The following is a 144,179-nucleotide window of genomic DNA, read 5'->3' as shown; positions in this document are numbered from 1 at the left end:
CCCATCTTTAACCCCTTGAGGACACAGCCATTATTTTGCCTTTTCATTTTCATGTTTTGTGTCTCCCCCTTCTAAGTGTCATAATGTTCCTATTTTTTTGTCGTTTTATTTTTTTTCTTGGCGGTTATAGTTTTTAATGTTACCATTTAATGTACCAAATAATGTCCTGTAAAACATATAAGTACTGTATATGCAGCATAGCTGTGTGTATATATGTACTGTATATGCAGCATAGCTCTGTGTATATATGTACTGTATATGCAGCATAGCTCTGTGTATATATGTACTGTATATGCAGCATAGCTCTGTGTATGTATGTACTGTATATGCAGCATAGCTCTGTATGTATATATGTACTGTATATGCAGCATAGCTCTCTGTGTATATATGTACTGTATATGCAGCATAGCTCTGTGTGTATATATGTACTGTATATGCAGCATAGCTCTAAAAATTTGTAAGTGGGGTAAAGTGAACTTGCGGATTTCTGATCGCTCATACAGTATAATGCAGTATTATGGTATTGCATTATACTATATTTTAACAGCCTGCCTATTGAGGAAAAAGATACAAACTCAATGCAGATGTTGTCTGAAGGAAAGGCACACACTAGCTATGAATGATAGTTGCATCCAAGAGACTCGTGTACTACGTGCATTAGACAGCACGCTGTCCATGTGCTATCCGATGTAAACGGGCACAGCACACCTACATGCATTGGCATATGCTATTTCATGTCTGTGATATGGACAGGAAAACCGCATGTAATGAGTTTTTTTTTGCCACAGATGATTGATCTGTGTGAAAATCTGTCAATGTACATGTGCTCATAGCCCTATAACGGGCCATGTGCTGTCCGTCGACTTACCCCAAATATACTGGTATGCAGGGGGTTTAGTCAATTTGACCCCAGTGCAGTAAGACCACAGCACTAACCCCACTGCCGGCTCGGGGGTTGGTACGTTACACATTACATATAGTAACTTGTGCCGGAAGAACTTTTCTCACCACTTTTTTCTTTGTGCTTTGGATGTGATGCAGATTATCAGAAACAATGTGGTCTACAGAGATTAGCAGCCTCGGCTTTGGATCAGGTAGGACTCTTCATTATCTTTATCATCTGCTGTCAGAGATAGCTCTCCCAGGGCCATGACAACAGGTAGGCAGGGGGCAAAATAATTAACCCAAGCAAGGGTTCAGGGTGCACCCAACATGTTTTGGCACACCAGCTGCCTTCGTCTGGGGCGCCCCCTTGCATGGGTTAAGTATTTTCATTTATGATTTCATGAATTTGTGATTACAGTAAAGATATTGTTTTATATTATGGTGTGATAGGCGTTTTCCTTTTTTGGTTTATGTCCTCTTGTGTAGCCACATTTAAGGGTTTGTACATTAGACGGTATATACAGTCAAGTGCCCTGCTGGTACATTTGATTCCAACATAAACCACTGATGGAAGACTGGAATACCTTCCGATGTATAGGAATACCCTGGGATATGTAGCTTAGAGGCTCCCACTTTAATAAAACATATACAGGGTGGTATATATAGATTTCTCTTGTATAGGTGTATATTGAGTTGTGTTGTTTACCATACGATTCCATGACTCAAAAATGGTACTGAGATCTACTGACCCAACAGAGGCTGAAGGGAGGCTCTTTTGGTCTCTGTTGGGTGAGTGGATCCTGATGGATACGTTTGGCACATTTATTGATTGATGCAGTGAGGACACAAGGCACACAGCAGTTGTGAACTTGACTTTAGTGGTGAGCTCAGATTGTAAGAAATTGCCCACCTGGACAACCACTTCTCTAAAACATATTGTCCTGGGGATAGGTAATTGCAGCGGGTTTGGATATTGAAACTGGTGACCATGTAGTACAGGGTGGAGATAGAGAGAACAGACGGCTGCTAACTGACCTTTATACGTCCTACTCTGAGCAGTGAGCAGGTTACATATATTGGTCAGTTTTGTGCCTCTTCCTCTACATTCATGATTGAGCTCATTATCTGCTTGTTCTCTCTCTTCAGCTTATGCCAGCGTCACGTCGGCGGAGGAGTTCCGACTGGTGACGAAATGTATGCAACTCCTGCCGTCCCCTCTCTTCAAGAAGGAGGTGAGTAAACGTGCCAGCTATCATGGACATGTATATATGTAGTCACCTGAGCACACAAATTACTGATCCACTCTCTTTTAAGCGCCTCATGCCAACAAACCCTGAAGCCCAGAGACAATATCGGCTAACTCGTGAAATCATCAGACCAAGACCAACAAAGGCAGAGTTGGCACTGCGAGCCAGAGCAGCCATCGCTCGCATGCTATGTGAGGGGCTGGAGGATGAAGATGAGGAAGAAAAGAAGGAAGAAAATGAGGAGAACATTGAGGATGAGGAAGTAGAGGAGAAGAAGGAAAAGGAAGGAGAGGAAGACGATAATAACATTCAGGATGAGGAAGTAGAGGAGGAGGAAAGAGAGGAAGAAGATCTTGAGGATGAGGAAGAAGAGGACCGGGAATCCAACAATGGTGATCCATCTGACCCACTGAGAGGGATTCAGGACCGGTCACTGAGAAGAAGCAGGATCAGGCAGCGCTCCATCCGCCACGACAGCCCCCGCATGTGGGGCAAGAAGAACATCATGTGGACGATCCTGCGAAGAACCCTCCACCTCTGAACTATTGCAGTAACATCAGCAATAGTAATAATAATATAATAATAATATTTATAATAGTAATTGTAGTAACAATAATAAATTAATAGTAGAATAATAAAAATAAGAATATCAGCAATAATAGTAGGAAGGGATTTGATCCGGGGTTCTAGGACCGATCGCCTTTTCCCGGGGTCAAGAAGGAATTTTTCCCTGGTCACCAATTGGCTGAATGTGTCCAGGGTTTTTTCGCCTTCTTCTGGATCAACAATGTTAGGGTTAGGCACAGTGTAATATTAGTATACATGTAATAACAGTGTAATATTAGTAATAAGAAACAATAGTAGTATTACTCTTAAAATGATAATAAAATAGTATTTATAATATAATAACAGTTAGGAATTTTCTTAATTCCTCTAGAGGCTTTGATCCGGGGTTCTAGGACCGATCGCCTTTTCTCGGGGTTAAGAAGGAATTTTTCCCTGGTCACCAATTGGCTGAATGTGTCCAGGGTTTTTTCGCCTTCTTCTGGATCTAAAGTTTTAGGGTTAGGTATAGTGTGATATTAGTAATAGTGTAATAATAATAGTATTAGCATATAAGTAATAATAGTGTAATATTGGTCATTATAAACAATAGTAATAATAATCTTAAAATCATAATATAATAGCCTTAATAAGGTTTATAATATGATACTAACTAGGAATTTGTTAATTGCTTTAGAGGTTTTGATCCGGGGTTCTAGGACCGATCGCCTTTTCTCGGGGTCAAGAAGGAATTTTTCCCTGGTCACCAATTGGCTGAATGTGTCCAGGGTTTTTTCGCCTTCTTCTGGATCAATAACTATAGCGTTAGGGTTAGTGTAATATTACTAATAGTGGAGTATTAATAGTAGAAGCAAGCGTAATAATAGTGTAATACTAGTAATTCTAAAAAATAATTACCTTCTGTATAAACAGTGTAATAATATTAGTTGTAGGTTAAATAATAGGAAATCGTAAACATTGTAAATTGCTTTAGAGGCTTTGATCCGGGGTTCTAGGACCGATCGCCTTTTCTCGGGGTCAAGAAGGAATTTTTCCCTGGTCACTAATTGGCTGAATGTGTCCAGGGTTTTTTCGCCTTCTTCTGGATCTAAAGTTTAGGTTAGGTATAGCGTGATATTAGTAATAGTGGAATATTAGTAGTATTAGCATATAAATAACATAAATAATAGTAATTATACTCTTAAAATCATAATCGAATAGTATTTATAATCTAATATCAGCCAGGAATTTGTTAATTGCTTTAGAGGCTTTGATCCGGGGTTCTAGGACCGATCGCCTTTTCTCGGGGTCAAGAAGGAATTTTTCCCTGGTCACCAATTGGCTGAATGTGTCCAGGGTTTTTTCGCCTTCTTCTGGATCAACAATGTTAGGGTTAGGCATCTTAGAATTAGTAAAAGAACAACATAGTACACTGATAATAACAGTAACCTTATAATACTAGTGATCGGGTAAAAATGGTCTAATGATTCTAGCAGTAGTCTGATAGCTTCATATACAACATAATAGCGTTAGAGTAACAATAACATAATAGTAATAATAGTGATGGAATAATAATAGTAGAATGATAATACTAGTGATATTATAACAACAGTGATAGTAAAACCTTGTAATAATACTAGCGATATAATAAAAGTATATACCGGAAATAAACAACCTTAGAAATATATCCTGTGTGCCGTCTCGTTTATACTAGTAAGAAAGAAAGATGATTTGTGAGATTTATGTAAAAGGGGCCTTTTTATCTAGAAACAGCGCCACTCTTGTTAATATGTTGCATCTGGTATCGCAGCTCATGCCCAGTCAGACCCATTATTCCCATCTCATACAAAATCTATTAAGAGAACTTGTCTCCTCCTATAAGCACCATAAACTAAGATACATGCTTATAGGACAGGTCCGGCGGAGTCCGGGGATGTAATGTATATACTCCCCATTCCCGCGCTGTCACACGCGCTCCACTGTTCTCTCTGGGAGTGCGCACACAGACTGAATGAAGAGTCACGCTGATAGATGGAGCATTGACTTCCCGGGGAGCCTGGTAAGTATAAACATTACATCCCGGACTCCGCAGGACCTGTCCTATAAGCATCATACTTAGTTTATGGTGCTTATAGAAGGTGACAGCTACTCCATAATTCTACAAGGTCCACATAGAAGTTACAGCTCCTGTTTAGTTCTACACTAATTTAACCGTATAAACATTTCCATTTGTAACATTTATGAAATCTTTAATTCCTTGTAGATGGGGCCCCGTGTAGGAATCTTAGTAGGGCCACTTAACTCCAATTACATTTATTCCCTGTCAGCATTTAAAGCTGGATAGAAAAGCATCATCATCAGCGCTTTTCTATCCAGCTATAAAGACTGACAGGGATGGAAACCATGCGAAATACAGACCAAAGAGGTCTCCTCCTCATATATCGAGCCGGATGGTTCTGTCCTGGCTCCATCCTGGTTTCAGTCCCTATACAGCATTCTGCACCGAAGACGGAAACCTGGGGTGGAACCAGCGCTGGACAGGAAATGCTACATGAAAACAACTTAAGGCCTCAAGTCCATGGGCGGGTCGGATTCCACATGCGGAAGCCCACAGCGAAATCTGAACCTGCCCCCAGCCGGCGACCCTGCATATCTGTGCCTATCTTCTTTTTTCTGCACTGTAGATGTGTGCGGAACTGCTGGCCACGCACATGCGCAATACAGTTTTTTTGTTTTTTTTTACTCCTGCTTTGCTGCGGACGGGCCGCAGATTGGACGGCTTCCATTGCATGTGTATATTGAAGTGCGGGTGCCCCGTGCAGATTCCGCAAATCAAATCCGCCTGTGGACATTGGGCCTAAAGGTATCTTTACATGGGTGATTATCACTCAAATCGTCGATGCAAAGAGCGATTTGGGGGAATAGTAGCCCCATGTATACTCGACCACCAACAGGTCACTGAGCAAGAAATTGCTCAACTCTTGGAGTCACGTAAAAACCAAGCAACTGTCGGCCCGTGTAAATGGGCGGTCATTTCTCCTCCATACTTTCAAAAAAATCCTGAATTTTCTTTCCCCATTCACATAGCTGGCCGAGTGTTTTTTGTGTGTGACAAGCTGCATTTTTCATTGGTACTAATTAAAATACCATAGAATGTTTTGAAGAACTCTTAAAAATTTGCAAGTAAAAAAAGGGGTTCAGGCCCCCTGTCCACGGACGATGCCCGGGAGCAGGAGCCGCAGACGAATCTCCGCCGGTCAGCCTATCTGACAGAATCGTGGCAATTCGCAGCATGCTGTAAATTGCCGGCCGCAAGTGGAGAATCGCAATGATTCTCTGCTCATGGACACGGGGCCGGCGCTTTCCATAACAATGCTTTGGAAAGCTTCAGACGATGTGATTCGCTGGCAATTTACTGACTGCGAAATCACATCCGTGGACAGGGGGCCTTAAAGTTGAAGTCATATAACCAACTGAATAAATCATCTGGTTGCATCAGAAGCGGGTCTGTTTGACATAAAGCCTACTTGATCGGTTTTGGAATAAGCTTGGTAGAATGTTTCTGAGTCGTGTGGCCAAAATCTTGGCAAAAAATGTTATCTCAGAATTTAATAAAGAAATGGGCTTACAATTTCCAGGAATAGCGTGCGGTTTACCTGCTTTTAAGAGCGTGATAATTGATGTGTTTAGCATTTCATAGAGAAAGGAGTCCTTTTGAACTGCGTGGTTAAAGATTTTTAAAAGATATGAGGCAAGACTGCTGGCAGATTTTTTATAATTAAAGTACTAACCACCAATTGTTTGTGAGTGAGGGAGTTACATGCTCCATCCCTGATCACATGACTGTGACAACATCAAAGATCCGTCATGGAGAGTAAGTTACATGCTCCGCCCCTGATCACATAATAGTGACATCATCACAGGTCCTTCAATTTTGACCAACTCCAACCCTTATCACAGGTCCTTCAGTGAGTTACATGTGATGATGTCATTCACTAGATTATAAGTGGCACATTGTGTCACCAGAAACACTGGGACTATAAATAATACTAAGAACTATTATTCATTAGATAGACCATCCGATCCCAGGGATTTGTTTAGATGGACTCGAAGTATCGTTGATGTCATTTAAATGGAAGTATATCTCCAAATTTTTCTGAGTTTCTATTGAGAAGTTTATATTAAGTGGGAAATGATTAAATCTCCAAGGGGATGACGAGGGTAGATTACATTCCTCTTTAATACATAATGATATAGGGGCATGGTCTTACCAAAACATGGTATCTATGTTGGAGGACAGCATTTTCTGCAGTAGCCATTTATCTAGCATACAGTAATCGATGCATAAATATATTTTATGGGGGTGTGAGAAGAAAGAATAGTCTCATTCATTAGCATGTTGCATTATCCAGACGTCGTACAAGTCATCTTTGAAAATTAGATCTTGTGAATCTTGAGTTGTATGAGTTGGATATATGACCCTTTTGGGGACAATATTAAAATCTCCACAGATTATTGCAGCACCTTGTTTAATACTAGACATTTGAGGTATGGGGGTGAGCAGAAGAAAAAACATAAGACTTAGGCTTAAGCTTTGCCTCGGGTAGAGAGGGACAAATATTGAATTTCACGTTACGTGTCTTGAAGAAGAGAAGGGGAAAAAAAGATCACACAAGTTCCTCGAAATGTCAAACATGGCAGAAACAATTGAGTGACTATTGTGTGTTTTCAAACAGAGGTTTTGGAGACATGTTTTTCAGGAACTTTAGACCATTCCTGACTAAGGGAGGGAGGCCGTTTTCTTGGTGTGGTCTTGGAGTCTTCCCTGGGTGTGGTAATAGACCATTTGGCGAACATGGGTTCCGCTTCCTTAGGAGAAGAGGTATTGTGTATAATTCCTTTTCTGAAAATCAGGAAGCCCCATTTGTAGGGTATTTCTTCTTCTCTTAGAGATGTTGTAAATTTTCAGATTCTCTGCCTCTAGCTAGTGTGGCAGGTGATGGGTCTGAAAAAAGGGAGATCTGCTGGAAGGGGTCTGGGAGGTTTTTGTTTGAGCCTTTAGGCAGGGTTCACACAGCGCAAATTTGCCGCGGTTTTCAGTCCGGAATTTCACTGCTGCAAATCCGCCTGTGGACACTAATCCCGGGATTAGCCAGCCATGTGGACGAGATTTTTTCAAAAATCTTGTCCACATGGAATGGCCAATCCGTTGTGGCAAAGCTGGCAGAAGCCGGCACTGCGGTGCGGATCCCCTGGCCGCAGCATGTCAATTTTTTTCCCCGCTGCGGTAGCGCTCTCCTTCATAGGAGCGCCAGCTGCAACGCAAAAGCATGCGAGCAAGCCGCTCCAAAACCCACGGCTAAGTGCCGCAGGTTTTGAAGCAGCACTTTCCCGTTGGAAATCTTGCGCTTTTTTTTGCTGCGGCCAAACTGCAAGATTTCTGGCGGGATTCCGCCCTGTGAGATCCCAGCCTTAGGAGAACTTCCTTGCGATTGGAAAAAATCTGACCTTGTGAGTACATCTCTGGGTGCTCCTGCAGGTATAGTTTTAGGTTTGGGTACTCTATGAACTCTGTCAATCAGGAGGTCGGATTGTTGAGCATCAGGAACAAAAGCGGCGAAGAGATCTGTGAAGAATTCTATGAGCTGAGAGTCATTAACGGTTTCTGGAATGTTTCTGAATCTTCTATTATTCCTCCTCGATCTATCCTCCAAGTCTGCAGCTTCAATGTTATTGCTGCAATGTCATTCTGTGCCTCATTGTGAGCATCACTAGTATGTTGTGAGCCGTCACAAAATCCTCCATCTTCTCCTCAAGGTGTGAAGAACGTTCACCTATGGCCATGATATCGCTGTGAATAGAGGAAATGGTTTCTCTATTATCTTTTGAATGGTGTCTTTAAGGTCATGAAGCATAGCTTTTAGTGTCTCAGGTGAAATATGTTCTGCTGCTGCAGCGTTCCGTAGGGTGACCCCGGACACAGGGCGTACGTTGAGGAGCTGGGAAGTCAAGATGGACACTGGTCATAGTGAACCATACTCCCTCCCAGAGGGATGCACGTAGCCAGGGCAGCGCTGGGCCTTTTCCAGGCACCCCTCGGAAAGAGATGGCCAGATAACTTTGAGAACAGGTATATGGGTTGTCACTGGTGACGCCACCGTTTCATTATCCACCGGAATGACCCTTGGCAGTAAATAATTGAGCTGCAGACTGGAATGACGTACCTCAGGTCCCTGGGAACGGTCAGGGCTTGGCAGAACTTTACTTCATATAAACACTGGATGAAAGGCACAGTTTACACAGAACGGACCTGCAGACAAACAACAATATTATAGCAGCTCTAGATGGTGATCCCTAGGCATAGGATGGCCGTGTAGGAACAGCAGAATTAAAGTACCTCTGCACAGGGACTTGGCCTTAACTTGCCACCAACACGCTCATGCTCTCTCTCTCTTGGGGCTAACTACGGCACGATCACTAGCATACAGATATTCGGGAACCGCTCTTCCTTCTCCATTCTTCACCACATGGGAGTTGAAGGTACTCCCATGTGGCTGGCACTCTCAAAATACAACTCTCAGAATTGAAGAACCAAGCAGAACCCCTGTCAAAACTCCAAGCACTCATATTTATATCTTCACTCTCACCACGGGACAAGACAAATTGATATGTTGCAAGCATCTCCCCGTTTGCTGCAGCTGTTCAATACACATAACAGAATGACAAGACACTTTTGCACGGCGCACCTACAAAAGACATTACATGTATGACACTTATGGAGGGCCAGCAACATAGACTTCTGGCCACTACACTTCTTTCTTCGTTAAACAAGGTAGAGGATTTATGCTCCATAAGGAGGGGATGTGTGATGGAGTGGAGTTTGTCCTCATATCTTGGGAGGAGGGAAAGGAAGAGCTAGCATCTTGAGGTTTAATGTCTTGCTTAGGTAAGGTGTTCTGGGTCTCTTTGTTTGCTATGCTTGAGGTGTAGAAGACGACCCGACGGTCAGTGTTGTCTGCTCCCTGTTGTGGGTTGGCTGCAGCTACAATAAAATATGTCAATTTAGGAGGTCTAGCGCCTCTCTTTTTGTTTCTTGTTATCTTTGTCATTATTATGTCTAAAATAGGGTATGAAAAGAAACCAGTACCCCAGAGAGTCAGACTGGCAAACTTGGAGGAGAAGGAACCCCTGCTTGAACTGTTTACAACATAGTGCTTTAGATCATTATGAAAAGTGTCCCTAGATTATATATGGAAATGTAGATTCATTCATTTATACCAGATGGTGGCAGTGATTGCTCATAAAATAGAAAAGAAAGTGTATGAAAAGCAGGCCTCCTGTAGAGATAGCTTGTAGCGCAGTCCCAAACAAATTTAGGGCTTTCCTGGGTCTCCTGAATCCTATTATGGGGCACCAACAGGCTGTGGGAAGTCGGGGATGGCCAGGATCCCCTGCCTTATTGCTGAAGTGCAGCCTGGTGTAGTAAGATCAGCATCCTCCAGTGAAGGAGAATCCCCAGCGAGGATATGCTGCTGACACGGTGCAGTGAGCAGAAGGGTGCAGGTAGCCTGAGTGGAGGTGCTAGCTTTTGCGTGGTCAGTGATGGTGTCTACTCCGTCTCTGGGAACTACTCATGCAGTATACAGATTGTAATAAACTTCTGTATGTTTAAGGGGCTTGTCAATTCGTGATGCCAGTACCTTTTGAAGGTGGACTTATGTTGATGTCGTACGAATGATGAGATAAATCCACGGTGCATTAGGGGTAACCCGAAGGTACACAGTTTACTCAACACTTTGTAAAACAGTCTCTTGAATAATGCACTTTGCAGATTTTGAAACAGTAGTAACTTGTACAGTCTTCCTGTAGGTAACAGTAGCATACAACCACTACTGACTCCTTGCTTTGCTTGGATAAATGAACCCACCAGTCTGTTATCTGGGATTATACTCCCGAAGGCTCTTTTTTTTTTTTGACTAACAGTATGGAGGGACTAGTGCCGGGCCGACTACACTTCCATTTTCTCTTAGTTTTACGGAGAAGTTTACACTTCGCAGGTTTTTCCTTCCTGTACTCTACTCCTTTCAGTGTTTCCGGTCACTTTCTTTCACCTCCCAACCTCCGGTAACGGTTTAGTCGCGGCAGCTCATCTCTCTGCCTCCTGTCTCCTTCATCTCCAACCACACACTCCCCCTTCCTGTAGTTTTCCCGAACTTTTCTTTCTCTCTCTGACTCCTACACCCTGCTCACTTTCCCGGACTTGACTCGTCTCCTCCATTTCCACCAATCGGGGAATTTACTAATAGACAGTCAATCAGGATGAGCTGTTGCCGGGCAGACTATTTTCTAACCCGAAGTGTAGAGAAAAACGTCTTACTCCCACAGGATGCCTCCTATGTCTCCCTAGGAGCTCATAGTATGTATGTTTGGGATTTGTTACCTGTTTTTCTACCCTGTAGGACCCTCTGTGTCACTACAGTGGTACTATAGCACTGTCTCAGCGTGGCACTGCCTGAACTTCAGCAGGTCTCCCGCCTGTAGCAGGGAGCACAGGTGCTCCAGCGAACAGCGCTACCACCCTTGCAGCATTTCCTAAGCGTTGGCAGTCCGGAGTGACACTGCCAGAGTCGCCAGAAGTGGAGAGAGGAGGCCCCGATTCCACTTGCGGAGATCAGCAGGCAGCGGCAACCCCTGAGGATGACCCCTGCAAGCTCACCTCAGTAGCTGGAGGGTGGAGCTGAAGAATGTGGCCTGAACTGTGTGCCCAGATGGACTCACGGCTTTTGTGACCTTTGTTGCAAAGCTCCTCTCGCGTGTCAGCTGAGCTCACACGCATGTCTCCGACCCAAAGTCTTGTTTTAGGGGCATACAAACCGCAGCAAAAATAACATGGTAACTTTATTATGGGGGTCAGTAGGATTATGATAATACCACATTTATTTACAGATTTTTTTTCTTGTACTATATAAAAAATATAGATTTTTTTGTTGCCATCTTCTGCATCTTCTGACTGGCATGACTGGAGCACATGTGTCTTTCTGATCGTTTTTTGTTATATTTTTACTTGGAAACAGGGTGACCAAAAGAGTGCAACTCTGGTGTTATGTTTTGGGGTTTTTTTTGTTTTGACATTTTTATTATAATTATAGGAAAAGTTGTTTTTTTTTGTTTGTTTTTTTACTTTGCGTGTCCTTTATTTTTTACGATAAAACTTTTTTCTTGGATTGATTTGAATGGGAGTGAAGACTTTAATTACACTCCCAGCTCTGACCACCGATGCAGCTAACCCAAATCACATCTCAACTTCCAAGGAGGACATATATATGAGCAGACAGAAGCTAGTCCAAAGAACAATTAGTGAACAACCGTATTTTACAATTTTCGGCCGTAGTGTAAATCAAAGATTACGTGGTTCTGTTTACGATACTTGAGCAGCATTTGCAGTTCTTCTTGATACATCTAAGGCCGGCTGTCCACGGGCGATGCGGTATATCTAATAGATAGGCTGACCGCGGAGAATCGGGGCAAATCAAAGCATGATGCGAATTGCCCGCTGCGAGCTGAGAATCGCAATGATTATCCACTCGTGGACAGGTGCTGCGCTTTCCATAGCAATGCTATGTGTGGATGAGCTTGACAAAGGCCAACATGGCCGAAACGTTGCCTGCATGTTTCTTGTGATGGAAAAATAAAACCTTTTGGATATTGAAATTGCACCTTGGATGCTGCCGGAGCTTTTTCTTTCAAGGTATCCACTGTGGAGAAGCCGATGTGGCCAAGCCACGCAGAAATTGATATGCCGGAATTCAAAGCCGCGACATGACAATTGTATCGCCGTTTCCGCGGCAGCCTCTCTCCTCTCTATGGGAAGAGTTGGCCACTGTGTAATACAGGCGGTGAAGCTGCTTTAAAACCCATGCTGATTGGCGGGGGTTTTGAATCTGCATTTCTGCCGCGGAAATCTCGCAGTATTTCTATGCGGACCTACTGTGGTCATACCGTGATATTTGTGCCCCGTGTGACCTCAGCCTTAAGTGATTTTGCCTTCCAAACGGTGATACGTGGCTCAGGCGGGATGACATCTACCAAGTGTGGGTCCTGTAGGAGGACTGGCCCGCGTTTCTTGAGTATTTCCCGGATGGCGGAGTGCGAGGGATTATACGTTGTGACGAGGCTGAGGCTAAATCCCTGGAGGTCCTGCTCATCTGCTCCTTCTTTCTTCCAACAATCTGGTTGGGTTTCATTAGTTGCCTCAGTAAATGTAGTGAATGCTGATGATACCAGGCTATATGGGGATTCCTTTTGTCTGAGCCTCTCCTTTTTAGTGTTACTTTGAAAGATGAAGTTCTCATTTTTTGTGCAATTCCGTCTTTGTTTAACAAAATATTTATTGGTTTTATGATGTTCCAAAATATATCAATCAGGAATGCCAACATTCCAGTCATGTGTGAAGTCCAGCGGCAAGTAGATTGGACAGATACATCAGGAGTTATATTGCCAGATTTAGTTTTTAATAAACATACAAAGTAAAATAAAAGTAAAGTGTCAATTTTCACTTCTTCAATTACTGCAACTCCTAATCAGATTAATCAGTATAAACATTAGAGAACCATAAATGAGAGTAACGAGTGGGGGACCACAAGAGGAACACATAAGGGAAAAACGAAAGGGAAATAAGGGATGAGGCTGTAATATGATTTATTATGTGGGTGAGCCTGAAAAGGAAAAATAAAAATGAATGTATTCTATTAACCTGGCTGGAGCCATGCTCCTCATAGATCTGTTGGGGGACTAGATGAAATGCTTGAAGGTTAACTAGACTGCCCTGGAAGGGTCAAAGCTCTGGCTGTTGGGATCCATAGGCGCATAGTCTGCGAATAATGGTACCAGGACGCCCACGTTTTTTTGTACAACCCTTCCCGATCCATAAGAATGGCTGCCAGCTTCGCATTGACCATGATCCAAGATAATTTAGTTTTCACAAAGTCCATACTAACTGAGGTTTTTCCCCAGGAGCGGACGACTGCGATCCGTACAGCTAGGAAGCAATAGGACATCCATTTGTGGGTGTGTTTGGGGATGTTGGGGATCCGTTTACCTAGTAGAGCTTCCCAGGGCCGTCGGAGTCTTTTGAACGAGACGTAAGGTATATTTGTGCTCCACTTTTTATAGTGGGCACTTTTGTAGCTCGGGAAGCTGTTGGTGTCAGCGGGCTTAAAAAATGTTTTTGATTCAGTACGAAGTCAAGATATTCGACGCTTCAAGCAGAGCTTTTTCCTGAGAGTTTAAAATCATTCTGGTTAAATATGTAATTAAAGCATTAAAATCTTAAACAAAAAAAACCTCCACATAAAAAGCACGTCCTCTATATAGCATTTGTACAGCTCGATGTTACTTTGTCACGGCTGAGGGTGGTGTGATGTTCGGTTGCTAGATTAGGGCAGGGGAGGAGAAAGATAAGGAACAGCGAGGACTGAGTGCTTATATTCCGGACTAGCGCTGTGGGGAGCCTCAGTGCCCCTCTTCTCTGTTACCAGGTCACATGTCCAAACGCTGCCAGCACTTCTAGATGGTAAGTCATCATCATCTCCCTCGACTTCTCATAGAAGAAGCGTGATTTTTAGCCTGCTGATGGATTTTATGGGGTCTTTGTTTTATCTCTAATCCCTGGAGGTCGGCTGCAGCCCTTCTGGGCAGATTTTATACTGATTCTACCATTACCAGCAATATTTTTAATGTGTGCGTTTAATATAGGACTATAATTTTAATTATAAAGTGAATAAAGTAATTTACCAATTGCGCCATTTTAGCAAAACCAGCTCTGTTTGATAAAGGAGGACTTTCAATGTCAGACTTTACATTCGTCTGTACAGGGAGGGGCAGCTTCCTCTTCCCTTGAAAATTGAATATATGTTGTTTTAGGTTTTTTGTTTGTTTTTTATCCTGGTGGTGGCGCTGCAGAGGTAGTAATTTCATCTTCCTTATTTGCATAAATTACTCAGAAGAGCTTGCATGGCCTTATAAGTCTCCTTACCTTCTAGGTGTCCCCAGACCTCTTTTTGATGTTTTTGTCAGCTCCGTTGAAATGAGTGGAGCAACGACTAAACATGCTCAGGCAGTGCGCCATTCGTTTAGAGGTATACTAGAGCTGATCTGTGGCAGCTGGGATTAGGATAAGAAAGAGTTAAGGAAAGAAAGATGGTGGGTGTTGTTAAAAGGAGGGCGGAAGTATACCTATTTTAGGGCAGGCATACTGTGCCTATGTAAGGCCTTCTTCACATGGGCGGATTTGCATTGTGAAATCCGGAGTGGGATTCCGCCTCCAGATTCCACAGCAAATCCAGCCCAAAGTGATGCTATGGCAAAATGCGATTTTCTGTTCACGGGTGAGAAATCGCAGCATGCTGCGATTTTGTGTGGGCTACGCACGTCCAGCTTCCATTAAAGTCAATGGAAGCTGTCTGTCCCACTGCACTTCAACAGTGAGCACTGTGGAAGTATCGTGGGATCCGTGTCATCACACAGCGCCGGTGGCTACTGCGCATGTGCGACGGAATACCAGGCAACACATTTACAGCACTGAACAGAAGCCACCAGACAGGTATGCAGGAGTCACCGGCTGGGCACGGGGTCGAACTCCACTGCGGGAATCCCGAATGCAGTGTCCGACCCGCCTAATACTGTACTGGGAAGGAGGCCTAATACTGTAGTGAAGTCTAACCAATCAGCTTGTATTTTGGTAACAAAGGAATGTCTTTATGTTGATTATCTAAGAGAGGATGTTGGCATTTGTTGTTGGTTCGGTCTTATGGAGATTCCAACTGAACCCATGCACTGGTGCAATAAAGTGTCTGTGCTTTCAGAAGAAACAGCCTGGGTATGGTTGGACTCTACAACAGATCCACCGTCTGCCACGAAGGTTGTCTTATAAAATATATATATATATATATTTTTTTTTTTTTATTTAGGGGTTCTGGTGCTGTATTCAAGTTATGAGCTTGGTTCTGTGGCTGTTTTTATGTAATCGGCTTGGTACTGCTACTTTATTTGTTATGAGCTTTTTCTGGTACTGTATTTATGTAATTAGGTTCTGGTGCCATATTTATGCTATGAGCTGGGATCTAATGCTGTATTCATGTTAGAGGTTGGCTCTGATGCGGTGTTTATGGTATGAACTTGGCTGTGGTGCTGTATTTATGGTATAAACGTGGTTTTGGTGCTGTATTTGTAAACGGGTAAAAGGTGTAAAGACAATGGGGGTGCTGACTACTCTAGGCTAAACCACGTCCACCCACGGTGGTCCTTGGCTGCAGTGATGTGTGTGGCCATGGTTTGGTTGGGTGCGGCAGCTGCACTGTGTACTCCCACCCTAAGGATATATTCACATGTGGTGGATATGCTGTGGCCGTGGTTTGGCTGGGTGCGGCAGCTGCACTGTGTACTCCCATCCTAAGGATATATTCACATGGAGTGGATTTGCTGTGGCCGTGGTTTGGCTGGGTGCGACAGCTGCACTATGTATTGCCATCCTAAGGATATATTCACATGTAGTGGATTTGCTGTGGCCGTGGTTTGGCTGGGTGCGGCAGCTGCACTGTGTACTCCCACCCTAAGGATATATTCACATGTAGTGGATGTGCTGTGGCTGTGGTTTGGCTGGGTGCGGCAGCTGCACTGTATATTCCCATCCTAAGGATATATTCACATGTAGTGGATTTGCTGTGGCCGTGGTTTGGCTGGGTGCGGCAGCTGCACTGTGTACTCCCACCCTAAGGATATATTCACATGTAGTGGATGTGCTGTGGCCGTGGTTTGGCTGGGTGCAGCAGCTGCACTGTATATTCCCATCCTAAGGATATATTCACATGTAGTGGATTTGCTGTGGCCGTGGTTTGGCTGGGTGCGGCAGCTGCACTGTGTATTGCCATCCTAAGGATATATTCACATGTAGTGGATTTCCTGTGGCCGTGGTTTGGCTGGGTGTGGCAGCTGCACTGTGTATTGCCACCCTAAGGATATATTCACATGTCGTGGATTTGTTGTGGCCGTGGTTTGGCTGGGTGCGGCAGCTGCACTATGTATTGCCACCCTAAGGATATATTCACATGTAGTGGATTTATGTGGCCGTGGTTTGGCTGGGTGCGGCAGCTGCGCTGTGTATTGCCATCTTAGGGATATATTCACATGTAGTGGATTTGCTGTGGCCGTGGTTTGGCTGGGTGCGGCAGCTGCACTGTGTACTCCCACCCTAAGGATATATTCACATGCAGTGGATTTGCTGTGGCCGTGGTTTGGCTGGGTGCTGCAGCTGCACTGTGTATTGCCATCCTAAGGATATATTCACATGTAGTGGATTAGCTGTAGCCGTGGTTTGGCTGGGTGTGGCAGCTGCACTGTGTACTCCCACCCTAAGGATATATTCACATGCAGTGGATTTGCTGTGGCCGTGGTTTGGCTGGGTGCTGCAGCTGCACTGTGTATTGCCATCCTAAGGATATATTCACATGTAGTGGATGTGCTGTGGCTGTGGTTTGGCTGGGTGCGGCAGCTGCACTGTGTATTCCCATCCTAAGGATATATTCACATGTAGTGGATTTGCTGTGGCCGTGGTTTGGCTGGGTGCGGCAGCTGCACTGTGTATTGCCATCCTAAGGATATATTCACATGTAGTGGATTTGCTGTGGCCGTGGTTTGGCTGGGTGCGGCAGCTGCACTGTGTACTCCCATCCTAAGGATATATTCACATGTAGTGGATTTGCTGTGGCCATGGTTTGTCTGGGTGCGGCAGTTGCACTGTGTATTGCCATCCTAAGGATATATTCACATGTAGTGGATTTCCTGTGGCCGTGGTTTGGCTGGGTGTGGCAGCTGCACTGTGTATTGCCACCCTAAGGATATATTCACATGTAGTGGATGTGCTGTGGCTGTGGTTTGGCTGGGTGCGGCAGCTGCACTGTATATTCCCATCCTAAGGATATATTCACATGTAGTGGATTTGCTGTGGCTGTGGTTTGGCTGGGTGCGGCAGCTGCTCTGTATATTCCCATCCTAAGGATATATTCACATGTAGTGGATTTGCTGTGGCCGCGGTTTGGCTGGGTGCGGCAGCTGCACTGTGTACTCCCACCCTAAGGATATATTCACATGTCGTGGATTTGCTGTGGCCGTGGTTTGGCTGGGTGCGGCAGCTGCACTATGTATTGCCACCCTAAGGATATATTCACATGTAGTGGATTTATGTAGCCGTGGTTTGGCTGGGTGCGGCAGCTGCGCTGTGTATTGCCATCTTAGGGATATATTCACATGTAGTGGATTTGCTGTGGCTGTGGTCTGGCTGGGTGCGGCAGCTGCACTGTGTATTGCCATCTTAGGGATATATTCACATGTAGTGGATTTGCTGTGGCTGTGGTCTGGCTGGGTGCGGCAGCTGCACTGTGTACTCCCACCCTAATATATTCACATGTAGTGGATGTGCTGTGGCCGTGGTCTGGCTGGGTGCGGCAGCTGCACTGTGTACTCCCATCCTAAGGATATATTCACATGTAGTGGATTTGCTGTGGCCGTGGTTTGGCTGGGTGCGGCAGCTGCGCTGTGTACTCCCACCCTAAGGATATATTCACATGCAGTGGATTTGCTGTGGCCGTGGTTTGGCTGGGTGCGGCAGCTGCACTGTGTACTCTCATCCTAAAAATATATTCTCATGTAGTGGATTTGCTGTGGCCGTGGTTTGGCTGGGTGCGGCAGCTGCACTGTGTATTGCCATCCTAAGGATATATTCACATGTAGTGGATTTGCTGTGGCCATGGTTTGGCTGGGTGTGGCAGCTGCGCTGTGTACTCCCACCCTAGGGATATATTCACATGTAGTGGATGTGCTGTGGCTGTGGTTTGGCTGGGTGCGGCAGCTGCACTGTATATTCCCACCCTAAGGATATATTCACATGCAGTGGATTTGCTGTGGCAGTGGTTTGGCTGGGTGTGGCAGCTGCGCTGTGTACTCCCACCCTAAGGATATATTCACATGCAGTGGATTTGCTGTGGCAGTGGTTTGGCTGGGTGCGGCAGCTGCGCTGTGTACTCCCACCCTAGGGATATATTCACATGTAGTGGATGTGCTGTGGCTGTGGTTTGGATGGGTGCGGCGGCTGCACTGTGTACTCCCACCCTAAGGATATATTCACATGTAGTGGATTTGCTGTGGCCGTGGTTTGGCTGGGTGCGGCGGCTGCACTGTGTATTCCCGTCCTAAGGATATATTCACATGTAGTGGATTTGTGTGGCCGTGGTTTGGCTGGGTGCGTCGGCTGCGCTGTGTATTCCCGTCCTAAGGATATATTCACATGTAGTGGATTTGTGTGGCCGTGGTTTGGCTGGGTGTGGCGGCTGCTCTGTGTATTGCCATCCTAAGGATATATTCACATGCAGTGGATTTGTGTGGCCGTGGTTTGGCTGGGTGCGGCGGCTGTGCTGTGTATTCCCGTACTAAGGATATATTCACATGTCGTGGATTTGTGTGGATCTTTAACCTTGGAAAAATTTACAGAAAATCGGCACCAAAAATCTTCATCTTTTGGTGCAGATTTTGACACAGATTTGGGTGCAGATCTGCAATAGATGTAACTCCTTCAGTTAACCTCTTAGTGACGAAGCCTGTTTGCGACTTAGTGACGGAGCCAAATTTTGAAAATCTGACATGTGTCACTTAACATAGCATAACTCCATAAAGGCTTTACATATCCAAGTGATTCTGACATTGTTTTTTGCCACATGTTGTACTTCATATAGGTGGAAAAAATAGACTGATAGTATTTAGGAATATTTATTAAAAGTGCCAATATTGGGAAAATTTTTAAAAAATTGTCATTTTTTCACATTTTCAACTGTAATTACGCAAATATGTGCAAACATACTGTACAAATTTTTGCTAATGTATATATTTCCATCAGTTTACTTTATTCTGGATGCACATTTGAAAAAAAATTGTGTTTTTTTTTTTTTTTTAACTATTTAGGAGACGTACAAATTTAACATTACTTTTCAGCATTTCGAGGAACACTTTGTTTTCCTACACCAAGCCAAGATTGGAAAGGCTCATGACTGTCAAAATAATAGATACCCCCACAAATGACCCCATTTTAAAAACTACACCCCTTAATGTATTGACTTAAGGGGGTCATGAGTATTTTGACCCCACAGTTTTTTCAGGAATTAATTCAATTTAAATGAAAGGAGTAATCGGTGTCTTTCAGAACAGAAATTTTGCTTGAAGTCCTTTTAGGCCCAGTAGCACACATGTAGAGTTTTTGAGTGCCCAAAACCATAGAAAACCCCCACAAATGACCCATTTTGAAAACTAGACCCCTTAAAGGGGTTGTCCCGCGAAAGCAAGTGGGTCTATACACTTCTGTATGGCCATATTAATGCACTTTGTAATGTACATTGTGCATTAATTATGAGCCATACAGAAGTTATCAAAAGTTATTCAGTTACCTGTTCCGTTGCTGGCGTCCTCGTCTCCATGGTTGCCCTCTAATTTTCGCCGTCTAATGGCCAAATTAGACGCGCTTGCGCAGTCCGGGTCTTCTTCTCTTCTCAATGGGGCTCCGTGTAGCTCCGCCCCGTCACGTGCCGATTCCAGCCAATCAGGAGGCTGGAATCGGCAATGGACCGCACAGAAGAGCTGCGGTCTACGGAGGTAGAAGATCCCGGCGGCCATCTTCAACCGGTAAGTAAGAAGTCACCGGAGCACGGGGATTCAGGTAAGCGCTGTGCGGTGTTCTTTTTTAACCCCTGCATCGGGGTTGTCTCGCGCCGAACGGGGGGGGGGGGGGGGGGGGTTGAAAAAAAAACAAACCCGTTTTGGCTCGGGACAACCCCTTTAACGAATTTATCTAGGGGTGTACTGTATATTTTGACCCCACAGTTTTTGAATGAATTCAAGCAAAGTAAAAGGAAAAAATTGGGATTTTCATTTTTGTGGCAATTCTGTCATTTTAAAAACAGCTTTTTTTGTACAGCACACATATGAATGAAGCCTTGCACCTCAAAATGGAAACCCCTGTTTGTGCTGTTTTCAGAAACATACCCATTGTGGCCCTTATATTATGTCTGCATGCACAATGGGGCCCAAAATGAAAGGAGTAGTCAGTGGCTTTTAGAACATAAATTTTCCTTGAAGGCCTTTTATGCCCCATAGCACACTTGTAGAGCTCTTGAGTGGCCAAAACCATAGAGTGAACTGGATCATATTTTCCTCCAGCAGGTTTCAGGGTATTCTGTAGCTTCCTAATTGTATAGTGTGCACACATAATGAAAGAAACCAATCGGACACAAGTCATCAGCCTTGAATCTCAACCAGGTCTCTCTGGAGTTATAATCCCCAGAGCCCTAATTTATTGAAACACATAATACCTGCCCTTTATGGGCGTTTAACAGATTACATCAGTAACGTATACATTTTCTTATTCGCTGGGTCATATAGAATTCCCCGCCTCCCTCCCCACCTTCAAGTCCAGTGTAGTGTGGACTTTGTCCTCTCAGCATGCGGTCTCAGTGTACATGGCAGTCTTTGTTTGAGAAGTTTCTGTGTGGGGGGAAGTTTCGGTATAGGGGAGGTAGAGCTGAGGAAACACACAGTATAGGAATGTGATTTAACTCTTTCCTTATGCAGTAGAGCTTTATATTAGGCTGAAGTTATAAAACATACATCTTTCACTATGCCATTGTCCAGCAATTACCATAATGAGATTATGCAGCCATTTGCCTCTATAGAGTTAAATCGCTACAGCTGCGTAATACTTCTAGTTTAGTACAAATCAATAGACCTTTTACGCTAACTAATCATCATGTCTACTACAAGAGAACCCCCACAAATGACCCCATTTTGAAAACTAGACCCCTTAACGCGTTCATCTGGGGATGTACTGTGTATTTTTACCCTACAATTTTTGAATAGATCTAAGCAAAGCAGTAGGAAAAAATTATGATTTTCATTTTTTGGGCAATTGCATCAATTTAAAACAGGTTTTTTTGAACAGCACACATATAAATGAAGACTTTCACCCCAAAATGGATACCCCTGTTTGTCCCGTGTTCAGAAACATACCCATTGTGGCCCTAATAGACTTACAGGACACATGGCTAGGCCTACAATGAAAGGAATACCCGTCGGATTTCAGGGTACAACTGAATAAATTCCAGGCCCCATTGCCCACTTATAGAGCCATTGAGCGGCCAAAACGATAAAGAACCCCCACAAATGACCCCATTTGGAAAACTAGACCCCTTAACAAATACATCTAGGGGTGTACTGCGTATTTTGACCCCACAGTATTTTTGTACAGTGTACATAGGAATGAAGACGTTCACCCCAAACGTGTCCCGTGTTCAAAAACATACCCATTGTGGCCCTAATCTACTTACAGGAAACATGGCAAGGCCTGTAATGGAGGGAACATCCGTTGAATTGGGCACAACTGAATAAATTCCAGGCCGCATTGCTCATTTGTATGGAATAAAAATTGACTCCCTAAAAATATCCCGCCCCCCCTCCGCGCCCTTTTTGGCGTTCCCCAAATCTTAGATAAAAGTAATAATGTGAACTGTGTGATATTTCCGAAGACAGGGGTAATTACAGAGGCTGGTTGGAATGGGCCCATGGTACCATAAAACCGGGTATCTCCCCTCCTCTCATGCTTTTTGGGGGTCATTTCTTGACCTCAGTGGTGGGTATGGGGAGTAAAAAGTAGGGTTCCGTGAGTCTCCGTAAGCTTGATGAGGTGCGACAGTCTCACACAGAAGACGCTCAACAAGCTGCTCCTGGAACTGCAGGAAGGTGAGCGTTCCCGGGGCTTCTTGTAAACTGCGGATTACAGATAGCGGTCTGAATAACGCTGGGTTCACACAGCCATATGTGGTATCTGCTTGCGGAGGCCCGCAGCGGATCCCAGCTGTGAGCTCGGCTGTGACCCTGCGTAAGGCCGCGTAATGTACTGCGCATAAATGCGTACTTACACCTTTTTTTTTGTTTGTATTTCCCGCACCGTCGCTTAGCGATGACGCGGGTACCCGCAGCCCGTACACAATGTAGTAGCATATCGATTGGATAGCGCCGATCGCATTGCCGGGGGGACTGCCCGCAGCCCGGGATGACAGCTCCATGCTGTGGGCTACCTGCGGGCACCGACAGCATGGAGCTGTCACTTCCAGAGCCTGAGGGGCATTAATCCTAAGAGGACGCATAATTCTACATAGTTTCCTGATGGGGCCATCACTAAGGGGTTAAAGGGGTGAAATCTGCTGTGGATATGCACCAAAATACGCATCAAAATCCACAGAAAATGGTACAAAAAATCCACTCCAAATCGGCCGTGTGTGAGCAGACCCCAAGGTGGGCCGCTGCTCATGGGCCGGTGCTCTGTGCTTGGCCAGCCAGCCCCTGCTGAGCAGAATAGTCACACGGGCTCTCGGCTCGGGCCCCTTTCTACAATTTGCTTTGGGTCTCTTCAATGCGTTTTCTTCCTACTTAAAGCAGCGGCAGCGTTTAGCGCTGCTTATGTTATTCGCCCGTTTCTGTATCACTTGGTTTATTTCCGTCTTGTTGTTCTTCCCTATTGGACAGATATGGATCGGTGTTTGTCCAGTAAGATACAATATGCGGAATCCAAAACCTCAAACACTGATGACGTCCGGCTGTAATGTCACCTGCGACATGTCCGTATGGCGGATACGTATTGTGGGCGTGTTATAATAGGCGCGTCTCAGACCAGCCTTAGGCCGGTGTCACACCAGCGGAAGAGGATTTGCGTGTGCATTCGTGCGTGCAAAAAAACACGCAACGATGCCCGCAGCCAATGAAACGGCCAATCAGTGTAATGAGGTCACGATGTGCTCTTTTCTTTTGCAAATGTGGAAAAAAAATAGAGCGAGCTGCGTTTTTTTTCTGAAAGATGCAATTGCGCAAACAAAATCCGCACTTGTGCGTGAACGCATATGGGATCTATTTTCTGTATATTGCGTGCACAAAATTTTCATGCACATATGCCCGTTTGTAACCAGCCTTACGCCGAATACCCGCCGAAGGATTTTCATTGCGGTATTCGTGGCCAGACGCCCCCCCCACCACAAATTCCGCAGCAATGTCCGTCCGTAGACATACTAGGTCAAAAGATTCTCCGCAGCCCACGAGCGGAAATCATCTGCGATCATTCCGCTCACGGGGGAGAATCGCAGCATGTTTTATTCTGTGTGGAAAATCACACGGACGGCTTCCATTGCAGTCAATGGAGGCCGCCCGTCCCGCGATACTTCCGCTGTGAGCACTACAGAAGTATCGCGGGAATCCACGTCACAGCCCAGCGCCGGCGCGTCATGTGCTGCACTGCGCATGCGCGCCCCCTCGCAGGCCGAGACACTCACGGACAGGTGAGTATGGGTCTCTGGGGGGCACTGGGTCTGATTACGCTGCCAGATTACACATTCGGAATCCGACGCGGGCATGAGGCCGTAGGCCGGAGTCACACGGGCGCATGTGCGCGTTCAACTTTTGTGCGTGCAATATGCAGAAAATAGAACCCGTTGATGTCACTGGGTTTGCGCACAAGTGTGTATTTTGTGCACGCAAACACACAGCATGCTCTATTTTTCTGTGCATCAGCGCAGGAAATGAAAATATTTGGCGCACATTAATTTGGCAGTTGCGCGTGTAAATACGCAATTTTCATTCCGCAAAAACACATACTGGTGTGAATCCGGTCTTGCAATGGGACCAAAGCCCTCGGAGTGGGGTACAATACATAGTAACACTGCGCACATTAAGGCGATGTCCGCACAGCACGGATTACGGTGGAATGTCCGCAGCCGATCCGCAGGGGAAAATACGCATCAAAGGCACAACATTTGGTGAGGATTTTAGTGCAGAATTCACCCCCATCTGACGAGGTGAATCGGCGCACAATCCGGCGCTATAATTGGCATTCGGCGGACCCACAATCCCCTCCGCAGGTCAATGTCCGCGGCGGATCTTGTCCCCGGCGTGTGGATGATTGTCAGTGCGAGGGGCCATGTGGAGCATCCACGGCAAATCCGCTGCGTGTGAACATGGCCTAAGGCCTCTCTCACGGGCGCAGTTAGCTGTGTGCCAGGAGGTATGCAGTGACATGGGTACTTGCGTGCCGCCATGCCCCGTACCCTGTGTTGGTGGTTAGTGTGCCAAGATGCGGCGCGCCATGATGTTTTTGCGCACGTATTTCTCCTGCAGTGTGAGTCACAGTAAAGTCTATGGGAGATCGGACCTGCATATTACACCCACAAACTGCAGACGTAATACACAGTGACCAGACGCTGGTGTGAGGGATTGCTAGTCCAGCAATGTCCTGCCCTCTTCTGCCATTAGTGGGCCTTTCTGAGGTAATATCCTGCACATGGTGTCCTGCTGTGGCCCCCCTGTGCTGCAGCTGCCGGGGCCCCTGCATGGACAGCAGGAGATTTATCACTCTCTCACATTCTCCCTCGTTCATCCCGTCTGTCACTTTGATAGAAACTGCGTTTTCCCGCGTAAAATTTACCGTCCTCTCATTGGCTGGTGAGAAGGAATACTTGACAGTGATTGGTCAATCGCTGCATGAGCCTCTGGATGATTGGACAGTGAGATTTCGGCGCCAAGCTCTGGTTGGTCAGGCTGTGTGCCGGGTTGTACGGCGTGAGAGAGAAGGTCGTGCGGCCGGGAGCAGATACGGGGCGGCGGAGAGGTGAGTGACCGGGGAGGGTGTACGGGGGACAGCCAGGGGGTCCACAGAAGAGCTGGGGGCACTGAGGGGTGTGCGGGCCAGTCGCACTGTGATATAAATTTAGCTGTCAGTAGGGTCACGTGAGGTGGTATTCACACGTGAAGGATGAGACCACATATAACACCCGGGAGGAGCTGCGGGCGGGGGTTGTCGGGGGAGGGAGGTCGGCCCCGGCGGAGGGAGATCTGCTCCAGCCCCGGCGGATGCGGGTTGTCAGGTCGGCCTCTGCCCCGGCGGCCGGGGTTTGTCGTAGGGTGTTCGGCCTCTTTCCGGGCAGGCAGGTGCTGTCAGGAAGGGGGGAGGAGGCCGGCCTCTGCCCAGCTGGACGGGGGTTGTCGGGGGAGGGAGGTCGGCCCCGGCGGAGGGAGATCTGCTCCAGCCCCGGCGGATGCAGGTTGTCAGGGGGGAGGGAGGTCGGCCTCTGCCCCGCGGCCGGGGTTTGTCGTAGGGTGTTCGGCCTCTTTCTGGGCAGGCAGGTGCTGTCAGGAAGGGGGGAGGAGGTCGGCCTCTGCCCAGGTGGACGGGGGTTGTCTTATGGATTTAGTTTATGGTACAGTTCAGTTGTGTGATTGCTGGTGAGCCGCAGCGGGTATGAAGGTTGGTCCCATCGTGCCCCTTAACCCATTAAGTATGCCGCTCTGTTTTTAACACTTTTTAGTTTTTTCCTCCCCTTTAAAAAAAAGAATAAAAAAAATCGTAACTCCTTTATTTACCCATCGCCTTCGCTTATGATTGTTTTTTGCGGGACGTGTTGTATTTTTCAGTGGTTCTATTTAACCCCTTCATGACGCCACCCTTTTTTTTCCATTTACGTTTTTTCACCCCCCTTAAAAAAATCGTAACTCCTTTATTTATCCATCGCCGTCGCTGTATGAGGGCTTGTTTTTTGCGGGACAATTTGTATTTTTCAATGGTGCTATTTAAAGTACCATATAATGTACTGAAAAACTTTTAAAAAATTCTAAGTGGAGTAAAATGAAAAAAAACCCCGACATTCCGCCATCTTTTAGTGCGTCTTGTTTCTACGGAGCACAAACGGCAACAAAAGTGACCTGATAGCTTCATTCTATGGGTCGGTACGATTACTGCGATACCAAACTTGGATGGGTTATTTTTTTTTCCAAAGACATTAAATTTTTTTTCAATTATTTTCTGCGGTCATTTTGCGCGCGCGATAACTTTTTTATTTTTCCGATGACATAGTACAGCGATGGCTCGTTTTTTGCGGGATGTCCTGTAATTTCCGTTAGTACTAATTCGGGATGCATACGACTTTTTGATTGCTTTTTATTGCGTTTTTTGGGGGGGATACAGGGTGACTGAAAAAGTGCATTTCTGGGGTTCTTTATTTTTTTTTCAGATGACGTTCACCATGCGGGGTAAATAATGTGCTACATTGATAGATCGGACTTTTACGGACGCGGCGATACCAAATATGTATTTTTATTTTATTATTTACACGTTTTAATTCTAGATATGGCAAAAGGGGGGTGATTTAAAGTTTTATAACTTTTTTTTTTTTGTTACTATTAAAAAAACTTCATTGCTCTTTTTTTCACTTTACTTTTAAGTCCCCCTGGGGGACTACAATATGCAATAGCATTACGTCATACTGCATTCTGACAGACAGCCTATCAAGCCACCCCACGGGGATGGCTTAATAGGCTGTCTCTCAAGGCAGCCCTGGGGCCTTTCAGAAGGCCCCTGGCAGCCATGACATCTGCAGGTCTCCCACGATCTCACCGCGGGGGGGCTGTATGGGACCCCCGAACAGCGTTCGGGGGCTTTAAATGCCACTGTCAGAATTGACAGCGGCATTTAATTGGTTAATAGCCGCAATCGGCCAAACAGCTGATTGCGGCTATTGCCTGCGGGTGTCAGCTGTAGTAAATAGCTGATGCCAGCGCTGTATGCAGAGAGGTCACCCCCCGCGCCCTCTCTGCATACATACCCGGACACTCCAGGACGTAAATGTACGTCCTGGAGCGGGAAGGGGTTAATGTACTGAAATTTTTTTAAAGAATTTCTAAATGGAGTAAAATGAAAACAGAAAGCCTACATTCTGCCATCTTCTGGTTTGTCTTGTTTCTGTGGCACAAAAACTGAAACAAAAATGACATAACTTTATCTTCTGGGTCAGTAAGATGACTGCGAGGTTTTGTTTTTTTTTGTTTTTTTTTGCTGTAGTACTTTTATGTTTTTTTTCCCAGACATTTAATTCTTTAAAATCGTTTTCTGCCCCAGTCTTCTGACAGCCGTAACTTTTTTATTTTTCCGTCGACGCCGTTGTCCGAGGGCTCATTTTGTACGGTACGTCCTGTAGTTTGCGATGGTGCCGTCTTGGAATACATACATGCGCATTTCTGACATTCTGTAGGTTTTTTTTTATTTCAGACTTTTACCATGCAACATAAATAATGTGTTACTTTAATAGATCCGACTTTTACAGACGCAGCGATAACAGATATGTATTTTTGTTTTATTACTTAGGTTTTTATTGTAAATATGGTAAAAGTCTGTTTTGTTTTTTTTTACTTTATCACTTTATTTAAAAAAATGAGAAACTTTTTTTTTTTAAATTTTTTCTTTTTAGCCCCCACAGGGGACCACAGCTGGTGATGCTTTACATCATACTGTGATCTGGCCTCCCCTCAGGGATGGCTTGATAGGCATTCTGTGAACACAGCCCTGGGTCCTTTCAGAAGACCTCCAGCTACCATGACACCCACACGGCTCCCTGCGATCTCATTGAGGGAAGGGGGGCAATAAGGGACCAACGAACATCGTTCAGGGCATTTAAAGGGTAAATAGCGCCAATCAGCCGCGTGGCTGATTGCAGCTATTATCGGCGGATGTCAGCTGTAATAAACAGCCGGCACCCTGCAGCGTTAAAGAGCGCTTTGCCTTGTGCCCTCAGAGCTCGGTATCTGGTTGTTTGGTCCGGCTTTGCAGAGGATTACCCAGACCGGATACAACTCTGGGAGTAAACAAGAATGCTTCGATTCATTAACAGCAAGCAAAGATCTTGAAATGGTGCAGGATTAAAACTGTGTTTTTGTTCCAGGGGTGAAGTATCTGAGGCAGGATGATGGCCGACTCCCCGGTGATGAATGGCGGGCATGCCGATCTGTGGGCATCTCATAACCAGATGGTCCTGGAACCTCTTGAAACAAATGATCCAGAGGTAAGACATACGAGACGCTGCGCTCTCACTGCACTATAGGCGCTTCTACACGGAAGACGGATCCTCTGCTGGCTGTAATGAGCGACTGACAGTATAGCTGCCGATCAGTCCTCGTTCTGCCGCTCGCGGCGCGGAGGATCACTAGTATTGGGACGACCGGTCGCTAATATTGATCATCCTTCACCAGCAGCAGCTCTTGTCAGCAGCCGCCCCCCTAATTACACGGAGGATGTCCTGCCAACGAATGAGCATTTTTATGCCCCCATGAAAGATCCAGTCAGCCGGTGAGCGAGCGTTTTGAATGTTCATCAGCTGATTGGGGCGCATTCAGGCGGGCCGATGATCGGGGAGATAAACCTTCTGACAAATGTGTGTTCCCATGTAAAAGGGTCTTAAAGAATGAGCTGCACATCCAAGACTCCAAGGTATCTTGGTTCCCTACATCGGGTAATAGATGCTGGGCGCTGACCACTAATGGAATCTATTATGTTGGCCTTCGCAGTTGTCATCCAGCTTTCCATGGATTCTGCATGTCATGGAAACCTGCATTATGCCGTGTTACACTCCACAGTATTGGAGGTCTTTGTGTCATTCAGGCTGCCTTCACATGGGTGAGAAAATCACGTATTGCGAGACGCACAAATCTTGCACGACTATGAACTACGTTCTTTTGACCCGGGGTAATATACATACTTTTTTTATTTTGCTCTCCTTCCCTGCTGTCCTATATTTGGGTGTTCCCTCGGAACGCCTCACCCGTTGTTTTCAATGGGGCCAGAAAGATCACACAGCGTGCGATACAAGGTTTCCCATTGGATCGCGACTGTACTGAAGTCATGGGAGGCGGTTTTGACACAAAACGCCTAGCATCCGCGGGGACATCGCACAAGCATGATATCGGGACGAGCTTCTTTGCCCGAAATATCGCTCAGCTGTGTGAAACTAGCCTCAGTGGGGAAACTAAAGCTAGATGTAACCCTCCTTAAAGTGACCCTCCAGTCCTAGACAAACAAAGATGGCCGCACCGGTTCTCTGACTGTCTGCTGCACACTGTGAATTAGTACACATCGGTAGTCTAAAACACTACACCTGCTGTGATTGGCCAGTGTTGCCCACGGGAGCAGCGCTGACCAGTCAGAGCAGCATGCAGTGTCTCAGGATGTCTTCATTCACACCTGGAGGTTTGGATGTGCATTTTGAAACCCAAACCAGGTGAGGCTCATAAAGGGTAGACGGGTTCAGTTTCTACCCTTTTTTCGTCATTTTGGTTGACTTCTGGTGTGAACAACTACACATGTGAGCACATCCTTAGACTGCGTCTGCATACTAACACACATGTGAGCACATCCTTAGGACTCATGTCCACGGGGAAAATCGGGCCCGCTACGGATTCTACATGTAGAATCTGCAGCGGGTCCCTCCTGCCCCGCGGACATGAGCGCTGAAAATAACAATAAATGAGAATAAACTTACCTCCCATCCGCTCCGTTTCTTCTCTGCGCGGCGGCGTCATCTTCTCTCGTCGCGGCCGGATCTTCATTCTTCGGCTCGGCGGATGTGCATGATGACGTCGGTGACGTGCCCCGCGCATGCGCCGGGCGGAAGCAAAATGATCCGGCCGCGACTGAGAGAAGATGGCGCGGCGCCGAAGAGAAGAACCGGAGCGTGTAAGTAAAATATGATTTTTGTGTCCCGCGGATCCGGACGGCTTCCATAGGCTTCAATAGAAGCCCGCGGGAGCCGTCCCCTCGGGAGACCCGCATGAAAATGGAGCATGGTCCAGATTTTTTCATGCTCCATTTTTTTTTAAATCACTTTTATTGACGATCCGCGGGTATTTATCTACCCCGCGGGTGGTCAATGCATCCCTATGGGGTGCGGATCCGCGCGCGGGAGAAGAGTTAAAATCCGCTGCGGATTTTAATTCTTATTTTCCCCGTGGACATGAGCCCTTAGACTGCGGCTGCATACTAACGCACATGTGAGCACATCCTTAGACTGCGGCTGCATACTAACGCACATGTGAGCACATCCTTAGACTGCGGCTGCATACTAACACACATGTGAGCACATCCTTAGACTGCGGCTACATACTAACGCACATGTGAGCACATCCTTAGACTGCGGCTGCATACTAACACACATGTGAGTACATCCTTAGACTGCGGCTGCATACTAACACACATGTGAGCACATCCTTAGACTGCGGCTGCATACTAACACACATGTGAGCACATCCTTAGACTGCGGCTGCATACTAACACACATGTGAGCACATCCTTAGACTGCGGCTGCATACTAACACACATGTGAGCACATCCTTAGACTGCGGCTGCATACTAACACACATGTGAGCACATCCTTAGACTGCGGCTGCATACTAACACACATGTGAGCACATCCTTAGACTGCGGCTGCATACTAACACACATGTGAGCACATCCTTAGACTGCGGCTGCATACTAACGCACACGTGCATCAGATAGTCATAGCGGCTCGGCCGTCTGTCCAGGGCTGGAGGGTCGCTTTAAGGGAGTATTCCTATATTATACACAGGTGATATGTTGGTAATGTAGGTCGGCACTTTACCATCTCTGGGCTCCTCGCTGGTGGATGAAGTGACTGCAGCACTGATCTAGCACTGTGTCCCCTTCACTGCTTATCCGTGCCCAACAGCGCCCTCACCAGGCATTGTGCAGAAACCACAGTGTGGTCACTTATATAGGGCTGGCTACACTTCCCTCACAGACGGTCCGGCTGCCTGACGATCAGGTAGATTCCTATTGGCCTTGGATGGGAGTATTCTTGCCCTTTGCTAGATTATCATATTTCCAGGCTACGAGGGGCTGAATTATGAGAATGTCCGCTGGATTAGGCTGGGTTACATCGGAGTTGTCATTTCCAGTTTTCAGTTTCATCATTGGAGAAGAAAACTGAAAGTGCTGGAGAGCCGGATCAGAAGGTATATATGGAACGGCATCAGAATGCCCAAGGAATGCAGCAGAACATCAGTACCAGGTTGTTCCACCCCGGGCTTCGAGAAGCAGCGGCAGCGCTACGGGCTGGAGCTCATCGCCTCCGAGGACTTTGCCAGCTGTGCAGTTTTGCAGGCTCTGGGCTCCTGTATGAACAACAAGTATTCGGAGGGTTACCCAGGACAGAGGTGAGTGGGTGACACCAGTGCATCTCATCATAATGGGCAGGGCTGATCACATAGAGACGTGTCCGTTATGATGAGGACTGGGCCTGTAAAGGAAATGCCAACTGCTGTGTGTGTCTGGTATCCTTGGTGTTTTGTTTTTCCTTGAATTTGTATAGTCATGGACTAATACAAGACACATTCTAAGGCCGCCTGCAGACGAGCGGAAATCCCGCCGCGGGATTTCCCGCGGGATTTCCGCCGCTGAAAGTCTGCATAGGAGTGCATTACAATACGCACTCCTATGCAGACGGCCGCGGTTTGGCCGCGCGAAATCTCGCGCGGCAAACAAACCGCGGCATGTTCTAATTTCCTGCGGGGCACGCACTCACCTGGCCGCCGGCTCCGGTCTGCGCATGCGCCGGCTGCGCGGCAGCCGGCACATCAAAGAGCCGGGGCCGCCAGGCGCGGGTGAGTACGCGCTCGTCCCTGCAGGCTCTGGGGTCGGATCGCGCGGCGAGATTTCTCGCTGCCGGATCCGACCCGCTCGTCTGCAGGCGGCCTTAGGGTGGTTTCATGTCTGCATCAGGACCTCCAGACGGAGGTGTCCTCACAGATGTGGTTGCAAAACCGGGTAGCTGGGCGGAAAGTGGACAGACCCCATTATAGTCAATGGGGTCCACCCGACACTGTTTGGTTCCATCCACAGGCGGACCCCTTGGGCTGCGGAGTTTCTTCTTTTCTGTTTCCCAAACAGAGGAGGACATTGGAATCCCCAGCGCAGATGTGAAAACACCCGTAATGTTACTTAACTGTGTTCTTACAGAAAGCCCTGGTGGTGGCGACAGACAAACTGCCTGTATAATAGAGAAGGTTATTGCTGCTGTACACAGTATTGACTTCCATGGACGGTCCCAAGTTACAAACTTGTCTCCTATCCACGGGATAGGTGATAAATGTCTGATTGGTGGGGGTTCTGAATTCTCGGACCCCTGCCTATCATGAAAATGCAGGTCTTGTGTCCCCCACTGTATGAATGGAGCAGCGATCAAGCATGTGGGCTGCTGAGGCTAGCAGGGCGTGTGCGCGACTGCTACACCGTTCTTATGGGAAGCCTCAGTCTCCTCTGTTTTTGTGATCTCTGCAGATCCCAGAAGTCAGACTCTCACTGATCAGACACTTATCCTCTATCCTGTGAATAAGGAGAAAAGCCTATATCTTGGGACAACCCCTGTAGAGAGGGTGCCCTTGTGTGAGATCCCTTAGACCAGGGGTCCCCAACCACCGGACCGCGGCCGGGCCGTTGTATGTTTAGCGCCGGTCCGCGGCACCGCCGGGAACTTTTGCTCTAAACACAAGGCCCGCGGGCCGAATCCGGCCCGCTGCCTTGTGTTATGTGGCCCGCAGCGTGCCAAGGCCGCTGAGCACTGAAGTGATTACCAGCGGGGGCGCCGCAGCTCCCTGCTGGTAATCGCGCTGATCCCGGCGCACACTGACCTCAGTGTGCAGCCAGGATTCTCCTCCCCGAGTCCCCTGCTCATTAGTTCCGCAGGAGAGGACTCGGGGAGGAAGCGTTCCGGGCTGCACACTGACGTCAGAGCAAGCAGACAGAGAGCGACGCTGTAGTAAGTATATGGGTTGGGGGGCTGCTTAGAATTGCGCGGGGGGGGCTATTACTGCGGGGGCTGCTTAATACTGGGGGGGCTGCCTATTACGGGAGGGAGGGGTGCTGCATATTATGGGGGGGCTGCCTATTACTGGGGGGTGGGGGCTGCCCATTACTGGAAAGGGGGGGGCTGCCCATTACTGGGAAGGAGGGGGGGCTGCCAATTTCTGGGAAGGAGGGGGGGGGCTGCCAATTTCTGAGAAGGAGGGGGGGCTGCCCATTTCTGGGAAGGAGGGGGGGCTGCCCATTACTGGGAAGGGGGGGACCTGCCCATTACTGGGAAGGGGGGGACCTGCCCATTGCTGGGAAGGGGGTGGGGGCTGCCCATTACTGGGAAGGGCTGCCCATTACTGGGAAGGGGGGGGGCTGCTCATTACTGGGAAGGGGGGGCTGCCTATTACTGGGAAGGATGGGGGGCTGCCCATTACTGGGAAGGGGGGGGGCTGCCCATTACTGGGAAGGGGGGCGGGGGGGGGGCTGCCCATTACTGGGAAGGGGGGGACCTGCCCATTACTGGGAAGGGGGGGACCTGCCCATTACTGGGAAGGGGGGGACCTGCCCATTACTGGGAAGGGGGGGACCTGCCCATTACTGGGAAAGGGGGACCTGCCCATTACTGGGAAGGGGGGGACCTGCCCATTACTGGGAAGGGGGGGGGCTGCCCATTACTGGGAAGGGGGGATCTGCCCATTACTGGGAAGGGGGACCTGCCCATTACTGGGAAGGGGGGGGGCTGCCCATTACTGGGAAGGGGGGGGGCTGCCCATTACTGGGAAGGGGGGGACCTGCCCATTACTGGGAAGGGGGGGGCCTGCCCATGACTGGGAAGGGGGGGACCTGCCCATGACTGGGAAGGGGGGGACCTGCCCATTACTGGGAAGGGGGGGACCTGCCCATTACTGGGAAAGGGGGACCTGCCCATTACTGGGAAGGGGGGGACCTGCCCATTACTGGGAAGGGGGGGACCTGCCCATTACTGGGAAGGGGGGGGACCTGGCCATTACTGGGAAGGGGGGGGGCTGCCCATTACTGGGAAGGGGGGATCTGCCCATTACTGGGAAGGGGGACCTGCCCATTACTGGGAAGGGGGGGGGGCTGCCCATTACTGGGAAGGGGGGGACCTGCCCATTACTGGGAAGGGGGGGGGCTGCCCATTACTGGGAAGGGGGGGCTGCCCATTACTGGGAAGGGGGGGACCTGCCCATTACTGGGAAGGGGGGGACCTGCCCATTACTGGGAAGGGGCTGCCCATTACGGGGGGGGGGGGACCTGCTTATTACTGGGAAGGGGCTGCCCATTACTGGGGGGGGGGACCTGCTTATTTCTGGGGGGGCTGCCTATTACTGGGGGGGGGCTGTCTATTACGCGGGGCTGCTTTTTACTGGGGTGGGGACCTGCTTATTACTGGGAGGGTTGCTTACTGGGGGGGCTGCCTATTACTGGGGGGGGGGAGCCTGCTTAACACTGGGGGGGTTGCTTACTGGGGCGGCTGCTTATTACCGGGGGGGGGGCTACTTATTACAGGGGAAGGGGCTGCCTATTACTGGGGGGGGCTGCCTATTACTGGGGGGGCCTGCTTATTACTGGGGGGGGGACCTGCTTATTACAGGGGAGGGGGCTGCTTATTACTGGGGGGGCTGCTTATTACTGGGGGGGCTGCTTATTATTGGATGGCGTGGGGGCTACTTATTACATGGGAAGGGGCTGCCTATTACGTGGGGGGCGCTGTCTATTACTGGGGGACCTGCTTATTATGGGGGGGGGACCTGCTTATTACTGGGGGAGGGGCTGCTAATAACTGAGGGGTGCGGGCTGTCTATTACTGAGGGGGGAGATAAATTATATGCTGCCCTATCTGTGTGCTGGGGGGGGATAGATTATATACTGCCCTATGTGTGTACTGCCAGGACATTCTAAATGTCATAATTAAATAAGAATGCACTAAACTCCAACCCCCTTCATAACCCCGCCCCATATAACCAAAGCCCCGCCCATGTCCCGCCCAACCCTTACGGGCCTTGTAAAACTGGTCTTGCTTGAAGCCGGTCCCTGGTGCCAAAAAGGTTGGGGACCACTGCCTTAGACAATCCCCCATCCCAGAGAGACCCAACTAGGAGCCCCTCATATTGAGTGTTAGAGCTGCTTTACATGAAGGGTATGAAGACTTCTGCAACAAAAATGTCTGTTCCAGACAGTCTCTTGCTGTTTTCTGCATACAGCGCTATTCGGGTTATGTGACTCCTGTGCAACAAACCCTGCGTTAGGGAGTTCTTCCATCGGCCAATTCTTGGCTACTTGTAACCTGTGCTGGTCGACAAAGCATTGTGATCAGCGCTTCATCACTGCGTTCACACACGGCAGATGATTGCATGAAGACGAACAATTGTTAGTATGATTGTTCAGCTGGCGCTGCAGATTTTAGTGCAGTCGGCACAAGAATCAATGTCGCCATACACGCAACACGTGGATTTTGGTGTGTTTTTCACAGCCTCATTTGAAGATGTGGAATTCATACTGAATATCCACAGTATAAGCTGACATGCTGCGGACTTAAAACCGCACCACATATCAGTTCTGTACTGACTTGTGCAGATCTTTATGCTCCATGTGGAAGAGGTTTACATCTCATCCATGCGGCTCAGACTGGAAATGCTGTGGATCTTCTGTTCAGAAATTGTGCAAAATTACACCTTGTGTGAAGCTCCTCTAGCAGGCGCTATACTACACTAGGACACCAAAAAGAGGGTCTTCATGTTCTCTCCTGCCTCTACTGACAGGTACTATGGCGGCACGGAGCACGTGGATGAGTTGGAGAGGCTGTGCCAGAAGAGGGCTTTGGAAGCGTACAGCTTGGACCCACAGAAATGGGGGGTGAATGTGCAGCCTTATTCAGGTGAGTCCATGAAGTAGTATAACATGCACATTCACTATTTACTGCACCCATAGATTGTAATGGTGCGTATTACACACCAAAAAAAGACGTGCACCTAATATATCTGTGAAAAACGTAGGTCCGACTGGCCCAATGTAAATCAATGGGGTTTTTAATGTATTCTAGTAGTTATATTCTTGTACATAGGAGCAGTATTATAGTAGGTATATTATTGTACATAGGGGGGCAGTATTATAGTAGTTATATTCTTGTGCATAGGAGGCAGTATTATAGTAGTTATATTCTTGTACATATGGGCAGTATTATAGTAGTTAAATTTTGGTACATAGGAGGCAGTATTATAGTAGTTATATTCTTGTACATAGGAGGCAGTATTATAGTAGTTATATTCTGGTACATAGGAGGCAGTATTATAGTAGTTATATTCTGGTACATAGGAAGCAGTATTATAGTAGTTATATTCTTGTACATAGGGGACAGTATTATAGTAGTTATATTCTTGTACATAGGTGGGCAGTATTATAGTGGTTATATTCTTGTACATAGGGGGCAGTATTATAGTAGTTATATTCTTGTACATAGGTGGGCAGTATTATAGTAGTTATATTCTTGTACATATGGGCAGTATTATAGTAGTTATATTCTTGTACATATGGGCAGTATTATAGTAGTTATATTCTTGTACATATGGGCAGTATTATAGTAGTTATATTCTTGTACACAGGAGGCAGTATTATAGTAGTTATATTCTGGTACATAGGAGGCAGTATTGTAGTAGTTATATTCTGGTACATAGGAGGCAGTATTGTAGTAGTTATATTCTTGTACATAGGGGACAGTATTATAGTAGTTATATTCTTGTACATAGGGGCAGTATTATAGTAGTTATATTCTTGTACAAAGGAGCAGTATTATAGTAGTTATATTCTTGTACATAGGAAGCAGTATTATAGAAGTTATATTCTTGTACAGAGGAGGCAGTATTATAGTAGTTATATTCTTGTACATAGGGGACAGTATTATAGTAGTTATATTCTTGTACATAGGAGGCAGTATTATAGTAGTTATATTCTTGTACATAGGGGACAGTATTATAGTAGTTATATTCTTGTACATAGGGGCAGTATTATAGTAGTTATATTCTTGTACATAGGAGGCAGTATTATAGTAGTTATATTCTTGTACATAGGGGACAGTATTATAGTAGTTATATTCTTGTACATAGTGGGCAGTATTATAGTAGTTATATTCTTGTACATAGGTGGGCAGTATTATAGTAGTTATATTCTTGTACATAGGTGGGCAGTATTATAGTAGTTATATTCTTGTACATACGGGGCAGTATTATAGTAGTTATATTCTTGTACATAGGGGGCAGTATTATAGTAGTTATATTCTTGTACATAGGTGGGCAGTATTATAGTAGTTATATTCTTGTACATAGGGGGCAGTATTACAGTAGTTATATTCTTGTACATAGGGGGCAGTATTATAGAAGTTATATTCTTGTACATAGGAGGCAGTATAAAAGTGTATGCACCAAGCACACGAGAACATTTAAGAACATGATAAAGGAAAGGATACACGTGATACTTTGCTGGGGACTTCCATAATGATTACCAATATTGGTGATTCATCTATATACATTGCCCTGAAGGTGATCTCACCCGTGATCTGTAGGATCTTTATTTAGGATTATGTGTGATCTCTCTGTATTGGAGACACATGTGGAATATTATATGTGCACACCTTGTTTTTAAGGAATATTATTAAAGGTTATATTTGAAAAAAATACATTTTTTCTGTTCTTCTCGGTGATGGAATAGTTGTTATAAGGACCTTTCTGACGCGGTGATTTGCTTATAATTGAAATGGCAGGTTTTCTGTCAGGGAGCATCAATACTGCCCCCTGGCTATTAGAGGCCAAATTAGTTTTCTCGAATAAAGATCTGGATATACATACTCAAGCTACTTTGATTAATTATGCCTTTAAGAATCTCACTAGGCCCTATAAAAAAACAAATGGAATGTGCGCCACAAGGTCCTGTTGTTCCTTTCTGAAGTCACCGATCTCAAATCCCCTAAACATAGGGAGAGCTGCAGGGTAAAAAAGGGGTTCCCAGTAGAGAGCCCCCCAAAAACAAGAAAACAATACACAGTTAAAAAAAACGCAGCGCAGAGTTTTTATTTAACTAGGCCCTATAAGGAATGTCTAAGGTCATGGTGGGAGGTGCAGAGGCTGACCAACTATTTAGAACACAAAATAGTACCTCACGGGCTGAGGGTTCACATTTTGCCACCACCAAAACTAAGAACGGGTCCCTTCATGACACGGTGGGAGAAAGAGGCCACTGAAAGCTCTTTTAGGCTCATAAATCTATTATTAGAGGAAGAGAAGATAAATCAAGAAAAGAAGAGTAAGAGCTTAGAGGAAATGATTAAGGATACCCTGGGGTTCTCAGGAGAGACAGAAGATGAGAAAAAGGAGAAAACACTCAAACCTGCAATAGAAAAGTATACTGGATATCTGAGGGAACGGAAACCTCTTCAGTGCAATAGGGATCTCTGTGATCTCTGGTAATGAGTCGTCTAAAGAGGGTCCTACCCAGAGAGACCTAGGGGTAGGGGTGGCACTATACCCAGAATGCGTGGTAGGGGAAGATTTAACTCAAATGGAGCATAGTTTTTAGACCCACTAATTTTGAAATATATGTTGAGGAATCGCGGTGGCATGGGGTTTCCTGAATAGCGGTCAATAGGTCTTCCCCCGTGAGAAGTCTGATCAATTCTCATGAGAGGCAATCGCACTCTGCACCCCCAGCCATGAAAGATGATTTACAGATCATCAATGTATCCTGAAGGGTCAGAGGTTGAGCAGGCAGTAATGAGGAAAGGCTTGTCCTTGATTCCTACTAATAAATTTGACTGTTCCATTTGGACCAAGGATGTTTCACTGTTCTTAAGAAAGTTACGCTGGCACAAGTTTGTTTGTTTTGTTTTTTTTTCTATCCAGAGCAGGAAAAAAATGCTCTGAGTTGGGTCTTAATCTGAGTGAGCTGGATACTCTTACTATGTTAGATGTGTACCTCTCTGGTTCAAAAAGAATTGCACAGCTTGCAGTTCGCCTGAGTGGGAGATAGAGCTGTAGAGGGATTCTACATCCAAACTCGCCAGCTTCGTATCTGGTGATTATATGCCTTCCAGCCGTCTGAGTACATCCGTGGTATCTCTCGTATAAGCTGGTAATGCCTCAACAAACGGACTCAGGATAATATCTAGATACTTGCTACTTCCTTGGGTCAGAATGACGATCACCAACACTATGGGTCTACCTTTCAGTGGCGCCAAACCTTTATGTACCTTAGGTAGCCCATAGAAAGGCACGATTTGAGGAGTTTGTAGATACAAATTCAAAACCTCCTTTGAGATGCCCATAATGAATCGCCTTGCGGGTGGTGCTACACTAACCATAAAGCTACAGTGCCAGTCAATCACAGAGCTTGCTTAGTGACGTATGCAAAGGAGCTGGTGGAATAAGCGGATAGGCAGGTGACAAAGCCACTGTTTTTCCAATGGCAATCTCCTAGCGGTTAATTTCGGTTGGCTCTTTCAGGGTTTTCAGCACGCGGAGCTAAGATTTCGGCCGGAATTTTGCGTTCTGTTGTGATAAGTAAAATGCGCGCGTCTCCCTGAGGGCAAAGACTCTGCGGTTGGCGGCATAGAAATAGTGCTCAGGTTTACAGTCACGATTGGGCGGTACTATGGGTCGACCCTCACAAAGGCGAGGGGGTGCGGCAGTGGAGCTGCGAGGCCCGGCGAGCCAACCCAGGTGAGGGTCAGCGTCACCCATAGCCACCTACGTTTTTGGTGGCTAACAGCTTGGTGGGCAGTGCAGCGTTCGGGTTGCGGGTAGAAATGGCGCCTTGGCGCCATGTGCAGAATGTAAGAGGCCTGTAATGATTTTCTCTGGTCTTCTATATATACAAACTGTTGGGTTAAATGGACGTCCACGGGAGTGTGGCAGGGAAATTGCAGTGTGTAACGGAACTATGTTGTGCGGTGACGATTTAAGTTTTGTTGGTTTTGAATTCTTCTCTAGTTAGAGTAAAAGGATGTGAAATGAGTGGTCAATTGAATACAGAGGCCAGAGGGTGGGTGGGGTCTGGTACAAAGCCTAGGCCACTAAGGTAAAAAGTAGAGGGCGCTGCGCAGAAATCCACCGGAACACATGATGGTAGGGGTCTGGTACAAAGCCTAGGCCACTAAGGTAAAAAGTAGAGCGCGCTGCGCAGAAATCCACCGAAACACATGATGGTATGCCCTCAGCTGCCACTCTACCCCCCCAGCAAGCTGGGTACTCATTGCACCGACCTCGAAGGATGGAAGGCTGAGTCGACCCTGAACCGGCTACCTGGCCTATGCGGGGTTTGAACCCGCATACTTCAGGTCGTGAGCGAGAGCATGCACGGCCACTGCCCTAATGCTCTGCGCCACACGAGGCTCACAATGTAACTAGGTGTCGGTTTACATCTATAATCCTGGTCCAGTGTCTAGCTTTGGAAACAAGATGCCCTATAGACAGGCGTGGAGGCTCTGGTACCCTGCTGTACCGCCTCTAGCTTGGATACAAGATGTGCTACGGTGTGGTGGGGCTTGGATGCTGTAGTGCCAAGTTGGGCCACCTCTTGCTTAGATTCAGGATGTGATACGAGCGGGCATGGAATCTCTAGTGCCCTGCTGGGACCCTCCAGCTTTCATATAAGATGTGATACGGGGGTGGGAGAAGGGGAAGGTGGCTCTAGTAGCCTGTTTCACCGCCTTTAGCTTGGATACAAGATTTGATACCGGGGGGCATGGATGCTCTAGTGCTAAGCAGGGCCACCTTTTGCTTGGATGCAAGATGTGATACGGGCTGGCATGGACTCTCTAGTGCCCTGTTGCTCCAGCTTTCATAGAAGATGTGATACGGTTGGGCATGGAGGCTCCCGTTCACTGTTGTACCACCTCTGACAGCTGAGCTGTCATCAGCTCCCTTCCGACAATGCTTTCAGTTTTCAGGCCCCGTAAGGTGTTACACCCCTGGGGTTCAGCTGCAGCACCACCGGCCGCACTGTGTTCTAATGCCAATTTGGAGCCATTACCCTGGGCGCGGGCCTATGGCTGCTTTGAGATGCCCATAATGAATCGCCTTGCGGGTGGTGCTACACTAACCATAAAGCTACAGTGCCAGTCAATCACAGCGCTTGCTTAGTGACGTATGCAAAGGAGCTGGTGGAATAAGCGGAGAGGCAGGTGACAAAGCCACTGTTTTTCCAATGGCAATCTCCTAGCGGTTAATTTCGGTTGGCTCTTTCAGGGTTTTCAGCACGCGGAGCTAAGATTTCGGCCGGAATTTTGCGTTCTGTTGTGATAAGTAAAATGCGCGCGTCTCCCTGAGGGCAAAGACTCTGCGGTTGGCGGCATAGAAATAGTGCTCAGGTTTACAGTCACGATTGGGCGGTACTATGGGTCGACCCTCACAAAGGCGAGGGGGTGCGGCAGTGGAGCTGCGAGGCCCGGCGAGCCAACCCAGGTGAGGGTCAGCGTCACCCATAGCCACCTACGTTTTTGGTGGCTAACAGCTTGGTGGGCAGTGCAGCGTTCGGGTTGCGGGTAGAAATGGCGCCTTGGCGCCATGTGCAGAATGTAAGAGGCCTGTAATGATTTTCTCTGGTCTTCTATATATACAAACTGTTGGGTTAAATGGACGTCCACGGGAGTGTGGCAGGGAAATTGCAGTGTGTAACGGAACTATGTTGTGCGGTGACGATTTAAGTTTTGTTGGTTTTGAATTCTTCTCTAGTTAGAGTAAAAGGATGTGAAATGAGTGGTCAATTGAATACAGAGGCCAGAGGGTGGGTGGGGTCTGGTACAAAGCCTAGGCCACTAAGGTAAAAAGTAGAGGGCGCTGCGCAGAAATCCACCGGAACACATGATGGTAGGGGTCTGGTACAAAGCCTAGGCCACTAAGGTAAAAAGTAGAGCGCGCTGCGCAGAAATCCACCAAAACACATGATGGTATGCCCTCAGCTGCCACTCTACCCCCCCAGCAAGCTGGGTACTCATTGCACCAACCTCGGAAGGATGGAAGGCTGAGTCGACCCTGAACCGGCTACCTGGCCTATGCGGGGTTTGAACCCGCATACTTCAGGTCGTGAGCGAGAGCATGCACGGCCACTGCCCTAATGCTCTGCGCCACACGAGGCTCACAATGTAACTAGGTGTCGGTTTACATCTATAATCCTGGTCCAGTGTCTAGCTTTGGAAACGAGATGCCCTATAGACAGGCGTGGAGGCTCTGGTACCCTGCTGTACCGCCTCTAGCTTGGATACAAGATGTGCTACGGTGTGGTGGGGCATGGATGCTGTAGTGCCAAGTTGGGCCACCTCTTGCTTAGATTCAGGATGTGATACGAGCGGGCATGGAATCTCTAGTGCCCTGCTGGGACCCTCCAGCTTTCATATAAGATGTGATACGGGGGTGGGAGAAGGGGAAGGTGGCTCTAGTAGCCTGTTTCACCGCCTTTAGCTTGGATACAAGATTTGATACCGGGGGGCATGGATGCTCTAGTGCTAAGCAGGGCCACCTTTTGCTTGGATGCAAGATGTGATACGGGCTGGCATGGACTCTCTAGTGCCCTGTTGCTCCAGCTTTCATAGAAGATGTGATACGGTTGGGCATGGAGGCTCCCGTTCACTGTTGTACCACCTCTGACAGCTGAGCTGTCATCAGCTCCCTTCCGACAATGCTTTCAGTTTTCAGGCCCCGTAAGGTGTTACACCCCTGGGGTTCAGCTGCAGCACCACCGGCCGCACTGTGTTCTAATGCCAATTTGGAGCCATTACCCTGGGCCCGGGCCTATGGCTGACATAAGGGAGTGTCCAGTTACACCAACTGACACCCGGAGTAAGACATAAGATTTCTGGAGGCTGCACCTGAACAGGGGGAAGAAAAAGGGAGCTGCATGTACTGCAGACTAGGACGACAGGTTTCCAGACAATCTTGGGGAAGCAGAGCCACACAATAGACTTACTTGCAAATACAGATCCAAGTGGGAACAGGACCGACCATGACTGATAACAAGTTACAGGACACAGAACCAACATGAGTGCTCACCCTAGGGCAGTGTTCCCCAGTTCCAGTCCTCAGGGACCGCCAACAGGCCATGTTTTCAGGATTTCCTCAGTATTGCACAAGTGATGTAATTATCATCAGTGCCCCAGACATTGATACAGGTGTTCTTACCATGGGATATCCTGAAAACATGACCTGTTGGGGTGCCTTGGGGACTGGAGTTGGGAAACACTGTTCTAAGGGGTTGTGCCAAGTTATAAAGTTATCCCAAATTATCAGTGGGGGTCCGATTGCTCCATTCACTCAGGGACTGACCAGAACTGTGTTCTTGGGATCGGTGGGTTTCCCAGCAGTCAGACCCCCGCTGATCATAAGTTACCCTGTGGATCCCGTGGACAGGGGGCACTTAGTAACTTGGCACAACCCCTTTAATTCAGAGTTCTAGAAATTTCCTGCTGGCTCCGTTGTATTATTTCCCTGTAATGTAACCCAAAGTACTTGTGGGTAGAGCGGGGGCGGTTATGTAATGAACATATATTTATCTCTATACACGGCTTATTTTCTGGGGTCCCATATTTTAGATGTGTTATGCTTAGGGGGTTGTAGTCACTTTCAAAAAACTTCTGGGGGAGCTCAAGGATCTCCTTTAATCAATTGGCATTGAGCAGCTCTCCTACTCCGACAACAGTGGGGGTCCTGTCTACTAACATGATCTGATTATATGAGGATAACGCCCCCTAGTGCCATTCACAGGGTTCCCTCCTTTCATAGCGCAGACCTGCTGGTGATCAGTTGATTACATGGATCCTGCAGCTATCACCAGGTGACTGCCCCCAGCAGGATTAGTGTAGCACTACATGGTGCTCATGTAAATAACTGGGCGTCATGTAATACAGGGTCACTCAGTCTTAGGGTGCATTCACACGAACGTATATCGGCTCGGTTTTCACGCCGAGCCGATATACGTTGTCCTCATGTGCAGGGGGGAGGCTGGAAGAGCCCAGGAGCAGGAACTGAGCTCCCGCCCCCTCTCTACCCCTCTGCACTATTTGCAATGAAGAGGGGCGGAGGCGGGGCTAATTCGCGGACCTTAGCCCCACCCCGTTCTGCCTCCTCTCATTGAAAATACTGCAGAGGGGTAGAGAGGGGGCGGGAGCCTCAGTTCCTGCTCCTGGCTCTTCCAGGCTTCCCCCCCCCCCCCCCCTGCAGATGAGTAGGACGTATATTGGCTCGGCGTGAAAACCGAGCCAATATACGCTCTTGTGAACGCACCCTTACAGAGCAGGAACCCATCTTTAACCCCTTGAGGACACAGACATTATTTGCCTCTTCATTTTCATGTTTTATGTCTCCGCCTTCTAAGAGTCGCAACGGTCATATATTTTTTTTGTCCCTTTTTTTTTCTTGTGGGACGAGTTATAGTTGTTAATGTTACCGGTTAATGTACCAAATAATGTCCTGAAAAACTGAAATAAGTACTGTATATACAGCATAGCTCTGTGTATATGAGTACTCTGTATATGCAGCATAGCTCTGTGTGTATATGAGTACTCTGTATATGCAGCATAGCTCTGTGTATATATGTACTCTGTATATGCAGCATAGCTCTGTGTATATATGAGTACTCTATATGCAGCATAGCTCTGTGTATATATGTACTCTGTATATGCAGCATAGCTCTGTGTATATATGAGTACTCTGTATATGCAGCATAGCTCTATGTATGAGTACTGTATATGCAGCATAGCTTTGTGTATATGAGTACTGTATATGCAGCATAGCTCTGTGTATATATGTACTGTATATGCAGCATAGCTCTGTGTATATATGTACTCTGTATATGCAGCATAGCTCTGTGTATATATGAGTACTCTGTATATGCAGCATAGCTCTGTGTATATGAGTACTCTGTATATGCAGCATAGCTCTGTGTGTATATGAGTACTCTGTATATGCAGCATAGCTCTTTGGATATGAGTACTCTGTAAATGCAGCATAGCTCTGTGTATGAGTACTGTATATGCAGCAAAGCTCTGTGTATATATGTGTATATATACACTCTGTATATGCAGCATAGCTCTGTGTATATATGAGTACTCTGTATATGCAGCATAGCTCTCTGTGGATATGAATACTCTGTATATGCAGCATAGCTCTCTGTGGATATGAGTACTCTGTATATGCAGCATAGCTCTTTGGATATGAGTACTCTGTAAATGCAGCATAGCTCTGTGTATGAGTACTGTATATGCAGCATAGCTCTGTGTGTATATGAGTACTCTGTATATGCAGCAAAGCTCTGTGTGTATATGTACTGTAAATGCAGCATAGCTTTGTGTATATGAGTACTGTATATGCAGCATAGCTCTGTGTATATATGTGTATATATACACTCTGTATATGCAGCATAGCTCTGTGTATATATGAGTACTCTGTATATGCAGCATAGCTCTCTGTGGATATGAGTACTCTGTATATGCAGCATAGCTCTCTGTGGATATGAGTACTCTGTATATGCAGCATAGCTCTCTGTGGATATGAGTACTCTGTATATGCAGCATAGCTCTCTGTGGATATGAGTACTCTGTATATGCAGCATGGCTCTCTGTGGATATGAGTACTCTGTATATGCAGCATAGCTCTCTGTGGATATGAGTACTCTGTATATGCAGCATAGCTTTGTGGATATGAGTACTCTGTATATGCAGCATAGCTCTGTGGATATGAGTACTCTGTATGTGCAGCATAGCTCTGTGTGTATATGAGTACTCTGTATATGCAGCATAGCTCTTTGGATATGAGTACTCTGTATATGCAGCATAGCTCTGTGTATGAGTACTGTATATGCAGCAAAGCTCTGTGTATATATGTACTCTGTATATGCAGCATAGCTCTGTGTGTATAAATGAACTGTATATGCAGCATAGCTCTCTGTGTATATATGTACTGTATATGCAGCATAGCTCTGTGTGTATATGTACTGTATATGCAGTATAGCTCTGTGTGTATATATGTACTGTATATGCAGCATAGCTCTGTGTATATATGTACTGTATATGCAGCATAGCTCTGTGTGTATATATGTACTGTATATGCAGCATAGCTCTGTGTGTATATATGTACTGTATATGCAGCATAGCTCTGTGTATATAAGTACTGTATATGCAGCATAGCTCTCTGTGTATATATGTACTGTATATGCAGCATAGCTCTCTGTGTATATATGTACTGTATATGCAGCATAGCTCTGTGTATATATGTACTGTATATGCAGCATAGCTCTCTGTGTATATAAGTACTGTATATGCAGCATAGCTCTGTGTGTATATATGTACTGTATATGCAGCATAGCTCTGTGTATATGTACTGTATATGCAGCATAGCTCTGTGTGTATATATGTACTGTATATGCAGCATAGCTCTCTGTATATATGTACTGTATATGCAGCATAGCTCTGTGTGTATATATGTACTGTATATGCAGCATAGCTCTCTGTGTATATATGTACTGTATATGCAGCATAGCTCTCTGTGTATATATGTACTGTATATGCAGTATAGCTCTCTGTGTATATATGTACTGTATATGCAGCATAGCTCTGTGTATATATGTACTGTATATGCAGCATAGCTCTGTGTGTATATATGTACTGTATATGCAGCATAGCTCTGTGTGTATATATGTACTGTATATGCAGCATAGCTCTCTGTGTATATATGTACTGTATATGCAGCATAGCTCTAAATTTCTAAGTGGGGTAAAGTGAACTTGCGGATTTCTGATCGCTCATACAGTATAATGCAATATTATGGTATTGCATTATACTATATTTTAACAGCCTGCCTATTGAGGAAAAAGATACAAACTCAATGCAGATGTTGTCTGAAGGAAAGGCACACACTAGCTATGAATGATAGTTGCATCCAAGAGACTCGGGTACTACGTGCATTAGACAGCACGCTGTCCATGTGCTATCCGATGTAAGCGGGCACAGCACACCTACATGCATTGGCATATGCTATTTCATGTCTGTGATATGGACAGGAAAACAGCATGTAATGAGTTTTGTTTTGCCACAGATGATTGATCTGTGTGAAAATCTGTCAATGTACATGTGCTCATAGCCCTATAACGGGTCGTGTGCTGTCCGTCGACTTACCCCAAATATACTGGTATGCAGGGGGTTTAGTCAATTTGACCCCAGTGCGGTAAGACCACAGCACTAACCCCACTGCCGGCCCGGGGGTTGGTACGTTACACATTACATATAGTAACTTGTGCCGGAGGAACTTTTCTCACCACTTTTTTCTTTGTGCTTTGGATGTGATGCAGATTATCAGAAACAATGTGGTCTACAGAGATTAGCAGCCTCGGCTTTCGATCAGGTAAGGCTGGAATACCTTCCGATGTATAGGAATACCCTGGGATATGTAGCTTAGAGGCTCCCACTTTAATAAAACATATACAGGGTGGTATATATAGATTTCTCTTGTATAGGTGTATATTGAGTTGTGTTGTTTACCATACGATTCCATGACTCAAAAATGGTACTGAGATCTACTGACCCAACAGAGGCTGAAGGGAGGCTCTTTTGGTCTCTGTTGGGTGAGTGGATCCTGATGGATACGTTTGGCACATTTATTGATTGATGCAGTGAGGACACAAGGCACACAGCAGTTGTGAACTTGATCTTAGTGGTGGGCTCAGACTGCAGGAGATGGCCCACCTGGACAACCACTTCTCTAAAGCATATTGTCCCGGGGATCGGTAATTGCAGCCGGTTTGGATATTGAAACTGGTGACCATGTAGTACAGGGTGGAGATAGAGAGAACAGATGGCTGCTAACTGACCTTTATACGTCACACTCTGAGCAGCGAGCAGGTTACATATATTGGTCAGTTTTGTGCCTCTTCCTCTACATTCATGATTGAGCTCATTATCTGCTTGTTCTCTCTTCAGCTTATGCCAGCGTCACGTCGGCGGAGGAGTACCGACTGGTGACGAAATGTATGCAACTCCTGCCGTCCCCTCTCTTCAAGAAGGAGGTGAGTAAACGTGCCAGCTATCATGGAGATGTATATATGTAGTCACCTGAGCACACAATTTACTGACCCACTCTCTTTTAAGCGCCTCATGCCAACAAACCCAGAAGCCCAGAGACAATATCTGCCAACTATTAAAGAAGTCATCAGACCAAGACCAACAAAGGCAGAGTTGGCACTGCGAGCCAGAGCAGCCATCGCTCGCATGCTATGTGAGGGGCTGAAGGATGAAGATGAGGAAGAAAAGAAGGAAGAAAATGAGGAGAACATTGAGGATGAGGAAGTAGAGGAGAAGAAGGAAAAGGAAGGAGAGGAAGACGATAATAACATTCAGGATGAGGAAGTAGAGGAGGAGGAAAGAGAGGAAGAACATCTTGAGGATGAAGAAGAAGAGGACCGGGAATCCAACAGTGGTGATCCATCTGACCCACTGAGAGGGATTCAGGACCGGTCACTGAGAAGAAGCAGGATCAGGCAGCGCTCCATCCACCATGGCAGCCCCCGCATGTGAGGCAAGAGGAACATCATGTGGACGATCCTGCGAAGAACCCTCCACCTCTGAACTATTGCAGTAACATCAGCAATAGTAATAATAATAATAATATTTATAATAGTAATTATAGTAACAAAAATAAATTAATAGTAGAATAATAAAAATAATAAGATCACCAATAATAGTAGGAAGGGATTTGATCCGGGGTTCTAGGACCGATCGCCTTTTCCCGGGGTCAAGAAGGAATTTTTCCCTGGTCACCAATTGGCTGAATGTGTCCAGGGTGTTTTCGCCTTCTTCTGGATCAACAATGTTAGGGTTAGGCACAGTGTAATATTAGTATACATGTAATAACAGTGTAATATTAGTAATAAGAAACAATAGTAGTATTACTCTTAAAATGATAATACAATAGTATTTATAATATAATAACAGTTAGGAATTTTCTTAATTCCTCTAGAGGCTTTGATCCGGGGTTCTAGGACCGATCGCCTTTTCTCGGGGTTAAGAAGGAATTTTTCCCTGGTCACCAATTGGCTGAATGTGTCCAGGGTTTTTTCGCCTTCTTCTGGATCAATAATGTTAGGGGTAGTATTAATAATATTAGTATACATGTAATAGTGTAATATTAGTAATAAGAAACAATAGTAATAATACTCTTAAAATGATAATATAATAGAAGTGTATATGGCTTATAATATTATAATAGTGATGAGTCATAATAGCAGTAATGGAACAATAGTAATAATACTCTATAATATTATATTATAATTTTTATAATAGTAGTAATGTAATAATAACCTTTATAATAGTAATTATAGTAACAATAATAAATTAATAGTAGAATAATAAAAATAATAATATCACCAATAATAGTAGAAGGGATTTGATCCGGGGTTCTAGGACCGATCGCCTTTTCCCGGGGTCAAGAAGGAATTTTTCCCTGGTCACCAATTGGCTGAATGTGTCCAGGGTTTTTTCGCCTTCTTCTGGATCAGTAATTGTAGCATTAGGGTTAGTGTAATATTACTAATAGTGAAGTATTAATGGTTTCAGGAAACGTAATAATTATGAAAAATGCTTATCTTCTGTATAAACAATGTGATAGTAATAATATTAGTATAGATAGTATAACAGTGTAATAGTAATAAGAAACAATAGTAATAATGCTATAAAATAATATAATAGTAGTTTATGGTTTATAATATAATAATATTGAGGAGTAATGATATTAGCATGCAGGTAATAATAGTGTAATATTAGTAATTAGGAACAATAGTAATAAGACTCTTAAAATGATAATATAATACTATTTATAATATATTGATCCGGGGTTCTAGGACCGATCGCCTTTTCCCGGGGTCAAGAAGGAATTTTTCCCTGGTCACCAATTGGCTGAATGTGTCCAGGGTTTTTCGCCTTCTTCTGGATCAACAATGTTAGGGATAGGCATCTTAGAATTAGTAATAGAACAACATAGTACACTGATAATAACAGTAACCTTATAATACTAGTGATCGGGTAAAAATGGTCTAATGATTGTAGCAGTAGTCTGATAGCTTCATATACGACATAATAGCGTTAGAGTAACAATAACATAATAGTAATAATAGTGATGGAATAATAATAGTAGAATGATAAAACTAGTGATATTATAACAACAGTGATAGGAAAACCGTGTAATAATACTAGCGATATAATAAAAGTATATACTGGAAATAAACAACCTTAGAAATATATCCTGTGTGCCGTCTCGTTTATACTAGTAAGAAAGAAATGTGTGAGATTTGGGTAAAAGGGGCCTTTTTATCTGGAAACAGCGCCACTCTTGTCAATGTGTTGCATCTGATATCGCAGCTCATGCCCAGTGAGACCCATTATTCCCATCTCATAAAAACTGTTTAGGGAGAACTTGACCCTTCCTATAAGCACCATAAACTAAGACACATGCTTATAGGACAGGTCCAGCGGAGTCCGGGGATGTAATGTATATACTCCCCATTCCCACGCTGTCACACGCGCTCCACTGTTCTCTATGGGAGTGCGCACACGGACTGAATGAAGAGTCACGCTGATAGATGGAGCATTGACTTCCCGGGGAGCCTGGTAAGTATAAACATTACATCCCGGGACTCCGCAGGACCTGTCCTATAAGCATCATACTTAGTTTATGGTGCTTATAGAAGGTGACAGCTACCCTTTAATTCTACAAGGTCCACATATAAGTTACAGCTCCTGTTTAGTCATACAGCAAATTAACCGTATAAACATTTCCATTTGTAACATTTATGAAATCTTTAATTCCTTGTAGATGGGGCCCCGTGTAGGAATCTCAGTAGGGCCACTTAACTCCAATTACCTTCATTCCCTGTCAGCATTTAAAGCTGGATAGAAAAGCATCATCATCAGCGCTTTTCTATCCAGCTATAAAGACTGACGGGGATGGAAACCATGCGAAATACAGACCAAAGAGGTCTCCCCTCCTCACATATCGAGCCGGATGGTTCTGTCCTGGCTCCATCCTGGTTTCGGTCCCTATACAGCTTTCTGCACCGAAGACGAAAACCGGGGTGAAACCAGCGCTAGACAGGAAATGCTACATGAAAACAACCTAAAGTTACCTTTACATGGGGCGATTATCACTCAAATCATCGCTGCAAAGAGCAATTTGGGGCGATAGTAGCCCCATGTATACGCGACCACCAACAGGGCACTGAGCAAGACATTGCTCACCTCTTGGAGTCACGTAAAAACCAAGCAACTGTCAGCCCCTGTAAATGGGCGGTCATTCTTCCTCCAGACTTTCAAAAAAATCGTAACTTTTCTTTCCCCATTGCCACAGCTGTCTGAGTGCTTGTTTTATGTGTGACAAGTTGCATTTTTCATTGGTATTACTTAAAATACCATAGAATGTTTTGAAGATTTTTTAAAACTTTCCAAGTGAAGTGAAATGTACATAGAACTCATTTGGAACATTTTGGGGTGGGGTGGAAGGGAGTATTTTTATTTTGATTGTTTTGTTTTAACACAGTAGATTTTTAGTGACATTTTTAACAACTGTAACAATGATGATGATAAAGCAAATTGAGCAACAAATAGAAGATCGTAGGTATCCATATATGAAAAATTACACAGAACACTATTTAAACAAATGAATTCAAATAAGTGGGTAGAAGGCTAATACGAAAAATGAACTCGAATTTAGGGTTTATGCATTCTTGCTCTTAAATGAGGAACATCGATGATTAATTGATTAATTAATGTGGGCATGAAGCTGTAGGAACTCTGGAGCCGGGCTGTCCAACCTATTCTAAATGTATCTTTTTTATTAAGATCCCTTGAATGCTGTCAAACCAACAGTTTTTATTCACTGATTTAATTATTTCGAAGATAGTAACATAGTAACATAGTTCGTAAGGCTGAATGAAGACAATGTCCATCTAGTCCAGCCTGTCTAGCCTCCTGTTTTGTTGATCCAGAGGAAGGCAAAAAAACCCCAAGAGCAGAAGCCAATTAGCCCTTTTGGGTAAAAAATTCCTTCCCGACTCCCTAATGGCAATCAGACTGTTCCCTGGATCAACCCCTAAGGCTAGGTTCACACAGGGCGGATTTGCCGTGGTTCTGCCGCAGCAGATCCGCCCGCGGCCGCTAATCTCGGGATTAGCCAGGCATGGGGACGAGGTTTCTCAGAAACCTCGTCCACACGGGACGGCTAATCCGCTGCGGTAAATCTGGTTGAAACCGCGGTTGCGGCCGCCGCAGCCGTGGCTTCAAAAGAAGCAGCATGTCTGTTTACATTTGGATTTTTGTTTATTTATGCTACGGCCGCACTCTCCTCTATGGGAGAGCCGGCCGCAACGGAAAAGCAAGCGGCCGGGCCACTTCAAAGCCGCCGCGGTTTAAACCGCGGCGGTTCTCCCGGCGGAAATCTCGCGGTGTTTGCTGCGAAACTGCAAGATTTCCAACGGGAATACGGCAAGTGTGAACCTAGCATAATAGTTCCTACCTGCCTGTAAACCCGGATTAACAAATAACCTTAGATTTATAGCCTATAATATCCTTCCTCTCCAGAAAGACATCAAGTCCCCTTTTAAACTCCTCTATGGATTTTGCCATCACTACGTCCTCAGGCAGAGAGTTCCACAGTCTAACTGCTCTAACAGTAAAGAACCCTTTTCTATGTTGGTGATGAAACTTGCATTCTTCTAAGCGTAGCGGATGTCCTCTTGTTACCGTCGTAGTCCTGGGTATAAACCGATACTGGGACAGATCCTTATATTGTCCCCTCATGTACTTATACATGGTTATTTGGTCGCCCCTTAAACTTCTTTTTTCTAGACTAAATAGTCCCAATTTTGATAGCCTCTCTGGGTATTCCAGTCCCGTCATTCCATGTACTAGCTTAGTCGCTCTTCTTTGAACACCCTCCAGTACTGTAACATCTTTCCTGAGCACCAGTGACTAGAACTGTACACAGTATTCCACGTGGGGCCTGACAAGTGCTTTATATAATGGAAGGATAATGTTCTCGTCCTTCGCCCCTATACCTTTTTTAGTGCATCCCAAAACTTTATTTGCCTTTGCAGCAGCTGACTGGCATTGGTTGCTCCAGTTTAGTCTACAATCCACTAGTACCCCCAGGTCTTTTTCCATATCACTTTTCCTTAGCAGTACCCCATTAAGTGTATATTGGTAACATCCATTTTTGCTGCCCATGTGCATCACCTTACATTTATCAACATTGAACTTCATTTGCCATTTTACTGCCCAAGCCCCCAGCTTATCCAGGTCTGTTTGTAGCTGCACATTGTCCTCCATTGCATTAATTATATTGTATAATTTTGTGTCATCTGCAAATATTGATATTTTGCTGTGCAGCCCCTCTATCAGGCCGTTGATAAATATATTGAACAGAATGGGGCCCAATACTGAACCTTGTGGCACCCCACTAGCGACGGTGGCCCAATCAGAGTATGAGCCATTTATTACCACCCTCTGCTTTCTGTCAATGAGCCAATTTTTAACCCAATTACACACGTTTTCACCCAATCCGAGCTGTCTCATTTTTTATATTAGCCTATTATATGGCACGGTGTCAAAGGCTTTAGAGAAGTCCAGATATACGAGATCAATAGATGCTCCCAGGTCCAGCTTAGAGCTTACTTCATCGTAGAAACTGATCAGATTTGTCTGACATGAGCGACCCTTCATGAATCCATGCTGGTGAGGAGTTATTCCCTTGTTTTCCTTGAGGTGCTCATCAATGGCGTCTCTCAGAATCCCCTCGAAAATTTTTCTCGTTACTGAAGTGAGACTTACCGGCCTATAGTTACCAGGCTCACTTTTGGTCTCCTTTTTGTAAATTGGAACCACATTGGCAATGCGCCAATCCAATGGTACAACATCGGTCTTGATAGTGTCTAGAAATATGAGATATAGCGGCCTAGCTATCTCATCACTTAGTTCCCTTAGTACCCTTGGGTATATTCCATCTGGGCCTGGCGATTTATCGATTTTTAATCTTCTTTAACCGGTTCCGCACCTCCTCCTTCATTAGGTATGACATATTTTGCGAGGGGTTTATTTTATTCCCCTGTATCTCGTGTGGCATTTCCTTTTCGTTTGTGAATACGCTTGAAAAGAAACTATTTAGTAGATTTGCTTTCCCTTAGTCATCAATGATTTCTCCTGCATTGTTTTTTAAAGGGCCAGTGCTCTCCCTGCAAATCCTTTTGCTGTTAATATAGTTGAAAAATAGTTTCGGGTTGTTTTTGCTCTCTTTGGCGATCAGTCTTTCTGACTCCTCCTTGGCAATTTTGATCCTATCTTTGCATATTTTATTTTTTTTCCTTGTACGATTTTAGCGCTTCTTCGCTGCCTTGTTGTTTAGTAGTTTGAACGCTTTCTTTTTTTCGTTTATTGCCCCTCTTACCGTCTTGTCGAGCCACATTGGTTTCCTTTTAGTTGAGATTCTTTTATTTTTAAAGGGAATTAACTGCTCACATGAGGTGATTAGGATCCTTTTAAACTTTTCCCATTTGTCCTCTGTACTGATATTTTTGAGGATGTTGTCCCAATTAATGTTACCGATAGTAGTTCTAAGCTCATCAAATTTTGCTTTACTAAAGTTTAGTTTCTTTGTCGCTCCGTGAGAAGGCTTCCTATTGAATGACAGCTGGAAGATGATTATATTGTGGTCACTGTTCCCCAAGTGCCCCTCAACCTGTTCCCCCTTTATTCTGTCCGGTTTGTTAGTTAGTACTAGGTCCAGAATGGCCCTCCCTCTTGTTGGTTCCTGTACTAGTTGGTTCAGGTAATTATCTTTAATTACTCTCAAGAACAGGGGAGCTGTGAGATTTGCAGGTCTCATTTTCCCATATTATATCTGGATAATTAAAGTCCCCCATTATAATTACTTCATTGCGGTTTGACACCTCTTCTATCTGCCTTAATAGTAAGTTTTCAATTTCTTCTGCTACGTTTGGTGGTCTATAGAAGACCCCTATCAGGATTTTGTTATTTTTTCTTCCCTGTATTTCTACCCACAGAGATTCCACCTGTTCGTCTCCTACCCCTATATCCTCCCGTAGTCTCGGATTTAAGTTCGATTTAACGTACAGACATACCCCTCCCCCTTTCTGGTTCCTTCGGTCTCTTCTGAAGAGATTTTACCCCTGTAAATTCACCGCCCAATTGCATTTATCATCAAGTCATGTTTCCGTTATTCCAACTATATCATAGCTTTCATCAGTCATTCTTGCTTCAAGCTCACCCACTTTACCAATCAGACTTTGTGCATTTGTGGTCATAAAATTGATATCGTTATTTTTGTTCTTTAAAATCGTTTTGTTGCTATATGTGCTAATGGCTGACCTCACAGTTCTAGCTGTACTAACCCCCCCCCCCTGCTCGACCCCCATTCACATTTCTTTGACCCAGGTCCCTAGCTACACTGGCTACCCCACTATTTCTCATTTTACCCTCCCCCCCCAGTCCCTAGTTTAAACACTCCTCCAGCCTTCTAGCCATCTTATCCCCCAGCACAGCTGCACCCTCCCCATTAAGATGCATCCCGTCCCTACGGTAGAGCCTGTAGCTGACAGCAAAGTCAGCCCAGTTCTCCAGGAACCCAAATCTCTCCTTCTTACACCAACTCCGGAGCCACTTGTTTACCTCCCTAAGATCCTGCTGCCTTTCTAGTGTGGCCTTAGGTGCAGGTAGTATTTCCGAGAAAACTACCCTGGAGGTCCTCGCCCTAAGCTTGGATCCTAGGTCCCTGAAATCCTCTTTGAGGGCCCTCAAAAATAATTTCAGGGACCTAGGAAGGAATTATGTTGTTATTCCAATGGTGGTCAATGTTGGTTCTACATGCTATCAACATATGGAGTAAGGGGTGCGTAGGGTGGAAGGGAATTGTTCAGTATCTATGTTTAGCAAAGCTAAGGCAGGGTTGGCTTGAATCTGGATATTACTAACGTTTGAGATTAGCTGAAAAATCTGACTCCAGAGGTTTGAAATATATGGACAATCCCACCAGAAATGCATAAAAGTACCATTAGTTGAACCAAATCTCCAACAGCATTTAGAAAACTGAGGAGACGTTTTATTGATAATATGAGGAGTTGGGTACCATCTATACATTACTATTCTAGAATGATCAACGTGGTTTGTGCTTTTAGAAACAGAAGTAATTGAGGAATATGCCTCACTCCATTGGTCATCTGAGATCTGAATTTTTAGGTCATTTTCCCATTTTTTATTGATGCTTTCTAAATGGTCTATCAACAGTTGGCTCTGAATCTGATAACAAGTGGAGAGGCCTATATTAAGCTCCATTTACATGCAAAGGTGATCGCTCAAAATTCATTTAAAAGATAAGGAGAATGACAGTTTTGCGCGATCATTTTGCATAAAGTACTAGTTGGCACTTATCACTTATGCCTATTAGTACTTTATCAGCTTCATTTCCATGCAAATGAACCTCCCAGGAACTGTTGCAGAACATAGCAGAAGGTCTGAGCTCAAATGAAAAGTGCGCAATGGTAGCATTTACAGACAACAATTGATGCTTCAAAGCCTTTGTTTTAACAAATTTTGAGCGATCGATTAATCGTTGCATGTAAATGGGGCTTAAGTGCCCTGAAAAGATGAGAGCCAGGCATTAAGTTTAGATGGGACATTGATTCTTGTAGAGAAAAAGCTTTTAGGAGATGGCTAATTTGAAGGTATTTATGGAAAATCTGATTGAGGCTTTATTCACATGACTATATCAGGCGCCGGTTTCATGACCGGACAATATACGCTACCATCTGCTATATTGTACTGCAATGCATCAGATCACACAGGCGTATTTCCTCGGCATAAAAGCGCCCAGCCGGTCAATACAGTGCTAGGCGCTTTTATGTCAGGCAGGAAATATAGTCCTGGAACTATCTTTCCTGGCCGGAATACGGCTGCTGCCATAGACTCCCATGAGAGCAAATGACAGCAGCCAGAAAAGGGAGGTGGGAGGGGGTTTAGCAGCGTGACTATCCTCCTTTCTGGGTGTGTGCAATGGGAGGGGTGGGATGGGGATGGAGCTAATTGCTAAGCTTCCTCTGTCCAGCCCCCTCCAATTCCTGGCTGCCAACAAGGGGCGGAGAGGGGGCGGGAGCTTAGCACAATAGCTCCCACCCCATTCTGCCTCCTCCCCTTGCAGGGAGCCAGTGAGGGGGGAGACAGCTTAGCAGCTAAACGGTATCCGCATGCCCAGTGGCATTCCAAGCTCTGCATATTTGTGCCAGGCCAGGGCAGTTAGAACGGGTGCACAAACGTTACCTTTATGCGCTCGTTCAAGCTTTTTATGGTGCCAGCGGATGAATGTAAAAACGCGAACACCCGTGTGAAAGAACCCTAAAGGATATCAAATCTAGTAGTCAACTCTGAGAATAGTAAAAACCGCTCATTATCCCAAAATTGACTCATTTAAGTTAAACCTAGATTTTGGCAGCTAAAGAGATTAGTTTTCGAGTGCAACCTCCAGCAGATCTACTTCAGCTTTTTTTTGCCACCACACTGGCACCAGCAAGAAGAATAGCTGAATTAGAGGGAAATGGGGAGTTGAAGAATAGTTGGGCCAATAGAGTAGATTTCAGAATCGCCAGCTGCAAATAATAAGTTAATGCAATTGTATATACTTCATCAGTGCTACCCAACACCGACTAGATTTTACAAAATGAACAGGGCGCCTACTAATATATGTCACAGGTGCCAGACACCGGGCCCAAATGTTAACCATCTAATATGGAGCTGCCCAGAGATCTATGCGTACTGGAGGCAGATCACAGAATTTCTATGCCAGCTAATGGAAATGCCAGTCACGCTCATCCCGACCATAAGCTTATTGGGGATCCTGGACGAGGAGCACTGGCAGTTTCATGACCGGATATTCCTCATTAACCCTTTCCAATCCACTTTTTTTCTCATCCATTCTCCCCAGCTCCAATTTATTTGGAGCTGGGAAGAATGGATGAGAAAAAATAAATTTTCCATTCAACCTCCTGATCTGACAGAGTTCAGGAGTGTGCGGGTGGTCACTACACCGTGGGGGGAATGCGGGTCAGGTGACACCCGGCAGTCACATGATTGCCGGGCGGAATGCGGAAGTAACAGTGACCCCCCCTCCCACAGTAGTAGTAGTAGAGCCCCCATGAAACCGATATACTTACCCTCTTTCTGGTCTTTAGAACAATGCTACTTCTCTTTTCGGCGCTGCTGCCGTGGAAAGTGTGTGCGCCCGCAGCATTACCACCTCCCCCCCTCCTCTCCTCTTGCGGAACTAAAGAGGAGAGGTCAGGGGAGGAAGATCCCAGATGCACACTGACACAAAGTGATTACCGGCGGGAAGCTGCAGCACCCCACTTGGTAATCGCTATGGTGACCAGACATCCCGAAAGTGGGACAAATGGCTTTCCTGCCAGGGTCCCAAAGCAGGACTGTCCTGCCTAAATCAGGACGTCTGGTCACCTTAGTTAAGGGGTTAAGAGAAGTTGGGGATCTCTAAGATAAAATTTTACACCCAGGCCCATGAGCGTTTACGTACGCCCCCTGGAAATAGGTGCTCCCAGAAAGTTAGACTGGCAAACTTGGAGAAGATACCCCTTCTTAAACTATTTAAAACATAGTGCTTTAGATCATTATGAAAAGTGTCCCTAGAAAAGCAATGTATTCATCTAGACCAGATAGTGGCAGTGATTGCTCATAAAATAGAATAGGAAGTGTATGAAAAGCAGGCCTCCTGTAGAGATAGCTTGTACTGCAGTCCCAAGCAAACTCAGGGTTTTCCTGGGTCTCCTGAATCTGATTGTGGGGCACCAACAGGCTATGGGAAGTCAGGGGGGGCCAGGATCCCCTGCCTTATTGCTGAAGTGCAGCCTGGTGTAGAAAGATCATCGTCCTCGAGTGAAGGAGAATCCCAGCTTGATTATGGTGCTGACGCGGCACTATAGCGCTGTCTCAGTGCGGCACCGCCTGAACCTCAGTGGGTCTCCCACCTGTTGCAGGAAGCACATGTGCCCCAGGGGACAGCATTCCCAGCCTTGCAGTGCTTCCTAAGCCTCCCGATGTGGAGAGAGGAGACCCCAATTCCACTTGTGGAGAAGATCAGCGGGCAGCGGTAACCCCGAGGATGATTCCCGAAGCTCACCTCGGTAGTGGGACGGTTGAGGATGCTGCCTGAGCTGGGTGCCCAGGTGAACAGGCAGCTTTTGTATCCTTTGTTGTGCCGGAGCTCCTCGCTCATGCGTCGGCTCAACTAAGACTCTAGTCCACGCCCCAATGTCTTGTTTTTATGGCATACAAACTACAGCACAAATAACATGATAACTTAATTATGTGGGTCAGTAGGATTATGATAATATCGCATTTATTTACAAATTTTTCCTGTACTATTTTGAAAAAATAAATTAAAAAAAATATAGATTTTCTGCTGCCATCTTCTGACTGGAATAACTTTGGAACACATATGTCTTTCTGATAGCTTTTTATTGTTTTTTCTTGGAAACAGGGTGAAAAAAAGTCTCTGGCGTTATGTTTTGATGTTTTTTTTTTCTGTTTTGTTTTGACATTTTTATTATAATTACAGGAAAAGTTTTTTTTTTTATTTCGAGTTTTTTTACATTAATTTGAATGGGAGTGAAGACTTTAATTACACTTCCAGCTCTGACCACCGATGCAGCTAACCCAAATCATGTCTCAACTTCCAAGGAGGACATATATATGAGCGGACAGAAGCTAGTCCAAAGAACAATTAGTGAACAACCGTATTTTAAATATTCTTCCGTCCCTGATCATATGATCGTCATCACAGGTGCTTCACTTTACTAACTTCCAGAGCCGGACGGCAGCCGTGTGCTGACAGGACCTGTAATGATGTCACTGTTGTGTGATCAGTTACCGACTCTGAGCTCCGCCCCTGATCGCATGACCATGGGGTCATCACAGATCCTAAACCAGCATGTAGTACAGCTGTGTGTGTCTGTGACATGCGAATGTAATGTAGCAGGGCTGTTTGTGGTGTGTGTGTGATGCGCATGTAATATATCAGAGCTGTGTGTGATGCGCATGTAATGTAGCAGAGCTGTGTGTGACGCACAGGTAATGCAGCAGAGCTGTATGTGTGACGTGCATGTAGCAGAGCTGTGTGCTTTGTGTGACGCGCATGTAGCAGAGCTGTGTGGTTTTTGTGACGCGCATGTAGCAGAGCTGTGTGGTTTTTCTGATGCACATGTAGCAGAGCTGTGTGTGGTGTGTGTGACATGCATGTAGCAGAGCTGTGTCTGGTATGTGTAACATGCATGTACGAGAGCTGTGGGTGGTGTGTGTGACGTGCATGTACCAGAAATGTGTGTGGTGTGTGTGACATGCATGTAGCAGAGCTGTGTGTGGTGTGTGACATGCATGTACCAGAGCTGTGGGGGGGTGACATGCATGTACCAGAACTGTGTGTGACGAGCATTTAGCAGAGCTCTGTTGGTCTGTGACATACTCATGCAGTAGAGCAGTGTGTGGTGTGTGTGACACGCGCATGTAGCAGAGCTGTGTGGCGCATTGCCACCCGAAACACTGGTACTATAATTTCCTAATAATTACTGGTATGTTATAATATTTGTCATAATACTTGTGTTATAATTCGGATATCACAGCGTAATTTTAATAAACCTGTGTACACAATACTACTGTCTCCATTGTACACCCAGAACTGACGATACCCCCGCCCCTGATATAATCCCTACCACCTTTGAACCATGTAATGGAGGGATTTCTTTTCTGCAGATTGCTGCTTTGCATCCCCTGTAATAGGAGAGGCCATTACTAAGTGTATTACCCCCTGCATAGTCCTCCTAGACAGCCCCAGCATGGGCACAGGGCACATACTCAATTCCTGCTCTCCCAGCGCTACCCATTTTATATTCCGGACTAGCGCTGTGGGGAGCCTCAGTGCCCCTCTTCTCTGTTACCAGGTCACATGTCCAAACACTGCCCGCGCTTCTGGATGGTAAGTCGTCATCATCTCCCTCGACTTCTCAAGAAGCGTGATTTTTAGCCTGATGATGGACTTTATGTGGTCTTTGTTTTATCTCTAATCCCTGGAGGTCGGCTGCAGCCCTTCTGGGCAGATTTTATACTGATTCTACCATTACCAGCAATATTTTAATGTGTGCGTTTAATATAGGACTATAATTTTAATTATATAGTGAATAAAGTAATTTACCAATTGCGCCATTTTAGCAAAACCAGCTCTGTTTTATAGAGGAGAACTATCAATGTCAGACTTTACATCCGGCTGTACAGGGAGGGGCAGCTCCCTCTTCCCTTGAAAACTTAATATATGTTGATTTACGTTTTTCGTTTGTTTTTTATCCCCATTACCTTCTAATACTTTATTCTCTGCCTATCGTATTTCATGTGTAATTGCATCCTGATATTTGTATCTATAAAAATGCCCCCGTTCCCCTTGTTTTATTATTTGTCACATGTTCTTACATAGTGTGTCCCCAGCAAATACTGAGGGAGGGGCGCCATAACCCGTGTGGCTGCACAATTTTACCAGTGATTTTCTGTGGCCGTGGTTTGGCTGGGTGCGGCAGCTGCACTGTGTACTCCCACCCTAAGGATATATTCACATGTAGTGGATTTGCTGTGGCCGTGGTTTGTCTGGGTGCGGCAGCTGCACTGTGTATTGCCATCCTAAGGATATATTCACATGCAGTGGATTTGTGTGGCCGTGGTTTGGCTGGGTGCGGCGGCTGCGCTGTGTATTCCCGTCCTAAGGATATATTCACATGTAGTGGATTTGCTGTGGCCGTGGTTTGTCTGGGTGCGGCAGCTGCGCTGTGTACTCCCACCCTAAGGATATATTCACATGTAGTGGATTTGCTGTGGCCGTGGTCTGGCTGGGTGCGGCAGCTGCGCTGTGTACTCCCACCCTAAGGATATATTCACATGCAGTGGATTTGTGTGGCCGTGGTTTGGCTGGGTGCGGCAGCTGCACTGTGTATTCCCACCCTAAGGATATATTCACATGTAGTGGATTTGCTGTGGCCGTGGTTTGGCTGGGTGTGGCAGCTGCACTGTGTACTCCCACCCTAAGGATATATTCACATGTAGTGGATTTGCTGTGGCCGTGGTTTGGCTGGGTGCGGCAGCTGCACTGTGTACTCCCACCCTAAGGATATATTCACATGTAGTGGATTTGCTGTGGCCGTGGTTTGGCTGGGTGCGGCAGCTGCACTGTGTATTGCCACCCTAAGGATATATTCACATGTAGTGGATTTGCTGTGGCCGTGGTTTGGCTGGGTGCGGCAGCTGCACTGTGTACTCCCACCCTAAGGATATATTCACATGCAGTGGATTTGTGTGGCCGTGGTTTGGCTGGGTGCGGCAGCTGCACTGTGTATTCCCATCCTAAGGATATATTCACATGTCGTGGATTTGCTGTGGCCGTGGTTTGGCTGGGTGCGGCAGCTGCACTGTGTATTGCCATCCTAAGGATATTTTCACATGTAGTGGATTTGCTGTGGCCGTGGTTTGGCTGGGTGTGGCAGCTGCACTGTGTACTCCCACCCTAAGGATATATTCACATGTAGTGGATTTGCTGTGGCCGTGGTTTGGCTGGGTGCGGCAGCTGCACTGTGTACTCCCACCCTAAGGATATATTCACATGTAGTGGATTTGCTGTGGCCGTGGTTTGGCTGGGTGCGGCAGCTGCACTGTGTATTGCCACCCTAAGGATATATTCACATGTAGTGGATTTGCTGTGGCCGTGGTTTGGCTGGGTGCGGCAGCTGCACTGTGTATTGCCATCCTAAGGATATTTTCACATGTAGTGGATTTGCTGTGGCCGTGGTTTGGCTGGGTGCGGCAGCTGCACTGTGTATTGCCATCCTAAGGATATTTTCACATGTAGTGGATTTGCTGTGGCCGTGGTTTGGCTGGGTGCGGCAGCTGCACTGTGTATTGCCATCCTAAGGGTATATTCACATGTAGTGGATGTGCTGTGGCCATGGTTTGGCTGGGTGCGGCAGCTGCACTATGTATTGCCATCCTAAGGATATATTCACATGTAGTGGATTTGCTGTGGCCGTGGTTTGGCTGGGTGCGGCGGCTGCGCTGTGTATTCCCGTCCTAAGGATATATTCACATGTAGTGGATTTACTGTGGCCGTGGTTTGGCTGGGTGCGGCAGCTGCACTATGTACTCCCACTCTAAGGATATATTCACATGTAGTGGATGTGCTGTGGCCATGTTTTGGCTGGGTGCGGCGGCTGCACTGTGTATTCCCATCCTAAAAATATATTCACATGCAGTGGATTTGTGTGGCCGTGGTTTGGCTGGGTGCGGCGGCTGCGCTGTGTATTCCCGTCCTAAGGATATATTCACATGTAGTGGATTTGCTGTGGCCATGGTTTGGCTGGGTGCGGCGGCTGCGCTGTGTATTCCCGTCCTAAGGATATATTCACATGTAGTGGATTTGTGTGGCCGTGGTTTGGCTGGGTGCGGCGGCTGCACTACGTATTGCCATCCTAAGGATATATTCACATGTCGTGGATTTGCTGTGGCCGTGGTTTGGCTGGGTGCGGCAGCTGCACTGTGTATTGCCACCCTAAGGATATATTCACATGTAGTGGATTTGTGTGGATCTTTAACCTTGGAAAAATTTACAGAAAATCAGCACCAAAAATCTCCATCTTTTGGTGCAGATTTTGACACAGATTTGGGTGCAGATCTGCAATAGATGTAACTCCTTCAGTTAACCCCTTAGTGACGAAGCCTGTTTGCGTCTTAGTGACGGAGCCAAATTTTGAAAATCTGACACGTGTCACTTAACATAGCATAACTCCTTAAAGGCTTTACATATCCAAGTGATTCTGACATTGTTTTTTCGCCACATGTTGTACTTCATATAGGTGGAAAAAATAGACTGATAGTATTTAGGAATATTTATTAAAAGTGCCAATATTGGGAAAATTTTGAAAAAATTGTCATTTTTTCACATTTTCAACTGTAATTACGCAAATATGTGCAAACATACTGTACAAATTTTTGCTAATGTATATATTTCCATCAGTTTATTTTATTCTGGATGAACATGTGAAAAAAATTTGTGTGTTTTTTTAACCATTTAGGAGACGTACAAATTTAACATTACTTTTCAGCATTTCGAGGAACACTTTGTTTTCCTACACCAAGCCAAGATTGGAAAGGCTCATGAGTGTCAAAATAATAGATACCCCCACAAATGACCCCATTTTAAAAACTACACCCCTTAATGTATTGACTGAAGGGGGTCATGAGTATTTTGACCCCACAGTTTTTTCAGGAATTAATTTAATTTAAAGGAGAAAAAGTAAAATTTCATATTTTTGCAAATGTGTTATTTTAAAGACATATTTTTTTCCTATAGTTTACATGAAAATGAGGATTTACACCCCAAAATAGATACTCCCATTTGTCCCGTGTTCAGAAACATACCCATTGTGGCCCTAATCATATGTCTCGATGCACAACGGGGCCCAAAATGAAAGGAGTAGTCAGTGTCTTTCAGAACAGAAATTTTGCTTGAAGTCCTTTTTGGCCCCGTAGCACACATGTAGAGTTTTTGAGTGCCCAAAACCATAGAAAACCCCCACAAATGACCCATTTTGAAAACTAGACCCCTTAACGAATTTATCTAGGGGTGTACTGCATATTTTGACCCCATAGTTTTTGAATGAATTCAAGCAAAGCAAAAGGAAAAAATTGGGATTTTCATTTTTGTGGCAATTCTGTCATTTTAAAAACAGCTTTTTTTGTACAGCACACACATGAATGAAGCCTTGCACCCCAAAATGGATCCCCCTGTTTGTCCTGTTTTTATAAATATACCCAATGTGCCCCTAATCTTATGTCTGGATGCACAACGGGGCCCAAAATGAAAGGAGTAATTGGTGGCTTTCAGAACATAGATTTTGCTTGAAGTCCTTTTAGGCCCCATAGCACACATGTAGAGTTCTTGAGCGGCCAAAACCATAGAGAACCCCCACAAATGACCCCATTTTGAAAACTAGACTCCTTAACGAATTTATATAGGGGTGTACTGCGTATTTTGATCCCACAGTTTTTGAATGAATTCAAGCAAAGCAAAAGGAAAAAAAATGGGATTTTCGTTCTTTTTGGCAATTCTGTCATTTTAAAAACAGCTTTTTTTGGACAGCACACATATGAATGAAGACTTGCACCCCAAAATGGAAACCCCTGTTTGTGCTGTTTTCAGAAACATACCCATTGTGGCCCTTATATTATGTCTGCATGCACAGTGGGGCCCAAAATGAAAGGAGTAGTCGGTGGCTTTTAGAACATAAATTTTCCTTGAAGGCCTTTTATGCCCCATAGCACACTTGTAGAGCTCTTGAGTGGCCAAAACCATAGAGTGAACTGGATCATATTTTCCTCCAGCAGGTTTCAGGGTATTCTGTAGCTTCCTAATTGTATAGTGTGCACACATAATGAAAGAAACCAATCGGACACAAGTCATCAGCCTTGAATCTCAACCAGGTCTCTCTGGAGTTATAATCCCCAGAGCCCTAATTTATTGAAACACATAATACCTGCCCTTTATGGGCGTTTAACAGATTACATCAGTAACGTATACATTTTCTTATTCGCTGGGTCATATAGAATTCCCCGCCTCCCTCCCCACCTTCTCTCAAGTCCAGTGTAGTGTGGACTTTGTCCTCTCAGCATGCGGTCTCAGTGTACATGGCAGTCTTTGTTTGAGAAGTTTCTGTGTGGGGGGAAGTTTTGGTATAGGGGAGGTAGAGCTGGGGAAACACACAGTATAGGAATGTGATTTAACTCTTTCCTTATGCAGTAGAGCTTTATATTAGGCTGAAGTTATAAAATACACATCTTTCACCATGCCATTGTCCAGCAATTACCATAATGAGATTATGCAGCCATTTGCCTCTATAGAGTTAAATCGCTACAGCTGCGTAATACTTCTAGTTTAGTACAAATCAATAGACCTTTTACGCTAACTAATCATCATGTCTACTACAAGAGAACCCCCACAAATGACCCCATTTTGAAAACTAGACCCCTTAACGCGTTCATCTGGGGGTGTACTGTGTATTTTTACCCTACAATTTTTGAATAGATCTAAGCAAAGCAGTAGGAAAAATTATGATTTTCATTTTTTGGGCAATTGCATCAATTTAAAACAGGTTTTTTTGAACAGCACACATATAAATGAAGACTTTCACCCCAAAATGGATACCCCTGTTTGTCCCGTGTTCAGAAACATACCCATTGTGGCCCTAATAGACTTACAGGACACATGGCTAGGCCTACAATGAAAGGAATACCCGTCGGATTTCAGGGTACAACTGAATAAATTCCAGGCCCCATTGCCCACTTATAGAGCCATTGAGCGGCCAAAACGATAAAGAACCCCCACAAATGACCCCATTTTGAAAACTAGACCCCTTAACAAATACATCTAGGGGTGTACTGCGTATTTTGACCCCACAGTATTTTTGTACAGTTGTGGGGGGTCTGGAACGCAGACCGAAATGCGAATGTTGCCTGTATCCAAATTAAGAGGAAATATTATATAGAGATCTCATAGAGAACCATAATAAGCCACTACACAGACTGTCTAGTGATATCAGTATGAGTTCTGTTTATTGTTGTACATTGCTAGTTTATATGCAAGTTGTAAAGAAGGCGTTTCCAAATGTTAACTGATACCTAGTTTCTTATTTAAATGAGATAAAAAGAAAAAAACCTCAGCGCTCGCACCGTAGAATAGGTGGAAATAGAATATACTGAAGGGACTAAAGTTATATCACTTACTTCAGGGAGGCGCCTTTAGGGTAGGCGCCTCCTAATCCAAATAGGTGTATCAAATATGGTACCGATCAGCAATGATGAACAGGTTCCACGATTTTAATAAAACAAGATAAAATATAATACACAACGCGTTTCGGCCGCACGGCCTTTTTCAAGTGTACATTATATGAATAAAACTAGACATTTATAGTAATAAAAGTACCTTGTAATCCTGTGACAAATGAAGGTAATCAGGCTGCCAAATCCAGACCGGCATCTGTTGTGTCGGCATCAATGCATGTTGTAAAGGGAAGTGAATGGGAAGGGGAGGGGGAGGGGGGAAAAAAGGGGAGGGGGGGGGGGTCATTGCTGGTATATAGCAGTGAGTGATTACCAAACTGTTACGATTGTGTCGGCATCTGATGGTATAACAACACATTACAGGGAGGGGAAAAGGCAAAAGAAAAAACACTGCTAATTGATACTCTATACCCATTGTGGCCCTAATAGACTTACAGGACACATGGCTAGGCCTACAATGAAAGGAATACCCGTCGGATTTCAGGGTACAACTGAATAAATTCCAGGCCCCATTGCCCACTTATAGAGCCATTGAGCGGCCAAAACGATAAAGAACCCCCACAAATGACCCCATTTTGAAAACTAGACCCCTTAACAAATACATCTAGGGGTGTACTGCGTATTTTGACCCCACAGTATTTTTGTACAGTTGTGGGGGGTCTGGAACGCAGACCGAAATGCGAATGTTGCCTGTATCCAAATTAAGAGGAAATATTATATAGAGATCTCATAGAGAACCATAATAAGCCACTACACAGACTGTCTAGTGATATCAGTATGAGTTCTGTTTATTGTTGTACATTGCTAGTTTATATGCAAGTTGTAAAGAAGGCGTTTCCAAATGTTAACTGATACCTAGTTTCTTATTTAGTTACAATGTACCTTTGGTGACCAACCCCTCATTCCAACAGGTTAAAACATGACTGTAAATTAAAAAAAAGCTTATCAACTAAGCTGTTTGAAGTAGACATAAAAACAGTTACATGTGATAATAAAGGTCGACTCCTGGCTGTCTAAATACCTTGTCTCTTGACTACTGGCTGAGTACTTTTGTTAATTACATTTCTTGTCAGACAAGAAAGGTAATCTTCAAAGTCCATCAACAATTTGCACATCAAAAGAGAGGGCATTGTTTTTAGTTTACACATAAACAAAACTGGTTTCAGCCACCTACTTGGGGTCAGTACATTGTTAGTAAGTTGGGATTCAGTAAGATAGCTGAATAAAATCTAATTAATCATACATTTAGTATTCTAAAATCAATATTCAAATAAACGCTTGAATATACCTTTTTACATATGATTCTATATCCAAATTCTACTAGCAACTTCCGGAATGTTTTGCATATAATACATAACATTATATAACCAAATAACTAATGTCACATTTATTACACTGTTTCCTTATCTTTCTTATGTTAGGTTATTAAAAATATTGATTGACCCCTATCATTCCCCCATTTGGACATCAGAGCCACCATTATCTCCTGGTTCTGTCACCCATAGGTGCCGGGTTCCCAGGTAGGAATGGTGCACTCTATGTCCATCAAGATATTTAAACAAATGACATAATATCAGATATTGCAAATCTATCAAGTTTACAATACAGTAATCTTAGATTTATCAACATCAATATCATCATAGTCATATTAGACACTGAAATGGGTGTAGAAAATCGGCATTCAGTACATTTAGCTATGCATAAAATTATTACCTTAATTGCAATATATATATATATATATATATATATATACACATAAGATTATACTAGTCGGACGATTGCAGAGTAGCTGTTACTTCTGTTGCCTTAATTCGTTGGCATTTCCCGATTTCATTAGAGTCACAAGTAAAATTACAACATTCTTCAGCCAACGCAACATTTCTCACCTAAAACCGAGTTATATTCGTCCAATGTGTATATTCAATGGTATCGCAATGGGGACAATATTCAAATAAATTAAGGAAGGTTTTTTCCTGAACAACATTGTCATCTACTACATCACTATCATTGTGTACTTTTGAGTATATGTGTCTCGAAGAGTCTCTACAGGAGTGGGGACAGATAATAGACAAGTCCGCAAAATGTCCTCTCCACTCCTGAGGTTGGGCATACACGTGTGGGAAATATTTGCCCATCCAGTCCATCGCTTCTCAATGTGGATCATTTGTAGTGGTGTTTCCCAAAAAGAAGACAGTCCAATAAGACAAATGCAAAAGTCAAAATCAAAATGTCCATTACCTCCCCCACCCAAACAACGCCGGGATCCCACCCATCACTTTTCCTCTGGCTCGGGAACTTTCTTGCAGTGGGAGGCATGTATCCACTTTTAACTTGGTATGGTCGTCAAACCTTGGGTTCAAGGCCTTTATTACGTGTCTTTTTGCGACCACCCAGTCTCCAGGCTGCAAGAAATGAGTCCCCTCTAGGTTGTCAGGGTCTGGAATTGGGGAAAACACTAGATCGGGTGTTATTTTCAGTTTACGACATAGTTCTTGTACATATTCAATAACCTTATCACACCCCTGCTGTAGGGCCTGTGGATGGTACAGGCCTAATCTTGGCATAGAGCCAAACACTTCTTTTAACTTAAGCATATCATTTTAGTTCTTTCAACTTTGTTAAACTCTGCGGGTGGTATGGAGTGTAAAACGCTTGTTCCACCCCAAGGGCTGACATCACCTCTCGCATCACTTAACCTGTAAATTGTGTACCTCTGTCACTCTCAATTGTCTCTAGTACCCCAAATCTACATACAAGTTCTGACACAAGTTTAGTCACTGTACATTGTGCGGTGGCTTTGAACAGGTCCACGCACACAAGGACGTACTCATACCTGCCTGATTTGGGAAGCCAGATGTTATCGATTTGTAATCTCTGAATAGGATACAGTGGTCTGGGTGTGCACTTCACATGCCTTCACATATGCCTTTGCCAACCTGTCGAACCCTGGAGCATACTATACCTTGTCCACAACAGAAACCATGGCATTCCGAGAGGCATGCACTTTCCCGTGAGCTAGGACGGCGAGGTGGGTGTAGGCAGCCGCTGGTACATCATCTACGTCCTGTAGGACGCCAAATCCCAAATCAACAAGAGTGGTGGGACCAAGATCCAACTTACAGCACAACGGGTCTTGCGTACTGTCCAGGAGGGCTGCAGCCTTGGCTGCCTTATCCCCTTGCTCTCTGGTGACTGCCCCTGCGTGTGTGCTTTAACCTTTATTATGGCCACCTGTCCTGGCAACATGATAGCTTAATGGGCTTGCCTTGTGCCGTGAAAAAGCTCCTGGACCGCCAGATGGGTCCATAATCGTGTGCAGTACCAAAGACGAGCCTGGAATCAGTGTAGATATTAGTAGTGGTACCTTTCGCAATTGTACAGGCCTCAGTTCCTGCGCTGACATGTATGGCGGCAGTGGTTTTTGTACAAGCATCTCATTCAGTGTGACTACTTCAAAACCTGTTACAAACCTTCCTTCGTCATTCAGGTATCTAGATCCATCCACAAACATTTCAAGGTGGGGGTTTAGGAGGGGTTTGTCAGTGACATGTGCGAACCCAGCTGTCTCCTGCTCCAAGAGCGCTGCACAATCATGCTGGTGTTCTGCGTCAAAGGCCGCCTCCTCATCATCAATAAGAGAATTTGCAAAAAGCTGGTCCTCTGTACTTACTCCCCCATTTGAATCAGTGTCACCTAATGGCATTAAGGTGGCCGGATTCAAAGTGGTGCAACGTTGAAATGAGACATTGGATGAAGAGTGTACTGCAAGTTCCATTTTGATCTGTCTAGCACGGGACAGATGTCTATGGCTTACCTGTGTCAGGATACCATGTATGTCATGTGGGGTGTAGATCACCATGGTGTGATCTAAGAAGTTTCTCTTTGCTGGCTTTGCAGCCATTCTACTCTGATGGAGGAAACACAAAAGGCTTAGTGATGCATTGAGGTAACTATTTGTGTCAGCAGTACATAAAAGAAAATAAAAATTAATCATCAACATATTACAAGAGGGCGGTGCCCTCGGGAATTGGCCAGGCGTCCAATACCAGCTTCATGCATCTGGTGAACTGGTATTGGGCTGTTCTGTGCCCCTTGTGGCAGCACTATCCAACAGTACTGCTTTCCTCTAAAATTAAATGCAAACAAATACAGACAGTCTGTCGAGGTCCGTCTGACTGGTAGCCCAAAGGCTCGAAGGAACGACACTAAGAACTTGTTTCTCTGCGTGCGTAAGAGTGAAGACAGGTAGAGGTGTCGCTAGGTCTGCTGCCATCCGACCGAAGGTCGGGTGACTTTCAGACCTGGGGTGTATACGAGCCTCACCGGATGGGTGAAGTTCGATACAAGATCCCAAGGGTCCCATCATTTCGGTTCCCAATATGCTTTCAGGACTTTCCAGCACAAGGAAGCGCATGAGGCATCGTGACCCTTTAAACATTACCTCTAGCGGTTCAGTTTCTGCCAGCTGAATTGGCACTCCTGAAATCCCTTGCACCAATTACCGCTAGACAAACAGGCTGGTATTCTATTTAAAATAGATAAGAATCTTGTTGCAAAAAAAAAATTAAAAATTAAAAATTTAGAAATTGCTGACCTGCAATACCTGGATCACCTATGTCAGATGTCCAGTTCCTTGTGCTAAGCAATGACTCAGGAATTGGAGTTTGTCTTGGAGGTGGCTTACTATTTGTCAGGACCTGCGGAAAGCTGAGTTTCTGCAGTAGTTATCAAGACAAATACATGAGCCGGATCTACCAAGAGAGCAGTTAGTTTACAAACCTCCTCTGAACTGTAACTTGAGGTCTCAACCCGTATCGATCCATCCGGTGAAGATTTGATGGATGCAGATAAGGCTTGTAAGATATTAGTACAAATAACAGACATGAATTACAACAAGGCAGAATAATCCACAAACATCTATCCACCTTAAAATATAATATTCCTTAAGCAAATTCATTATTAATCTGATCCTGCCTGCAATGTCTCATCAAATTTGAGAAGAGAAAAAAAAAAAACTTTTCCTAACTGCCCAAGCTCCTCACCCCCTCCCTTTGTAGACAAAAGAAGGATGAAACATTACCTACTTTTACATTATCTAGCTCCACCCCTTCGATGCTGGTCGTTTGCATGTCTCTCCTACAGAACATTCTCTCAGAGACAGTGCAGTACTAACAGCATTTAGCAGTGATATAGACATCCAACCAATCACAGAACTGACATTTACACAAAAAGCAAAAATATATCTTAAAATCCCTATATGTTTTATATTTTTAAGACCGTATAATTCACATAATTCATTAAAAGTTTCTTATTTCATCAGCGTCTGTCTTCCTTTCTATGACACTGAATTTTATCTCTATGAAACAGAACAATAGCTAAGATATTAATAAGCAACTAAAACATTCAGACTTTAAACAGCATTAATTATTAGTAATTACAAGACGTATACTTCTCTCCTAGGCTGGTCTGTGTTGAGGGTGGAGCAAGACCTCTTCCTATTGTTCTTCCCTCCCATCTCCTTACATCACCTAGCTCCACCCCCTGTGGTCTGGCTCAGCGTTTGGTCTTTCTTGCCTCATTTTATTTCTAGCCACCGAACAGTACACACCATATAACACAATCTAACTCTCATACGGGCCCTTCATTAATACACAAATTCACACTCACTGGGGTTTTCATTCACTCATATACAGACTGATAAGTATCTCATGTGAAGTAGAAACTGGGATTGTATTTACTGTTCATAGAACTTCCCATATTGAACAAAGTATATATATATATAAGAAAAACTCTTATGTACCGCGGTTTTTACATATTTTGTTCAGAATAGGCTATCCAATGACAAACCTAATACAACTTATGCCCATTTCCACCTACATACTTATATTCACCACTCCAGATAGCAACTATTATTACCGTGCATTGTTAAACCTTCTACCTTTCCTTAACTCATTGACTTGCTTTTTTCTTTACTATAACCTTCAGCTAAAATTGCTTACATCAACTTTACACTCAGGAAAAAAAAAACCCACACAGTATATATACTTCATTGTTCTTTTGAACCCCCACAGATGTGAGTGGGGTATAACTTTCTTACACTTAAATGAAGAAGACTAAGACGTACAACAAAGATTAGTTTACATAACATCAAGACTTACAAGACAAACAATAGTGGTTATTTGTCACATAATTGTCCACAGATTTTGCATGAACTTACTTTATGTCCCAGAGGGACACAAACTATAAGAGGATTCCCTTTCTCTGATAACCCCTTACTGCCGTATCTATACTTGCCTTAATCCATCTGTCTAACATATTTTTATACAACCTTTTGACTATCTCTGAATCTTTTCCCCAAACTTGCTGGTCTAAGACTCCCAAAATTCTAAACACCTTACTACATTCTTCTTCCCACAGCTAACGTGCCTTCTTTTGTCTTTTACTATTTCTCTAGCTGATTTCCATATGGGCATACTACTTGCCCTGTACGTTTCCCATATTGTCTGTTCCTTTATCTAAACCGGCGTCTCTGATATCTTTCATATGCTTTTTCCCGTACTGTTACCAGAACTCATAGTTAAAGATTCCCGCTTTTCTAAGTCCTATCTGTATATATATTTTATACGTTTGTCTGCGTACGTCTCCCCCTTCCCTTTCTCTTATGGACTTACCTCTTGATTTACCACTGTTACACAGCATTGAGGATGCATACGGCTTTCCTCAGATAAATCTGGCGGTCCCTTCTTACCAAGCCCGTAGCTGGCAGGACAATTATTTCTCACACAGACCTCTATTTCCCACTATTCATCACTAAGTAAACAGGACCTTATTTCACACAGTACACTAAGGACCCCTGGTCCCTGGTCCTGGAATAGTTTTACGGACTCCTTAAGGGGGGGGGGGGGGTTTAGGGGAGACCAGACCTCTCTTCTAAGGGAACTTCTGGTGATATTATAACAGACTCAGTAAAAGCAAATTATGGCTAACACGACACAGTCTATCAACGTACAGATTTCAACAATTACTACAGGCAACATGGCAATATACACACAAGGGTTCTTCCGTCTAGCACGGTTACTAAGAACACCGTAAATAGCAGGCAGAAGCGTCCTATATAACATGCAGCAACTCACCCCCTGTCGACACGAGACTGAAGTCAGGAGAGCCCAGAGCTTGAGTGGCAAGTCAAGAGCTTACCGTATACCGGTGTTTTGTAGATCTGGGGTCCCGTGGCCTCTGGTCCGGCTGGTCGGCAGGTAGTGTAGTCAGGTATCGGCTGCAGGTAAGGAGTTAGCTTCTGCCCCACGTTGGGCGCCAAATAAACTGTGGGGGGTCTGGAACGCAGACCGAAATGCGAATGTTGCCTGTAACCAAATTAAGAGGAAATATTATATAGAGATCTCAGAGAACCATAATAAGCCACTACACAGACTGTCTAGTGATATCAGTATGAGTTCTGTTTATTGTTGTACATTGCTAGTTTATATGCAAGTTGTAAAGAAGGCGTTTCCAAATGTTAACTGATACCTAGTTTCTTATTTAGTTACAATGTACCTTTGGTGACCAACCCCTCATTCCAACAGGTTACAACATGACTGTAAATTTAAAAAAAGCTTATCAACTAAGCTGTTTGAAGTAGACATAAAAACAGTTACATGTGATAATAAAGGTCGACTCCTGGCTGTCTAAATACCTTGTCTCTTGACTACTGGCTGAGTACTTTTGTTAATTACATTTCTTGTCAGACAAGAAAGGTAATCTTCAAAGTCCATCAACAATTTGCACATCAAAAGAGAGGGCATTGTTTTTAGTTTACACATAAACAAAACTGGTTTCAGCCACCTACTTGGGGTCAGTACATTGTTAGTAAGTTGGGATTCAGTAAGATAGCTGAATAAAATCTAATTAATCATACATTTAGTATTCTAAAATCAATATTCAAATAAACGCTTGAATATACCTTTTTACATATGATTCTATATCCAAATTCTACTAGCAACTTCCGGAATGTTTTGCATATAATACATAACATTATATAACCAAATAACTAATGTCACATTTATTACACTGTTTCCTTATCTTTCTTATGTTAGGTTATTAAAAATATTGATTGACCCCTATCACAGTGTACATAGGAATGAAGACGTTCACCCCAAACGTGTCCCGTGTTCAAAAACATACCCATTGTGGCCCTAATCTACTTACAGGAAACATGGCAAGGCCTGTAATGGAGGGAACACCCGTTGAATTGCAGGGCACAACTGAATAAATTCCAGGCCGCATTACTCATTTGTATGGAATAAAAATTGACTCCCTAAAAATATCCCCCCCCCCCGCCTCTCCGTGCCCTTTTTGGCGTTCCCCAAATCTTAGATAAAAGTAATAATGCGAACTGTGTGATATTTCCGAAGACAGGGGTAATTACAGAGGTTGGTTGGAATGGGCCCATGGTGCCATAAAACCGGGTATCTTCCCTCCTCTCATGCTTTTTGGGGGTCATTTCTTGACCTCAGTGGTCGGTATGGGGTGTACAAAGTGGGGTTCCGTGAGTCTCCGTAAGCTTGATGAGGTGCGGCAGTCTCACACAGAAGACGCTCAACAAGCTGCTCCTGGAACTGCAGGAAGGTGAGCGTTCCCGGGGCTTCTTGTAAATTGCGTATTACAGGTAGCGGTCTGAATAACGCCGGGCTCATGCAGCCGTAGGTGGAACCCGCTTGCGGAGGCCCGCAGCGGATCCCATCTGTGAGCTCGGCTGTGACCCTGCGTAAGGCCGCGTAATGTACTGCGCATAAATGCGCACTTACACGGGCGGTCATGCGCAGTACACCTTTTTTTTTGTTTGTATTTCCCGCACCGTCGCTTAGCGATGACACGGGTACCCGCAGCCCGTACACAATGTAGTAGCATATCGATTGGATAGCGCCGATCGCATTGCCGGGGGGACTGCCCGCAGCCCGGGATGACAGCTCCATGCTGTGGGCTACCTGCGGGCACCGACAGCATGGAGCTGTCACTTCCAGAGCCTGAGGGGCATTAATCCTAAGAGGACGCATAATTCTACATAGTTTCCCGATGGGGCCGTCACTAAGGGGTCAAAGGGGTGAAATCTGCTGTGGATATGCACCAAAATACGCATCAAAATCCACAGAAAATGGTACAGAAAATCCACACCAAATCGGCCGTGTGTGAGCAGACCCCAAGGTGGGCCGCTGCTCATGGGCCGCTGCTCTGTGCTTGGCCAGCCAGCCCCTGCTGAGCAGAATAGTCACACGGGCTCTCGGCTCGGGCCCCTTTCTACAATTTGCTTTGGGGCTCTTCAATGCGTTTTCTTCCTACTTAAAGCAGCGGCAGCGTTTAGCGCTGCTTCTGTTATTCGCCCGTTTCTGTATCACTTGGTTTATTTCAGAGGAAACAGGAATTCCGTCTTGTTGTTCTTCCCTATTGGACAGATATGGATCGGTGTTTGTCCAGTAAGATAAAATATGCGGAATCCAAAACCTCAAACATGATGACGTCCGGCTGTAATGTCACCTGCGACATGTCCGTATGGCGGATACGTATTTTTTCTGCGTTTTTTTTCTGAAAGATGCAATTGCGCAAGCAAAATCCGCACTTGTGGGTGAACGCATATGGGATCTATTTTCTGTATATTGCGTGCACAAAATTTTCATGCATATATGCCCGTTTGTAACCAGCCTTACGCCGAATGCCCACCGAAGGATTTTCATTGCGGTATTCGTGGCCAGACGCCCCCCCACCACAAATTCCGCAGCAATGTCCGTCCGTAGACATACTAGGTCAAAAGATTCTCCGCAGCCCACGAGCGGAAATCATCTGCGATCATTCCGCTCACGGGGGAGAATCGCAGCATGTTTTATTCTGTGTGGAAAATCACACGGACGGCTCCCATTGCATAGTTGTGAGCACTACAGAAGTATCGCGGGAATCCACGTCACAGCCCAGCGCCGGCGCGTCATGTGCTGCACTGCGCATGCGCGCCCCCTCGCAGGCCGAGACACTCATGGACAGGTGAGTATGGGTCTCTGGGGGGCACTGGGTCTGATTACGCTGCCAGATTGCACATTCGGAATCCGACGCGGGCATGAGGCCGTAGGCCGGAGTCACACGGGCGCATGTGCGCGTTCAACTTTTGTGCGTGCAATATGCAGAAAATAGAACCCGTTGATGTCACTGGGTTTGCGCACAAGTGTGTATTTTGTGCACGCAAACACACAGCATGCTCTATTTTTCTGTGCGTCAGCGCAGGAAATGAAAATATTTGGCGCACATTAATTTGGCAGTTGCGCGTGTAAATACGCAATTTTCATTCCGCAAAAACACATACTGGTGTGAATCCGGTCTTGCAATGGGACCAAAGCCCTCGGAGTGGGGTACAATACATAGTAACACTGCGCACATTAAGGCGATGTCCGCACGGCACGGATTTGCGGTGGAATGTCCGCAGCCGATCCGCAGGGGAAAATACGCATCAGAAGGCACAACATTTGGTGAGGATTTTAGTGCAGAATTCACCCCCATCTGACGAGGTGAATCGGCGCACAATCCGGCGCTATAATTGGCATTCGGCGGACCCACAATCCCCTCCGCAGGTCAATGTCCGCGGCGGATCTTGTCCCCGGCGTGTGGATGATTGTCAGTGTGAGGGGCCATGTGGAACATCCACGGCAAATCTGCTGCGTGTGAACATGGCCTGAGGCCTCTCTCACGGGCGCAGTTAGCTGTGTGCGAGGAGGTATGCAGTGACATGGGTACTTGCTGCGTGCCGCCATGCCCCGTACCCTGTGTTGGTGGGTATGTGTGCCAAGATGCGGCGCGCCATGATGTTTTTGCGCACGTATTTCTCCTGCAGTGTGAGTCACAGTAAAGTCTATGGGAGATCGGACCTGCATATTACACCCACAAACTGCAGACGTAATACACAGTGACCAGACGCTGGTGTGAGGAATTGCTAGTCCAGCAATGTCCTGCCCTCTTCTGCCATTAGTGGGCCTTTCTGAGGTAATATCCTGCACATGGTGTCCTGCTGTGGCCCCCCTGTGCTGTAGCTGCCGGGGCCCCTGCATGGACAGCAGGAGATTTATCACTCTCTCACATTCTCCCTCGTTCATCCCGTCTGTCACTTTGATAGAAACTGCGTTTTCCCGCGTAAAATTTGCCGTCCTCTCATTGGCTGGTGAGAAGGAATACTTGACAGTGATTGGTCAATCGCTGCATGAGCCTCTGGATGATTGGACAGTGAGATTTCGGTGCCCAGCTAGGGTTGTCAGGCTGTGTGCCAGGTTGTACGGCGTGAGAGAAGGTCGTGCGGCCGAGAGCAGACACGGGGCGGCGGAGAGGTGAGTGACCGGGGAGGGTGTACGGGGGGCAGCCAGGGGGCCCACAGAAGAGCTGGGGGCACTGAGGGGTGCGCGGGCCAGTCGCACTGTGATATAAATTTGGCTGTCAGTAGGGTCACGTGAGGTGGTATTCACACGTGAAGGATGAGACCACATATAACACCTGGGAGGAGCTGCGGACGGGGGTTGTCGGGGGAGGGAGGTCGGCCCCGGCGGAGGGAGATCTGCTCCAGCCCCGGCGGATGCGGGTTGTCAGGGGGGAGGCAGGTCGGCCTCTGCCCCGGCGGCCGGGGTTTGTCGTAGGGTGTTCGGCCTCTTTCTGGGCAGGCAGGTGCTGTCAGGAAGGGGGGAGGAGGTCGGCCTCTGCCCAGGTGGACGGGGGTTGTCTTATGGATTTAGTTTATGGTACAGTTCAGTTGTGTGATTGCTGGTGAGCCGCAGCGGGTATGAAGGTTGGCCCCAACGTGCCCCTTAACCCATTAAGTATGCCGCCCTATTTTTAACACTTTTTAGTTTTTTCCTTCCCTTTAAAAAAATAAATAAATAAAAAATCGTAACTCCTTTATTTACCCATCGCCTTCGCTGTATGATTGTTTTTTGCGGGGCGAGTTGTATTTTTCAGTGGTTCTATTTAACCCCTTCATGACGCCGCCCTTTTTTCCCCCCATTTATGTTTTTTCACCCCCCCCCCCTTAAAAAAATCGTAACTCCTTTATTTATCCATCGACGTCGCTGTTTGAGGGCTTGTTTTTTGCGGGACGAGTTGTATTTTTCAATGGTGCTATTTAATGTACTGAAAAACTTTTAAAAAATTCTAAGTGGAGTAAAATGAAAAAAAACCCGACATTCCGACATCTTTTAGTGCGTCTTGTTTCTACGGCGCACAAACGGCAACACAAGTGACCTGATACCTTCATTCTATGGGTCGGTACGATTACTGCGATACCAAACTTGGATGGGTTATTTTTTTTTTCAAAGACATTTAATTTTTTTCAATTATTTTCTGCTGTCATTTTGCCCGCGCAATAACTTTTATTTTTCCGATGACATAGTACAGCGATGGCTCGTTTTTTGCGGGATGTCCTGTAGTTTCCGTTAGTACTAATTCGGGATGCATACGACTTTTTGATCGCTTTTTATTGCGTTTTTTTGGGGGATACAGGGTGACTGAAAGCGTGCATTTCTGGGGTTCTTTATTTTTTTTTCAGACGACGTTCACCATGCGGGGTAAATAATGTGCTACATTGATAGATCGGACTTTTACGGACGCGGCGATACCAAATATGTATTTTTATTCTATTATTTACACTTTTTAATTCTAGATATGGCAAAAGGGGGGTGATTTAAACTTTTATGACTTTTTTATTTTTTACTATTAAAAAAACTTCATTGCTCTTTTTTTCACTTTACTTTTAAGTCCCCCTGGGGGACTACAATATGCAATAGCATTACGTCATACTGCATTCTGACAGACAGCCTATCAAGCCACCCCGCGAGGATGGCTTAATAGGCTGTCTCTCAAGGCAGCCCTGAGGCCTTTCAGAAGGCCCCTGGCAGCCATGACATCTGCACAGCTCCCCCGATCTCACCACGGGGGGGCTGTATGGGACCCCCGAACAGCGTTCGGGGGCTTTAAATGCCACTGTCAGAATTGACAGCGGCATTTAATTGGTTAATAGCCGCAATCGGCCAAACAGCTGATTGCGGCTATTGCCCGCGGGTGTCAGCTGTAGTAAATAGCTGATGCCAGCGCTGTATGCAGAGAGGTCGCCCCCCGCGCCCTCTCTGCATACATACCCAGACACTCCAGGACGTAAATGTACGTCCTGGAGCGGGAAGGGGTTAATGTACTGAAATTTTTTTAAAGAATTTCTAAATGGAGTAAAATGAAAACAGAAAGCCTACATTCCGCCATCTTCTGGTTTGTCTTGTTTCTGTGGCACAAAAATGACATAACTTTATATTTTATGGGTCAGTAAGATGACTGCGAGGTTTTCTTTTTGTTTTTTTTTTGCTGTAGTACTTTTATGTTTTTTTTCCCAGACATTTAATTTTTTTAAATCGTTTTCTGCCACTGTCTTCTGACAGCCGTAACTTTTTTATTTTTCCGTCGACGCCGTTGTCCGAGGGCTCATTTTGTACGGTACGTCCTGTAGTTTGCGATGGTGCCGTCTTGGAATACATACATGCGCATTTCTGACATTCTGTAGGTTTTTTTTTATTTCAGACTTTTACCATGCGACATAAATAATGTGTTACTTTAATAGATCCGACTTTTACGGACGCAGCGATACCAAATATGTATTTTTGTTTTATTACTTAGGTTTTTATTGTAAATATGGTAAAAGTTTGTTTTTGTTTTTTTTACTTTATCACTTTATAAAAAAAAAATGAGAAACTTTTTTTTTTTTTTCAAATTTTTTCTTTTTAGCCCCCACAGGGGACCACAACTGGCGATGCTTTACATCATACTGTGATCTGGCCTCCCCTCAGGGATGGCTTGATAGGCATTCTGTGAACACAGCCCTGGGTCCTTTCAGAAGACCTCCAGCTACCATGACACCCACACGGCTCCCTGCGATCTCATTGAGGGAAGGGGGGCAATAAGGGACCAACGAACATTGTTCAGGGCATTTAAAGGGTAAATAGCGCCAATCAGCCACGTGGCTGATTGCAGCTATTATCGGCGGGTGTCAGATGTAATACACAGCCGGCACCCTGCAGCGTTAAAGAGCGCTTTACCTTGTGCCCTCAGAGCCCGGTATCTGGTTGTTTGGTCCGGCTTTGCAGAGGATTACCCAGACCGGATACAACTCTGGGAGTAAACAAGAATGCTTCCATTCATTAACAGCATGCAAAGATCTTGAAATGGCGCGGGATTAAAACTGTGTTTTTGTTCCAGGGGTGAAGTATCTGAGGCAGGATGATGGCCGACTCCCCGGTGATGAATGGCGGGCATGCCGATCTGTGGGCATCTCATAACCAGATGGTCCTGGAACCTCCTGAAACAGGTGATCCAGAGGTAAGACATACGAGACGCTCCGCTCTCACTGCACTATAGGCGCTTCTACACAGAAGACGGATCCTCTGCTGGCTGTAATGAACGACTGACAGTATAGCTGCCGATCAGTCCTCGTTCTGCCGCTCGCGGTACGGAGGATCACTAGTATTGGGACGACCGGTCGCTAATATTGATCATCCTTCACCAGCAGCAGCTCTTGTCAGCAGCCGCCCCCCTAATTACACGGAGGATGTCCTGCCAACGAATCAGCATTTTTATGCCCCCATGAAAGATCCAGTCAGCCGGTGAGCGAGCGTTCTGAATGTTCATCAGCTGATTGGGGGGCATTCAGGCGGGTCGATGATCGGGGAGATAAACCTTCTGACAAATGTGTGTTCCCATGTAAAAGGGTCTTAAAGAATGAGCTGCACATCCAAGACTCCAAGGTATCTTGGTTCCCTACATGGGGTAATAGATGCTGGGCGCTGACCACTAATGGAATCTATTATGTTGGCCATCGCAGTTGTCATCCAGCTTTCCATGGATTCTGCATGTCATGGAAACCTGCATTATGCCGTGTTACACTCCACAGTATTGGAGGTCTTTGTGTCATTCAGGCTGCCTTCACATGAGTGAGAAAATCACGTATTGCGAGACGCACAAATCTCGCACGACTATGAACTACGTTCTTTTGATCCGGGGTAATATACATACTTTTTTTTTTGTTCTCCTCCCCCGCTGCATGTCCTATGATTGGGTGTTCCCTCGGAACGCCTCACCCGTTGTTCTCAATGGGGCCAGAAAGATCACACAGCGTGCGATGCGAGGTTTCCCATTGGATCGCGACTGTACTGAAGTCATGGGAGGCGGTTTTGACACGAAACGCCTAACATCCGCAGGGACATCGCACAAGCGTGATATCGGGACGAGCTTCCTTGCCCAAAATATCGCTCAGCTGTGTGAAACTAGCCTCAGTGGGGAAACTAAAGCTAGATGTAACCCTCCTTAACCCCTTAATGACACGGCCTATTTTGGCGTTGAGGACCAAGTGATTTTTTCGTATTTTTCCATCTCCATTTTTTAAAAGCCATAACTTTTTTATTTTTCCGTGGACGCGGCCGTATAAGGGCTTCTTTTTTACGTGGCGAGCTGTAGTTTTTATCGGTGCCACTTTTGGGTACGTAGACAATATCGTAAAATTAAAAAAAATTTTTTTTATGATAATATGGAGATAAACCGCATCAATTCTGCCATAGATTTCGTTAATCATGCAGCATAAATGACACAGAAATTTTTTTCTGCAGGTCGGTACGGTTACAACGATACCAAAATTGTTATATTATTTTTTTAGGTTTTTACACTTTTTTGCAATAAAACCCCCTTTTTTTTGGAAATCTTTTTTTTTTCTCTATAGCTGCATTCAAAGTCCTGTAACTTTTTTTTATTTTTTTATGTACGGAGCTCTATGAGGGCTTATTTTTTGCGAGACGAGCTGTAGTTTTTATTGGTAGCATTTTGGGGAATGTACGGCTTTTTTGATCACTTTTATTGCACTTTTTGGGAGGCAAAATGCTAAAAATTAGCATTTTGCCTCTGTTTTTTAGCTTTTTTTTTAATGCTTTCTGTCGTACAAAATGAAAAGTGTGTTCAACTTTTTGTACACATCGTTACGGACGCGTCAATACCAAATAAGTGGGGTTTTCATTTTTCCCCCCTTTTTTTATGCTAATATTAGAAAAAGCATAAAAAAGGGGTTTTTTTTACATTTTTTTTTACATTTTTCTTTTCTTTTTTTTACACTATTTGAGTCCCTCTGAGGGACTTGCAGCAGTATGCCTATGATCGCTGTGATAAGGCATGGCAGAGCTACTGCTCTCCCATGCCTTATCGCCTATACAGCGATTATAGGCACAGGCAATACAGGACGCCAGTGTCTGGCGTCCTGTTGCCATGGCGACAGGCCGGGCTCTCGCGATGACATCGCGAAAGCCGGCCAGAGACACAGAGGGATTGCGATCCCTCTGTGAACTCTTTCCCTGCCGCGATCTACTTAGATCGCAGCAGGGAAGGGGTTAACAGCGGGGCGGCGCATCTCCGATGTCCCCCCGCTGTTGCAGCGAGACGCCGGCTGTGAGTGACAGCCGACTCCCGCTGCGGGATAGCGCGGGATCTTATGTGATCCTGCGCTATCCCCAGGACGTACCGGTACGTCCTGTTGCGGGAAGTACCAGGCTCCCAGGACGTAACGGTACGTCCTGGAGCGGGAAGGGGTTAAAGTGACCCTCCAGTCCTAGACAAACAAAGATGGCCGCACTGGTTCTCTGACTGTCTGCTGCACACTGTGAATTAGTACACATCGGTAGTCTAAAACACTACACCTGCTGTGATTGGCCAGTGTTGCCCACGGGAGCAGCGCTGACCAGTCAGAGCAGCATGCAGTGTCTCAGGATGTCTTCATTCACACCTGGAGGTTTGGATGTGGATTTTGAAACCCAAACCAGGTGAGGCTCATAAAGGGTAGACTAAAGGATGGGTTCAGTTTCTACCCTTTTTTCTTCATTTTGGTTGACGTCTGGTGTGAACAACTGCACATGTGAGCACATCCTTAGACTGCGGCTGCATACTAACACACATGTGAGCACATCCTTAGACTGCGGCTGCATACTAACACACATGTGAGCACATCCTTAGACTGCGGCTGCATACTAACACACATGTGAGCACATCCTTAGACTGCGGCTGCATACTAACACACATGTGAGCACATCCTTAGACTGCGGCTGCATACTAACACACATGTGAGCGCATCCTTAGACTGCCGCTGCATACTAACACACATGTGAGCACATCCTTAGACTGCGGCTGCATCCTAACACACATGTGAGCACCTCCTTAGACTGCGGCTGCATACTAACACACATGTGAGCACATCCTTAGACTGCGGCTACATACTAACACACATGTGAGCACATCCTTAGACTATGGCTGCATACTAACACACATGTGAGCACATCCTTAGACTGCGGCTGCATACTAACACACATGTGAGCACATCCTTAGACTGCGGCTGCATACTAACACACATGTGAGCACATCCTTAGACTGTGGCTGCATACTAACACACATGTGCATCAGATAGTCATAGCGGCTCGGCCGTCTGTCCAGGGCTGGAGGGTCGCTTTAAGGGAGTATTCCTATATTATACACAGGTGATATGTTGGTAATGTAGGTCGGCACTTTACCATCTCTGGGCTCCTCGCTGGTGGATGAAGTGACTGCAGCACTGATCTAGCACTGTGTCCCCTTCACGGCTTATCTGTGTCCAACAGCGCCCTCACCAGGCGTTGTGCAGAAACTACAGTGTGACCGGGTCACTTATATAGGGCTGGCTACACTTCCATCACAGACGGGGGTCTTTTGTACGTGCTCCTGACTGAATAAAGGTTGCCAGAAGCTGTGGACATCCGGGGTATTGTGGATGTGTTGTGGAGAGCTGGATCCGTCACCTGATGGACTTTATTCTACTTTTATCTTCTGGTTTCAGGTTCCCCTGCAGACTTTGCAGTGTACACGGCTCTGGTAGAGCCTCATGGACGGATCATGGGACTGGACCTGCCTGATGGGGGGCACCTTACCCCATGGGGGGCTACATGACTGGCAAGAAGAAAATCACCACATCATCTTCTTTGAATCTATGCCTTACTAGGTAAGCAGCCATTGCTGCGGGTCCTTGCAGAGCTCTAGTGACGCCCGTTACACGGAGTACATCCTTGTGTGTGACTTATTTAGTGGTTTCGTGCACTCTGTCTATACGGCTCTTCTATTATGAGATGATTTATGCGGCCGCGTTTCACACTCTTATACAGGTGAATCCCAACACCGGTTATATAGACTGCGACAAACTAGAGGAAAATGCCCGCTTGTTTCATCCCAAACTAATCATTGCTGGTGAGTACTACAACCTCCATCATCTATTTACATCAATTCATCAAATGTAAAAGTTTACAATAAAGAGTTTTGAAACTTGTGATATTTTTCCTTTCCCTGTCTAAGGCGTCAGCTGCTACTCCCGGGATTTGGACTATGCTCGGATGAGGGCCATTGCTGATGAAAACAATGCTATTCTCATGGCTGACATGGCGCACATCAGCGGGTTGGTGGCAGCCGGAGTCGTGCCTTCTCCTTTTGAACACTGTGATGTTGTGACCACCACAACCCACAAGACCCTGCGCGGCTGCCGAGCTGGCGTTATCTTTTACCGGAAGGGTGAGTTGTCCTCCTCAGGGAGATGGAATGAAGGACTTTTACGAATGCTGAACTGATGTGATTTCTTCAGGCGTCCGCAGTCTGGATCCAAAGACGGGGAAGGAAATGATGTACAATTATGAGAGCCTGATCAATCAAGCTGTGTTTCCTGGCCTACAAGGTGGACCCCATAATCACGCTATTGCAGGTACGACCCACCGACATTTAATGGGCTTTATGGTGTATCCACCACCCACCAAACGTGTATGGTTTCATCAGATATATTCCATATGGTGATCTATTCCAGGTATTGCTGTGACACTAAAACAAGCGATGACCCCAGAGTTCAGGGTGTACCAGAAACAGGTTCTCTCTAATTGCCGGGCGTTGGCAAGTGCATTGGAAGAGCTCGGCTATCACATTGTTACTGGTGAGACTTGTTACAGTTTCTGCATTATGATATTATAGAAGGGAATGTTTTACAGAGCAGATGTGCCGATACACGGGGGGAATGTAAGAAATCACTGCTGCTCATCAATGAGCGGATTGTTCATCATGAACAGGTCTGCCACTAAGAAACTGTAGGAAGCATGAAGCGATATGTGGCACCCAGTGATATCGGGTGTTTGTTTAACCCATTCCCGCTGCAGGGCGTAAGTTTACGTCCTGGGAGCGGGGGCGTAAACTTACGTCCTGGAGATAGCGCTGGATCATATGTGATCCAGCGCTATCCCGCAGCGAGAGCCGGCTGTCAGTCACAGCCGGCGTCTCGCTGCAGCAGCGGGGGGACATCAGAGATGCGCCCGCCACTGTTAACCCCTTCCCTGCCGCGATCTAAGTAGATCGCGGCAGGGAAAGAGTTCACAGCGGGAGCGCGGCTCCCTCTGTGTCTCCGGCCGGAACTCGCGATGTCATCGCGAGAGCCCGGCCTGTCACCATGGCAACAGGACGCCAGACACTGGCGTCCTGTATTGCCTATGCCTGAGATCGCTGTATGAGCGATAAGGCATGGGAGAGCAGTAGCTCTGCCATGCCTTATGACAGCGATCATCTGGGCAGTGGTTAGTCCCTCAGAGGGACACAAACAGTGTAAAAAAAAGAAAGATTTAAAAAATGAATTGAAAAAAATGTAAAAAAAAAAAGAGTAAAAAAACAATTTTTTATGCTTTTTCTCAGATTAGCATAAAAAAAGGTAAAAAAAAAATAGAACCCCACATATTTGGTATTGTCGCGTCCGTAACGATGCGTACAATAAGTTGCACATGCTTTTGACTGTGCACCGAAAAAAACGCTAAAAAAAAAGCTAAAAAACTGAGGCAAAATGCTCATTTTTAGCATTTTGCCTCACTAAAAACGCAATAAAAGTGATCAAAAAAGTCGTATGTACGCCAAAATGGAACCAATAAAATCTACAGCTCGTCTCGCAAAAAATAAGCCCTCATAGAGCTCTGTACATCACAAAATAAAAAAGTTACGGGACTTTGAATGCAGCAATTTAGAATAGAAAAAAGATTTCCAAGAAAAAGGGTTTTTATTGCAGAAAAGTTGGAAAACCTAAAAAAAAATGTTAGAATTTTGGTATCGTTGTAACCGTACCGGTCTGCAGAAAAAATGGAAAGTCTCATTTATGCTGCATGATTAATGATGTAAAAAAAAAATAAAAAAATCTATGGCAGAATTGATGCGTTTTCTCTCTCTGCTATCATTAAAAAAAAAAAAAAAAATTTTACAATATAGTCTATGTACCCAAAATTGGCATCGATAAAAACTACAGTTCGCCACGCAAAAAACAAGCCCTTATACGGCCGCGTCCACGGAAAAATAAAAAAGTTATGGCTTTTGAAAAATGGAGATGGAAAAATACCAAAAAATCGCTTGGTCCTCAACGCCAAAATAGGCCATGTCATGAAGGGGTTAAAGGGATTTTCTGGGTATTCGATATTGTCAAATCAGTGGGGTGGGCTGACTTCTGGCATCAGCTTTTTAATGGGGTTGCGATGCTTGGGTGAGCGCTGCGGCCTCTTTATTGGATACCAGACACAGTGTTGCGCAGTGTGTAGTGCTGGTTCCTTGTATTGCCGCTCAGTTTCATTTACTTGAATGGGAATAAGTTATATAAATGTCATGGCACGGATGAATGTGACATCACAGGCTGAGGGCTTAATTACACAAGCGTATACCGGTCAGGTTTTCACGCCCAGCCGATCTACGCTTCCATCTAAGCAGTTGCCCCCTTCCCTCCCCTCACCACCTCTCTGCCTCTCTCCTCCAGTCCAGTGTCTGCAATGGGAGTGGGTGGGATGTGGGCAGAGCTAAGCGCCACTCTGTCCCGCCCACTCCCATTGCTAGCTATGGACAAGGGTCGGTGAAGCTCCTCCCCTGTTCCGCCTACTCCCATTGAAACCGCTCGAGGGGAGGAGAGAAACAGTCGGTGAGGGGGAGGGGGGGGGGTGCTCAGATGAAAGCGTGTAGCAGCCAGCCATGAAAATTACGTCTGATATGCGCTCGTGTAAATAAGCCCTCAGGAAGAGGTCACAGAGCTCACCCCTTCAACATGTGGTTCTAAACTCTTACATTGTTTATGGTTTTCGCTTGTCTACTTGCTGCTCCTACTGCTTACGTACAAACTGGCTAGCTTGGTGCCTGCAGGAGGGAACAGCTGGTAGGAGGAGCTCACACTTTCTTGCTTAGTGTCTGCCTCCTAGTGGCAGTAGCTATACCCCATGGTCCTAAGCTGTGTCCCCCAATAGACGAGACAGATTTTATTTTAGAGGCTTTAGTGTTTTTTTGTTTTTGTTTTTAGTTTATTTCCTATAGAGAGAAGTATGTTAAACGCCATACCTTAAGCATGCGGCACTTCAAAAAAAGACAACATGGACCCAAAAGAAAATGTGTATATACCAAATGTAGGGAATCAAAGTAAAACACTGAAAGAGCATGGCATTCTGTTTGAGGCCCCACTGTCCACTTGTAGAGCCCTTGAGCAGCCAAAACTACAGAGAATCCCCACAAATGATCCCATTTTGAAAACTAGACCCCTTATCGAATTCTTCTAGGGGTGTACTGCATATTTTGACCCCACAGATTTTGAATGAATCTAAGCAAAGAAAGAAAAAATTGCGATTTTCATTTTTTTGGCAATTGTGTCATTTTAAAAACATTTTTTTTGTACAGCATGCATCAGAATGAAGACTTTCACCCCAAAATGGATCCCCCTGTTTGTCCTGTCTTCAGAGACATGCCCATTGTGGCCCTAATTGTATGTCTGTATACACAACGGGGCCCAAACCGAACAAAGTATCAAACTTCAACTGTCTTTTAACTTTTACCTGATCGCCATTATCCACTGAGACCGCTCACCGCGGCCCTCGGTCACTGCTACAGGCTCTCGGCTGCCTTTAGCAGCCAGGAGCAAGGAGATTTTACATTTCCCAGGCCCTCCCCAACTACTGCACTTGCGTCTGCCATTTTGGCACTGGTGCATGCGCCAAAGCTAGGGAGAGAACCACGGATAAAGATCGGGGAACCTCACCAGAGACCTTAGGTACGTAACTCCCCTCATGGATCGGATCAGAGATGGAAAGTGAAACGATAACTATTTTTTAAATTAAAGTGATCGCCGTTATCCATTGGATAGCGACATTCACGTGTAAACTCCAGACTCTCAGCTATATTTGGTAGCCAGGAGCAGGGAGCTTTTATATTACCCTGGCAATCCACGGCTTTTGTGCATGCGTCCACCATTTTGGAGATGGGCACGTGCGCAGATGCCGGGGTAAGGTCTGCAGATAAATCCGGGGGCCCTAGGTATATCATTTCATCTCCCCTCATGGATCTGATGCATGAGGGGAGATGAAACAAACTTTAACTTTTTTACACTTTTTTAAAACTTTTACATGATCGCTGTTATCCATTGGATAGCAGCGATCATGTGACTGAGAACCGCATACAGCTGCTCTTGGTGACAGCTCCCTGCTCTCAGCTACTCCTACTAGCCGGGAGTAGAGTTTTTAAATTTCCTGAGCCTCCTTGCCCTGTGCACAGGCGCCGGCGTCAGGTCCTAGAGGACCAGAACGCCGCGGGACATCACGGAGTATGTCTCTCTAGATGGCAGACAGCGCTGTACATTGCACAGTGGCCTGGATTGGTGCTGCATGCTAAGTCTTATTGAATGGTTCAAGACTTGGCCTATATCACTGCGAGTCACTGTGCAGTATACGGATCTATCTGTTTCCTGCAGCCAAATGGCAAGAAGTGGGACAACCCCTCTAACTTGGTTGAAACAACTCTAACTGCTTCTTGTTTTGTCAGAATTACTGGAAATAAATGTGTGCTTCGTCACTTCACAGGAGGTTCTGATAATCATCTCATCCTCGTGGACCTGAAGAACAAGACAGATGGAGGAAGAGCAGAGAAGGTCCTTGAAGCCTGCGCCATTGCTTGCAACAAGAACACCTGCCCAGGTGAGTGCAGCTCTATTGGAGGTGTGAAGTAAGTGATACAACTATGGAAACGGGGCAGCGAATCCGTATCCTGTGGATTCACGAGGAACTGAACCTGATTAATGTCAGTCAGAGGTTCGGATGTGAAATCTATTTTGAAGTCTTTCTAAGCCACGCAGACTGCACCATGTCATTGATGAATGTTTTCCGCTATCTGTGCCCTCGGCAGGTGACAAGAGTGCTCTTCGTCCCAGCGGCCTTCGTTTAGGATCCCCTGCCCTGACTTCCCGAGGATTCCGAGAAGACGACTTCAAGAAAGTTGCAGATTTCATTCATCAAGGTGAGTAGTTCATGTTATGGGGATGTTCCTACACATGGGCTGCATTCATACAACTCTAACGTGAATGGCAGATGCTCCCAAGTAGCCTTACTAAGAGCCGCTGCAGGAATATGCTTTATCAGGCATCTGATGAATTGTGTGAAGTTCACCGTATTTGGTCCTCTTTATTTTGTGGTGATAGGAAAGTACTAAATCTGCCAGCATCCTGCTACAGTGGCTGGAATCAGAGTTCTCTACTACACCAAAATCCTAATAATTCGGAGAAGAAAGATTAACACATTATTTGAACCTCGTGGCGTGAAGACCATTGTTACCTATTGTTGAGTATATACCCTCACCCGTATGCAATTATATTGCATATGGGCGGCGTGTATACGCATCATCGCGAAGCAACACCATAGGTAATATAAACAAAAAAAACAAAACCAGGTGTACTGCTTATGACTGCCTGCGTGAGTACAAGCCCATGCACAGTGCAATTTTGCCGCCATACGCAGACGTACATAGGATCACGGCCAGTAAAACGCTGCAGGAGCCCTGTGGCACTTAACGCTTTTGGCTGTGTGAGCCCGATCATACATGTAGCAAATCACGACTGATGCGATGGCTTCCGTGATGCCACTGATCACACATAGTGGGTGATAAGGGGGGCATATAAACAGTAACACTCCCCCAGAGAAATACAAGGGAAGGTCCGGGGAACGTGGAGGCCAAGGAAGCAGTTCACTGACGTCACCATGTGCCTGGCCAACCCATCTGTTTGGTAGTTGCCTATTGAGCTGACTTCTCACTTCACCCGTCCTGTTGGAAGATGAACCCTGGGATTTCCTGTTCCAGCTGCGGCAGAAGCCATATCCGTAGCATCCAGGTACGAAATCCCCAATTTTCATCAAGAAAGAAGTGGCCGTAGACTGTCCTGCAGGTTATAGCGCACAACACATTCACCTCGGGGGAGTCCTTACGTACGTATTATAGTAGTTATATTCTTGTACATAGGAGCAGTATTATAGTAGTTATATTCTTGTATATAGGGAGCAGTATTATAGTAGTTATATTCTTGTACATAGGGAGCAGTATTATAGTAGTTATATTCTTATACATGGGAGATAGTATTATAGTAGTTATATTCTTGTACATAGGAGGCAGTATTATAGTAGTTATATTCTTGTACATAGGGAGCAGTATTATAGTAGTTATATTCTTGTACATAGGGGGCAGTATTATAGTAGTTATATTCTTGTACATAGGGGGCAGTATTATAGTAGTTATATTCTTGTACATAGGGAGCAGTATTATAGTAGTTATATTCTTATACATAGGCAGCAGTATTATAGTAGTTATATTCTTATACATAGGCAGCAGTATTATAGTAGTTATATTCTTATACATAGGCAGCAGTATTATAGTAGTTATATTCTTGTACTTAGGGGACAGTATTATAGTAGTTATATTCTTGTACATAGGGGACAGTATTATAGTAGTTATATTCTTGTACATAGGGTGCAGTATTATAGTAGTCATATTCTTGTACATAGGGTGCAGTATTATAGTAGTCATATTCTTGTACATAGGGGACAGTATTATAGTAGTTATATTCTTGTACATAGGAGGCAGTATTATAGGAGTTATATTCTTGTACATAGGGGGCAGTATTATAGTAGTTATATTCTTGTACATAGGGGGGCAGTATTATAGTAGTTATATTCTTGTACATAGGGGGGCAGTATTATAGTAGTTATATATTTTTGCACATAGGAGCAGTATTATAGTAGTTATATTCTTGTACATAGGGGGGCAGTATTAAAAGTAGGTATAATCTTGTAGATAAGGGGCCAGATTCATCTTAATTTGACTACTGAACATAGTCCAGTACAAGTGCTCAGCAGTCCCCAGCAGTTGCCTGACCGCTGCTTTATTCATTCAAGAGGTGCATGGGACCCTGTTCTTATGATAAGTAGTAGACCCCACCAATCAAACATATATCCTCTATACCTGTAGTGTAAAAAAAATCAGATTGATGTATAAAATTATTTGCAGCCTTCACTGCCCCCTGTTGGATGGCCTGGGATATAGCTACACATGCAGGTTTGGGTGTGTGTATAGCTGAGCAGAAATGATAGTAAATTAAATCTGTAATGTAAAAAAGCTTTTTATTAAAGCCGTTGAAATAAATAATGCAGCCGTTGCCTATAACAACCCTTCCAAAGGGCCCGAGGCCTCTGAACAGTAAGTGCTGATCTGGTTGCTGTGGGCCGATCATCTGCTTTTTTAACGCACTAGTTTTAATAAATCTCATCTCTCATTCACAGACCAATCGAGAAGCTGCTTTACAAGAAGAATCTACTAGTAGTAGCTATTCAATTTAGAAGTCCAATTTGTGCATTGTGGTCACATGACTCATTAGCCGTGGAGAAATCGAGATGTACCTATGAAGACCCTCAAGCGATCTCTAGGATGCCAGTCACACAGGAATGCTTCCAGGATGTTATTAGATCGGTATTTGTCAGAATTGGATATTTTCTTAATGACTAACGGCAGCGTGACACTTAGGGATTACATTGCAAACTAGTATGGACCTTAAGAGCTCCCTCTACTGGTATTGTTATGCTACAACAGCCATACACACTGGTCCAAGAGGTTTCTTTTGCATTAGAATGACACTCAGGGGCTGGCTGCCAAATTTTAACCTGGGGGCAAGCACACAGCACTGGTCCTTGTGTGGAGACTCTCATGCACGAAAAACAGGAACTGTGTGCAGAAATTGTCAGATACACATAAGAGACATCTGCCTGCAGAATGCAAATACTTTCTGTCTCTGACACCGGGGTTGACAGTTTGGTATGTTAGTGCATGGGGGAGGGGTTATGCAGAGGTGGTACATCTGTGACAACCCCTTTATTCATATTAATCCTTGCCTTTGCAGGCCTTAATATGTAAATGTAAAAAATACAATATACTGCAGTACTGAAGTATTGCAGTATATTGTAGAAGTGATTAAACAATTGCAAGTTCATGTCCCTTAAGAACACAAAAAAATGTACAATTTAAATGAAATAAAATGTAAAAAAAAATAAGTGGAAAATTAAAAAAAAATCCTTTTCTCATTTTTCCACAAAATGATAAAAAATAAACACAATTGTCGTCACCGCATCTGAAAAAGCCTGAACTTTCTAAGTATCACATTATTTATCTCACACAGTAAACACTGTCAAAAAGAAAAATACATAATGCCGAAATAGCATTTTTGGTCACCCCACTGCACAATAAAAATAAATAAAAAGTGATGAAAAGTTGCCGGTACTCAAAAAGGGTAGCATTAAAAACTACGGCTCGCTCTGCAGAAAACAAGACCTCACCCCCATCGATGGAAGAGTAAAGATGTCAGAATATAACAGAAAGCATTTTTTTCTTTTTTAAAAAAGGGGATTTTTTTTATTTTTTTTAAGTAGTAAAACGTAAAAAACTCTATAAATATAGAATCGTTGTAATGGTACTGACATATAGAATGAAGTTAAGGGCATTTTTAAGTCACTATGTACACTACAAGAGCACCCTCCCCCCCCCCCCCCCCCCCCCCCCGAAAAATAGCATGTATGAATTATTTTCCATTTCACTGCACTGATGTATATATTATACGGCACATTAAATGTTACCATTAAAAAGTACAACTTGTCCTGCAAAACCAAACCAGCAGGGAGTGATGAGTTGTAAAATACAACAGTTCTAGCTCTTGGATAGAGAGGATGAAAAAAACAGAAACTCAAAACATTTCCAGTAGTTAAAGCACTAAATGTGACGCCTTGATATAAGGATATCCATATAGTGAATCGGCAGCTACATCTGTCACCATGGCGACAGCATCCGTGACCGACCAATAGGATCGCAGCATTGGTGTTTGAAAGTTTTCCAACTGTCACTTGTGCTCAGTCTGTTAGAGCTCAGCAGTGAGTGACGACGGACACCCGCACGTTTCTGCGTGATCTCAGGTAATGGAATTATGTCTCTTCTATGTTCTAAGGGGTTGTGCCAAGTTATAAAGTGATCCCAAATTATCAGTGGGGGTCCGATGGCTCCATTCACTCAGGGACTGACCAGAACTGTGTTCTTGGGATCGGTGGGTTTCCCAGCAGTCGGACCCCCGCTGATCATAAAGTTACCCCCTGCTGTGGATCCTGTGGAGAGGGGGCTCTTTATAACTTGGCAAAACCCCTTTAATTCAGAGTTCTAGGAATTTCCTCATGACTCCATTGCATTATAATCCTGCTGTAACCCAAAGATGTCTCCGCTATAAGTACTTGTGGGTGGAGCCGGGGCGGTTATGTAATGAACAAATATTTTTGTCTCTATACCACTTATTTTGTGGGGTCTCGTATTTTAGGTGTGGTATGAACAGGGGGTCGCAGTCACTTTCTAAACTTCTGAGGGCGCTATGGAGCTCATGAACCTCCTTAAATCAATTGGCATTGAGCTCTCCTACTCCGACAACAGTGGGGGTCCTGTATACTAACATGATCTGATTATATGAGGATAGCGCCCCCTAGTGCCATTCACAGGGTTCCCTCCTTTCATAGCACAGACCTGCTGGTGATCAGTTGATTACATAGACCGTGCAGCTATCACCAGGTGACTGCCCCCAGCAGGATTAGTGTAGCACTACATGGTGATCATATAAATAACTGGGTGTCATGTAATACAGGGTCGCTCAGTCTTACAGAGCAGGAACCCATCTTTAACCCCTTGAGGACACAGACATTATTTTGCCTTTTCATTTTCATGTTTTGTGTCTCCCCCTTCTAAGTGTCATAATGTTCCTATTTTTTTTGTCGTTTTATTTTTTTCTTGGCGGTTATAGTTTTTAATGTTACCATTTAATGTACCAAATAATGTCCTGTAAAACTTATATAAGTACGGTATATGCAGCATAGCTCTGTGTATATATGTACTGTATATGCAGCATAGCTCTGTGTGTATATAAGTACTGTATATGCAGCATAGCTGTGTGTATATATGTTCTGTATATGCAGCATAGCTCTGTGTATATATGTACTGTATATGCAGCATAGCTCTGTGTATATATGTACTGTATATGCAGCATAGCTCTGTGTATATATATGTACTGTATGTGCAGCATAGCTCTGTGTATATATGAACTTTATGTGCAGCATAGCTCTGTGTATATATGAACTGTATATGCAGCATAGCTCTGTGTGTATATATGTACTGTATATGCAGCATAGCTCTGTGTGTATATATGTACTGTATATGCAGCATAGCTCTGTGTGTATATGTACTGTATATGCAGCATAGCTCTGTGTGTATATGTACTGTATATGCAGCATAGCTCTGTGTGTATATGTACTGTATATGCAGCATAGCTCTGTGTGTATATATGTACTGTATATGCAGCATAGCTCTGTGTGTATATATGTACTGTATATGCAGCATAGCTCTGTGCGTATATATGTACTGTATATGCGGCATAGCTCTGTGTATATATGTACTGTATATGCAGCATAGCTCTGTGCATATAAGTACTGTATATGCAGCATAGCTCTGTGTGTGTATATGTACTGTATATGCAGCATAGCTCTGTGTATATATGTACTGTATATGCAGCATAGCTCTGTGTGTGTATATATGTACTGTATATGCAGCATAGCTCTGTGTATATATGTACTGTATATGCAGCATAGCTCTGTGTGTATATATGTACTGTATATGCAGCATAGCTCTCTGTGTATATAAGTACTGTATATGCAGTATAGCTCTGTGTGTGTATATATGTACTGTATATGCAGCATAGCTCTGTGTGTATATAAGTACTGTATATGCAGCATAGCTGTGTGTATATATATGTACTGTATATGCAGCATAGCTCTCTGTGTATATAAGTACTGTATATGCAGTATAGCTCTGTGTGTGTATATATGTACTGTTTATGCAGCATAGCTCTGTGTGTATATAAGTACTGTATATGCAGCATAGCTGTGTGTATATATATGTACTGTATATGCAGCATAGCTCTCTGTGTATATAAGTACTGTATATGCAGTATAGCTCTGTGTGTGTATATATGTACTGTTTATGCAGCATAGCTCTGTGTGTATATAAGTACTGTATATGCAGCATAGCTGTGTGTATATATATGTACTGTATATCCAGCATAGCTCTGTGTGTATATATGTACTGTATATCCAGTATAGCTCTGTGTATATATGTACTGTATATGCAGCATAGCTCTGTGTGTATATATGTACTGTATATGCAGCATAGCTCTGTGTGTATATATGTACTGTATATGCAGCATAGCTCTGTGTGTATATATGTACTGTATATGCAGCATAGCTCTGTGCGTATATATGTACTGTATATGCAGCATAGCTCTGTGCGTATATAAGTACTGTATATCCAGCATAGCTCTGTGTGTATATATGTACTGTATATGCAGCATAGCTCTCTGTGTATATATGTACTGTATATGCAGCATAGCTCTCTGTGTATATATGTACTGTATATGCAGCATAGCTCTGTGTGTATATATGTACTGTATATGCAGCATAGCTCTAAATTTCTAAGTGGGGTAAAGTGAACTTGCGGATTTCTGATCGCTCATACAGTATAATGCAATATTATGGTATTGCATTATACTATATTTTAACAGCCTGCCTATTGAGGAAAAAGATACAAACTCAATGCAGATGTTGTCTGAAGGAAAGGCACACACTAGCTATGAATGATAGTTACATCCAAGAGACTCAGGTACTACGTGCATTAGACAGCACGCTGTCCATGTGCTATCCGATGTAAGCGGGCACAGCACACCTACATGCATTGGCATATGCTATTTCAGGTCTGTGATATGGACAGGAAAACCGCATGTAATGAGTTTTTTTTTACCGCAGATGATTGATCTGTGTGAAAATCTGTCAATGTACATGTGCTCATAGCCCTATAACGGGCCATGTGCTGTCCGTCGACTTACCCCAAATATACTGGTATGCAGGGGGTTTAGTCAATTTGACCCCAGTGCAGTAAGACCACAGCACTAACCACACTGCCGGCCCGGGGGTTTGGTTACACATTACATATAGTAACTTGTGCCGGAGGAACTTTTCTCACCACTTTTTTCTTTGTGCTTTGGATGTGATGCAGATTATCAGAAACAATGTGGTCTACAGAGATTAGCAGCCTCGGCTTTGGATCAGGTAGGACTCTTCATTATCTTTATCATCTGCTGTCAGGGATAGCTCTCCCAGGGCCATGACAACAGGTAGGCAGGGGGCAAAATAATTAACCCAAGCAAGGGTTCAGGGTGCACCCAACATGTTTTGGCACAACAGCTGCCTTCGTCTGGGGCGCCCCCTTGCATGGGTTAAGTATTTTCATTTATGATTTCATGAATTTGTGATTACAGTAAAGATATTGTTTTATATTATGGTGTGATAGGCGTTTTCCTTTTTTGGTTTATGTCCTCTTGTGTAGCCACATTTAAGGGTTTGTACATTAGACGGTATATACAGTCAAGTGCCCTGCTGGTACATTTGATTCCAACATAAACCACTGATGGAAGGCTGGAATACCTTCCGATGTATAGGAATACCCTGGGATATGTAGCTTATAGGCTCCCACTTTAATAAAACATATACAGGGTGGTATATATAGATTTCTCTTGTATAGGTGTATATTGAGTTGTGTTGTTTACCATACGATTCCATGACTCAAAAATGGTACTGAGATCTACTGACCCAACAGAGGCTGAAGGGAGGCTCTTTTGGTCTCTGTTGGGTGAGTGGATCCTGATGGATATGTTTGGCACATTTATTGATTGATGCAGTGAGGACACAAGGCACACAGCAGTTGTGAACTTGATCTTAGTGGTGAGCTCAGATTGTAAAAGATTGCCCACATGGACAACCACTTCTCTAAAACATATTGTCCTGGGGATTGGTAATTGCAGCCGGTTTGGATATTGAAACTGGTGACCATGTAGTACAGGGTGGAGATAGAGAGAACAGATGGCTGCTAACTGACCTTTATACGTCACACTCTGAGCAGTGAGCAGGTTACATATATTGGTCAGTTTTGTGCCTCTTCCTCTACATTCATGATTGAGCTCATTATCTGCTTGTTCTCTCTCTTCAGCTTATGCCAGCGTCACGTCGGCGGAGGAGTTCCGACTGGTGACGAAATGTATGCAACTCCTGCCGTCCCCTCTCTTCAAGAAGGAGGTGAGTAAACGTGCCAGCTATCATGGACATGTATATATGTAGTCACCTGAGCATACAAATTACTGATCCACTCTATTTTAAGCGCCTCATGCCAACAAACCCTGAAGCCCAGAGACAATATCGGCCAACTCGTGAAATCATCAGACCAAGACCAACAAAGGTAGAGTTGGCACTGCGAGCCAGAGCAGCCATCGCTCACATGCTATGTGAGGGGCTGGAGGATGAAGATGAGGAAGAAAAGAAGGAAGAAAATGAGGAGAACATTGAGGATGAGAAAGAAAAGGAAGGAGAGGAAGACGATAATAACATTCAGGATGAGGAAGTAGAGGAGGAGGAAAGAGAGGAAGAAGATCTTGAGGATGAGGAAGAAGAGGACCGGGAATCCAACAGTGGTGATCCATCTGACCCACTGAGAGGGATTCAGGACCGGTCACTGAGAAGAAGCAGGATCAGGCAGCGCTCCATCCGCCACGACAGCCCCCGCATGTGGGGCAAGAGGAACATCATGTGGACGATCCTGCGAAGAACCCTCCACCTCTGAACTATTGCAGTAACATCAGCAATAGTAATAATAATATAATAATAATATTTATAATAGTAATTATAGTAACAAAAATAAATTAATAGTAGAATAATAAAAATAATAAGATCAGCAATAACAGTAGGAAGGGCTTTGATCCGGGGTTCTAGGACCGATCGCCTTTTCCCGGGGTCAAGAAGGAATTTTTCCCTGGTCACCAATTGGCTGAATGTGTCCAGGGTTTTTTCGCCTTCTTCTGGATCAACAATGTTAGGGTTAGGCACAGTGTAATATTAGTATACATGTAATAACAGTGTAATATTAGTATCCATGTAATAACAGTGTAATATTAGTAATAAGAAACAATAGTAGTATTACTCTTAAAATGATAATAAAATAGTATTTATAATTGAATAACAGTTAGGAATTTTCTTAATTCCTTTAGAGGCTTTGATCCGGGGTTCTAGGACCGATCGCCTTTTCTCGGGGTCAAGAAGGAATTTTTCCCTGGTCACCAATTGGCTGAATGTGTCCAGGGTTTTTTCGCCTTCTTCTGGATCAATAACTATAGCGTTAGGGTTAGTGTAATATTACTAATAGTGGAGTATTAATAGTAGAAGCAAGCGTAATAATAGTGTAATACTAGTAATTATAAAAAATAATTACCTTCTGTATAAACAATGTAATAATATTAGTCGTAGGTTAAATAATAGGAAATCGTAAACATTGTAAATTCCTTTAGAGGCTTTGATCCGGGGTTCTAGGACCGATCGCCTTTTCTCGGGGTCAAGAAGGAATTTTTCCCTGGTCACCAATTGGCTGAATGTGTCCAGGGTTTTTTCGCCTTCTTCTGGATCTAAAGTTTTAGGGTTAGGTATAGCGTGATATTAGTAATAGTGGAATATCAGTAGTATTAGCATATAAGTAATAATGTAATATTAGTAGTATTAGCATATGCGGTAAGTAATAATGTAATATTAGTAATATAAATAATAGTAATAATACTCTTAAAATCATAATATAATAGTATTTATAATCTAATATCAGCCAGGAATTTGTTCATTGCTTTAGGGGCTTTGATCCGGGGTTCTAGGACCGATCGCCTTTTCCCGGGGTCAAGAAGGACTTTTTCCCTGGTCACCAATTGGCTGAATGTGTCCAGGGTTTTTTCGCCTTCTTCTGGATCAACAATGTTAGGGATAGGCATCTTAGAATTAGTAAAAGAACAACATAGTACACTGATAATAGGAGTAACCTTATAATACTAGTGATCGGGTAAAAATGGTCTAATGATTCTAGCAGTAGTCTGATAGCTTTATATACAACATAATAGCGTTAGAGTAACAATAACATAATAGTAATAATAGTGATGGAATAATAATAGTAGAATGATAAAACTAGTGATATTATAACAACAGTGATAGGAAAACAGTGTAATAATACTAGCGATATAATAAAAGTATATACTGGAAATAAACAACCTTAGAAATATATCCTGTGTGCCGTCTCGTTTATACTAGTAAGAAAGAAATGTGTGAGATTTGGGTAAAAGGGGCCTTATTATCTAGAAACAGCGCCACTCTTGTTAATATGTTGCATCTGGTATCGCAGCTCATGCCCAGTCAGACCCATTATTCCCATCTCATACAAAATCTATTAAGAGAACTTGTCTCCTCCTATAAGCACCATAAACTAAGATACATGCTTATAGGACAGGTCCGGCGGAGTCCGGGGATGTAATGTATATACTCCCCATTCCCGCGCTGTCACACACGCTCGACTGTTCTCTATGGGAGTGCGCACACAGACTGAATGAAGAGTCACGCTGATAGATGGAGCATTGACTTCCTGGGGAGCCTGGTAAGTATAAACATTACATCCCCGGACTCCGCAGGACCTGTCCTATAAGCATCATACTTAGTTTATGGTGCTTATAGAAGGTGACAGCTACCCTTTAATTCTACAAGGTCCACATAGAAGTTACAGCTCCTGTTTAGTTCTACACTAATTTAACCGTATAAACATTTCCATTTGTAACATTTATGAAATCTTTAATTCCTTGTAGATGGGGCCCCGTGTAGGAATCTCAGTAGGGCCACTTAACTCCAATTACCTTCATTCCCTGTCAGCATTTAAGGCTGGATGGAAAAGCATCATAATCAGCGCTTTTCTATCCAGCTATAAAGACTGACAGGGATGGAAACCATGCGAAATACAGACCAAAGAGGTCTCCTCCTCCTCACATATTGAGCCGTATGGTTCTGTCCTGGCTCCATCCTGGTTTCAGTCCCTATACAGCATTCTGCACCGAAGACGGAAACCTGGGGTGGAACCAGAGCTGGACAGGAAATGCTACATGAAAACAACTTAAGGCCTCAAGTCCATGGGCGGGTCGGATTCCACATGCGGAAGCCCACAGCGAAATCTGAACCTGCCCCCAGCCGGCGACCCTGCATATCTGTGCCTGTCTTCTTTTTTCTGCACTGTAGATGTGTGCAGAACTGCTGGCCACGCACATGCGCAATATAGTTTTGGGGGTTTTTTTTACTCCTGCTTTGCTGCGGATGGGCCACAGATTGGACGGCTTCCATTGCATGTGTATATTGAAGTGCGGGTGCCCCGTGCAGATTCCGCAAATCAAATCTGCCTGTGGACATTGGGCCTAAAGGTATCTTTACATGGGTGATTAATTGATTATCACTCAAATCGTCGATGCAAAGAGCGATTTGGGGCGATGGTAGCCCCATGTATACTCGACCACCAACAGGTCACTGAGCAAGAAATTGCTCACCTCTTGGAGTCACGTAAAAACCAAGCAACTGTCGGCCCGTGTAAATGGGCGGTCATTTCTCCTCCATACTTTCAAAAAAATCCTGAATTTTCTTTCCCCATTCACATAGCTGGCCGAGTGTTTTTTGTGTGTGACAAGCTGCATTTTTCATTGGTACTAATTAAAATACCATAGAATGTTTTGAAGAACTCTTAAAAATTTGCAAGTAAAAAAAGGGGTTTAGGCCCCCTGTCCACGGACGATGCCCGGGAGCAGGAGCCGCAGACGAATCTCCGCCGGTCAGCCTATCTGACAGAATCGCGGCAATTCGCAGCATGCTGTAAATTGCCGGCCGCAAGTGGAGAATCGCAATGATTCTCTGCTCATGGACACGGGGCCGGCGCTTTCCATAACAATGCTTTGGAAAGCTTCAGACGACGTGATTCGCTGGCAATTTACTGACTGCGAAATCAGATCCGTGGACAGGGGGCCTTAAAGTTGAAGTCATATAACCAACCGAATAAATCATCTGGTTGCATCAGAAGCGGGTCTGTTTGACATAAAGCCTACTTGATCGGTTTTGGAATAAGCTTGGTAGAATGTTTCTGAGTCGTGTGGCCAAAATCTTGGCAAAAAATGTTATATCAGAATTTAATAAAGAAATGGGCTTACAATTTCCAGGAATAGCGTGCGGTTTACCTGCTTTCAAGAGTGTGATAATTGATGTGTTTAGCATTTCATAGAGAAAGGAGTCCTTTTGAACTGCGTGGTTAAAGATTTTTAAAAGATATGAGGCAAGACTGCTGGCAGATTTTTTATAATTAAAGTACTAACCACCAATTGTTTGTGAGTGAGGGAGTTACATGCTCCATCCGTGATCACATGACTGTGACAACATCAAAGATCCGTCATGGAGAGTAAGTTACATGCTCCGCCCCTGATCACATAATAGTGACATCATCACAGGTCCTTCAATTTTGACCAACTCCAACCCTTATCACAGGTCCTTCAGTGAGTTACATGTGATGATGTCATTCACTATATTATAAGTGGCACATTGTGTCACCAGAAACACTGGTACTATAAATAATACTAAGAACTATTATTCATTAGATAGACCATCCGATCCCAGGGATTTGTTTAGATGGACTCGAAGTATCGTTGATGTCATTTAAATGGAAGTATATCTCCAAATTTTTCTGAGTTTCTATTGAGAAGTTTATATTAAGTGCGAAATGATTAAATCTCCAAGGGGATGACGAGGGTAGATTACATTCCTCTTTAATACATAATGATATAGGGGCATGGTCTTACCAAAACATGGTATCTATATTGGAGGACAGCATTTTCTGCAGTAGCCATTTATCTAGCATACAGTAATCGATGCATAAATATATTTTATGGGGGTGTGAGAAGAAAGAATAGTCTCATTCATTAGCATGTTGCATTCTCCAGACGTCGTACAAGTCATCTTTGAAAATTAGATCTTGTGAATCTTGAGTTGTATGAGTTGGATATATGACCCTTTTGGGGACAATATTAAAATCTCCACAGATTATTGCAGCACCTTGTTTAATACTAGACATTTCAGGTACGGGGGTGAGCATTAGCAGAAGAAAAAACATAAGATTTAGGCTTAAGCTTTGCCTCGGGTAGAGAGGGACAAATATTGAATTTCACGTTACGTGTCTTGAAGAAGAGAAGGGGAAAAAAAGATCACACAAGTTCCTCGAAATGTCAAACATGGCAGAAACAATTGAGTGACTATTGTGTGTTTTCAAACAGAGGTTTTGGAGACGTGTTTTTGAGGAACTTTAGACCATTCCTGACTAAGGGAGGGAGGCCGTTTTCTTGGTGTGGTCTTGGAGTCTTCCCTGGGTGTGGTAATAGACCATTTGGCGAACATGGCTTCCGCTTCCTTAGGAGAAGAGGTATTGTGTATAATTTCTTTTCTGAAAATCAGGAAGCCCCATTTGTAGGGTATTTCTTCTTCTCTTAGAAATGTTGTAAATTTTCAGATTCTCTGCCTCTAGCTAGTGTGGCAGGTGATGGGTCTGAAAAAAGGGAGATCTGCTGGAAGGGGTCTAGAAGGATTTTGTTTGAGCCTTTAGGCAGGGTTCACACAGCGCAAATTTGCCGCGGTTTTCAGTCCGGAATTTCACTGCGGCAAATCCGCCTGTGGACGCTAATCCCGGGATTAGCCAGCCATGTGGACGAGATTTTTTCAAAAATCTTGTCCACATGGAATGGCCAATCCGTTGTGGCAAAGCTGGCAGAAGCCGGCACTGCGGTGCGGATCCCCTGGCCGCAGCATGTCAATTTTTTTCCCCGCTGCGGTAGCGCTCTCCTTTATAGGAGCGCCAGCTGCAAGCAAAAGCATGCGAGCAAGCCGCTCCAAAACCCACGGCTAAGTGCCGCAGGTTTTGAAGCAGCACTTTCCCGTTGGAAATCTTGCGCTTTTTTTGCTGCGGCCAAACTGCAAGATTTCTGGCGGGATTCCGCCCTGTGAGATCCCAGCCTTAGGAGAACTTCCTTGCGATTGGAAAAAATCTGACCTTGTGAGTACATCTCTGGGTGCTCCTGCAGGTATAGTTTTAGGTTTGGGTACTCTATGAACTCTGTCAATCAGGAGGTCGGATTGTTGAGCATCAGGAACAAAAGCGGCGAAGAGATCTGTGAGGAATTCTATGAGCTGAGAGTCATTAACGGTTTCTGGAATGTTTCTGAATCTTCTATTATTCCTCCTCGATCTATCCTCCAAGTCTGCAGCTTCAATGTTATTGCTGCAATGTCATTCTGTGCCTCATTGTGAGCATCACTAGTGTGTTGTGAGCCGTCACAAAATCCTCCATCTTCTCCTCAAGGTGTGAAGAACGTTCACCTATGGCCATGATATCGCTGTGAATAGAGGAAATGGTTTCTCTATTATCTTTTGAATGGTGTCTTTAAGGTCATGAAACATAGCTTTTAGTGTCTCAGGTGAAATATGTTCTGCTGCTGCAGCGTTCCGTAGGGTGACCCCCGGACACAGGGCGTACGTTGAGGAGCTGGGAAGTCAAGATGGACACTGGTCATAGTGAACCATACTCCCTCCCAGAGGGATGCACGTAGCCAGGGCAGCGCTGGGCCTTTTCCGGGCACCCCTCGGAAAGAGATGGCCAGATAACTTTGAGAACAGGTATATGGGTTGTCACTGGTGACGCCACCGTTTCATTATCCACCGGAATGACCCTTGGCAGTAAATAATTGAGCTGCAGACTGGAATAACGTACCTCAGGTCCCTGGGAACAGTCAGGGCTTGGCAGAACTTTACTTCATATAAACACTGGATGAAAGGCACAGTTTACACAGAACGGACGTGCAGACAAACAACAATATTATAGCAGCTCTAGATGGTGATCCCTAGGCATAGGATGGCCGTGTAGGAACAGCAGAATTAAAGTACCTCTATGGGTCATCCCGAGGCACAGGAGGCCGCGTAGGAACAGCAGAATTAAAGTACCTCTGCACAGGGACTTGGCCTTAACTTGCCACCAACACGCTCATGCTCTCTCTCTCTTGGGGCTAACTACGGCACGGTCACTAGCATACAGATATTCGGGAACCGCTCTTCCTTCTCCATTCTTCACCACATGGGAGTTGAAGGTACTCCCATGTGGCTGGCACTCTCAAAATACAACTCTCAGAATTGAAGAACCAAGCAGAACCCCTGTCAAAACTCCAAGCACTCATATTTATATCTTCACTCTCACCACGGGACAAGACAAATTGATATGTTGCAAGCATCTCCCCATTTGCTGCAGCTGTTCAATACACATAACAGATTGACAAGACACTTTTGCACGGCGCACCTACAAAAGACATTACATGTATGACACTTATGGAGGGCCAGCAACATAGACTTCTGGCCACTACACTTCTTTCTTCGTTAAACAAGGTAGAGGATTTATGTTCCATAAGGAAGGAAATGTGTGGTGGAGTGGAGTTTGTCCTCATATCTTGGGAGGAGGGAGAGGAAGAGCTAGCATCTTGAGGTCTAATGTCTTGCTTAGGTAAGGTGTTCTGGGTCTCTTTGTTTGCTATGCTTGAGGTGTAGAAGACGACCCGATGGTCAGTGTTGTCTGCTCCCTGTTGTGGGTTGGCTGCAGCTACAATAAAATATGTCAATTTAGAAGGTCTAGCGCCTCTCTTTTTGTTTCTTGTTATCGTTGTAATTATTATGTCTAAAATAGGGTATGAAAAGAAACCGGTACCCCAGAGAGTCAGACTGGCAAACTTGGAGGAGAAGGAAGCCCTGCTTGAAATGTTTATAACATAGTGCTTTAGATCATTATGAAAAGTGTCCCTAGATTATATATGGAAATGTAGATTCATTCATTTATACCAGATGGTGGCGGTGGTGGCTCATAAAATAGAAAAGAAAGTGTATGAAAAGCAGGTCTCCTGTAGAGATAGCTTGTAGCGCAGTCCCAAACAAATTTAGGGCTTTCCTGGGTCTCCTGAATCCTATTATGTGGCACCAACAGGCTGTGGGAAGTCGGGGATGGCCAGGATCCCCTGCCTTATTGCTGAAGTGCAGCCTGGTGTAGTAAGATCAGCATCCTCCAGTGAAGGAGAATCCCCAGCGAGGATATGCTGCTGACACGGTGCAGTGAGCAGAAGGGTGCAGGTAGCCTGAGTGGATGTGCTAGCTTTTGCGTGGTCAATGATGGTGTCTACTCCGTCTCTGGGAACTACTCATGCAGTATACAGATTGTAATAAACTTCTGTATGTTTAAGGGGCTTGTCAATTCGTGATGCCAGTACCTTTTGAAGGTGGACTTATGTTGATGTCGTACGAATGATGAGATAAATCCACGGTGCATTAGGGGTAACCCGAAGGTACACAGTTTACTCAACACTTTGTAAAACAGTCTCTTGAATAATGCACTTTGCAGATTTTGACACAGTAGTAACTTGTACAGTCTTCCTGTAGGTAACAGTAGCATACAACCACTACTGACTCCTTGCTTTGCTTGGATAAATGAACCCACCAGTCTGTTATCTGGGATTATACTCCGGAAGGTTCTTTTTTTTTTTGACTAACAGTATGGAGGGACTAGTGCCGGGCCGACTACACTTCCATTTTCTCTTAGTTTTACGGAGAAGTTTACACTTCGCAGGTTTTTCCTTCCTGTACTCTACTCCTTTCAGTGTTTCCGGTCACTTTCTTTCACCTCCCAACCTCCGGTAACGGTTTAGTCGCGGCAGCTCATCTCTCTGCCTCCTGTCTCCTTCATCTCCAACCACACACTCCCCCTTCCTATAGTTTTCCCGAACTTTTCTTTCTCTCTCTGACTCCTACACCCTGCTCACTTTCCCGGACTTGACTCGTCTCCTCCATCTCCACCAATCAGGGAATTTACTAATAGACAGTCAATCAGGATGAGCTGTTGCCGGGCAGACTATTTTCTAACCTGAAGTGTAGAGAAAAACGTCTTACTCCCACAGGATGCCTCCTATGTCTCCCTAGGAGCTCATAGTATGTATGTTTGGGATTTGTTACCTGTTTTTCTACCCTGTAGGACCCTCTGTGTCACTACAGTGGTACTATAGCACTGTCTCAGCGCGGCACTGCCTGAAGTTCAGCAGGTCTCCCGCCTGTAGCAGGGAGCACAGGTGCTCCAGCGAACAGCGCTACCACCCTTGCAGCATTTCCTAAGCGTTGGCAGTCCGGAGTGACACTGCCAGAGTCGCCAGAAGTGGAGAGGGGAGGCCCCGATTCCACTTGCGGAGATCAGCGGGCAGCGGCAACCCCTGAGGATGACCCCTGCAAGCTCACCTCAGTAGCTGGAGGGTGGAGCTGAAGAATGTGGCCTGAACTGTGTGCCCAGATGGACTCACGGCTTTTGTGACCTTTGTTGCAAAGCTCCTCTCGCGTGTCAGCTGAGCTCACACGCATGTCTCCGACCCAAAGTCTTGTTTTAGGGGCATACAAACCGCAGCAAAAATAACATGGTAACTTTATTATGGGGGTCAGTAGGATTATGATAATACCACATTTATTTACAGATTTTTTTTCTTGTACTACTTTATAAAAAATATAGATTTTTTGTTGCCATCTTCTGCATCTTCTGACTGGCATGACTGGAGCACATGTGTCTTTCTGATCGCTTTTTATTATATTTTTACTTGGAAACAGGGTGACCAAAAGAGTGCAACTCTGGTGTTATGTTTTGGGGTTTTTTTTGTTTTGACATTTTTATTATAATTATAGGAAAAGTTTTTTTGTTTGTTTTTTTACTTTGCGTGTCCTTTATTTTTTACGATAAGACTTTTTTCTTGGATTGATTTGAATGGGAGTGAAGACTTTCATTACACTCCCAGCTCTGACCACCGATGCAGCTAACCCAAATCACATCTCAACTTCCAAGGAGGACATATATATGAGCAGACAGAAGCTAGTCCAAAGAACAATTAGTGAACAACCGTATTGTACAATTTTTGGCCGTAGTGTAAATCAAAGATTACGTGGTTCTGTTTACGATACTTGAGCAGCATTTGCAGTTCTTCTTGATACATCTAAGGCCGGCTGTCCACGGGCGATGCGGTATATCTAATAGATAGGCTGACCGCGGAGAATCGGGGCAAATCAAACCATGCTGCGAATTGCCCACTGCGAGCGGAGAATCGCAATGATTATTCACTCGTGGACAGGTGCTGCGCTTTCCATAGCAATGCTATGTGTGGATGAGCTTGACAAAGGCCAACATGGCCGAAACGTTGCCTGCATGTTTCTTGTGATGGAAAAATAAAACCTTTTGGATATTGAAATTGCACCTTGGATGCTGCCGGAGCTTTTTCTTTCAAGGTATCCACTGTGGAGAAGCCGATGTGGCCAAGCCACGCAGAAATTGATATGCCGGAATTCAAAGCCGCGACATAACAATTGTATTGCCGTTTCCGCGGCAGCCTCTCTCCTCTCTATGGGAAGAGTTGGCCACTGTGTAATACAGGCGGTGAAGCTGCTTTAAAACCCATGCTGATTGGCGGGGGTTTTGAATCTGCATTTCTGCCGCGGAAATCTCGCAGTATTTCTATGCGGACCTACTGTGGTCATACCGTGATATTTGTGCCCCGTGTGACCGCAGCCTTACGTGATTTTGCCTTCCAAACGGTGATACGTGGCTCAGGCGGGATGACATCTACCAAGTGTGGGTCCTGTAGGAGGACTAGCCAGCGTTTCTTGAGTATTTCCCGGATGGCGGAGTGCGAGGGATTATACGTTGTGATGAGGCTGAGGCTAAATCCCTGGAGGTCCTGCTCATCTGCTCCTTTTTTCTTCCAACAATCTGGTTGGGTTTCATTAGTTGCCTCAGTAAATGTAGTGAATGCTGATGATACCAGGCTATATGGGGATTCCTTTTGTCTGAGCCTCTCCTTTATAGTGTTACTTTGAAAGATGAAGTTCTCATTTTTTGTGCAATTCCGTCTTTGTTTAACAAAATATTTATTGGTTTTATATTCCGGACTAGCGCTGTGGGGAGCCTCAGTGCCCCTCTTCTCTGTTACCAGGTCACATGTCCAAACGCTGCCAGCGCTTCTAGATGGTAAGTCATCATCATCTCCCTCGACTTCTCATAGAAGAAGCGTGATTTTTAGCCTGCTGATGGATTTTATGGGGTCTTTGTTTTATCTCTAATCCCTGGAGGTCGGCTGCAGCCCTTCTGGGCAGATTTTATACTGATTCTACCATTACCAGCAATATTTTTAATGTGTGCGTTTAATATAGGACTATAATTTTAATTATAAAGTGAATAAAGTAATTTACCAATTGCGCCATTTTACCAAAACCAACTCTGTTTGATAAAGGAGGACTTTCAATGTCAGACTTTACATTCGTCTGTACAGGGAGGGGCAGCTTCCTCTTCCCTTGAAAATTGAATATATGTTGTTTTACGTTTTTTGTTTGCTTTTTATCCTGGTGGTGGCGCTGCAGAGGTAGTAAGTTCATCTTCCTTATTTGCGTAAATTACTCAGAAGAGCTTGCATGGCCTTGTAAGTCTCCTTACCTTCTAGGTGTCCCCACACCTCTTTTTGATGTTTTTGTCAGCTCCGTTGAAATGAGTGGAGCAACGACTACACATGCTCAGGCAGTGCGCCATTCGTTTAGAGGTATACTAGAGCTGATCTGTGGCAGCTGGGATTAGGATAAGAAAGAGTTAAGGAAAGAAAGATGGTGGGTGTTGTTAAAAGGAGGGCGGAAGTATACCTATTTTAGGGCAGGCATACTGTGCCTGTGTAAGGATTTCTTCACATGGACGGATTTGCATTGTGAAATCCAGAGTGGGATTCCGCCTCCAGATTCCACAGCAAATCCAGCCCGAAGTTATGCTATGGCAAAATGCGATTTTCTGTTCACGGGTGAGAAATCGCAGCATGCTGCGATTTTGTGTGGGCTACGCACGTCCAGCTTCCATTAAAGTCAATGGAAGCTGTCTGTCCCACTGCACTTCAACAGTGAGCACTGTGGAAGTATCGTGGGATCCGTGTCATCACACAGCGCCGGTGGCTACTGCGCATGTGCGACGGAATACCAGGCAACACATTTACAGCACTGAACAGAAGCCACCAGACAGGTATGCAGGAGTCACCGGCTGGGCACGGGGTCGAACTCCAGTGCGGGAATCCCGAATGCAGTGTCCGACCCGCCTAATACTGTACTGGGAAGGAGGCCTAATACTGTAGTGAAGTGTAACCAATCAGCTTGTATTTTGGTAACAAAGGAATGTCTTTGTGTTGAATTTCTAAGAGAGGATGTTGGCATTTGTTGTTGGTTCGGTCTTATGGAGATTCCAACTGAACCCATGCACTGGTGCAATAAAGTGTCTGTGCTTTCAGAAGAAACAGCCTCTACAACAGATCCACCGTCTGCCACAAAGGTTGTCTTATAAAATATATATATATTTTATTTAGGGGTTCTGGTGCTGTATTCATGTTATAAGCTTGGTTCTGTGGCTGTTTTTATGTAATCGGCTTGGTACTGCTACTTTAATTGTTATGAGCTTTTTCTGGTACTGTATTTATGTAATTAGATTGGTTCTGGTGCCATATTTATGCTATGAGCTGGGATCTAATGCTGTATTCATGTTAGAGGTTGGCTCTGATGCTGTGTTTATGGTATGAACTTGGCTGTGGTGCTGTATTTATGGTATAAACGTGGTTTTGGTGCTGTATTAGTAAACGGGTAAAAGGTGTAAAGACAATGGGGGTGCTGACTACTCTAGGCTAAACCACGTTCACCCACGGTGGTCCTTGGCTGCAGTGATGTGTGTGGCCGTGGTTTGGTTGGGTGCGGCAGCTGCACTGTGTACTCCCACCCTAAGGATATATTCGCATGTAGTGGATGTGCTGTGGCTGTGGTTTGGCTGGGTGCGGCAGCTGCACTATCTATTGCCATCCTAAGGATATATTCACATGTCGTGGATTTGCTGTGGCCGTGGTTTGGCTGGGTGCGGCAGCTGCACTGTGTATTGCCATCCTAAGGATAAATTCACATGTAGTGGATTTGCAGTGGCCGTGGTTTGGCTGGGTGCGGCAGCTGCACTGTGTACTGCCATCCTAAGGATAAATTCACATGTAGTTGATTTGCTGTGGCCGTGGTTTGACTGGGTGCGGCAGCTGCACTGTGTATTGCCATCCTAAGGATATATTCACATGTAGTGGATTTCCTGTGGCCGTGGTTTGGCTGGGTGCGGCAGCTGCACTATGTATTGCCATCCTAAGGATATATTCACATGTAGTGGATTTGTTGTGGCCCTGCTTTGGCTGGGTGTGGCAGCTGCACTGTGTACTCCCACCCTAAGGATATATTCACATGTAGTGGATGTGCTGTGGCTGTGGTTTGGCTGGGTGCGGCAGCTGCACTATGTATTGCCATCCTAAGGATATATTCACATGTCGTGGATTTGCTGTGGCCGTGGTTTGGCTGGGTGCGGCAGCTGCACTGTGTATTGCCATCCTAAGGATATATTCACATGTAGTGGATTTCCTGTGGCCGTGGTTTGGCTGGGTGCTGCAGCTGCACTGTGTATTGCCATCCTAAGGATAAATTCACATGTAGTGGATTTGCTGTGGCCGTGGTTTGGCTGGGTGCGGCAGCTGCACTGTGTATTGCCATCCTAAGGATATATTCACATGTAGTGGATTTCCTGTGGCCGTGGTTTGGCTGGGTGCTGCAGCTGCACTGTGTATTGCCATCCTAAGGATATATTCACATGTAGTGGATTTCCTGTGGCCGTGGTTTGGCTGGGTGCGGCAGCTGCACTGTGTATTGCCATCCTAAGGATAAATTCACATGTAGTGGATTTGCAGTGGCCGTGGTTTGGCTGGGTGCGACAGCTGCACTGTGTACTGCCATCCTAAGGATAAATTCACATGTAGTTGATTTGCTGTGGCCGTGGTTTGACTGGGTGCGGCAGCTGCACTGTGTATTGCCATCCTAAGGATATATTCACATGTAGTGGATTTGCTGTGGCTGTGGTTTGGCTGGGTGCGGCAGCTGCACTATCTATTGCCATCCTAAGGATATATTCACATGTCGTGGATTTGCTGTGGCCGTGGTTTGGCTGGGTGCGGCAGCTGCACTGTGTATTGCCATCCTAAGGATATATTCACATGTAGTGGATTTCCTGTGGCCGTGGTTTGGCTGGGTGCGGCAGCTGCACTGTGTATTGCCATCCTAAGGATAAATTCACATGTAGTGGATTTGCAGTGGCCGTGGTTTGGCTGGGTGCGGCAGCTGCACTGTGTACTGCCATCCTAAGGATAAATTCACATGTAGTGGATTTGCTGTGGCCGTGGTTTGACTGGGTGCGGCAGCTGCACTGTGTATTGCCATCCTAAGGATATATTCACATGTAGTGGATTTCCTGTGGCCGTGGTTTGGCTGGGTGCGGCAGCTGCACTATGTATTGCCATCCTAAGGATATATTCACATGTAGTGGATTTGTTGTGGCCCTGCTTTGGCTGGGTGTGGCAGCTGCACTGTGTACTCCCACCCTAAGGATATATTCACATGTAGTGGATGTGCTGTGGCTGTGGTTTGGCTGGGTGCGGCAGCTGCACTATGTATTGCCATCCTAAGGATATATTCACATGTCGTGGATTTGCTGTGGCCGTGGTTTGGCTGGGTGCGGCAGCTGCACTGTGTATTGCCATCCTAAGGATATATTCACATGTAGTGGATTTCCTGTGGCCGTGGTTTGGCTGGGTGCTGCAGCTGCACTGTGTATTGCCATCCTAAGGATAAATTCACATGTAGTGGATTTGCTGTGGCCGTGGTTTGGCTGGGTGCGGCAGCTGCACTGTGTATTGCCATCCTAAGGATATATTCACATGTAGTGGATTTCCTGTGGCCGTGGTTTGGCTTGGGGCTGCAGCTGCACTGTGTATTGCCATCCTAAGGATATATTCACATGTAGTGGATTTCCTGTGGCCGTGGTTTGGCTGGGTGCGGCAGCTGCACTGTGTATTGCCATCCTAAGGATAAATTCACATGTAGTGGATTTGCTGTGGCCGTGGTTTGGCTGGGTGCGGCAGCTGCACTGTGTATTGCCATCCTAAGGATATATTCACATGTAGTGGATTTCCTGTGGCCGTGGTTTGGCTGGGTGCGGCAGCTGCACTATGTATTGCCATCCTAAGGATATATTCACATGTAGTGGATTTGCTGTGGCTGTGGTTTGGCTGGGTGCGGCAGCTGCACTGTGTATTGCCATCCTAAGGATATATTCACATGTAGTGGATTTGCTGTGGCCGTGGTTTGACTGGGTGCGGCAGCTGCACTGTGTATTGCCATCCTAAGGATATATTCACATGTAGTGGATTTCCTGTGGCCGTGGTTTGGCTGGGCGCGGCAGCTGCACTATGTATTGCCATCCTAAGGATATATTCACATGTAGTGGATTTGTTGTGGCCCTGCTTTGGCTGGGTGTGGCAGCTGCACTGTGTACTCCCACCCTAAGGATATATTCACATGTAGTGGATGTGCTGTGGCTGTGGTTTGGCTGGGTGCGGCAGCTGCACTATGTATTGCCATCCTAAGGATATATTCACATGTCGTGGATTTGCTGTGGCCGTGGTTTGGCTGGGTGCGGCAGCTGCACTGTGTATTGCCATCCTAAGGATATATTCACATGTAGTGGATTTCCTGTGGCCGTGGTTTGGCTGGGTGCGGCAGCTGCACTGTGTATTGCCATCCTAAGGATAAATTCACATGTAGTGGATTTCCTGTGGCCGTGGCTTGGCTGGGTGCGGCAGCTGCACTATGTATTGCCATCCTAAGGATATATTCACATGTCGTGGATTTGCTGTGGCCGTGGTTTGGCTGGGTGTGGCAGCTGCACTATGTACTCCCATCCTAAGGATATATTCACATGTCGTGGATTTGCTGTGGCCGTGGTTTGGCTGGGTGTGGCAGCTGCACTGTGTATTGCCATCCTAAGGATATATTCACATGTAGTGGATTTCCTGTGGCCGTGGTCTGGCTGGCTGCGGCAGCTGCACTATGTATTGCCATCCTAAGAATATATTCACATGTTGTGGATTTGCTGTGGCCGTGGTTTGTCTGGGTGCGGCAGCTGCACTGTGTATTGACATCCTAAGGATATATTCACATGTAGTGGATTTGCTGTGGCTGTGGTCTGGCTGGGTGCGGCAGCTGCACTGTGTATCGCCATCCTAAGGATATATTCACATGTAGAGGATTTGCTGTGGCCGTGGTTTGGCTGGGTGCGGCAGCTGCACTGTGTACTCCCACCCTAAGGATATATTCACATGTAGTGGATGTGCTATGGCTGTGGTTTGGCTGGGTGCGGCAGCTGCACTGTGTATTGCCATCCTAAGGATATATTCACATGTAGTGGATTTCCTGTGGCCGTGGTTTGGCTGGGTGCGGCAGTTGCACTATGTATTGCCATCCTAAGGATATATTCACATGTCGTGGATTTGCTGTGGCCGTGGTTTGGCTGGGTGTGGCAGCTGCACTATGTACTCCCATCCTAAGGATATGTTCACATGTAGTGGATTTGCTGTGGCCATGGTTTGGCTGGGTGCGGCAGCTGCACTGTGTATTCCCGTCCTAAGGATATATTCACATGTAGTGGATTTGTGTGGATCTTTAACCTTGGAAAAATTTACAGAAAATCAGCACCAAAAATCTCCATCTTTTGGTGCAGATCTTGACACAGATTTGGGTGCAGATCTGCAATAGATGTAACTCCTTCAGTTAACCCCTTAGTGACGAAGCCTTTTTGCGCCTTAGTGACGGAGCCAAATTTTGAAAATCTGACATGTGTCACTTAAAGGGGTTGTCCCGCGGCAGCAAGTGGGTCTATACACTTCTGTATGGCCATAATAATGCACTTTGTAATGTACATTGTGCATTAATTATGAGCCATACAGAAGTTATAAAAAGTTTTTTACTTACCTGCTCCGTTGCTAGCGTCCTCGTTCCCATGGAGCCGACTAATTTTCGCCCTCCGATGGCCAAATTAGCCGCGCTTGCGCAGTCCGGGTCTTCTGCTTTCTTCAATGGGGCTCCGTGTAGCTCCGTGTAGCTCCGCCCCGTCACGTGCCGATTCCAGCCAATCAGGAGGCTGGAATCGGCAATGGACCGCACAGAAGAGCTGCGGTCCACGGAGGAAGAGGATCCCGGCGGCCATCTTCAGCAGGTAAGTATAGAAGTCACCGGAGCTCGGGGATTAAGGTAAGCGCTTAGCGGTTTTTTTTTTACGTCCCTGCATCGGGGTTGTCTCGCGCCGAACGGGGGGGGGGGGGTTGAAAAATAAAAAAACCCGTTTCGGCGCGGGACAACCCCTTTAACATAGCATAACTCCATAAAGGCTTTACATATCCAAGTGATTCTGACATAGTTTTTTTGCCACATGTACTTCATATAGGTGGAAAAAATAGACTGATAGTATTTAGGAATATTTATTAAAAGTGCCAATATTGGGAAAATGTTGAAAAAATTGTCATTTTTTCACATTTTCAACTGTAATTACGCAAATATGTGCAAACATACTGTACAAATTTTTGCTAATGTATATATTTCCATCAGTTTATTTTATTCTGGATGAACATGTGAAAAAAATTTGTGTTTTTTTTTAACCATTTAGGAGACGTACAAATTTAACATTACTTTTCAGCATTTCGAGGAACACTTTGTTTTCCTACACCAAGCCAAGATTGGAAAGGCTCATGAGTGTCAAAATAATAGATACCCCCACAAATGACCCCATTTTAAAAACTACACCCCTTAATGTATTGACTGAAGGGGGTCATGAGTATTTTGACCCCACAGTTTTTTCAGGAATTAATTTAATTTAAAGGAGAAAAAGTAAAATTTCATATTTTTGCAAATATGTTATTTTAAAGACATATTTTTTTCCTATAGTTTACATGAAAATGAGGATTTACACCCCAAAATAGATACTCCCATTTGTCCCGTGTTCAGAAACATACCCATTGTGGCCCTAATCATATGTCTCGATGCACAACGGGGCCCAAAATGAAAGGAGTAGTCAGTGTCTTTCAGAACAGAAATTTTGCTTGAAGTCCTTTTTGGCCCCGTAGCACACATGTAGAGTTTTTGAGTGCCCAAAACCATAGAAAACCCCCACAAATGACCCATTTTGAAAACTAGACCCCTTAACGAATTTATCTAGGGGTGTACTGCATATTTTGACCCCATAGTTTTTGAATGAATTCAAGCAAAGCAAAAGGAAAAAATTGGGATTTTCATTTTTGTGGCAATTCTGTCATTTTAAAAACAGCTTTTTTTGTACAGCACACACATGAATGAAGCCTTGCACCCCAAAATGTATCCCCCTGTTTGTCCTGTTTTTATAAATATACCCAATGTGCCCCTAATCTTATGTCTGGATGCACAACGGGGCCCAAAATGAAAGGAGTAATTGGTGGCTTTCAGAACATAGATTTTGCTTGAAGTCCTTTTAGGCCCCATAGCACACATGTAGAGTTCTTGAGCGGCCAAAACCATAGAGAACCCCCACAAATGACCCCATTTTGAAAACTAGACTCCTTAACGAATTTATATAGGGGTGTACTGCGTATTTTGATCCCACAGTTTTTGAATGAATTCAAGCAAAGCAAAAGGAAAAAAAATAGGATTTTCGTTCTTTTTGGCAATTCTGTCATTTTAAAAACAGCTTTTTTTGGACAGCACACATATGAATGAAGACTTGCACCCCAAAATGGAAACCCCTGTTTGTGCTGTTTTCAGAAACATACCCATTGTGGCCCTTATATTATGTCTGCATGCACAGTGGGGCCCAAAATGAAAGGAGTAGTCGGTGGCTTTTAGAACATAAATTTTCCTTGAAGGCCTTTTATGCCCCATAGCACACTTGTAGAGCTCTTGAGTGGCCAAAACCATAGAGTGAACTGGATCATATTTTCCTCCAGCAGGTTTCAGGGTATTCTGTAGCTTCCTAATTGTATAGTGTGCACACATAATGAAAGAAACCAATCGGACACAAGTCATCAGCCTTGAATCTCAACCAGGTCTCTCTGGAGTTATAATCCCCAGAGCCCTAATTTATTGAAACACATAATACCTGCCCTTTATGGGTGTTTAACAGATTACATCAGTAACGTATACATTTTCTTATTCGCTGGGTCATATAGAATTCCCCGCCTCCCTCCCCACCTTCTCTCAAGTCTAGTGTAGTGTGGACTTTGTCCTCTCAGCATGCGGTCTCAGTGTACGTGGCAGTCTTTGTTTGAGAAGTTTCTGTGTGGGGGGAAGTTTTGGTATAGGGGAGGTAGAGCTGGGGAAACACACAGTATAGGAATGTGATTTAACTCTTTCCTTATGCAGTAGAGCTTTATATTAGGCTGAAGTTATAAAACACACATCTTTCACCATGCCATTGTCCAGCACTTACCATAATGAGATTATGCAGCCATTTGCCTCTATAGAGTTAAATCGCTACAGCTGCGTAATACTTCTAGTTTAGTACAAATCAATAGACCTTTTACGCTAACTAATCATCATGTCTACTACAAGAGAACCCCCACAAATGACCCCATTTTGAAAACTAGACCCCTTAACGCGTTCATCTGGGGGTGTACTGTGTATTTTTACCCTACAATTTTTGAATAGATCTAAGCAAAGCAGTAGGAAAAATTATGATTTTCATTTTTTGGGCAATTGCATCAATTTAAAACAGGTTTTTTTGAACAGCACACATATAAATGAAGACTTTCACCCCAAAATGGATACCCCTGTTTGTCCCGTGTTCAGAAACATACCCATTGTGGCCCTAATAGACTTACAGGACACATGGCTAGGCCTACAATGAAAGGAATACCCGTCGGATTTCAGGGTACAACTGAATAAATTCCAGGCCCCATTGCCCACTTATAGAGCCATTGAGCGGCCAAAACGATAAAGAACCCCCACAAATGACCCCATTTTGAAAACTAGACCCCTTAACAAATACATCTAGGGGTGTACTGCGTATTTTGACCCCACAGTATTTTTGTACAGTTGTGGGGGGTCTGGAACGCAGACCGAAATGCGAATGTTGCCTGTATCCAAATTAAGAGGAAATATTATATAGAGATCTCATAGAGAACCATAATAAGCCACTACACAGACTGTCTAGTGATATCAGTATGAGTTCTGTTTATTGTTGTACATTGCTAGTTTATATGCAAGTTGTAAAGAAGGCGTTTCCAAATGTTAACTGATACCTAGTTTCTTATTTAGTTACAATGTACCTTTGGTGACCAACCCCTCATTCCAACAGGTTAAAACATGACTGTAAATTAAAAAAAAGCTTATCAACTAAGCTGTTTGAAGTAGACATAAAAACAGTTACATGTGATAATAAAGGTCGACTCCTGGCTGTCTAAATACCTTGTCTCTTGACTACTGGCTGAGTACTTTTGTTAATTACATTTCTTGTCAGAAAAGAAAGGTAATCTTCAAAGTCCATCAACAATTTGCACATCAAAAGACAGGGGATTGTTTTTAGTTTACACATAAACAAAACTGGTTTCAGCCACCTACTTGGGGTCAGTACATTGTTAGTAAGTTGGGATTCAGTAAGATAGCTGAATAAAATCTAATTAATCATACATTTAGTATTCTAAAATCAATATTCAAATAAACGCTTGAATATACCTTTTTACATATGATTCTATATCCAAATTCTACTAGCAACTTCCGGAATGTTTTGCATATAATACATAACATTATATAACCAAATAACTAATGTCACATTTATTACACTGTTTCCTTATCTTTCTTATGTTAGGTTATTAAAAATATTGATTGACCCCTATCATTCCCCCATTTGGACATCAGAGCCACCATTATCTCCTGGTTCTGTCACCCATAGGTGCTGGGTTCCCAGGTAGGAATGGTGCACTCTATGTCCATCAAGATATTTAAACAAATGACATAATATCAGATATTGCAAATCTATCAAGTTTACAATACAGTAATCTTAGATTTATCAACATCAATATCATCATAGTCATATTAGACACTGAAATGGGTGTAGAAAATCGGCATTCAGTACATTTAGCTATGCATAAAATTATTACCTTAATTGCAATATATATATATATATATATATATATATATATATATATATATATATATATATATATATATACACATAAGATTATACTAGTCGGACGATTGCAGAGTAGCTGTTACTTCTGTTGCCTTAATTCGTTGGCATTTCCCGATTTCATTAGAGTCACAAGTAAAATTACAACATTCTTCAGCCAACGCAACATTCCTCACCTAAAACCGAGTTATATTCGTCCAATGTGTATATTCAATGGTATCGCAATGGGGACAATATTCAAATAAATTAAGGAAGGTTTTTTCCTGAACAACATTGTCATCTACTACATCACTATCATTGTGTACTTTTGAGTATATGTGTCTCGAAGAGTCTCTACAGGAGTGGGGACAGATAATAGACAAGTCCGCAAAATGTACTCTCCACTCCTGAGGTTGGGCATACACGTGTGGGAAATATTTGCCCATCCAGTCCATCGCTTCTCAATGTGGATCATTTGTAGTGGTGTTTCCCAAAAAGAAGACAGTCCAATAAGACAAATGCAAAAGTCAAAATCAAAATGTCCATTACCTCCCCCACCCAAACAACGCCGGGATCCCACCCATCACTTTTCCTCTGGCTCGGGAACTTTCTTGCAGTGGGAGGCATGTATCCACTTTTAACTTGGTATGGTCGTCAAACCTTGGGTTCAAGGCCTTTATTACGTGTCTTTTTGCGACCACCCAGTCTCCAGGCTGCAAGAAATGAGTCCCCTCTAGGTTGTCAGGGTCTGGAATTGGGGAAAACACTAGATCGGGTGTTATTTTCAGTTTACGACATAGTTCTTGTACATATTCAATAACCTTATCACACCCCTGCTGTAGGGCCTGTGGATGGTACAGGCCTAATCTTGGCATAGAGCCAAACACTTCTTTTAACTTAAGCATATCATTTTAGTTCTTTCAACTTTGTTAAACTCTGCGGGTGGTATGGAGTGTAAAACGCTAGTTCCACCCCAAGGGCTGACATCACCTCTCGCATCACTTAACCTGTAAATTGTGTACCTCTGTCACTCTCAATTGTCTCTAGTACCCCAAATCTACATACAAGTTCTGACACAAGTTTAGTCACTGTACATTGTGCGGTGGCTTTGAACAGGTCCACGCACACAAGGACGTACTCATACCTGCCTGATTTGGGAAGCCGGATGTAATCGATTTGTAATCTCTGAATAGGATACAGTGGTCTGGGTGTGCACTTCACATGCCTTCACATATGCCTTTGCTAACCTGTCGAACCCTGGAGCATACTATACCTTGTCCACAACAGAAACCATGGCATTCCGAGAGGCATGCACTTTCCCGTGAGCTAGGACGGCGAGGTGGGTGTAGGCAGCCGCTGGTACATCATCTACGTCCCGTAGGACGCCAAATCCCAAATCAACAAGAGTGGTGGGACCAAGATCCAACTTACAGCACAAGGGGTCTTGCGTACTGTCCAGGAGGGCTGCAGCCTTGGCTGCCCTATCCCCTTGCTCTCTGGTGACTGCCCCTGTGTGTGTGCTTTAACCTTTATTATTGCCACCTGTCCTGGCAACATGATAGCTTAATGGGCTTGCCTTGTGCCGTGAAAAAGCTCCTGGACCGCCAGATGGGTCCATAATCGTGTGCAGTACCAAAGACGAGCCTGGAATCAGTGTAGATATTAGTAGTGGTACCTTTCGCAATTGTACAGGCCTCAGTTCCTGCGCTGACATGTATGGCGGCAGTGGTTTTTGTACAAGCATCTCATTCAGTGTGACTACTTCAAAACCTGTTACAAACCTTCCTTCGTCATTCAGGTATCTAGATCCATCCACAAACATTTCAAGGTGGGGGTTTAGGAGGGGTTTGTCAGTGACATGTGCGAACCCAGCTGTCTCCTGCTCCAAGAGCGCTGCACAATCATGCTGGTGTTCTGCGTCAAAGGCCGCCTCCTCATCATCAATAAGAGAATTTGCAAAAAGCTGGTCCTCTGTACTTACTCCCCCATTTGAATCAGTGTCACCTAATGGCATTAAGGTGGCCGGATTCAAAGTGGTGCAACGTTGAAATGAGACATTGGATGAAGAGTGTACTGCAAGTTCCATTTTGATCTGTCTAGCACGGGACAGATGTCTATGGCTTACCTGTGTCAGGATACCATGTATGTCATGTGGGGTGTAGATCACCATGGTGTGATCTAAGAAGTTTCTCTTTGCTGGCTTTGCAGCCATTCTACTCTAATGGAGGAAACACAAAAGGCTTAGTGATGCATTGAGGTAACTATTTGTGTCAGCAGTACATAAAAGAAAATAAAAATTAATCATCAACATATTACAAGAGGGCGGTGCCCTCGGGAATTGGCCAGGCGTCCAATACCAGCTTCATGCATCTGGTGAACTGGTATTGGGCTGTTCTGTGCCCCTTGTGGCAGCACTATCCAACAGTACTGCTTTCCTCTAAAATTAAATGCAAACAAATACAGTCTGTCGAGGTCCGTCTGACTGGTAGCCCAAAGGCTCGAAGGAACGACACTAAGAACTTGTTTCTCTGCGTGCGTAAGAGTGAAGACAGGTAGAGGTGTCGCTAGGTCTGCTGCCATCCGACCGAAGGTCGGGTGACTTTCAGACCTGGGGTGTATACGAGCCTCACCGGACGGGTGAAGTTCGATACAAGATCCCAAGGGTCCCATCATTTCGGTTCCCAATATGCTTTCACGACTTTCCAGCACAAGGAAGCGCATGAGGCATCGTGACCCTTTAAACATTACCTCTAGCGGTTCAGTTTCTGCCAGCTGAATTGGCACTCCTGAAATCCCTTGCACCAATTACCGCTAGACAAACAGGCTGGTATTCTATTTAAAATAGATAAGAATCTTGTTGCAAAAAAAAAAATTAAAAATTTAGAAATTGCTGACCTGCAATACCTGGATCACCTATGTCAGATGTCCAGTTCCTTGTGCTAAGCAATGACTCAGGAATTGGAGTTTGTCTTGGAGGTGGCTTACTATTTGTCAGGACCTGCGGAAAGCTGAGTTTCTGCAGTAGTTATCAAGACAAATACATGAGCCGGATCTACCAAGAGAGCAGTTAGTTTACAAACCTCCTCTGAACTGTAACTTGAGGTCTCAACCCGTATCGATCCATCCGGTGAAGATTTGATGGATGCAGATAAGGCTTGTAAGATATTAGTACAAATAACAGACATGAATTACAACAAGGCAGAATAATCCACAAACATCTATCCACCTTAAAATATAATATTCCTTAAGCAAATTCATTATTAATCTGATCCTGCCTGCAATGTCTCATCAAATTTGAGAAGAGAAAAAAAAAAAAACTTTTCCTAACTGCCCAAGCTCCTCACCCCCTCCCTTTGTAGACAAAAGAAGGATGAAACATTACCTACTTTTACATTATCTAGCTCCACCCCTTCGATGCTGGTCGTTTGCATGTCTCTCCTACAGAACATTCTCTCAGAGACAGTGCAGTACTAACAGCATTTAGCAGTGATATAGACATCCAACCAATCACAGAACTGACATTTACACAAAAAGCAAAAATATATCTTAAAATCCCTATATGTTTTATATTTTTAAGACCGTATAATTCACATAATTCATTACAAGTTTCTTATTTCATCAGCGTCTGTCTTCCTTTCTATGACACTGAATTTTATCTCTATGAAACAGAACAATAGCTAAGATATTAATAAGCAACTAAAACATTCAGACTTTAAACAGCATTAATTATTAGTAATTACAAGACGTATACTTCTCTCCTAGGCTGGTCTGTGTTGAGGGTGGAGCAAGACCTCTTCCTATTGTTCTTCCCTCCCATCTCCTTACATCACCTAGCTCCCCCCCCTGTGGTCTGGCTCAGCGTTTGGTCTTTCTTGCCTCATTTTATTTCTAGCCACCGAACAGTACACACCATATAACACAATCTAACTCTCATACGGGCCCTTCATTAATACACAAATTCACACTCACTGGGGTTTTCATTCACTCATATACAGACTGATAAGTATCTCATGTGAAGTAGAAACTGGGATTGTATTTACTGTTCATAGAACTTCCCATATTGAACAAAGTATATATATATATAAGAAAAACTCTTATGTACCGCGGTTTTTACATATTTTGTTCAGAATAGGCTATCCAATGACAAACATAATACAACTTATGCCCATTTCCACCTACATACTTATATTCACCACTCCAGATAGCAACTATTATTACCGTGCATTGTTAAACCTTCTACCTTTCCTTAACTCATTGACTTGCTTTTTTCTTTACTATAACCTTCAGCTAAAATTGCTTACATCAACTTTACACTCAGGAAAAAAAAAACCCACACAGTATATATACTTCATTGTTCTTTTGAACCCCCACAGATGTGAGTGGGGTATAACTTTCTTACACTTAAATGAAGAAGACTAAGACGTACAACAAAGATTAGTTTACATAACATCAAGACTTACAAGACAAACAATAGTGGTTATTTGTCACATAATTGTCCACAGATTTTGCATGAACTTACTTTATGTCCCAGAGGGACACAAACTATAAGAGGATTCCCTTTCTCTGATAACCCCTTACTGCCGTATCTATACTTGCCTTAATCCATCTGTCTAACATATTTTTATACAACCTTTTGACTATCTCTGAATCTTTTCCCCAAACTTGCTGGTCTAAGACTCCCAAAATTCTAAACACCTTACTACATTCTTCTTCCCACAGCTAACGTGCCTTCTTTTGTCTTTTACTATTTCTCTAGCTGATTTCCATATGGGCATACTACTTGCCCTGTACGTTTCCCATATTGTCTGTTCCTTTATCTAAACCGGCGTCTCTGATATCTTTCATATGCTTTTTCCCGTACTGTTACCAGAACTCATAGTTAAAGATTCCCGCTTTTCTAAGTCCTATCTGTATATATATTTTATACGTTTGTCTGCGTACGTCTCCCCCTTCCCTTTCTCTTATGGACTTACCTCTTGATTTACCACTGTTACACAGCATTGAGGATGCATACGGCTTTCCTCAGATAAATCTGGCGGTCCCTTCTTACCAAGCCCGTAGCTGGCAGGACAATTATTTCTCACACAGACCTCTATTTCCCACTATTCATCACTAAGTAAACAGGACCTTATTTCACACAGTACACTAAGGACCCCTGGTCCCTGGTCCTGGAATAGTTTTACGGACTCCTTAAGGGGGGGGGGGGTTTAGGGGAGACCAGACCTCTCTTCTAAGGGAACTTCTGGTGATATTATAACAGACTCAGTAAAAGCAAATTATGGCTAACACGACACAGACTATCAACGTACAGATTTCAACAATTACTACAGGCAACATGGCAATATACACACAAGGGTTCTTCCGTCTAGCACGGTTACTAAGAACACCGTAAATAACAGGCAGAAGCGTCCTATATAACATGCAGCAACTCACCCCCTGTCGACACGAGACTGAAGTCAGGAGAGCCCAGAGCTTGAGTGGCAAGTCAAGAGCTTACCGTATACCGCTGTTTTGTAGATCTGGGGTCCCGTGGCCTCTGGTCCGGCTGGTCGGCAGGTAGTGTAGTCAGGTATCGGCTGCAGGTAAGGAGTTAGCTTCTGCCCCACGTTGGGCGCCAAATAAACTGTGGGGGGTCTGGAACGCAGACCGAAATGCGAATGTTGCCTGTAACCAAATTAAGAGGAAATATTATATAGAGATCTCAGAGAACCATAATAAGCCACTACACAGACTGTCTAGTGATATCAGTATGAGTTCTGTTTATTGTTGTACATTGCTAGTTTATATGCAAGTTGTAAAGAAGGCGTTTCCAAATGTTAACTGATACCTAGTTTCTTATTTAGTTACAATGTACCTTTGGTGACCAACCCCTCATTCCAACAGGTTACAACATGACTGTAAATTTAAAAAAAGCTTATCAACTAAGCTGTTTGAAGTAGACATAAAAACAGTTACATGTGATAATAAAGGTCGACTCCTGGCTGTCTAAATACCTTGTCTCTTGACTACTGGCTGAGTACTTTTGTTAATTACATTTCTTGTCAGACAAGAAAGGTAATCTTCAAAGTCCATCAACAATTTGCACATCAAAAGAGAGGGCATTGTTTTTAGTTTACACATAAACAAAACTGGTTTCAGCCACCTACTTGGGGTCAGTACATTGTTAGTAAGTTGGGATTCAGTAAGATAGCTGAATAAAATCTAATTAATCATACATTTAGTATTCTAAAATCAATATTCAAATAAACGCTTGAATATACCTTTTTACATATGATTCTATATCCAAATTCTACTAGCAACTTCCGGAATGTTTTGCATATAATACATAACATTATATAACCAAATAACTAATGTCACATTTATTACACTGTTTTCTTATCTTTCTTATGTTAGGTTATTAAAAATATTGATTGACCCCTATCACAGTGTACATAGGAATGAAGACGTTCACCCCAAACGTGTCCCGTGTTCAAAAACATACCCATTGTGGCCCTAATCTACTTACAGGAAACATGGCAAGGCCTGTAATGGAGGGAACACCCGTTGAATTGCAGGGCACAACTGAATAAATTCCAGGCCGCATTACTCATTTGTATGGAATAAAAATTGACTCCCTAAAAATATCCCCCCCCCCCCGCCTCTCCGTGCCCTTTTTGGCGTTCCCCAAATCTTAGATAAAAGTAATAATGCGAACTGTGTGATATTTCCGAAGACAGGGGTAATTACAGAGGTTGGTTGGAATGGGCCCATGGTGCCATAAAACCGGGTATCTTCCCTCCTCTCATGCTTTTTGGGGGTCATTTCTTGACCTCAGTGGTCGGTATGGGGTGTACAAAGTGGGGTTCCGTGAGTCTCCGTAAGCTTGATGAGGTGCGGCAGTCTCACACAGAAGACGCTCAACAAGCTGCTCCTGGAACTGCAGGAAGGTGAGCGTTCCCGGGGCTTCTTGTAAATTGCGTATTACAGGTAGCGGTCTGAATAACGCCGGGCTCATGCAGCCGTAGGTGGAACCCGCTTGCGGAGGCCCGCAGCGGATCCCATCTGTGAGCTCGGCTGTGACCCTGCGTAAGGCCGCGTAATGTACTGCGCATAAATGCGCACTTACACGGGCGGTCATGCGCAGTACACCTTTTTTTTTGTTTGTATTTCCCGCACCGTCGCTTAGCGATGACACGGGTACCCGCAGCCCGTACACAATGTAGTAGCATATCGATTGGATAGCGCCGATCGCATTACCGGGGGGACTGCCCGCAGCCCGGGATGACAGCTCCATGCTGTCGGCTACCTGCGGGCACCGACAGCATGGAGCTGTCACTTCCAGAGCCTGAGGGGCATTAATCCTAAGAGGACGCATAATTCTACATAGTTTCCCGATGGGGCAGTCACTAAAGGGTTAAAGGGGTGAAATCTGCTGTGGATATGCACCAAAATACGCATCAAAATCCACAGAAAATGGTACAGAAAATCCACACCAAATCGGCCGTGTGTGAGCAGACCCCAAGGTGGGCCGCTGCTCATGGGCGGGTGCTCTGTGCTTGGCCAGCCAACCCCTGCTGAGCAGAATAGTCACACGGGCTCTCGGCTCGGGCCCCTTTCTACAATTTGCTTTGGGGCTCTTCAATGCGTTTTCTTCCTACTTAAAGCAGCGGCAGCGTTTAGCGCTGCTTATGTTATTCGCCCGTTTCTGTATCACTTGATTTCAAAGGAAACAGGAATTCCGTCTTGTTGTTCTTCCCTATTGGACAGATATGGATCGGTGTTTGTCCAGTAAGATAAAATATGCGGAATCCAAAACCTCAAACATGATGACGTCCGGCTGTAATGTCACCTGCGACATGTCCGTATGGCGGATACGTATTGTGGGCGTGTTATAATAGGCGCGTCTCAGACCAGCCTTAGGCCGCTGTCACACGAGCGGAAGAGGATTTGCGTGTGCATTCGTGCGTGCAAAAAAACACGCAACGATGCCCGCAGCCAATGAAACGGCCAATCAGTGTAATGAGGTCACGATGTGTTCTTTTCTTTTGCAAATGTGGAAAAAAAATAGAGCGAGCTGCGTTTTTTTTCTGAAAGATGCAATTGCGCAAGCAGGATCCGCACTTGTGCGTGAACGCATATGGGATCTATTTTCTGTATATTGCGTGCACAAAATTTTCATGCATATATGCCCGTTTGTAACCAGCCTTACGCCGAATGCCCACCGAAGGATTTTCATTGCGGTATTCGTGGCCAGACGCCCCCCCACCACAAATTCCGCAGCAATGTCCGTCCGTAGACATACTAGGTCAAAAGATTCTCCGCAGCCCACGAGCGGAAATCATCTGCGATCATTCCGCTCACGGGGGAGAATCGCAGCATGTTTTATTCTGTGTGGAAAATCACACGGACGGCTTCCATTGCAGTCAATGGAGGCCGCCCGTCCCGCGATACTTCCGTTGTGAGCACTACAGAAGTATCGCGGGAATCCACGTCACAGCCCAGCGCCGGCGCGTCATGTGCTGCACTGCGCATGCGCGCCCCCTCGCAGGCCGAGACACTCACGGACAGGTGAGTATCCGGTCTTGCAATGGGACCAAAGCCCTCGGAGTGGGGTACAATACATAGTAACACTGCGCACATTAAGGCGATGTCCGCACGGCACGGATTACGGTGGAATGTCCGCAGCCGATCCGCAGGGGAAAATACGCATCAGAAGGCACAACATTTGGTGAGGATTTTAGTGCAGAATTCACCCCCATCTGACGAGGTGAATCGGCGCACAATCCGGCGCTATAATTGGCATTCGGCGGACCCACAATCCCCTCCGCAGGTCAATGTCCGCGGCGGATCTTGTCCCCGGCGTGTGGATGATTGTCAGTGCGAGGGGCAATGTGGAACATCCACGGCAAATCCGCTGCGTGTGAACATGGCCTAAGGCCTCTCTCACGGGCGCAGTTAGCTGTGTGCGAGGAGGTATGCAGTGACATGGGTACTTGCTGCGTGCCGCCATGCCCCGTACCCTGTGTTGGTGGTTAGTGTGCCAAGATGCGGCGCGCCATGATGTTTTTGCGCACGTATTTCTCCTGCAGTGTGAGTCACAGTAAAGTCGATGGGAGATCGGACCTGCATATTACACCCACAAACTGCAGACGTAATACACAGTGACCAGACGCTGGTGTGAGGAATTGCTAGTCCAGCAATGTCCTGCCCTCTTCTGCCATTAGTGGGCCTTTCTGAGGTAATATCCTGCACATGGTGTCCTGCTGTGGCCCCCCTGTGCTGCAGCTGCCGGGGCCCCTGCATAGACAGCAGGAGATTTATCACTCTCTTACATTCTCCCTCGTTCATCCCGGCTGTCACTTTGATAGAAACTGCGTTTTCCGCGTGAAATTTACCGTCCTCTCATTGGCTGGTGAGAAGGAATACTTGACAGTGATTGGTCAATCGCTGCATGAGCCTCTAGATGATTGGACAGTGAGTTTTCGGCGCCCAGCTAGGGTTGGTCAGGCTGTGTGCCAGGTTGTACGGCGTGAGAGAAGGTCGTGCGACCGGGAACAGACACGGGGCGGCGGAGAGGTGAGTGACCGGGGAGGGTTACGGGGGGCAGCCAGGGGGTCCACAGAAGAGCTGGGGGCACTGAGGGGTGCGCGGGCCAGTCGCACTGTGATATAAATTTGGCTGTCAGTGGGGTCACGTGAGGTGGTATTCACACGTGAAGGATGAGACCACATATAACACCGGGGAGGAGCTGCGGACGGGGGTTGTCGGGGGAGGGAGGTCAGCCCCGGCGGAGGGAGATCTGCTCCAGCCCCGGCGGATGCAGGTTGTCAGGGGGGAGGCAGGTCGGCCTCTGCCCCGGCGGCCGGGGTTTGTCGTAGGGTGTTCGGCCTCTTTCCGGGCAGGCAGGTGCTGTCAGGAAGGGGGGAGGAGGTCGGCCTCTGCCCAGGTGGACGGGGGTTGTCTTATGGATTTAGTTTATGGTACAGTTCAGTTGTGTGATTGCTGGTGAGCCGCAGCGGGTATGAAGGTTGGCCCCAACGTGCCCCTTAACCCATTAAGTATGCCGCCCTATTTTTAATATATTCGTTTTTCCCTCCCCCCTTTATCATAACTCCTTTATTTACCCATCGACGTCGCTGTTTGAGGGCTTGTTGTTTTTTGCGGGACGAGTTGTATTTTTCAATGGTGCTATTTATTGTACCATATAATGTACTGAAAAACTTTTAAAAAATTCTAAGTGGAGTAAAATGAAAAAAAAAACAACTACATTCCACCATCTTTTAGTGCGTCTTGTTTCTACGGCGCACAAACTGCAACAAAAGTGACCTGATAGCTTCATTCTATGGGTCGGTACGATTACTGCGATACCAAACTTGTATGGGTAATTTTTTTTTTCAAAGACATTTAATTTTTTTCAATTATTTTCTGCGGTCATTTTGTGCGCGCAATAACTTTTTTATTTTTCCGATGACGTAGTACAGCGATGGCTCATTTTTTGCGGGATGTCCTGTAGTTTCCGTTAGTACTAATTCGGGATGCATACGACTTTTTGATCGCTTTTTATTGCGTTTTTTGGGGGGATAGAGGGTGACTGAAAAAGTGCATTTCTGGGGTTCTTTATTTTTTCTTCAGACGACGTTCACCATGCGGGGTAAATAATGTGCTACATTGATAGATCGGATTACGAACGCGGCGATACCAAATATGTATTTTTATTTTATTATTTACACTTTTTAATTCTAGATATAGCAAAAGGGGGGTGATTTAAACTTTTATTCCTTTTTTTTTTTACTATTATAAAAACTTCATTGCTCTTTTTTTCACTTTCCTTTTAGGTCCCCCTGGGGGACTACAATATGCAATAGCATTACGTCATACTGCATTCTGACAGACAGCCTATCAAGCCACCCCGCGAGGATGGCTTAATAGGCTGTCTCTCAAGGCAGCCCTGGGGCCTTTCAGAAGGCCCCTGGCAGCCATGACATCTGCACGGCTCCCCCGATCTCACCGCGGGGGGGCTGTATGGGACCCCCGAACAGCATTCGGGGGCTTTAAATGCCACTGTCAGAATTGACAGCGGCATTTAATTGGTTAATAGCCGCAATCGGCCAAACAGCTGGTTGCGGCTATTGCCCGCGGGTGTCAGCTGTAGTAAACAGCTGATGCCAGCGCTGTATGCAGAGAGGTCGCCCCCCGCGCCCTCTCTGCATACATACCCGGACACTCCAGGATGTAAATGTACGTCCTGGAGCGGGAAGGGGTTAATGTACTGAAATTTTTTTAGAGAATTTCTAAATGGAGTAAAATGAAAACAGAAAGCCTACATTCCGCCATCTTCTGGTTTCTCTGGTTTCTGTGGCACAAAAACTGAAACAAAAATGACTGCGAGGTTTTCTTTTTTTTTTTTTTGCTGTAGTACTTTTATGGTTTTTTTTCAGTTTTTTTTTTTTTTTCCAGACATTTAATTTTTTAAAATCGTTTTCTGCCACAGTCTTCTGAAAGCCGTAACTTTTTTATTTTTCCGTCGACGCCGTTGTCCGAGGGCTCATCTTGTACGGTACGTCCTGTAGTTTGCGATGGTGCCGTCTTGGAATACATACATGGGCATTTCTGACATTCTGTAGTTTTTTTTTATTTCAGACTTTTACCATGCGACATAAATAATGTGTTACTTTAATAGATTCGACTTTTACAGACGCAGCGATACCAAATATGTATTTTTGTTTTATTACTTCGGTTTTTATTGTAAATATGGTAAAAGTTTGTTTTTGTTTTTTTTACTTTATCACTTTATAAAAAAAAAATGAGAAACTTTTTTTTTTTTTTTCAAATTTTTTCTTTTTAGCCCCCACAGGGGACCACAGCTGGCGATGCTTTACATTATACTGTGATCTGGCCTCCCCTCAGGGATGGCTTGATAGGCATTCTGTGAACACAGCCCTGGGTCCTTTCAGAAGACCTCCAGCTACCATGACACCCACACGGCTCCCTGCGATCTCATTGAGGGAAGGGGGGCAATAAGGGACCAACGAACATCGTTCAGGGCCTTTAAAGGGTAAATAGCGCCAATCAGCCGCGTGGCTGATTGCAGCTATTATCGGCGGGTGTCAGCTGTAATAAACAGCCGGCACCCTGCAGCGTTAAAGAGCGCTTTACCTTGTGCCCTCAGAGCCCGGTATCTGGTTGTTTGGTCCGGCTTTGCAGAGGATTACCCAGACCGGATACAACTCTGGGAGTAAACAAGAATGCTTCCATTCATTAACAGCAAGCAAAGATCTTGAAATGGTACAGGATTAAAACTGTGTTTTTGTTCCAGGGGTGAAGTATCTGAGGCAGGATGATGGCCGCCTCCCCGGTGATGAATGGCGGGCATGCCGATCTGTGGGCATCGCATAACCAGATGGTCCTGGAACCTCTTGAAACAAATAATCCAGAGGTAAGACATACGAGACGCTGCGCTCTCACTGCACTATAGGCGCTTCTACACAGAAGACGGATCCTCTGCTGGCTGTAATGAGCGACTGACAGTATAGCTGCCGATCAGTCCTCGTTCTGCTTGGGACTAACGATGGCTAATATTAATCTTCCTTCACCAGCAGCAGCTCTTGTCAGCAGCCGCCCCCCTAATTACACGGAGGATGTCCTGCCAACGAATGAGCATTTTTATGCCCCCATGAAAGATCCAATCAGCCGGTGAGCGAGCGTTTTGAATGTTCATCAGCTGATTGGGGCGCATTCAGGCGGGCCGATGATCGGGGAGATAAACCTTCTGACAAATGTGTGTTCCCATGTAAAAGGGTCTTAAAGAATGAGCTGCACATCCAAGACTCCAAGGTATCTTGGTTCCCTACATCGGGTAATAGATGCTGGGCGCTGACCACTAATGGAATCTATTATGTTGGCCATCGCAGTTGTCATCCAGCTTTCCATGGATTCTGCATGTCATGGAAACCTGCATTATGCCGTGTTACACTCCACAGTATTGGAGGTCTTTGTGTCATTCAGGCTGCCTTCACATGGGTGAGAAAATCACGTATTGCGAGACGCACAAATCTCGCACGACTATGAACTACGTTCTTTTGATCCGGGGTAATATACATACTTTTTTTTTTTTTGTTCTCCTCCCCCGCTGCCTGTCCTATGATTGGGTGTTCCCTCGGAACGCCTCACCCGTTGTTTTCAATGGGGCCAGAAAGATCACACAGCGTGCGATGCGAGGTTTCCCATTGGATCGCGACTGTACTGAAGTCATGGGAGGCGTTTATGACACGAAACGCCTAACATCCGCGGGGACATCGCACAAGCGTGATATCGGGACGAGTTTCCTTGCCTGAAATATCGCTCAGCTGTGTGAAATTAGCCTCAGGGGGGAAACTAAAGCTAGATGTAACCCTCCTTAAAGTGACCCTCCAGTCCTAGACAAACAAAGATGGCCGCACCGGTTCTCTGACTGTCTGCTGCACACTGTGAATTAGTACACATCGGTAGTCTAAAACACTACACCTGCTGTGATTGGCCTGTGTTGCCCACGGGAGCAGCGCTGACCAGTCAGAGCAGCATGCAGTGTCTCAGGATGTCTTCATTCACACCTGGAGGTTTGGATGTGGATTTTGAAACCCAAACCAGGTGAGGCTCATAAAGGGTAGACTAAAGGACGGGTTCAGTTTCTACCCTTTTTTCTTCATTTTGGTTGACTTCTGGTGTGAACAACTGCACATGTGAGCACATCCTTAGACTGCGGCTGCATACTAACACACATGTGAGCACATCCTTAGGCTGCGGCTACATACTAACACACACGTGAGCACATCCTTAGACTGCGGCTGCATACTAACACACATGTGAGCACATCCTTAGACTGCGGCTGCATACTAACGCACATGTGAGCACATCCTTAGACTGCAGCTGCATACTAACACACATGTGAGCGCATCCTTAGACTGCGGCTGCATACTAACACACATGTGAGCGCATCCTTAGACTGCGGCTGCATACTAACACACATGTGAGCACATCCTTAGACTGCGGCTGCATACTAACGCACATGTGAGTACATCCTTAGACTGCGGCTGCATACTAACACACATGTGAGCACATCCTTAGACTGCGGCTGCATACTAACGCACGTGTGAGTACATCCTTAGACTGCGGCTGCATACTAACGCACGTGTGAGTACATCCTTAGACTGCGGCTGCATACTAACGCACATGTGAGCACATCCTTAGACTGCGGCTGCATACTAACACATGTGAGCACATCCTTAGACTGCGGCTGCATACTAACACACATGTGAGCACATCCTTAGACTGCGGCTGCATACTAACGCACATGTGAGCACATCCTTAGACTGCGGCTGCATACTAACACACATGTCCATCAGATAGTCATAGCGGCTCGGCCGTCTGTCCAGGGCTGGAGGGTCGCTTTAAGGGAGTATTCCTATATTATACACTGGTGATATGTTGGTAATGTAGGTCTGCACTTTACCATCTCTGGGCTCCTCGCTGGTGGATGAAGTGACTGCAGCACTGATCTAGCACTGTGTCCCCTTTACCGCTTATCCGTGCCCAACAGCGCCCTCACCAGGCGTTGTGCAGAAACTACAGTGTGACCGGGTCACTTATATAGGGCTGGCTACACTTCCATCACAGACGGGGGTCTTTTGTACGTGCTCCTGACTGAATACAGGTTGCCAGAAGCTGTGGACATCCGGGGTATTGTGGATGTGTTGTGGAGAGCTGGATCCGTCACCTGATGGACTTTATTCTACTTTTATCTTCTGGTTTCAGGTTCCCCTGCAAACTTTGCAGTGTACACGGCTCTGGTGGAGCCTCATGGACGGATCACGGGACTGAACCTGCCTGATGGGGGGCACCTTACCCCATGGGGGGCTTCATGACTGGCAAGAAGAAAATCTCCACCACATCCATCTTCTTTGAATCTATGCCTTACTAGGTAAGCAGCCATTGCTGCGGGTCCTTGCAGAGCTCTAGTGACGCCCGTTACACGGAGTACATCCTTGTATGTGACTTATTTAGTGGTTTCGTGCACTCTGTCTATACGGCTCTTCTATTATGAGATGATTTATGCGGCCGCGTTTCACACTCTCTTAGGCCTCCTTCCCACGAGCGTGACGGGCCCCGCCGCGTAATATTACGCAGTGAAGCCCGTCACGGCGCCCCCCAGAGCCCCTATACTTACCGTCGCGTCGTGTGACACGCCCACCGCGTCACGTGACGCGGCCGGCAGTGTCACGTGACGCGCCCGCCGCGTCAAATGACGCTGCGGCGGTAGGTGGGGAAGCGTTTTTGCACGCTATCTCCCGCTGGTTACAGCGGGAGATAGCGTGAACGGACGGCTTCCATTGACTGCAATGGAAGCCGTCAGCGCGTACAGCCCGTCCTCACCCGCAGCAAATAGAGCATGCTGCGGGTGAGGACGGAAGAAATCGCGGTGCGTAATTCCGCGGTGGAATTACGCATCGTGAGCATTGTGCTATTAGGTTCAATAGAACCTAATAGCATGGTGCAACGCAGCGGATTTTTGCCGCGGATTTACGCGGCGTAAATCCGTTCGTGGGAAGGAGGCCTTATACAGGTGAATCCAAACACCGGTTATATAGACTGCGACAAACTAGGGGAAAATGCCCGCTTGTTTCATCCCAAACTGATCATTGCTGGTGAGTACTACAACCTCCATCATCTATTTACATCAATTCATCAAATGTGTCACCTGCATTGTTGTAAAAGTAAAGAGTTTTGAAACTTGTGATATTTTTCCTTTCCCTGTCTAAGGCGTCAGCTGCTACTCCCGGGATTTGGACTATGCTCGGATGAGGGCGATAGCTGATGAAAACAATGCTATTCTTATGGCTGACATGGCGCACATCAGCGGGTTGGTGGCAGCCGGAGTCGTGCCTTCTCCTTTTGAACACTGTGATGTGATGACCACCACAACCCACAAGACCCTGCGCGGCTGCCGAGCTGGCGTTGTCTTTTACCGGAAGGGTGAGTTGTCCTCCTCAGGGAGATTGAATGAGGGACTTTTACGAATGCTGAACTGATGTGATTTCTTCAGGCGTCCGCAGTCTGGATCCAAAGACGGGGAAGGAAATGATGTACAATTATGAGAGTCTGATCAATCAAGCTGTGTTTCCTGGCCTACAAGGTGGACCCCATAATCACGCTATTGCAGGTACGACCCACCGACATTTAATGGGCTTTATGGTGTATCCACCACCCACCAAACGTGTATGGTTTCATCAGATATATTCCATATGGTGATCTATTCCAGGTATTGCTGTGACACTAAAACAAGCGATGACCCCAGAGTTCAGGGTGTACCAGAAACAGGTTCTCTCTAATTGCCGGGCGTTGGCAAGTGCATTGGAAGAGCTCGGCTATCACATTGTTACTGGTGAGACTTGTTACAGTTTCTGCATTATGATATTATAGAAGGGAATGTTTTACAGAGCAGATGTGCCGATACACGGGGGGAATGTAAGAAATCACTGCTGCTCATCAATGAGCGGATTGTTCATCATGAACAGGTCTGCCACTAAGAAACTGTAGGAAGCATGAAGCGATATGTGGCACCCAGTGATATCGGGTGTTTGTTTAACCCATTCCCGCTGCAGGGCGTAAGTTTACGTCCTGGGAGCGGGGGCGTAAACTTACGTCCTGGAGATAGCGCTGGATCATATGTGATCCAGCGCTATCCCGCAGCGGGAGCCGGCTGTCAGTCACAGCCGGCGTCTCGCTGCAGCAGCGGGGGGACATCAGAGATGCGCCCGCCACTGTTAACCCCTTCCCTGCCGCGATCTAAGTAGATCGCGGCAGGGAAAGAGTTCATAGCGGGAGCACGGCTCCCTCTGTGTCTCCGGCCGGAACTCGCGATGTCATCGCGAGAGCCCGGCCTGTCACCATGGCAACAGGACGCCAGACACTGGCGTCCTGTATTGCCTATGCCTGAGATCGCTGTATGAGCGATAAGGCATGGGAGCGCAGTAGCTCTGCCATGCCTTATGACAGCGATCATCTGGGCAGTGGTTAAAGTCCCTCAGAGGGACACAAACAGTGTAAAAAAAAAGAAAGATTTAAAAAATGAATTGAAAAAAATGTAAAAAAAAAGAGTATAAAAACAATGTTTTATGCTTTTTCTCAGATTAGCATAAAAAAAGGTAAAAAAAAAATAAAACCCCACATATTTTTGGTATTGTCGCGTCCGTAACGATGCGTACAATAAGTTGCACATGCTTTTGACTGTGCACCGAAAAAAACGCTAAAAAAAAAGCTAAAAAACTGAGGCAAAATGCTCATTTTTAGCATTTTGCCTCACTAAAAACGCAATAAAAGTGATCAAAAAAGTCGTATGTACGCCAAAATGGAACCAATAAAATCTACAGCTCGTCTCGCAAAAAATAAGCCCTCATAGAGCTCTGTACATCACAAAATAAAAAAGTTACGGGACTTTGAATGCAGCAATTTAGAATAGAAAAAAGATTTCCAAAAAAAAGGGGTTTTTATTGCAGAAAAGTTGGAAAACCTAAAAAAAAATGTTAGAATTTTGGTATCGTTGTAACCGTACCGGTCTGCAGAAAAAATGGAAAGTCTCATTTATGCTGCATGATTAATGATGTAAAAAAAAAATAAAAAAATCTATGGCAGAATTGATGCGTTTTCTCTCTCTATCATTAAAAAAAATATATATATATTTTACAATATAGTTAATGTACCCAAAATTGGCATCGATAAAAACTACAGTTCGCCACGCAAAAAACAAGCCCTTATACGGCCGCGTCCACGGAAAAATAAAAAAGTTATGGCTTTTGAAAAATGGAGATGGAAACATACCAAAAAATCGCTTGGTCCTCAACGCCAAAATAGGCCATGTCATGAAGGGGTTAAAGGGATTTTCTGGGTATTCGATATTGTCAAATCAGTGGGGTGGGCTGACTTCTGGCATCAGCTTTTTAATGGGGCTGCGATCTTGGGTGAGCGCTGCGGCCTCTTTATTGGATACCAGACACAGTGTTGCGCAGTGTGTAGTGCTGGTTACTTGTATTGCTGCTCAGTTTCATTCAGTTGAATGGGACTGAGTTATATAAATGTCATGGCACGGATGAATGTGACATCACAGGCTGAGGGCTTAATTACACGAGCGTATACCGGTCAGGTTTTCACGCCCAGCCGATATACGCTTCCATCTAAGCAGTTGCCCCCTTCCCTCCCCTCACCACCTCTCTGCCTCTCTCCTCCAGTCCAGTGTCTGCAATGGGAGTGGGTGGGATGTGGGCAGAGCTAAGCGCCACTCTGTCCCGCCCACTCCCATTGCTAGCTATGGACAAGGGTCGGTGAAGCTCCTCCCCTGTTCCGCCTACTCCCATTGAAACCGCTCGAGGGGAGGAGAGAAACAGTCGGTGAGGGGGAGGGGGGGGTGCTCAGATGAAAGCGTGTAGCAGCCAGCCATGAAAACGACGGCTGATATACGCTCGTGTAAATAAGCCCTCAGGAAGAGGTCACAGAGCTCACCCCTTCAACATGTGGTTCTAAACTCTGTTACATTGTTTATGGTTTTCGCTTGTCTACTTGCTGCTCCTACTGCTTACGTACAAACTGGCTAGCTTGGTGCCTGCAGGAGGGAACAGCTGGTAGGAGGAGCTCACACTTTCTTGCTTAGTGTCTGCCTCCTAGTGGCAGTAGCTATACCCCATGGTCCTAAGCCGTGTCCCCCAATAGACGAGACAGATTTTATTTTAGAGGCTTTAGTGTTTTTTTGTTTTTGTTTTTAGTTTATTTCCTATAGAGAGAAGTATGTTAAACGCCATACCTTAAGCATGCGGCACTTCAAAAAAAGACAACATGGACCCAAAAGAAAATGTGTATATACCAAATGTAGGGAATCAAAGTAAAACACTGAAAGAGCATGGCATTCTGTTTGAGGCCCCACTGTCCACTTGTAGAGCCCTTGAGCAGCCAAAACTACAGAGAATCCCCACAAATGATCCCATTTTGAAAACTAGACCCCTTATCGAATTCTTCTAGGGGTGTACTGCATATTTTGACCCCACAGATTTTGAATGAATCTAAGCAAAGAAAGAAAAAATTGCGATTTTCATTTTTTTGGCAATTGTGTCATTTTAAAAACATTTTTTTTGTACAGCACGCATCAGAATGAAGACTTTCACCCCAAAATGGATCCCCCTGTTTGTCCTGTCTTCAGAGACATGCCCATTGTGGCCCTAATTGTATGTCTGTATGCACAACGGGGCCCAAACCGAACAAAGTATCAAACTTCAACTGTCTTTTAACTTTTACCTGATCGCCATTATCCACTGAGACCGCTCACCGCGGCCCTCGGTCACTGCTACAGGCTCTCGGCTGCCTTTAGCAGCCAGGAGCAAGGAGATTTTACATTTCCCAGGCCCTCCCCAACTACTGCACTTGCGTCTGCCATTTTGGCACTGGTGCATGCGCCAAAGCTAGGGAGAGAACAACGGATAAAGATCGGGGAACCTCACCAGAGACCTTAGGTACGTAACTCCCCTCATGGATCGGATCAGAGATGGAAAGTGAAACGATAACTATTTTTTAAATTAAAGTGATCGCCGTTATCCATTGGATAGCGACATTCACGTGTAAACTCCAGACTCTCAGCTATATTTGGTAGCCAGGAGCAGGGAGATTTTAGATTACCCTGGCAATCCACGGCTTTTGTGCATGCGTCCACCATTTTGGAGATGGGCACGTGCGCAGATGCCGGGGTAAGGTCTGCAGATAAATCCGGGGGCCCTAGGTATATCATTTCATCTCCCCTCATGGATCTGATGCATGAGGGGAGATGAAACAAACTTTAACTTTTTTACACTTTTTTAAAACTTTTACATGATCGCTGTTATCCATTGGATAGCAGCGATCATGTGACTGAGAACCGCATACAGCTGCTCTTGGTGACAGCTCCCTGCTCTCAGCTACTCCTACTAGCCGGGAGTAGAGTTTTTAAATTTCCTGAGCCTCCTTGCCCTGTGCACAGGCGCCGGCGTCAGGTCCTAGAGGACCAGAACGCAGCGGGACATCACGGAGTATGTCTCTCTAGATGGCAGACAGCGCTGTACATTGCACAGTGGCCTGGATTGGTGCTGCATGCTAAGTCTTATTGAATGGTTCAAGACTTGGCCTATATCACTGAGAGTCACTGTGCAGTATACGGAACTATCTGTTTCCTGCAGCCAAATGGCAAGAAGTGGGACAACCCCTCTAACTTGGTTGAAACAACTCTAACTGCTTCTTGTTTTGTCAGAATTACTGGAAATAAATGTGTGCTTTGTCACTTCACAGGAGGTTCTGATAATCATCTCATCCTCGTGGACCTGAAGAACAAGAAGACAGATGGAGGAAGAGCAGAGAAGGTCCTTGAAGCCTGCGCCATTGCTTGCAACAAGAACACCTGCCCAGGTGAGTGCAGCTCTATGGGAGGTGTGAAGTAAGTGATACAACTATGGAAACGGGGCAGCAAATCCGTATCCTGTGGATTCATGAGGAACTGAACCTGATTAATGTCAGTCAGAGGTTCAGATGTGAAATCTATTTTGAAGTCTTTCTAAGCCACGCAAACTGCACCATGTCATTGATGAATGTTTTCCGCTATCTGTGCCCTCGGCAGGTGACAAGAGTGCTCTTCGTCCCAGCGGCCTTCGTTTAGGATCCCCTGCCCTGACTTCCCGAGGATTCCGAAAAGACGACTTCAAGATAGTTGCACATTTCATTCATCAAGGTGAGTAGTTCATGTTATGTGGATGTTCCTACACATGGGCTGCATTCAGACAACTCCAACGTGAATGGCAGATGCTCCCAAGTAGCCTTACTAAGAGCCGCTGCAGGAATATGCTTTATCAGGCTTCTGATGAATTGTGTGAAGTTCACCGTATTTGGTGCCCTTTATTTTGTGGTGATAGGAAAGTACTAAATCTGCCAGCATCCTGCTACAGTGGCTGGAATCAGAGTTCTCTACTACACCAAAATCCTAATAATTCGGAGAAGAAAGATTAACACATTATTTGAACCTCGTGGCGTGAAGACCATTGTTACCTATTGTTGAGTATATACCCTCACCCGTATGCAATTATATTGCATATGGGCGGCGTGTATACGCATCATCGCGAAGCAACACCATAGGTAATATAAACAAAAAAACCAAAACCAGGTGTACTGCTTATGACTGCCTGCGTGAGTACAAGCCCATGCACAGTGCAATTTTGCCGCCATACGCAGACGTACATAGGATCACGGCCAGTAAAACGCTGCAGGAGCCCTGTGGCGCTTAACGCTTTTGGCCGTGTGAGCCCGATCATACATGTAGCAAATCACGACTGATGCGATGGCTTCCGTGATGCCACTGATCACACATAGTGGGTGATAAGGGGGGCATATAAACAGTAACACTCCCCCAGAGAAATACAAGGGAAGGTCCGGGGAACGTGGAGGCCAAGGAAGCAGTTCACTGACGTCACCATGTGCCTGGCCAACCCATCTGTTTGGTAGTTGCCTATTGAGCTGACTTCTCACTTCACCCGTCCTGTTGGAAGATGAACCCTGGGATTTCCTGTTCCAGCTGAGGCAGAAGCTATATCCGTAGCATCCAGGTACGAAATCCCCAATTGTTTCATCAAGAAAGAAGTGGCCGTAGACTGTCCTGCAGGTTATAGCGCACAACACATTCACCTCGGGGGAGTCCTTACGTACGTATTATAGTAGTTATATTCTTGTACATAGGAGCAGTATTATAGTAGTTATATTCTTGTACATAGGGGGCAGTATTATAGTAGTTATATTCTTGTACATAAGGGGCAGTATTATAGTAGTTATATTCTTATACATGGGAGACAGTATTATAGTAGTTATATTCTTGTACATAGGAGGCAGTATTATAGTAGTTATATTCTTGTACATAGGGAGCAGTATTATAGTAGTTATATTCTTGTACATAGGGGGCAGTATTATAGTAGTTATATTCTTATACATAGGCAGCAGTATTATAGTAGTTATATTCTTGTACATAGGGAGCAGTATTATAGTAGTTATATTCTTGTACATAGGGGGCAGTATTATAGTAGTTATATTCTTATACATAGGCAGCAGTATTATAGTAGTTATATTCTTGTACATAGGGGGCAGTATTATAGTAGTTATATTCTTGTACACAGGGAGCAGTATTAAAGTAGTTATATTCTTGTACATAGGGGGCAGTATTATAGTAGTTATATTCTTATACATAGGCAGCAGTATTATAGTAGTTATATTCTTATACATAGGCAGCAGTATTATAGTAGTTATATTCTTATACATAGGCAGCAGTATTATAGTAGTTATATTCTTGTACTTAGGGGACAGTATTATAGTAGTTATATTCTTGTACATAGGGTGCAGTATTATAGTAGTCATATTCTTGTACATAGGGGACAGTATTATAGTAGTTATATTCTTGTACATAGGAGGCAGTATTATAGGAGTTATATTCTTGTACATAGGGGGCAGTATTATAGTAGTTATATTCTTGTACATAGGGGGCAGTATTATAGTAGTTATATTCTTGTACATAGAGGGCAGTATTATAGTAGTTATATTCTTGTACATAGAGGGCAGTATTATAGTAGTTATATTCTTGTACATATGGGCAGTATTATAGTAGTTATATTCTTGTACATAGGGTGCAGTATTATAGTAGTCATATTCTTGTACATAGGGGACAGTATTATAGTAGTTATATTCTTGTACATAGGAGGCAGTATTATAGGAGTTATATTCTTGTACATAGGGGGCAGTATTATAGTAGTTATATTCTTGTACATAGGGGGCAGTATTATAGTAGTTATATTCTTGTACATAGGGGGGCAGTATTATAGTAGTTATATATTTTTGCACATAGGAGCAGTATTATAGTAGTTATATTCTTGTACATAGGGGGGCAGTATTAAAAGTAGGTATAATCTTGTAGATAAGGGGCCAGATTCATCTTAATTTGACTACTGAACATAGTCCAGTACAAGTGCTCAGCAGTCCCCAGCAGTTGCCTGACCGCTGCTTTATTCATTCAAGAGGTGCATGGGACCCTGTTCTTATGATAAGTAGTAGATCCCACCAATCAAACATATATCCTCTATACCTGTAGTGTAAAAAAAATCAGATTGATGTATAAAATTATTTGCAGCCTTCACTGCCCCCTGTTGGATGGCCTGGGATATAGCTACACATGCAGGTTTGGGTGTGTGTATCCGCGGTAGCTGAGCAGAAATGATAGTAAATTAAATCTGTAATGTAAAATAGCTTTTTATTAAAGCCGTTGAAATAAATAATGGAGCCGTTGCCTATAACAACCCTTCCAAAGGGCCCGAGGCCTCTGAACAGTAAGTGCTGATCTGGTTGCTGTGGGCCAATCATCTGCTTTTTTAATGCACTAGTTTTAATAAATCTCATCTCTCATTCACAGACCAATCGAGAAGCGGCTTTACAAGAAGAATCTACTAGTAGTAGCTATTCAATTTAGAAGTCCAATTTGTGCATTGTGGTCACATGACTCATTAGCCGTGGAGAAATCTAGATGTACCTATGAAGACCCTCAAGCGATCTCTAGGATGCCAGTCACACAGGAATGCTTCCAGGATGTTATTAGATCGGTATTTGTCAGAATTGGATATTTTCTTAATGACTAACGGCAGCGTGACACTTAGGGGTTACATTGCAAACTAGTATGGACCTTAAGAGCTCCCTCTACTGGTATTGTTATGCTACAACAGCCATACACACTGGTCCAAGAGGTTTCTTTTGCATTAGAATGACACTTAGGGGCTGGCTGCCAAATTTTAACCTGGGGGCAAGCACACAGCACTGGTCCTTCTGTGGAGACTCTCATGCACGAAAAACAGGAACTGTGTGCAGAAATTGTCAGATACACATAAGAGACATCTGCCTGCAGAATGCAAATACTTTCTGTCTCTGACACCGGGGTTGACAGTTTGGTATGTTAGTGCATGGGGGAGGGGTTATGCAGAGGTGGTACATCTGTGACAACCCCTTTATTCATATTAATCCTTGCCTTTGCAGGCCTTAATATGTAAATGTAAAAAATACAATATACTGCAGTACTGAAGTATTGCAGTATATTGTAGAAGTGATTAAACAATTGCAAGTTCATGTCCCTTAAGAACACAAAAAAATGTATAATTTAAGTGAAATAAAATGTAAAAAAAAA

General features: G+C 44.9%; 3 protein-coding genes and 1 pseudogene across 3 annotated transcripts in view; all 4 read left to right on the top strand.

Annotated features, from left to right (window-relative positions):
- Nucleotides 1-2,673, top strand: part of LOC136577942 (uncharacterized) — a 4,942-nt gene extending 2,269 nt beyond the window's left edge. Inside the window, exons 2-4 of the mRNA XM_066577855.1 lie at nt 1,042-1,094; nt 2,032-2,117; nt 2,200-2,673. Coding sequence (XP_066433952.1) covers nt 1,055-1,094; nt 2,032-2,117; nt 2,200-2,673 — 600 coding nt within the window. The 5' untranslated portion in view covers nt 1,042-1,054. The remainder of the gene's footprint in view (nt 1-1,041; nt 1,095-2,031; nt 2,118-2,199) is intronic.
- A 22,648-nt stretch (nt 2,674-25,321) lies between these two features.
- On the top strand, nt 25,322-143,585 carry LOC136576935 (serine hydroxymethyltransferase, cytosolic-like; annotated as a pseudogene).
- Nucleotides 85,612-93,278, top strand: LOC136577394 (serine hydroxymethyltransferase, cytosolic-like). Its single transcript, XM_066577300.1, has 7 exons — nt 85,612-85,729; nt 85,835-86,047; nt 86,118-86,234; nt 86,334-86,456; nt 90,376-90,489; nt 90,698-90,808; nt 93,118-93,278. Exons 1-7 carry the CDS (start codon nt 85,612-85,614, stop codon nt 93,153-93,155), a joined length of 834 nt encoding a protein of 277 aa, XP_066433397.1. The 3' UTR covers nt 93,156-93,278.
- LOC136577607 (uncharacterized) lies at nt 97,957-99,894 on the top strand. The gene is made up of 3 exons (XM_066577529.1): nt 97,957-98,013; nt 98,951-99,036; nt 99,119-99,894. Exons 1-3 carry the CDS (start codon nt 97,974-97,976, stop codon nt 99,575-99,577), a joined length of 585 nt encoding a protein of 194 aa, XP_066433626.1. The 5' UTR covers nt 97,957-97,973; the 3' UTR covers nt 99,578-99,894.
- Nucleotides 143,586-144,179: the final 594 nt, after the last annotated feature.

This window comes from Eleutherodactylus coqui, chromosome 8 (genome assembly GCF_035609145.1).
Source record: "Eleutherodactylus coqui strain aEleCoq1 chromosome 8, aEleCoq1.hap1, whole genome shotgun sequence".
NCBI classification, from domain to species: Eukaryota; Metazoa; Chordata; class Amphibia; order Anura; family Eleutherodactylidae; genus Eleutherodactylus; species Eleutherodactylus coqui.
The sequence above is the reverse complement of the archived record's forward strand: the minus strand, read 5'-3'. Positions and strand labels throughout refer to the sequence as shown.

What these genes read in the sequence shown, in the direction of transcription:
- LOC136577394 (XM_066577300.1), top strand. Translation starts at nt 85,612, where the DNA reads ATGATTTATGCGGCCGCGTTTCACACTCTTATACAGGTGAATCCCAAC. An exon ending in CCATAATCACGCTATTGCAG is followed by an intron (nt 86,235 to 86,333) that starts GTACGACCCACC and finishes GATCTATTCCAG; the next exon opens with GTATTGCTGTGACACTAAAA. An exon ending in CAACAAGAACACCTGCCCAG is followed by an intron (nt 90,490 to 90,697) that starts GTGAGTGCAGCT and finishes TGCCCTCGGCAG; the next exon opens with GTGACAAGAGTGCTCTTCGT.
- LOC136577607 (XM_066577529.1), top strand. Translation starts at nt 97,974, where the DNA reads ATGTGGTCTACAGAGATTAGCAGCCTCGGCTTTGGATCAG. An exon ending in CAGCCTCGGCTTTGGATCAG is followed by an intron (nt 98,014 to 98,950) that starts GTAGGACTCTTC and finishes CTCTCTCTTCAG; the next exon opens with CTTATGCCAGCGTCACGTCG. An exon ending in CCCCTCTCTTCAAGAAGGAG is followed by an intron (nt 99,037 to 99,118) that starts GTGAGTAAACGT and finishes CTCTATTTTAAG; the next exon opens with CGCCTCATGCCAACAAACCC.